General features: G+C 37.0%; 5 protein-coding genes and 1 long non-coding RNA gene across 10 annotated transcripts; 5 read left to right on the top strand and 1 right to left on the bottom strand.

Moving 5' to 3' along the window:
• Positions 1-3,534: 3,534 nt before the first annotated feature.
• LOC135153446 (uncharacterized) lies at positions 3,535-8,037 on the bottom strand. The gene is made up of 2 exons (XM_064096029.1): positions 5,299-8,037; positions 3,535-3,561 (listed from the first exon to the last, which is right to left on the bottom strand). Exons 1-2 carry the CDS (start codon positions 8,035-8,037, stop codon positions 3,535-3,537), a joined length of 2,766 nt encoding a protein of 921 aa, XP_063952099.1.
• Positions 8,038-16,737: 8,700 nt separating this feature from the next.
• LOC129256200 (uncharacterized) lies at positions 16,738-29,444 on the top strand. The gene is made up of 4 exons (XM_064097425.1): positions 16,738-16,875; positions 23,483-23,581; positions 23,893-23,976; positions 27,482-29,444. The coding sequence occupies exons 1-4, from the start codon at positions 16,809-16,811 to the stop codon at positions 27,835-27,837; spliced, it is 606 nt and encodes a 201-aa protein (XP_063953495.1). The 5' UTR covers positions 16,738-16,808; the 3' UTR covers positions 27,838-29,444.
• An 11,960-nt stretch (positions 29,445-41,404) lies between these two features.
• LOC129256937 (uncharacterized) lies at positions 41,405-55,684 on the top strand. Of its 5 annotated transcripts, none has more exons than XM_064097426.1 (13): positions 41,405-41,719; positions 43,508-43,775; positions 44,061-44,474; positions 44,911-45,793; positions 46,731-46,857; positions 47,208-47,411; positions 47,691-47,988; positions 48,387-48,584; positions 49,598-49,653; positions 50,112-50,243; positions 50,510-50,641; positions 51,315-51,434; positions 52,254-55,684. In XM_064097426.1, the coding sequence occupies exons 2-13, from the start codon at positions 43,571-43,573 to the stop codon at positions 52,386-52,388; spliced, it is 2,904 nt and encodes a 967-aa protein (XP_063953496.1). In that variant the 5' UTR covers positions 41,405-41,719; positions 43,508-43,570; the 3' UTR covers positions 52,389-55,684. The 5 variants fall into 5 exon arrangements, 3 of the variants coding, with proteins under 3 accessions (XP_063953496.1, XP_063953497.1, XP_063953498.1); XR_010293122.1 differs by lacking the exon at positions 49,598-49,653 and having other exon boundaries at positions 41,451-41,730; positions 48,387-48,574; positions 52,254-53,612; positions 53,806-55,684; XR_010293123.1 differs by lacking the exon at positions 49,598-49,653.
• Positions 55,685-58,431: 2,747 nt separating this feature from the next.
• On the top strand, positions 58,432-70,778 carry LOC129256936 (tRNA methyltransferase 10 homolog C-like). The gene is made up of 2 exons (XM_054895160.2): positions 58,432-58,514; positions 66,235-70,778. Exon 2 carries the CDS (start codon positions 66,276-66,278, stop codon positions 67,638-67,640), a length of 1,365 nt encoding a protein of 454 aa, XP_054751135.2. The 5' UTR covers positions 58,432-58,514; positions 66,235-66,275; the 3' UTR covers positions 67,641-70,778.
• An 11,880-nt stretch (positions 70,779-82,658) lies between these two features.
• Positions 82,659-87,858, top strand: LOC135153766 (uncharacterized). The gene is made up of 3 exons (XR_010293273.1): positions 82,659-82,896; positions 86,181-86,303; positions 87,188-87,858. It is a non-coding gene; the product is annotated as an uncharacterized LOC135153766 (long non-coding RNA).
• An 11,221-nt stretch (positions 87,859-99,079) lies between these two features.
• Positions 99,080-105,933, top strand: LOC129260042 (uncharacterized). Its single transcript, XM_064097430.1, has 4 exons — positions 99,080-99,146; positions 101,862-101,939; positions 102,214-102,426; positions 104,950-105,933. Exons 2-4 carry the CDS (start codon positions 101,895-101,897, stop codon positions 105,034-105,036), a joined length of 345 nt encoding a protein of 114 aa, XP_063953500.1. The 5' UTR covers positions 99,080-99,146; positions 101,862-101,894; the 3' UTR covers positions 105,037-105,933.
• The last annotated feature ends 19,625 nt before the right edge of the window (positions 105,934-125,558 follow it).

The raw sequence follows: 125,558 nt of genomic DNA on the forward strand, positions 1-125,558 counted from the left end.
ATACATTGCACTGACATGACTGAATAGTCGGCAACCATTAATATTACAATATTAGCCTCTTTAACTAAGAATTTATGTGTGAGCAGAGTGCATAAAGCAGGAAGTTCTCTATCTGAGAAAATGTGTGCCATCAAGGTAAATGAGTCTTACCTGGATGTTGGGGAGAAAAGGCTTCGAGCAAGTCCACTGGCTGACAGAGTCCCGACTTGCTCTAGGCTTACTCGGGGAAAGGATGGGATCGATGTGATGGGAGGCACGCCGACGGGACCGGGGTGCGCGAAGTGGAGGCTCCGTAGCAAAGTCCGAGGCAAAACTTGAGAGCTCAGCTCCGTACAGTCGATCCAGGGTGGGAGCGTTGCGGCCAACCGACCGTGCAGTGGCTCAGCTCCGCGGACGTACGTACGCGAAAGTCCCTATATAACATACACGCTACGAAGTACGAGTCTGTCCGGTGATTACGTACGCGTGAAAGTCAATGTCCATGGCTATAACACAGCCATGGACGAGTCATGGGCCCATGTATTATGTAATGCACTACCGCGAAATATGAAAGTGCACGATGAAAAGGTACGATGAAAATATGGTTCGTTTGAAGCTCCAAACTCCCCAAAACGTGCCAAAGGTTGACCAGGTGGTGATAACTCAAACACACGCTGCCCAAATATCTATCCAAAACGTCCGGATTACTCAACGGGGTCGAGGATTTACGACGATTCCAGAGGTACGTCTGCTTGATCCGAAGCCATGAGAAAAACTACTCTTTTCGTTCCACTGCCGTAGCTGGCGCTCTTTCCGATGGCACTATCGTTAGCACTTTTTATAGTGATCCATGCATTGTCTGCTACTTGCTCACAATGTAGCTTAGAGTTGCACAGACGTGCGTACTACATTTCTCCCGGTATTGAAAAGGAAGCAGGCAGGCTTAGAGAACCTGAAGAAGGATTGCCTTGTATTCCAGAACAGCTTTACTGGTCAATACTGTACTTCTAGCTCTGTACAAGACATGTGGCTTGACATCAAAACAACTCTGACAAAGCTGCTGGATAAGCATGTACCTTCAAAGATGTCATCAACTAGATACAACCAGCCCTGGATAACTCGCTCTGTCAAACGGCTCTCAAGAAAGAAAAAAAAGTACTATAACAGAGCGAAGACCAGCAATGACCAAGCTGACTTTGAGAAGTACCAGCAGGTCAAGAGACATTCCAGAATTGCCTGCAAACAAGCTTACAACAAGTACTTAACAGATATTGTCAGTCCAGACACCACAAGTAATCCAAAGCGTTTCTGGAGTTTTGTAAACAGCAAGCGCCATGATGCCTCAGGTGTAGCACCATTAAAGTCTCATGATGGTCTGACTACTGCTGACAGTCTCTCTAAGGCCAACATCTTAAGCCAACAATTCTCATCGGAATTCAACCATGATGAAGATATGACCAGCCTGAGAGACAAAGGGCCTAGTGCTTACCCATCAATGGATCATATAATCATCTCTCCCCCAGGGGTCCATAAGATTCTGTCTGAGCTTGATATCCATAAGGCATCTGGTCCTGACGAAATTCCTGCCAGACTTTTAAGGGGACTTGCCACCGAATTGACACCAATATTCTCCATATTCTTTCAAGCCTCCCTAGATCAAGGTATCATCCCTGCTGAATGGAAGATGGCTAACATTGTCCCCATCTTCAAGAAAGGCGACCGTAGTAAACCAGAGAACTACAGGCCTATCTCTCTGACATCTGTGACCTGTAAGATTCTAGAGCACATCGTTCTTAGTGACGTCATGACCCACCTTGAAGATCACAATGTATTGTCTGATGCTCAACACGGTTTTCGCAAGAAACGATCCTGTGTTTCTCAGCTGATTCTTGCCGTCCAAGATCTTGCTAGAAGCATTGATGACAAGGGTCAACTGGATATGATACTCCTTGACTTCTCTAAAGCATTTGACAAAGTACCGCATGGACGCCTGTTACACAAGCTTCAATTTTATGGAATCCGAGATCACACTCACCATTGGATAGCTGACTTTCTGAGTAATAGGACCCAACGCGTTGTATTGGACGGATCCATCTCCAACACCAGCCAAGTAACATCAGGCGTTCCGCAAGGCAGTGTCCTCGGGCCAATGCTCTTTCTCATCTTCATCAATGACCTGCCAGAGTATCTCTCCAACAACTCAACAGTAAGGCTCTTTGCTGATGATTGCATGGTTTATGCCAACGTCAAGACAGAGGAAGATGCCATTCGTCTCCAAGAGGACCTTGACTCCTTGCAACGATGGGAGCATGATTGGCTGATGGAATTCAATCCACAGAAGTGTCAAGTACTTCATGTCACAAATAAGCGCAAACCTATCATCAAGCCTTACTTCATCCATGGACAGACTATATCTGATAAAAATACAGCAAAGTATCTTGGAGTTGAGCTGCAGAGGAACCTCAGCTGGAATCAACATATAAATGCTGTAACCAAAAAGGCCAACTCCACACGTGCCTTCCTCCAGAGAAATATCCGGCCATGTCCAAGAAAGGTCAAGGAACTGTGCTACAAAGCTCTCCTGCAACCAATCATGGAGTATGCCAGCATAATATGGGACCCTCACACGCAAGCAAATATAAGCTTGAAATGGTGCAGCGACGCTATGCACGCTTCGTCTGTAATGACCACCGCAGAACAAGCAGTGTAGCAGCCATGCTGAACCAGCTCAAATGGCAAACTTTACAAGAACGTAGGGCACAGGCCAAGGTGGTGATGATCTACTGTATTACCAACTCACTCATTGACATTCCACCTACCTTCCTCACTCCATCCACATCCATGCATAGAGGTCATTCTCAGAAGATCTTTGTTCCCTTTGCCAGAACACTTGTCTACCAGAGGAGCTTCTTCCCAGATTCGATAAGACTTTGGAACTCCCTCCCCAACAGCACAGTTAATTGTACCTCTCTACACATCTTTAAACAAGAGGTACAAAAGACCCAGCTCCGTTAATAACGGTGGTTGTTTTTACTTGCACGCTTTAAGCAATTTTTTATCGAATAATGTACACACACTTGCACGCTGCACTTCACCAGTACGACAATACACCAGACGGTGGACTGTACTGTTTCCAGAAGAAGAAGAAGAAGAAGCAAAAGTCCGCTCACCAGTAAAAATGAGTTTCTCCCGGTATTGAAAAGGAAGCGAAGGTCCGTTCAACAATTAGTCATATGGGAGAACTCATGGGAGACATGTGCATAAATATATATTTAATCAATCACTCATCAATCACAGTTGCAAGTGATTACTGACTACCTATCAATACTAAAAATCAGTTGTTACTTGATTCTACATTACTATTTAACTACCATATACCAATGCAGTCTATTTTTTTCACATCATTCCCTAACTCACATGCATATTTGAATGTGCGAGAAAAAGCTTTTGAAATAAACGTAATTAAAGTAATACTACAGATAATACCATGCCTTACAATACTCTGGTTCCTGTGAGCAGTGAATATATTTTTGGAGTTGACATAAAAAATTTAGGTCACTTATCATTTCCAACTCTTGTAAGCTGTATATAAAAACAAGAAGATGAAACGGTTAGAACAGATATCATACATATCATATAAATGATCGGCACATATAACCAGGCTATCTTATATTAGCAATAAACTGTTTATTAAGGTGAAGTTATGATGAAAGTTTTGTTTTGTTAAGACACAAATTGTTTTGTTTTGTTTTGTTCGGACACAAATTGTTTAGTTAAGACACAAATTATGATCAAATAGAATGATTTATACTGAATATTTTTAACTGTTCATATTTAGACTAAAAGGATCTATATCTTGATCCCCAAAATCCCACTCACAAGTTTAGGAGATCTAAATGATTAACAACTGTATATATGCATGCTAGAATTTATAGCATAGGCTTACTTTTTAGCCCTAAATAAGAATTTTTACCTCTACCGAATTCCAACTGAAACGAAACTGTGAATGAAGCCTGTCTTGTTCAGCTTACATCACAAAAGGAGTTACCTTCTCCATGCTACTTATTCCTGTATAAATAAAGAAGTGCACACAACATAAAATGGTATAAATTATTTACACTCTTGACATTTCCACTTTAAGTAACAAGGGGTTCCCCTAGGCGCATGGCACAGGGGACACACATACGTTCGGATGGCTATGGCATCCGCAGGTGAGATATTTACACATGCTCCATGGAACCAATCTCCACAGCGGTCACATTGTATCATCAATTTTCCGTCGTCTGGCTTCCTGCAGATGCAATAAACAGCATTTAATTGTGACCCTGGAGTGGTAGGGAGTGTACGATCATTACATTTCTTTATTCGATCATGATTAACCACAAAGAATGAGTTCCTGTACCGAATCCGAAACAGATATGGGGACAGACATTTCGTGATTTGGGCCGGTCCCTTCCAGGGAGGGTACAACTTCTTTGACTTCCCTTTGGGGGTGGCAAGGTTCAGAAAATAAACCCAATCATCTTCTTTGTAGTCACTTGTCTTTATTCGCACATCATAATCGCGCTTCATTGTTCGTTGTGTAGCATGAAGGTTTTCCCGTGCAGTGTCATGAGCTGTTTGAATTGCGTCACCTAGCTCTTTACAAAACTCGCTGGGGAGTTTACGTTCCTGGCTGGAGGGAAGGGGAAATACTAAATCAGTGGGCTGATTCACTTCACGTCCCAACATGAGCTTATTAGGTGTGAATCCTGTGCTGCGGTTAACGGTCGCTCTAATCGCTCCGGCGATCTGGGGAAGATACTTATCCCACTGTGTCTGGGTCTTGTCGACGTAACAGCGAACTGCTGCCATCAATGTACGATTGTAACGTTCGACCTGCCCATTGGCAGAAGGTCGATATGCCGTGGTACGTGTCTTTTGAATTTGCAGCAACTGACATAGCTGATGAAACAGGGCACTTTCAAAGTTTCGGCCTTGATCGGTATGGATTTGATAAGGATAACCGAACCTGCTGAAAAATTCATTTACTACTGCCCGTGCTGTCACTTCAGCGGACTGGGAGGGTAGGGGAATGACTTCTGTCCATTTAGTAAATTGATCAACGATCATCAGAATATACTCATTCCCATTAGTAGTTTTAGGCAAGGGGCCTAGAAAATCTAGATGCACCCTTTCCATTGGGAAACCGGCATGATACCGGGTAAGGGGAAAACGCTGATGACGATCCGGCTTCTTGTTCCTATTACAAAGAGGGCAGGCCATGACATACAATTGTATGTTGTCTTTCATGTGATACCAGAAATACTTCTGGCGTACCTTCGCAAAGGTTCGATCACAACCAGGATGTGCTGAAGAAGGGAGATCATGGTTAACTTGCATAATCTGTTCTCTTAGCGCACGGGGCACAACAACGAACAGCTGTTCATCCTTCTTCCAATACAGTAGACCATCTTTAAGAATGAGAAGATCTCGATTGATCCATAAGAACTTTTGCTCTGCACCCCAAAGCATGATTTCAGCTTGGGACGGAACCGTTTGAGACTCCAGCCAGGCTCGTATGGGTCCGAAATAGGTCTCTTTCTCTTGCGCTTCCCTGAAGTTTTCATCGCTGATGTCTGAAAGGGAAATGGCATTCACGGTGGGAATGCTACACCGTAAAATTGTAACTTCTCGTAGCTCACCGATTTCCTCAACCTGGGGAGAAATGCTGGGCGGAGAATCACTTGTACCTGGTACCGTCATACTTACTTTGCAGACTGGGGAGCGTTTGCTTAACGGCACTGCGTCGTCCACTTCCTCAACGAAGTATGCCCACCGCTTGTGCACACGCTCACAATGATGACACCCACCACACGGCAGGTCTTTCAGCTTACTGCCTAGTTGATAACAGCTACAGGAGGAGGGTGGTTGAGGGATTCTGGATAACGCATCTGCATTAACATGTTTGTTCCCTTTTCGATGCTCTATGTGAAAGTCGTATTGGCTTAATTCTTCGATCCAGCGAGCAATCTGACCAGGCTGTGGTCTCTTGAAGTTCAATAGCCATCGTAAGCTGCTATGGTCCGTTCGGACAAGAAATGGTTTTCCTAGTAAATAGTGGCGATAGAATCGTGTAAACAATACAACCGCTAGTAACTCTTTTCTTGTCACACAGTATCTTCGTTGTTCCTTGGCGAGCACACAACTTCCATACGATATCACTTTTTCCTCACCATTTTGGATTTGTAGAAGTTCTGCTCCAAGGGCAATATCGGAGGCATCCGTGTCTAGCACAAATCCATCAGTGGAGTCAGGAAGAGTAAGTACCGGAGCTGTAATAAGCATGTGCTTGATTGATTCGAAAGCACATTGGTGCGCTTCCTCCCACTTGAATGGTTGTTTTCCTGTTAGTGCGTATAAAGGGGCAGCTACCTTTGCGTAGTTTTTCAAGAAAACCCTGTGGTAGTTTACGAGTCCCAAAAAACGCTCAACTTCCCGGGTATTCTTTGGCACCGGCCATGATTGAACGGCCTGGACATGTTCCGCTCTTAGATGAATTCCAGTGTTATCAACTTCTCTTCCGAGAAACTCGACCTTTGTTTGGAGCAAAGCACACTTTTTTGGCTTCAATTTCAGTTCAAACTGTTGAAATCGGTTCAGCACTATCCAAAGATTTTTTAAGTGTTCTTCAAAACTCTTTCCAAGGACCAGGATGTCGTCTAAGAATGCGAGAGCGATCTCCCAAGTGAGCCCGCACAAAATGAGATTCATTGCCCTGGAAAACGTTGCGGGGGCATTACATAGTCCGAATCCCATTCGCTCGAATTCGTACAACCCATATCTTGTAATAAAGGCTGTCTTTTCCTGATCAGGTTGATCGACGTGTATCTGCCAATAGGCATCGCTCGCATCCAATTTCGAAAACGATATGTTTCCGGCTAATGTGTCCAAGCATTCCTCAATTCTAGGCAATGGATATACATCCTTCCTAGTCACACTATTCAAGGCGCGATAGTCTATGCACCAACGCACTGATCCGTCACGCTTCCTGATCAGAACTGGGGGTGACGCCCATTCAGAAATTGATGGCTTGATGACTCCTGCCTTCAGCATCTTGTCTAGATGCGCCTTCTCCTCTTGGGCGAAATTGATAGGTGTCCGCCTCATTTTCTGTTTGATGGGATTTGCCGTTCCAGTGTCTATCTTGTGGGTAACTGCTCTGAAATTTCCCAAATCGAAATCATCCCTAGCAAAGACGTTCTGATATTCTGATAAAAGATTATCTAAATAAAAAATCTGCCTTGCAGAGAGAGATTCACTCGACCTGTCTCTCAGGTCAGTCAAATGAGATGGGACGATACTAGGCGAGTCCATAACCGAAGTTTGTTTTACGGAAATATCTGTTTCTTCAAAGTTCTGTCCATCTACAATATTAGGTTCCACGAGGGTCACTTCTTCTGCCGTTCCGAAGGGCAAACCAGCTGGCAACCGGTGGTAGGAATCTGTCAGGTTAACTACATATGTGGAAAGATCCTTACCCCGGTCAAAAACGATCCGCGGTGACCATATAGGAGAAGGGTGAGTTGGTTGGAACATGAAGGTACTTTCCATGTCCCCTTCTACATTGCAGTTCACCCGCTTGACACAGTTCGGGGGGATGACTGCTGCACTGTACACTGTGACGCGTTTGACGTGATGAGGAGTCGCATTCTGGGGTTTTGTCCCAAAGTGCAATGGGATCTCATGTAGTCCAATGGTCAGTTTAGAGTCCCGCACCGAAATGTCCATACCATACATGGTGATAAGATCTAAACCGAGAAGCATGTCGTCTCCGATGGGGGCTACATGTAATCTTTCCTCAAACTGAACTGATCCAAGGCTAATGGGGATTCGTCCCACTACCATAGCTTTCATTTTCAAATTTCTGTCCGCTGTTTGGAGGATGATATTTTCAACGGTCGGAGGTTGAGGTTTCAAAATGGAATAAACCTTATCAGAGATGATCGACACTTCGGCAGCAGTGTCCACTACTGCTTTCATTTCCAGCTCTCCTAGACGAACCGGAATGTATAACATTGAAGTACTGGATACTTTATTCACAGTTACCACTTTGGGTACCTCAAATGCAGACGATGCTTCTAAAAACACATCAGCTACGGAAGTAGTGTCTAATTCTAGCGGGTCAAAACAAGTAGATTCTGCTTGCTCCGTAATGTCCGGCAGATTACGTGATTCAATATCTGACTCAATTTGAAAGCCAGATTCAATTGTTTTTCCCTGATTTATAGGTTCTTGGCCTTGCTCCATTCGGACCGGGGATCGGCCTCGCTCCCCGATCCCTCCATGTTTTCCGTATCGTGAAGTAGGAAGGACACCTTTTGCAGACTGGGGCACTCACGCTTAATATGACCAGTCTGCCCACAATGGAAACATGTAGTCGGAGATGGAGATCGCGGACGGGGTCTGAGTGATTTAACGCTCTGTTTTAGTTCTGTCATTTCGGTTTTCAAATCATCCCGAAGACCATTCATGCTAACTTTCATCCCTTTAATGTCCTCTCGGAGACCTTCAAGACTTGACCGCATCCCCTCGAATCCTGTCCGTATGGTTTCTAGAACACTCTTGATTGTGTTATCGCGTCCATCATTCGTCCAGGGTCGATTACTTGTAGAAGTCTGTTGAACACGCGAAACATGAGAAGACTCGGTCTCCTCATCCTCGGAATTGTATTCCGAACAGGTCACGGACTGTACAGTTCGCGGACGAACTACCCTATTTTCCGATCTGAAATTATTCCGGTCTTGGCTTCGTCCAGACACGACTTTACGGGAATTCTCTGCCCACTTTACTCCTTGAATCGCATCCTCAAGGGTGACGGGATGGGACATAAGAGCAGAGTAACCTGCTTGTTTGTTTACGCAACCCTTACAAAACTGAAGCACGAGCTGAGATTGAACCCTTGGATTCGTAATATTTCCCAGTCCTTCAAAAGCACGGTATGCTAATACGCGAAGCCGTCCTGCCCAATCAGCTAAAGCTTCATCCTGTTCTTGCTGAGCGGTATGAAACTCAGCAAGTTCCTCTTCGGGTAACGCATTTCTTTTGTACCGCTCTTGCAAGAGATACATTAGGTACGCGTATTCTTTGTGTCCTTGCCTTGAAATGGCAGCGAAGTATTCAGAGGCTTCGCCCTGAAGCGACCACCCAAGTGCATTTTTCTTCTCTTCGGGCGTCCATCGGTATGCGGCTGCGTATGAAGAAAATTTGTTTTTGAATGCCTCCCAACTTCCTCGACCATCGAACGAAATCGATTTTGGAAGGGATGGTGGGTGCTCCGGCCTAGCAGAAGGATCCCGGCCACTTCTTGGGCTAGTTGTCCGAGGATTACCCCTAATCGCATAATCATTATATACCCCCTTATTCTCATAACGATTTCGACTACTAGAGGTTCGCTCAAATTGAGCATGTTCACTTGAATGAAGATTACCCCCACTAACATTGGGATTACCCTCAGCCTCTATCTCCTCCTCAGATTCCTCCTCAGATTCCTCCCCTCCCCCTCTCATCTTGCTTGTATAATCATCCATATTCAAGTCTGATTGACTATTGTGCTCGAAATCCAGGTGTGGCAAGTATTTGGAGCCATACCGTAATTTAGGACACAGAAGAAACAAGGATTGGGTTAAATTCCCACATTGATCCCTCCATCTGATTATTTTCTTAGCCGTTGGCAACGAACAAATGGGAATCAAATCATCCTCACTACAAAAATTAATTTTAATTTCTTGTGATTGAGCCATATTTGTTTGCTCCAATGATTACTGAACAAGAAAATCAAAAGACTAATCAAATAAAATAAAAAAATTCCTTCTTTGACATAAGCAAGTACTGAGGTGTTGCAAGATGACAGAATAGAAGTTTGCACCCCAGTAGTCAGGGATAAGAAAAATTATATGCAAATCCCAATCCTTTTGGGTGTCTCAGATATTGATGTCTATAAACTTGAATATTAGTACATGTACAATGTTATCTCATTAGTGTGCACAGTATCACAATAGATTAGCACCACTAGTTAACACACACACACACACAAAAATTATTTATTGTGCAAATGCACTAAGTATTATAGGTGTTATTAAATTGAACAACTAAGTACAGTAGTCTCTGTTTAATTGGATAAAGACAATTGGGCTTTATTGAATAAAGAAAACTTCTGACCAATAATTTGCAAAAAAAAGAAAAAATAATAATAATAAAATTTTTACAACCAAAAAATGCCCCTTTTTATTGGACACACTATTATAGAGATTTTAAAACTACTAACAATAAACGTTCCCCAAAACTTCACCTAATCAAGAGGAGACAACTGTAATATTGTTAAACCATGAATATTATTTCACTGTTATCCAACAATCTAGGTTCAATATTTGATTAATATAATGACCAGATTAGTCCAGAGCGATTCAGCAAGCATTTCCAAAAAATATCACAAAAGAAATGTGGATGCTCATGAAAAAATAAGTATAGACTTTCCCTGTGCTTTGCCAGAATCTGTACTGGAAAGTTCAAATAAGCATCCGTTTTTAAAAGTGTTTAATTTTCTTACACTCTTATAAAGGAAAACTAAAGTTTCTTTTGTCTTTCGGAATCAAAATCTAAGTGATGAACCGCTTTGCACTATCTAAATTGTTATTATAATATAAAACAAAACAATACTGACCTGTTAATGAGATTAGTACAGTTAGGAATGACAAAGACTTCCTTTCTCTTGATTCCTCCGGCAAATGCAAAAGAAAAAAAAAAGAAAAAATAAGTCAATCCGCTCACAAAAACCAAGTTTTAAATTAAACTAATGTATTGTACATCTCCCGAGACAAAAAGTTATTGGGAGCAATGCACACCATTAACGTCACATACACTACATGTACATGAAGAAAATTACCTTACCTAATTACTACCTACATGTACTGAAATACTGTACAAGTTCTTTCACAATACAGTCATGCACATTCAAAATAGAACAGTGCTCCAGACTTCCAATCTTCCTTTAAAATTAAATGTCCTGACCATAAAGTTCACAGGTACTTTATTCTAGAGCTTTCAATTGTAGCTCTGTATACCTACACAACCATAAATTTAAATAAGTTCAGTTCTAAATGTACGTACCCTTAAGACTACCATACCAGCCCTGAGAAATATCGCTGCTGGTGTTTGACTTATAAAATTGTAAAAATAAATCAAGAGCTTATTTATTTATTTATTTTTTTGATATTGATAGATTTATTTTTGCGTAAATAAATAAAAATTCTACCTGAAGTAACCTTAATTAAGGATTAACTAAGCATTAACCTAAAAATTTAAAGCCACTCAACAATCCCAGCACATATTACATGAATCATGCAAAAAAAAAAAAATTTGCCTCTAATATGAACCTATAAGCACACTACAAATGTCACTGTCAAATCTACGCTGACCAAATATCTATCCAAAACGTCCGGATTAGTCAACGGGGTCGAGGATTTACGACGATTCCAGAGGTACGTCTGCTTGATCCGAAGCCATGAGAGAAACTACTCTTTTCATTCCACTGCCGTAGCTGGCGCTCTTTCCGATGGCACTATCGTTAGCACTTTTTATAGTGATCCATGCATTGTCTGCTACTTGCTCACAATGTAGCTTAGAGTTGCACAGACGTGCGTACTACATTATGATGAATTGGGAAATAAATCTTTTCAAAATGATGCCCTTGCTAAACATGACTCTTATTCTTGGATTTGTTGTGACTGTGGAGCACCAAACTTTCATTCTTCCTTATTTATTATGGATGTGAGTGATATCCAAACTGATAATAGCTTTGAGATACTGAATGATCGTGATCCTGTATTGTCAAACAACGATTTACATATTGGACAACCTATCCAAACATCTAGTCCTAAATGTAAAAAAGTAAAATTTGAATCAAATGAACAGGTTAAAGCTAAATTTAAACCAAAACCAAAGACTCGTAACCTAGGCTTAAGATCCTAAATGTGAATTGCCAAAGTGTACGAGCCAAGTTGGCAGGGTTCCAGTGCCTCATTAATGATGAGGATGCTGATATCATTGTGGGAACTGAGTCGTGGCTCCATTCTGGTATTGGTTCTGGTGAAATTTTCCCCTCAAATTACAATGTTTTTCGAAATGATAGAGATAGTGATAGTGATAACCATGGTGGTGGTGTCTTTATTGCTACCAAATCTGAACTTATTGCACAGGAAGAACCTGGCCTTGATCAGCCAAACTGAACTTAAATGGATCAGCATACATGCAAGTGGTTCACCCCCAGTGTTTGTTGGTGCCTTTTATAGATCACAAACCACAGATTCCGAATACATTAAATTGCTTGATAATGCCTTGGTAAAAATCCCAAGACAATCATCCATATGGTTGTTGGGGGATTTTAATCTGCCTGACGTGGACTGGGAATTAAACACCTTAAAGCCCAGTGGTCAATACCCAGGTTCAAGTAATGCCATGATTGACACTGCTCAGGATCACAACTTACAGCAAATGGTGAAGTCACCTACTAGAAACAATGCTATATTGGATCTCTGTTTTACTAACATCCCATCCTTTCTCGAAAAGGTTCATGTTAAACCGGGCATAAGTGACCATGATGTGGTTGTTATTCACGCTGCTATTAAACCAAAGATTATCAAACTTCCAAAACGAAAACTGTATCTCTATAAGAGAGCTGAATTCACTAAGATAAATGAAGATTTGAATAAGTTATATAATCACCTCTCTGATGAAATTGTTCAGAACTCAACTGTCAACTATCTTTGGGAAAGATTTTCAAAAACCTTAAAGTCATCTATGAACGTAAACATTCCATCCAAGAAAACTTCTTCCAAACCAAATGTTCCTTGGATAAACTCAACCATGAAACGTAATATCAAGAAGAAACACAAGCTCTATAAAAGGGCCAGAAACTCAAATAATCCAGAACTTTGGAACTTGTACAAGCAATTAAGACGTAAAAATGATAGAGACATGAGAAAACTACGGTAAGAGCATATTCGAAAAATTGGCGATTGCCTCAAGAGTGACAATTCAAAACCCTTCTGGAATTATATTAAGACTCTACGAAGAGATGTATTTGGTGTATCTTATTTAAAGAACGAAGGACGTGTACATTCTGATGCAAAATCCAAAGCTCAAGCACTGAATGATCAGTTCTGTTCTGTTTTCACACAGGAGGATCTCTCTTTTATGCCAAACTTAGACAATAGTTCTGTACCAGATATGCCAGACATTACAGTTACTGTTAAGGGTGTTGAAAAGCTTCTGAAAAATCTGAAAGTTAATAAAGCTTCAGGTCCAGATAATATTCCATCTAGAGTTCTCAAGGAATGTGCTTCAAGCGTAGCACCTATCCTACAGATAATCTATCAAAAATCAATTGTAACTGGGGACTTACCCAAAGAGTGGCTTAATGCCAATGTCTCCCCTATATTAAAAAAGGGTGACAGGACACTTCCACAAAATTACAGACCTGTCTCTTTGACTTGTATTTTATGCAAACAACTCGAACACATAATTTATACTAATATTATGCAACATTTTGATAAATACTCAATACTCTGTGAAAATCAACATGGATTTAGAAGAGGTAGGTCTTGTGAAACTCAATTAGCTTGATTAGTAAATGACCTAGCACAGACACTCAATGATCGTGGCCGAACTGATGTCTGTATTATGGACTTCAGTAAGGCGTTCGATACTGTACCGCTCAAGAGACTCTTATTGAAAATTGATAACCTTGGTATTAGAGGGAAAACCAAAGCCTGGATTGATACTTTTCTTACTAATCGAAACCAGAGAGTTATACTGGATGGTCAAACCTCCATTAATGCTTCGGTGACCTCTGGGGTCCCGCAGGGCACAGTCCTCGGCCCTCTCCTGTTTCTTGCATATATAAACGATCTACCAGACCAAATTAATGCCAGGGTAAGGATGTTTGCTGACGATGTTATATTGTACAGAAATATTTCCTCAACTGAAGACTGTGATCTTCTTCAAAGTGACATTAACAAATTGTGTGAATGGCAAAATCTCTGGCAAATGCAATTTAACACATCAAAGTGTTTTATTATGCATGTTACACACAAGAAGAAAATCACTCCCTATAAATACCATCTGGGGAACTCTGAACTGGGCATCGTTGATGGCTATCCTTATCTAGGTGTTCATTTGTCAAATAATTTGTCTTGGACTAATCATATTAATACAACCGTAAACAAAGCAAACAGTATACTTGGATTGTTGAAACGTAATCTATGGAACTGTTCAACTCAAACTAAAGACATCGCCTACAAGACTCTTGTGCGGCCTAGGCTGGAATATTGTAGCTCCATGTGGGATCCCCACCAGAAAAATCTTCAAGATAAACTTGAAAAAACTCAAAGAAGAGCAGCACGATTTGTATCTAACAAGTATCAACGTACAAGTAGTGTTACTGAAATGATGAGTATTCTAAAATGGGATACTCTCCAAGACAGGAGAACAAGTAGCCGGCTCATATTTTTGTTTAAAGAAATACACAATATAACTCCATGTAATATAAATCAAATCACTTCCAAAGCATCCTCCAGGCCAACAACTAGAATAACCAGACAGTCTCATGACTTAAACTTCAATATAATCAGAGCAAATAAGGATTGCTACAAATATTCCCTCTACCCTCGTACAATTGTAGAGTGGAATTCACTTTCTCCCACTACTAAAAATGCACCTGATCTAGCTGCATTTAAGAAACAGCTAAGCAAAAACATGCTAACTAGAAGAAGTATATAGCAGCAGCGATTGCATGAATGGCCTGCACGTCTATAGCCTCTTTGAGGCGTTCAAGTGCAGTATTCACAAGACAAGACAAGACAAGACAAAATAATAGCACAGGTGAATTATGCATCATACATACTTAGACCATGAAGACTGGAGCATTCAATTGCAGAGAAAATTAAATTATGAATAATTCATTTCATGACTAAAAAATCACTTGTGGACGATGAGATTAGCCAGGCGGCTTCTTGAGAGTAAACATCATTTACTAACGTAGGCTTACTCTCAATGAAGCCAAAGAGTCCTTCCTATTCACCTACACGAAGGACCCCAAAACCTGAAACTTTCACCCCCGAGATTTCTACTTTCCTTCTAAAAGATCTAGCTCTAAAACATGTACATGGGATAAAACTTCATTTCCGACATTTCTATGCTCTCGTTATTTTTAAACAAGAATTCATCAAAAAAATGAGAAAAATATTGTGAAAAGACGGAAGAGACTTGCCCGATGTTTACGCCGCCATCTTGTTTCTTATTGTACTTCCCCAACGTTACGGACGCGAGCGTCACATAACGTTGGGGAAGTACAATAAGAAACAAGATGGCGGCGTAAACATCGGGCAAGTCTCTTCCGTCTTTTCACAATATTTTTTCATTTTTTTGATGAATTCTTGTTTAAAAATAACGAGAGCGTAGAAATGTCGGGAAGGAAAGTAGAAATCTCGGGGGTGAAAGTTTCAGGTTTTGGGGTCGTTCGTGTAGGTGAATAGGAAGGACTCCCTGGCTTCATTGAGAGTAAGCCTACGTTAGTAAATGATTTTTACTCTCAAGAAGCCGCCTGGCTAGTTGAGATGGGTACCCCCGGCAGACCCAATTTTAATAGTTTACGAAAGTAAACCATAATGGTTTTCTTTGTAAAATGGTGATAATTATACAGACTTTTACGATTCCAAACGTCATCAAAATATAGTTTAACGAAACATTGATACCAAAAGATACGATATTGGACAAATTATATGCATAAATTAGAGATAGAATTCATCCAACTGTTAATAGGGGTCTGAAAACAACAAATACGAGTTCAGTTATGGATGGCCTGACGTGGTAGAATCTTTATCGATTAAATCATTTTACTATTTCAAAATGAATGGTTTCGTGGCATTTACCAACAGTTTTTATAGTTTCTTTGTATTACAATTATCATTGAATGCATTAACCCACTTGTTTTGTGATGTCATTTCAACCACTATGATTGATTACGTAAGATTATAATTTCAAAATTTCTAGGCACTTCATAGTCTTCATGTCATAGTCTACCCACGTAATGCCACTACGTCATTAAGAAAGAAGTTAAGACAGGTTCGGAGGTGTCATAAATATTTAGTGAGGTTGTTGTACCCGATCTTGGTAAAGAGGGCTTCGTGAAACGGTTAGCGGACAAGTAGCTCACTATCTCCGATTTAGTCAAGAAGTTAGACTTATGACGGAGTTGAGAAACGGGTCCTAGAAGTCTGTGTGTGCGGCTCCCGGCCAGGCTAAGCCTGGCCCTCGCCGCGCTGGCGCTCTCGATCTCAGGCCCAACATCATGTCAGGCCGTGCATGGTCGGCTGTCTCGGCTCTATAAACTAATCTCTAACAGGAATATAGCTAGTATCACAGCCGGTTCGAGAATAAGGCCTTCTCGTATCTGTCACCGTGTTAAATTGGCGAGATCAATATTCATAATTTCTACCAACACGAACTTTTTTTAAAATAAAAATGACCTACACATACCGGTACTATACTTTTTTATACACGAAAAATAATATTATGATACTTACAAGTTACATCGTGTACTTTGAGGTCCACAATAATCCATTTTACGGAGACGATCTTGTCACTCGTACATAGCATAGATAGATCTGACAGAGCCTGGTATGTTTGTTCAATATCATTCTTTTATCTCATCTGAATGTACAGATAGTGTTTCTGCCGAGCTTCTACATGTCGGCATTGAAGAGGAACCTTCCTGATTGGTCCTGGGGACAATGATGAACACCATCTCCTTTCTTATTTTGTTATTTGAAATACTAGTAACAGCTGTTTCCGGGAGTGGTACGTCATCAATATTCTAATTTCTGTGTTTATTTTTGCTTCCATTATAACTTTTATAAGATGAAAGTGCATATTTTCAGCTGCTTATCTAACTTGAACAAATTCATTTCATCATTTTCGTCTCGCCCATGTAATGCTGCAGTTTGAGGTCACATGGTATGGTCAAAGATCCTTTTCAGGTCAATGTTAAAATTTTTGTGCAAGACTATCTTATGACACATAACTCCGCAACCGTAAGTCACTTTTCAACCACACTTGGATGGTAGATAAACTTAGGAGACGTACCTGCATATCATGTCGCAGTCAGAGGTCATTTTTATCAGGCGCGGATCCAAGGGGGCCGGGCCGGCCCGCCCCTCCCCCCATTATTTTGGCAACCCCCCCAAAAATGTCCTTTTAACTTGAGAGAAACACTGAAAAACAGAAAGAAAAGTACGAAGGAGGTATTATACCCATGTTTAATTTGCAGCCTCATAACGGCCGGCCCGATCCCCACAGGCCTACTCGCAGTGGCACCGCATTCTGTTGGTTCACATGACTTGTAAGCAAACCACGCTACTGCGACTGAATTCTCCTGCACTCCATCAATGGCTGATAAGCTCTGCATAGGACAATTAACATATGCACAAAAGTAGGCCGTAAAACAAATTAAAAAAATGCTTAAAATGTCCGGTTTTCAGGCCTTGATATCAACAGATTTCGAGCTCTCATAAGGTGGTCTGTCATGAATATGACAGATCACCTTTTATATTCGTCAGAATTTTCTTTATTTTTATTGCCAAATCTTTGACCCACTTTATCTCAAAATCAGCCATGTCAACTTTTCAAGGTTATCAAATCATGATGACGTCATCTAGGCACCATTTTGTAAAATTAAATGATTGATCATATCATCGCAACTAATCATCAAAAATCATTTATATTTGCATCATATCAAGTTCAGGTGACAGGTCATCAGGACATATCATCAGAGGTCATGCAAAGGTCACTACGCGCATGTACGCGCGTGTCAAAATTTTAAATTTCCCCAAAGCGACCGTGGTCAAGTTTGGGTACGTTTCAGGTCATCTTGAGCATGTCAAGAATTTGTGTGCGCACAGGTACGCGTGCGCGTTCTTGCACACACCATCGGTATACATCTTCGAGTCATCATTTATTTTAAGTCTGTCCATTGTCCATTATCTTCTGATTAATTTGATACCTCATTCAGCCTCTTCCGACCAATAATACAGGAATGCGCGTCCATTCAAATTTGCATTACTCGCGCGTGCAAACTCGCAAAATAAGTCATAAATGGGCAAAAGTATGCCTATATAAAACTCACTGTAGCTCTTCAGGGAGTCCGTTGACCCCCAATTTGTCCTCACTCTTGGATATAATCAATATTTCATTTGGAGATTTCGTAATTACGTCAAAATTACATTAGAAGTGAAAATTACATATTTTCGCAACAAACGACAACGTATTTATGCATATTTGACCGTATGTTCGTTATTAGTGTTCAGTTTTCTCCCAAATTTTGATATGATGTAGTGAAGACAATTGTCTACAAAAAACGTGGAATAATTTTCACTTTCGACCACAGAATCAATGTTTTATGACGTGTTTAAGTTTTTGCAAATTTTTTCTGGACGTAATTTTTGAGAAATTTTTTAAGGAAATGTTTCATTAATCAATTGTACGGTCTTGCTGAAAATTTCAAGCCCACTTGCTTTGCGGTTTTTTATGTAGGACATTTTTTGTAATTTTGCCGGAACTTTTTAAGGGGTAATTTTAACATTGTAAAACATCATTTATTTATTTTTTTAGTAAACGCTGCAATATTGGAACGCTATTGGGCTGAAAAATTTAATTCCGGACATTTTGCGGAAATTCCTGGATTTTTTTTTTATTTGGTCATTTTTACTAAATATAACGTATAACAAATTTTCAGGTACCTTCTGTGAAATGAAAAATTGTGCAATTTAGTTAAATGCGCATTTTCCCGAAATATTGCGGTAAAATCGCCAGTATTTAAATCTTTTACCTTTTTTTTTCAAGTAAATGTCAGTCATACACAATTAATAAATGAATATTGAAAATTCTTGACGGAAAATATTATGTGAAATGTTTAGAAATTTGCAGAAATTTTACCCCCACAAAATCTACTTAATTCTTTCATCAAATACATCACTGATGAGTTATGAAGTGAATGCTGTGAAATTGTAGCAATGTGAAATTTCTCATTAAATTATTGAAATTTAGCAGAAATTTTGAATAAAAATATTTAAGATATTTTAGTTTTCAAAAAGTATCACCTATGAATTTTCAAGTATTCTGTGAAATTAATACCCACTGACATTGTGAAAATTCCAGGGTTGGGCGGTAAATACCGGTGGTAAATACCGGTAAATACCATCGGGTAGAGATGAAACAATACAGGTATTGTATTTTGGGAAATAACTAAAGAAAATGACCTCAAAATGTTACATATGGGACATTTCATCCTTTGACAAGGCCTAATTTGCATATTAAATTAGATGACACCAAATTTTTTCCCCAAAAATAATAAAGTGTTAGGGGGTCCATGTCCCACCTATGAATAAATCTCACAAGTTTTGTTTTGATTTTCTATGCTGTTTTATAATTGTCCCATATGTAACGCTCAGATTACCAATTATGGAAATTTGGTGCCCCATATTAGCATAAATTTGCATATCAACAAATTTGTCTTAATGAAATTTTAAAATTCAATATTTGGGCTTTCTTATCCCACCAAAGATTACGTCATAAAATGAAGATGAAATTTTGTCTTCTCAGGGGACCTTAGTTTCCATAGATTTAACAACCCAATACATGTCCATGATTTCCATCTTGTAATACTATACATGTATTTATTATTTTCAAATATGTACATTATCTACATTGGTCAGTCAAAATATTTTCATTTATGTGTTTTTCTTACCTGACTTGCTTTAGTGCACTTTCCAATCACGTGTGTCCTGAGATAAGGTGTGCTCCTTGCTGAAACAGAATCACTAGTCTAGTGGGCTACATGTATGGATCTAAAAGCACATGGTTTTTGAAGCACATGGCATTTTGTTCATATGCTAATACAAGTTTATGCTCATTAATACATGTACATGTAGGTATTCATGAATATGGTAATTATTGACTGACTTAATGAAGAACATCATATCTAAAGTAGATGTATATTTGGGATCTTTTTAGTATTTTATTGAATAGATAACACCCAAACACAAACATAAACACACGCACAAACAAACAAACACACACACACACTCACACAAATTTTACACACCAGAGCAACCATACTCACCACCTTTGTTTTTATGTTCAAAATTTGACAATCCCTATAGAAAAGTGAGTGGAAAATTATATTTCCCGGTATTTCCCGGTGAAAAGTGGTAAATACCGGAAAAAAGCGGTAAATACCGCTTATTTCCCGGCGTCCGGGAAATGAGCCTCTGAAGCGGGAAATATGCCAACCCTGGAAAATTCTTGCTTGAAATCTTGAAAAAAAAAATACTCACAGTACAAAGAATTTTTAAAAAGATTTTGCATAAAAAACATCAAACTGTTGATTCAAAATTAGCAGCTGTGAAATTAAGGCGCCTTTCATTGCGCAATTTTGTAAAGCCAATTTTGGTAAAATCGTCTGAAATTTTTGAGGAGTTTTTAAGGCGTTTTACATGCTCCAAACTTCATTTCGTATTTACCGTATTGCGTTATCACCACTATCATTATAATCATCACGATTGTCATCACCACATTAATAATCCCATTTTGCAATGGTCAAAATTTATTCCTATAATGTCTATGATCAAGATTATCAATCATATCTAAATAATTCATTTCATACAACATTAGCCGACACTGAATGAAAAATCATGACAGACCACCTAATTCGTCATCATGACGAATTTAAATCTAGTTAATATTAGATTGATAAATAAGGTAACAGTTTCATGAATTCCTAATAATGATATTGTCCCTTTGTTCAGAGTGGAATATCGACAAGTTTCATCTCGCGCTTAGAAAGAGGAATAGGAAAATAGTCATTTTCATATGATGACAAAATGTCCTTGCAATTTCCCCAGGTGCTTGGTCTAAATAATGAATTTTTTTAAATCGGCTCGCGCAGAATATCAAAAATTTTCTTCTCGCGTTTCATGCTCGCATTATTTATGTCAGAAGATGCCCAATTAGTCATCCTTTTCGTGATTTACGAACCATGAATAGTGTGTCCCATTTTTAGGTCTAAATCTCTTTTTTTTCGCTCGCATGGAATTTTAGTTATCCTGTTTATGATGACAAAAAAGTGCTTAGAATGTCAAATTTTTAGGTCAAAATGTCAACAAAAAATAGCTCGCGTTTCGCACTCACAACAAGTGACTGTTAGGACTACCCTTCAAAGAAACAAATAAAAATCAACTTTGAGCGGCCGATCGGGGAAAATATGGGTAATTTTTTTTAGCCCCCCCCCCCCATTGACGAAAGCTGGATCCGCCCCTGTTTATGACATAACTCTGCAGCCGTAAGTCACTTTTGAACCAAACTTGGGTTGTAGCTGTACTTAGGAGACCTGCATGTTATTGTGTCAGAGGTCACATTCTAAAGTCATTGGTCATTTTGAGGTCAACATTAAAGGAGAATGAAACTCTTGGAGCAAGTTAGCTTTTGTGAAAGCAGAAAAATCAAAGAATAAGATCAACAAAACTTTTAGAAAAATAGGACTAGCAATAAAAGAGTTATGAGCATTTGAATGTCGAGATCACTAATGCTATGGAGATCCTCCCATTGGCAATGCGACCAAGATCTGTGATGTCACACACGTACAACTCTCCCATTTGGACACTGAAAATATACCCCAAAACATCTCTTTTTGCTCATTCTAATCATATGACCAACGATTCATCAATGATATAATGTTGTGAAACCTCTGTACTTGTCATCTCATAAAGAGAACACCTCACCTTGTGATAGACTCTATAAAAGTGAGAATATAAGTGAAATAAGTACTAAAGTAATGAGGGAGTTGTACGTGTGTGATATCACAGATCTTGGTCGCATTGCCGTTGGGAGGATCTACATGGCACTAGTGATCTCAATATTCGAATGCTCATAACTTTCTTATTATTCATTCAATCTTCCTCAAACTTTCAACAATATGTTTCTTTGATTTTTCTCTTTGATATGGATTCAGCTGGTTTCAAGGGTTTCATTCTCCTTTAAAGTTTACATGCAAGACTCTTATGACAAATGTTATTCCATCCCAGTTATTTTACATTGAACTTTTGATGCAATGCTATTGTGTGCCCTCGCAAATCATGATATTTCTGGTTACTTTCACAAGTGGGCGAAACCATCGCTTATGCCCTGTTTTTGTCTCACCTGCATAGCAGAGTGAGATTATAGACGCCGCTTTTCCGACGGCGGTGGCGGCAAGAGCGGTGGTGGCGAAGGTTACGTTTTTTAAATAGACCTAGTTCATAAAACTTGGTTAATCAAGTATTACTGAACATCGTGCCTGAGTTTCAGGTCACATGACCAAGGTCAAAGGTCATAGGTCAATTAACTTACACCATGTTGGGGGAATCAACATCAAAATCTTAACCTAAGGTTAAGTTTTTGAAATGTCATCATAACTTATAAAATATATGCACCTAGTTCATGAAACTTGGCCATAAGGGTAATCAAATATTACTGAAGATCCTGGCTGAGTTTCAAGTCACATGACCAAGGTCAAAGGTCATTTATGGTCAATGAACTTTGGCCCAAGTTGGGGGTATCTGTTGAATTACCATCATAACGTTGAATGTTTATGGATCTGATTCATGAAACTTGGACATAAAGGTAATCAAGTATCTCTAAACATCCTGTGCGAGTTTCAGGTCATATGACCAAGGTCAAAGGTCATTAAGGTGAATGAACTTTGGCCATGTTGGGGGTATTTGTTTAATTACCATCATAACTCTGTAAGTGTATTGGTCTAGTTCATAAAACTTGGATATAAGAGTAATCGAGTATCACTGAACATCCTTTGCGAGTTTCAGGTCACATGACCAAGGTCAAAGGTCAATAAACTTGGCCGTGTTGGGAATATTTGTTGAATTACCATCATAACTTTAAAAGTTTATGGATCTGAATCATCTGATTCATAAAGCCTGGACATATGAGTAATCAAGTATCACTGAACATCTCATGCGAGTTTCAGGTCACACGACCAAAGTCAAAGGTCAATAAACTTTGGCCTTGTTAGAGGTAATTATTAGATTGCTGACGTAACTTTCAAAGTTTATAGATAGGCCTATAGTTTATAAAATGTGGATATATATAGGGGTAATCAAGTATCACTGACAAGTCTTGCATGTAGGTCGCATGATAAAGGTCAAATGTCATTTATTTTTATATGAACATAGTATTGTATCATTATGTGAATTGTGTTTTTTGTAAATTTATTTTATAGTAGTTTTCAAAGTCAGCTCTGCTGCTATATTGAATCGTGTGATGCAGGTGAGACTGCCAGAGGCGCTCCACTTGTCTGTTTCACCATTTCAAAATGGTCAGGTTGAACACTGAAATAGTTTTCTATTTAACATTGCAGATTGCATTGGGAATACAACATGTATAAATAATGAGGTGTGTCAAGATGGTGGATGTGTCTGTCCTACCAGCCATTATGGTGCTAAATGTGAATTCAAAGGTGAGGAGAATTTTGCAATTAAATTATTTGATGCAAAGATGTGATACAATTATGTTCATATTTACCAATTAAATGATTTTACATTCATGTTTGATGTTCTCTGGTGATAATGTGCAGCATGAAAGATTCACAAGCTTACAAAGAGCTATCATATTGTTCCTTGACTTATACTGTTTGGAGTATTATGTTTGATACCTTGAGGAAAGTTTTGTGTGCACTTTTAGTTCTAACATTGTATGTGTTCCATCATGTCACTCCATATGTAATTACTTTGACGTACATGAAATGTTATGTTACATTTTGCCTTTCAGTTACCAATGCCTTGATCATAGTTCTGATTTGTACACTGCCACCTATCTCTTGGCTTGCTGTTTGCTGTTATGGAGTTCATTCAAGTAAGAAGCTTTCTTTGTTGGAGAAAGGTCATAATTTGGACAAAATAAATCAGAAGGAGGGATGAAACAAATTGAATTTCAATAAGCCAGTCTTATATTTATTGTTCTTCATAAGAAGTCTTCATAATGTAAACAGTTGCCATGTTCTCATTTTGAATATTATCTTTTTCAGTATGTTGCTTTTAATTACTTTCAAAATTGTGTAAATTGTAATCATAATATAGAGGAAATTTCTTGTTAAATGCATGTAGATCATACATGACCAGATAGCACAAAGGGTGCTCTGTGATTTCAGTAAGAGGACTTAAAGAGTGGTTAACTTTTAGTCCAAAAAGTCAAATTTAGGTTTGGTATTTCTCAAAATTTTACACTTCTTTCTATGTCCATGTACTATAAAAATAAATGGATGTCCCAATCAATCAAACCCAAACCACTGTAAGCAGTATTTTACTTAGATCCATAGTTTGTCTTTTTTTTGTTATGTTGCAATATGTTCTTCCTAAAACCAAAATATTTCCACTACTTTAAACTCTCATAGGTTAAAGAATATTAAGTTCATGCATTATGTCTTGCTTATTGAGAATTAGTATTCCAACTTTGTGGGTGATTTGATGATTCTTTCTATTTTAAGTTCTAATTCTCCTTTTGTCAAAGTTCTTCAATCAATTGTGTGAGTAAATACAGTAGACTGGCCAACTTTGACCTCATGTCTGTGATAGTGAATATTCTATAGAAAAGAGCATTATGTTAAGACATAGTAAGACAGACATGCCAACCGTTCCCTTTTTTATACACCCGTCTCAACAGGACGTATTATGGTATCACGCTCTGTGTCCTTCCCTCTTTCTGTCTGTCTGTCCGTCCGTTAACTTTTCCTTGTAAACGCGATAAATTCAGTTTACCTTTATAACTTAGGCTCATATAATTTGGTGTGTATGATACTAGCATGGATCTGAGGAAGCCTATTGATTTTGAGGTCAAAAGGTCAAAGGTAAAGGTCACAGTGACATATTTTCCTCTTACCCTTCTGCAGTCCTTGTAAATGCAATAACTTTAGTATAACTTAACCTAGGCTCATCCCAGGAAGCCTATTGATATTGAAGTCAAAAGGTCAAGGTCACAGTGACATGTTTTCACCTTACCCTGCTGCAGTCCTTGTAAACGTGATAACTACAGTTTAAACTTCACCTAGGCTCATATAATTTGGTGTGTATGATACTAGCAAGGATCCCAGGAAGCCTATTGATTTTGAGGTCAAAGGTCAAGGTCACAGTGACATATTTTCATCATACCCTTCTGCAGTCCTTGTAAACACGATAATTGTAGTTTAACTTTACTTAGGCTCATATAATTTGGTGTGTATGATACTTGCATGGATCCCAAGAAGCCTATTGATTTTGAGGTTGAAAAGGTCAAGGTCACAGTGACATGTTTTCATCTTATACCCTTCTGCAGTCTTTGTAAACGCGATAACTTCAGTTTAACTTAACCTAGGCTCTTATAATTTGGTGTGTATGACACTAGCATAGATCCTAGCAATTCTATTGATTTTGAGGCCAGAAGGTCAAAGGTGAAGTCGCCACCTGCTACTTTTCTTGACCAGTAACTCCATTTTCCGTGTTACATACGGGCGTATTATGTGCTCGCCGTAGCGACACTCTTGTTAGAGAATCTGTTCTTTTTTTGCTATGAATACGCCAATACATTTTTTGTGATTTGTTACTTTTTTTTAAATTTCTGATCATGGAGTATATATTATACACAGGGTGTGACACTAGTGCCGGTCCAACGGTCTTAGACCAGTAAAAATCTCTGTCAGGCCAGTAACTTGTTGCATGAAAAGGGGCCCGTTGCAGAATGAGTTGCGATTGAACGCAAGCCAAAAAATCAATCGCAAGTCCCAAATGCGCGCTGTTGATTGGTTGAAAATCAAGTTACGCATGATTTTTAGAGTTGCGATTGATTGCAACTCTTTCTGCAACAGGCCCAAGAGCAAGTAAATTCTTGCCTACGAACACATGTTTAAAATGTTTGAAAGATTTCAAGTAGAGTCATTTCACAGATCTCATTACAACAGGCTTGCGATTGTAACGTTGTGACAAATTGTTTAAAATACTCTTTTTTTGTCAAAAATCACTCTTTTTTCCTTCTAATATACCATTTATGTCTCGCCTGCATAGCAGAGCAAAGCTATAGGCGGCGGCGTTGTCAACATTAAAAATCTTAACCGAGGTTAAGTTTTTGAAATGTCATCATAACTTAGAAAGTATATGGACCTCGTTCATGAAACTTGGACATAAGAGTAATCAAGTATTACTGAACATCGTGCCTGAGTTTCAGGTCACATGACCAAGGTCAAAGGTCATTTAGGGTCAGTGAACATAGACCATGTTGGGGGAATCAATATCAAAATCTTAACCAAGGTTAAGTTTTTGAAATGTTGTCATAACTTTTTAAGTATATGGACCTAGTTCATGAAACTTGGACATAAGGGTGATAGTGTATCACTGAAGATCCTGCCTGAGTTTCAGGTCACATTACTGAGGTCAAAAGTCACTTAGGGTCAACGAACTTTGACCATGTTGAGGGTATTTGTGGAATTGTCATAACTTTGAAATTTCATGGATCTAGTTGATGAAACTTTAAGAGCAATTATGTATTCCTGAACATCCTGTGTGAGTTTCCGGTCTCATGACCAAGGTCATTTAGGGTCAATGAACTTTGATAATGTTGGGGGTATTTGTGGAATTTTCATCATATAAACTTTAAAAGTTTATAGATCTAGTTCATAGTCTTGGGACATAAGAGTAACCATGTTGTCCCTGAATATCTTGTGTGCGTTTCAGGTCACATGACCAAATCAAAGGTCATTTAGGGTCAATAAACTTTGATAATGTTGGGGGTATTTGTGGAATTGTCATAAATTAGAAAGTTTATGGATCTAGATATGTAGTTCATGAACCATAGACATAAGGGTAATGATTGTTATGCACATGTCTAAGGTCACATGCTCCTTGTCAAAGGTCATGTTGGGTAAATGGACCTAGTATTTTATTATCATATCATATATGAGTGTTTTCTTTTGTGAATAATTATTTAATAGCCGTTTTTAAAGTCAGCACTGCTGGTATATCAACTCGCGTAATGCAGGCGAGACTGCCAGAGGCATTCCCACTTGTTTGTCGTAGAAGGTTGGTAGGTCTGTTAATATCATCCAGTGGCTGACAGTGGTAGTTCTACATCATTTTGAAACTATTCATCTTTGAGAATAGATCTACAGACTTTAATTTCTGGTGAATTTTTAATGTTTTATGGTTCATTGTCACACATAAATATAACTCGTCTATCCATTAAGTTTTGTGTGTTTGAATATTCTCACGGGAGTGTTTCATGAAAATACAAGTTGAACTGTTGGATGACAAATGATGAAATGCTCCCCAGATTTTATAGGTTCATATGTTAATTTGTAATATTCCTATACTTTTTCTACTTGCCTTTTATGTAGAAGGATCTGGTCTGTGGTCTGGTACTCGTGAAAGAGAAATAAGCAGTGATGAATTTGAGCGAGAAGCAGAGGAAGAAGTCATTGATGATCAACCCCCACCCCCTTATGAGCAAAGCCTTTATTACAACACAGCTGGAACATTTGAAGGTGTGAATATGATAATTGATGAACCAGGGTCAGACAACATGGAACCGCCGCCATCTTATCTAGAATGGACAAGAAAAGCAGCAAGTCTAAGAAATCAAGAAATTAGTTGTGTTGATAGTGGTGACATTGGCCTTGTGACAATCAGTGATAATTTTCCAGTGACTGGTCAGGATGTGGAAGTAAATGTTGAGAGTGAGGAACAATGTTAGGTCAAAGACTTGTTTTTTGGCAAACAGGGTTTATAAAGCTGTGTATGCAGGACATACTAATATTCACACTTCAGGGGAATGTAGTATTGATGGCTGTGATTTACAATTAGGTATATGCTGTCTATTTAGAATCAGAAGAAGGGCTTTCAGTTTATGATTGAATGTCCCTTGACCTGTGATCATAAAAAATCACAGTTGTAGTTTATATGGTACTTATCCAGTTGATATTTGTACTCAGCAAAGTTCCATTTAGCACTGTCTATTTCATCTTCTTATCCCTTTTCTAATAATAATGAAAATACCAAAACCATAACAATTGATATAATCAGAGCAATTATTAAAATTTTATTGAGTAAACATACCTATGTTACTATTATTAAACTGCATGCAAAAAATTTTACCATTCGAGTGAAATCAGAGAGGGATATCATTTAAAATTCTATTAATATATTATGATAAGAATGATTATATATTTTTTAAAATAATAATCTCAAAACATGCTGCAGCCATATATATCTGAGCTCAGCAATAATTACATTTTTGTCTCGCCTGAACAAAGTTCAGTAGAGACCTAGTAATAACTTTTCCTGTTGGTCTGTTAGTCTGTTCGAAAACGTGAAAGCTTTTGTTCAACTTGCTTTCATATCTTTATCATACTTGGTACATATGATCCGTGGGTAATACCACATTTGTGTCCATGAGGGTGATGGGGTCAGATTTCACATGTAATATCTAGGGGTCAAAAGGTCAAATGATATGAGTTAATGTCTGTTCCAAAAATGTTAAAGGAGAATGAAACCCTTGAAACCAGCTGAATCCATATCAAAGAGAAAAATCAAAGAAACATATTGTTGAAAGTTTGAGGAAGATTGAATGAATAATAAGAAAGTTATGAGCATTTGAATAATGAGATCACTAATGCCATGTAGATCCTCCCATTGGCAATGCGACCAAGATCTGTGATGTCACACACGTACAACTCCCTCATTACTTTAGTACTTATTTCACTTACATTCTCACTTTTATAGAGTATATCACAAGGTGAGGTGTTCTCTTTATGAGAGGACAAGTACAGAGGTTTCACAACATTTTATCATTGATGAATTGTTTGTCATATGATTAGAATGAGCAAAAAGAGATGTTTTGGGGTATATTTTCAGTGTCCAAAAGGGGAGAGTTGTTCATCTGTGACATCATAGATGTTGGTCGCTTTGCCAATGGGAGGATCTCCATAGCATTAGTGATCTCGACATTCAAATGCTCATAACTCTTCTATTGCTAGTCCTATTTTACTCAAACTTTTGTTGATCTTATTCTTTGATTTTTCTGCTTTCACAAAAGATAACTTGCTCCAAGAGTTTCATTCTCCTTTAATGTTTTTGTTAAACTTGCCCTCATTTCTTTATAACCATTGGGTAATACTTCACATGTGTCCATAGGTCAAAAGATTGTATTGCATATTTTATCGATCGCGATATCAGGCAAGACTCGGGGTTCATGAATCACCTTTTTATTTTTAGGAAGGTGGATGTTGTATGCTGAAAGTAAATTCTCTTAATGTAACTGTTATAAGAATGACCAGGCAAAGAAACACTTGTTTGGTCATAGTCTGCTGAATTTACCCTTTGTCTAATTTATATTATTCAAGGTAGAAATATGTTTTATATTATTTATTAATTCAAGAGGCTTAAGTAAGGCTGGAGGTGAAGCGTTTCATCATCAATTATAACACTGATCTAGTGCTAGGCGATAATTTGGTATTATCAAAATTTTGCCAACTTCACTAATTAATTATTGATTGAATAAATTTTCATAGCTAAATTCATGATTTCCTTTCCTTAAATAAGAAAAAATTGTTCAAAGACAACTTAGCCAATTTCATCAAGTTCTAAATTCCTAACTTTCTTTCTTTAAAACTAAGATTTGTTCAAAATTAATCTATAATTGATTGAATAGTTTTTCATATCTAAATACATAATATTCTTTCCTAAAATCATATTTATATACATATATATATATTTACCTGCTGCAACAGGTTCAGAAAATGAATTGTTTTGGGGTGCTTTCATGAAAAATTTCCATCCAAAACTAAGAGATTTTTACTTGAAATAGCTGACTATGGGGAAAATAGCACAGCTGAATATATTCATATACAAATTGATGTTTATTATTATTTATTTATTATAAAATGGGGCTAATCGAAGGCATTGATAGTAAATTGAATTAATGTTTTTCTTTTGTAACACCTCCTTTGTTATGCACTTCATGTGTCTTCTTCATCTATAAAAACTTTCATTTTCCCCATTTTTTAAAAGATTTTTTCAGTGCACATGTATGCATACAATTTTTTTTCTTACTTTTCTTCTAATTTCTCTTCTATTTTTTATTCCTTTGCATGGTGAGCTATAAGCCTCTTCTACGTTATCTATACCACCATGCAAATCTTAGATTATCGGCTATATGATGTATTTTAGTATATCCCAGTTCTGGTATTCTGAAATAATGCCAGTATAGTGGGGTTTTTTTCTTCAAATGATATCATGAATCTAGAATTGAGACAACCCACTATGTTACCAAGGTGCTCCAAGTTAAATGTTTGTGTAATAGATTTGACAATTTGTTTAATACAACTTTATTATGTGCGTTTATACTTGAATAGTTTTTGTATTGATGCAGTCAATTCAATTCAAATAAACATTTATTTTCTTCCATTTCATTACATTTTTCGTGAACATAAATTCATACAAAAATCAGTTTGTTATGAAGAATATAAATATGTACATGTTAGGTTTAAAGAAGAAGGTATATTTAATGTTTAGAGCAATATAAATTCATATGTCATTCAGAAAGCTCAGTAAACATTTGTATAATCATGTGAAATATAAGTTTGAAAGCTACAATTTACCACCCACTTTTCCAAAGAAATTCTGAAGTGCCTTTTATAAGAAGAGCTCAGTTGCAAAAGAGGTTGATCTATTTTTCATCAAATTTGATTTTGTGATTCAATGTATAGACTTTTAGTAGTTTTATAAGATGATACCAATGAAAAGTTGTATTTTCCCGTTAAAAAGTGAACAAAATAGAAAAGAAAAATCACTTTTTTTGTGAAAAGGGGTTAGGTCCATTTAAGTTTGGTTGCAAAAGGGGTTAGGTCCACAAATAATGTTTTTGGAAAAAAATATTTAAAAAAATATGAAGACAGGTAGATTTCTTTTATACCCAATTTAATGTTCACATGGTAGGGTATAATGAAAATTTAGTTGCGCATAAGAATATTGCAATATGGAATTTAAAAAAAAATGATTTACTTGGAGTGGACCTAACCCCTTTTGCAACCAAACTCTTCTGAAGAGCTCATTTGTCAAAAAGGGGTTTAGGTCCATTTTTCATAAATTTTATTGTTTTCTTCTGAAAATCTATAGATTTTTAGTTGCCGTAATGAAACCAAAGAAAATTTGAAATTCACATTAAAATGTGAATAAAAGTGGCAAAGAAAAATCACTTTTTTTATTAAAAAAGATTGGATTTATTTCAGTTTTTTTGCAAAAGGGGTTAGGTCCATAATGATAATTTTTGGAAAAAATATATAGAAAAATTGAAGACAGGTAGATTTCTTTTATATCCAATTTTATGTTCACATGATAGGGTAGTACATCATGACAATTTAGTTTCTCATAAGAATATTGCAATAAGTGAGAATAAAAAACGTGGTTTTTCTCGGAATGGTCCAAAGTGGACCTAACCCCTTTTGCAACTAAACTCTTACTGTGGTATCAATATACCACTGATATATGTATATACATTATATACATGTATAACATGTTATATTACATAAGATGTATGTTTCATAACTTTATGATACATAATTTGCGGGGCCTATGTGTGATCGCCATTCCTGTCGCTCGCATTGTTTGTTTAATCTGATAAATAATCCTGTTGTTAAAGGGGATTAAATGGTACTAAAACATCCCATTTTCAAATCATACACCAAACATAAAAAAAAGAAGAAAAAAATAAAGTTTATCAACAAAAATACATGATTTTTCTTGGAATGGTCCAAAGTGGACCTAAACCCCTTTGCAACCAAGCTCTCATTTATGGAGGTGTATTTATATGAATCATGGTGACTAAAATTCAGTGTATTCTGCAAAAATATGAAAGACCTTGTGCTTATCTTGTATGGTACCGAATTTCTAACTTGTTTTTTTTTTTAATATACAAGTGTATGTTATTTATACAGTATGTTAAGTTTCATGAATAATATCTTATATAAATCCTCTGTATTGCCTCTACTGATGCTCTGTTTTATGGTTTTATTTCACCAAATGTACATTCTTTTTCTTATGTTCTTTATTGTTTTTTTCATCTGATTTATTTCTTTGTGTTTTTATTTGATGTTTTTTTTTTTCAATTGCAATGGTTATTGACACAATTTCAGTCATAAATGATATGAAATCAATTTCTTCTAATCAGAAAGGAGGGTCATTCTCAGAAAAATGCTACAATTGATGGGGGGAAAAATCGTGAAAATGAAGTCTACAGAATGGGTTGAAAGATACATGTTGTGAAAGAACCATGTATGAGAAAGTGGCAACAGAAAAGGGGCAAGTCGCTGTTGCGTCAATTTGAAGTACTGACCGGATTAACTCAAGCACTGTATATAAATGTTACGGAGGTTAATCGTTAGCATTGCTCACTTATGTTACTCAATTAATTCACTTTTGAAATGATTGAAATAGAAATGCACACCATTTAGTTTTAGTGTGGTATCAACAATTTTATTTACTGAAGCCAAAATGTTTGCAAGATAGAAAAAATATTCAATATTGTTTTTCAGAAGCAGGATTTTACCAAATAACATTTAACAAAAAGTACCATAAAAATCATTGCACATCTTTCGTTCAGTTTAATGTTCATAATTTGAATAAGGCCACCTTAAAATAACTTTCATCCTAAACCTTAGATCCTAAGTAATGCATGACCAATGCTGGGAATCCAAAGATAGTTTACCGTTAAATCCTCTCGATGGCATTAAACCTTGTCAACATTCGTTACGGAAGTTAAAATCAAGTTACAAATTGCAATAGTTATTTTGTTAGCTTAGGAACATCCATATTAAGGTATTGGTATAACATTTTTTATTTCTTTATTGAAGATGAATGTGGAACGCATTGCTTAATTTTCCCACTCCCCCCCCCCCCCCAAATAAAAAATTTTAAAAACAGAACAGGAAACGGACAACTGTCATTTTTGTTGTCGTACTTGTTCACAGTTGGAATGAGAAAACCGAATAACCGGGCTACAAAATTGTAGTTCATCTTAAAAGTTTTTGGCCCTAAGTAATCCTAAGCAAGATCGTAAGCAATGCATGACCAATTCTGGGAATCCCAAGATACTTTACCATCAAATCCTCGAGTGGCATTTACCCTTGTCAATCCTCGTTACGGAAGTTAAATCGAGTTAAAAATTGTAGTATTTATTTGTTAGCTAAGGAAAATCCATATATAGGTATTCGTATAACCTTTTTTTTTAAATAAAGATAAATGTGGAACGCATAGCTTAATTTGCCACCCCGCTCCCCCCCCCCCCCCCAAAAAAAAAAAATGTGAAAAACATAACAGGAAACGGAAACTGTAATTTTATTGTCGTTCTTGTTCACAGTTGGAATGAGAAAACCGAATAACCGGGCCACAGAATTGCAGTTCATCTTTAAAGTTTCTGGCAAAAAACGATAACAATCGCAGTCTCGTAACCAGGATGAGTTCTCTGGGTTACGAGGAATCCCGCCGCTTGCCAATAGCCAAAAAAGATAGAAAAAAGAAGAAAAAAATATATATATAAAAAAGGACATGGGGGAAAAATAATAAAAAAGTAAGGTGAATGAAACAAGAGGCTAAAAATTCACAAATACAAAAATTATTAACGGAATCTATATGATCTAATCGCGATTTTGTTTTCATTATTTTGTTTCCTCGAGATACGCAATTATGCATCCTGTTCGTGATTTAAAAAAAATGCTGAATAGCCAAAATGTTTGATTATCGAAATACGTATTTCATTCATAAATCCAACAAACCGTGAGTGTTTGAAATACCCCTTTCCATATTTTCATGTCAGTAGGCCTATATCGATTATTTCAGCGCTTTTCATGCACATTAAGGGTGTCATCCAGGCTGGAAAATATGATCTGAACAGATAATACTCAGACAAACAAAATACTGCAAATATGATCACAATAATCACAGAATAACGAAGTTATGCCATTTTAAAGATTTGCATTATTTTGGTTAAACAGTTTGGTCTATGCACATCTTCATGAATATTAAGAGTTGATTGATGGTGTACATACATGTAAACCCCACTTGTTCTTTTGCATTCTATTTCATGAAATTATTTTTTATTCAATTTATGTCCTCTTTATTTGAAAGCGTGCTTAAAATGTCACAATGACACATATTTTCAGCTTGCGCTTCGCATTCGCTGCGCATCATTTCCTTAGCAAGACACCCATCCTTTTTATGATTACAAAAGTTAGTAGAATGTCCCGTTTTGGGGACTAAACCTCAAAAAGCGCGCGTTTTACCTTTGCAATAATTGTTTATTGGATATATATATCTTGTTCTCAAATTAAAACGTCCAAAAATTATTGTTTTCAGATCAAAAAATAAAAAAATTACAGTCGCTTCAATTAAGATACCCATCCTTGTGATTGGTACAAAGAGTGTTTAAAATGTCAAGCTTTCAGTCAGAATACGAAAAAAAAATCAGCTAGCACTTTGAACTCGCATTAATAGTTTATTCAGATAACATCCTGATCATTTTTGCAAAAATGCTATAGAATTTCAAGTTTTCAGGTTAAATTATACACAAGTTTTAGCTCGCGCTTTGCGCTCACATTTTTGATCGGTGATACATTAATCCTCATCATGAGTCATTGCAAACAGTTTTTCTTTCTCTTTCCCTGTCCATGAAAGCTTAATTTTTCTCCTTCCCTTTCTCTACACCATTTCTGCCGACTTCAGCATTAGACAAAGTCATGTCACCTATTCTGAAACGAGAATCGTACTATCAATCTCAGCAAAGTACAGCAGAGAAGTGTATTAACTTCCGTAACAGTAATTGTTACGGAAGTTAATGCACATTATATATCAAAGGAAGTTATAAATTTTAAGTTCTAAAGGAGATGCCAATATTCAAAATTTGTAGTATGAATTATTTAAAACTCCAAAAGCATTAAATATCATATATAATTCTCGGGAAATTGTTTTCGCTGGCAATTTTCCCTCTTTTCAAAGTGATGTTAAAAATAAGGTGTGTAATAATAATTTGACATGGATGAATAGCTATTATTTTTATGGGTAAGTAGGTGGAGGGTACCTTATATGATTTATATCTGTATGATCCGGAGTGATTCAGTATAGCACAAATTTGTAGCATATTCAAGAAAAAATGTTACGGAAGTTAATGCGTTACGGAAGTTAATGTCTTTATGCTTTATGGTCCAACGTGGTCCTTATTTAGCAGCCCTACCTTTAAGAATTGTATTTATTATGAAAGGTGTCTCTTATCCTTTATAATACTGAATCCTTAACAGAACTGCCAAAGTGCATATTTTCTTAAGGTGCGTTACGGATGTTAAAGCTGTTTAGTCATACATTTCATTTTTTAAGAATAGTCCTTTATTTTCGTGTAATACAGGAAACATATATGATAATTCCCTATCAATCATTTATTAATGAATAACACTCTACCTGCAGACACATTATCACATAATATGATTCAGTTTGAAAGGGAGAAAAAACTTGTGGCAGTATTCGTTACGGAGGTTAAAATGAATTAGGGACAAAGTTAAAAGTGAAATTAATCACAAAGGGAACATCAAATACTAGGATAAGCGCAGTATGTCAGATGTTTACACCAAGCTGCCCTCACCAGACATTAATGTAGGTAAGAAATACAGACTACTCAGGAAAGAGAATGATAGTAAAATCTAAAACTGACCCGAGACAGTGTCGATTCTAACAAAAAACAAAAATAAAAGGCTTTTGTAATAAAATTAGAGCTTTACTAGTTACTGGTCGCATATGCTTTGTGGAGCTAGTCTATTATTGTCATTTTCTTGATAAAATTTTTGTAGAAAATGTTCAGGGTTGTGAAGCTAGCGGCCATAAGATAGTCGAGACACGTTTTTTGTGAATTGTAACATTTTTTTGAGAATGACCCAGGAAACAATGATACATTTAAGAAGATTGGCTACATACACAATTTGCATCGGATTTGTACATGAAATTTTGGATCTGGCATCCATGTCATGATTTTGTTCTTATTAGTTGGATGAGACTTAACAGAAAGAGTTATTAAATGTTGTGGCTCTATGTTTTGTGTAACATAATTTTGGTGAAAAATGTTGAGGGGATTAATAAGGCCACCCCCTCCTCCCCCTTGGCTTCAGAGGGTTCAATACATATTATGTATATATATATATATATATATATATATATCCCCTGGAAGAAAAATATATCATTATTTGCTTTTATAATTGTTGTGCTGATGATGAACTTGTTTATGAAATGTTAAAGAATTTTAACTCTCAGTGTCATTGTCATCATCCTTTAGTGAAATTATTTTGTTATCAGTACAGTAGAGCCTGATGTAATCAGCTTTATAAATGCATCTACCACTCTCTAGGTGGTTTCAAACCGCCTCGATCACAAGAATCCCCGTTAAATTACGAGAACAGTTTTAGGCTAATAAATACCCATTAATTATTCCTGCATTCACACCGCCCCAAAACATACCCTTCGGGATAAATTCCTGAAGTTATAGGAGCATGCGCAGTATGGTCTAATAAGCAGGCAAGGCGCGAGATTCAAAACCACTAGCCCAGCAGCCACCCACGGCGCCCGCGCCCAACGACACGCTGGGCTAAAAGTTCCCGTAAATTGCTTTCACATTGCCAAAATACCTGCGACCTTGGAAAAATCCCCGCGAAAGTTCTCGTAATTTCGCCAAGTACCTACTATTTAGTGGGTATTTTCTTTTGGGGAAATTACGCGTAGTTTGCTTTCCTTTTACCAAAATACCTGGTATTTTCTGATCGGGGTTAATTTCCCAATCAGAGAATACCTGGAACTGACGAACTTCGAGGCAGTCTGAAACCACCTTCTGTGTACCTTAAGGCACTTATAACATTCAAAGTGTGAGCAAACATAATGATGTAGCTCACTGATGGGCCATTTTGTGATTATAATTTTGTTAACAAATAACTAACCTAGAGATTTTGAAAACCATAACACAATTTAACTCCCTTTCACCTATTTAAAACAAACTCACACTTCACCACATCTCAACTATATTTGCGAGGTAAAAAATAATCGATATCTCTTCTCTCATAAAGACTGTTAGGTTGTCTGTTTGTGAACCCTTGATTATGATTACTACATGATATTGTCAGTACTATCATAGATTCATAAAGTGAATATTAGGGAATACATCCAGAGTGTGATAAAATATAATCATGAATTATGTATACTTTGTATTATATAAAATCTAGTACTCCATTAGAGGGTGAATATTTATTACTATGTTGTGAGTCCATATATGACCTAACCATATTTTGTGATTTTTTTTAATCCCTTGAGAGGTACAAGTACCTTTTGTTTTATAATGTATTCATGTTTATTGTACAAACTTGCAAGATTTGTATATTGGGGTTTAAAGAGATAACCTCTTTATTTTTAAACAAGAAAAATATTAACACTATATCAAGTATTTCTGTTGTATGTTCTTAGCTGGTAAAGTGTGTAGTGATGGTGGTATATGACATATTCTGGTGATTTACATAGAAGTATAATACATCTGTAGACCTAACACAAATTCCAAACACTACATGTGTATCACCAGCTTGAAACTCGACCCATCTCAAAGTCTATACTTTTATACAGGTCTGTACTGATTATAACTCTAGATTATTGGGTATATTTATTTGTTTTTGTTCTGTTTATTTCATTTACTAAATGTACCTACAATCAGGCTTATTTTTTTCCCCCAATGTTCTCACACAAAAATCCTAAATAATAAATGGGAAAATATACCCCAGGAAGGTACCCTAAATGCTACTGTTAAATTTGTTTACATAGCATTTCCCTTGCATTGGGGTTTGCAATTCCATGTAGAAACATACCCATATTCAGGTGCATTTCTCAACAAGCAAAAACTTCAATTTTCAGCTCAATTTTTTTTCTGGTCACACATGTGTGTAGTTGAGTGACCACCCCCCCCCCCTCCCTTTCACGGTGTGTGTGCATTACACAATGGGTTGTATCCACTTTGGTCTATTAACAGATGGTCTAATTATCAGTTTATCTAATATCATCTACTATCAATTTGGTCTCGTTGCCATTTGATCCAACTGTAACACTTGGTCCAACTGTCATATGCCATGCCAAGATGATCTTTTCTTTACTTAGTCCACTTTTATTTTTGCAATTTTTCAAATTAAAATTTGCTTTAAAAATCTCAGGCCTGCAGCTCATCTCATGATATTACATGTATTACAAATTAGTAGGCCTATAGGACCAAGTGGATGTTAGCCTAAATTATAGTCTGAATGGAAATTAGACAAAATGGTTTATGGCAACTAGACCCAATGGTTATACAAACTTGGAGGAAGAAGAGTACTATAATTAGGCAGTGAGATGAGACCAAAATAGAAAGTATAGACAAAGTGGGTGTCACGGTCAACTTGTGTTCATTTCTTGATAAAGAAAATTAAATATTTATTCTATCTTACACAATCTGTGTCGAATTTTTTTCAGACTTTTAAATAGTTGGGAGGAAATTATTTTTGTAAAGGAGAGAAATGAAGAAAAAATAATTTAACTATGTTCCAATTCTCATTAATTATCTCACTTAGGCCTATAAAAAAGTAAATCACTATTTAATGAAGAATAGTATTACAGTATTTTGGAATAAAGTAGAAGAAAAGAATTATAAGGTAATGAGGGAGATTCTTACTATCACTTTAACAAAACTTTTGTTTACAATGGGGCCCAGCTTGAGCCAGTGTTCCACCAATAAAGGGGTGAGGGTTAAGTGGACTTTGAGGTCGGGCCCTATAGATTAGGGTAAAAAAATATCTCACGACATGATAACCCAGAGACGGGAGTTTGTTAAATCCTGATGATCACGCCGACTCTAAAAATACAAAGGAAATATAATACCCGTTCCGATATATAAAGCAATCTATAGAATATACCATGACACTGAATGTTTTGTTAGTTTTTATAACTGACATTATTAAAGGTCAATGAAGTCCACCCCAGAAACTGTTGATTTGAATCACTGAGAAAAATCAAACAAAAGCATTACACTGAAAATTTCATCAAAATCAGGTCAATAATTCAAAGTTATGACATTTTTAAGTTTCGCTTTATTTTTTCCACAAAACGGATATATGCATTTCTCGGTGACAAAATGAGCAAAGTGAGAGTCGATGATGTTCCTCACTATTCTAAACAATGGTACTTCAGGAAGGACAAAATTGTTTCTCAGGACAATATGAAGAAAATAAGAATATTTCATGTAATAATATCCAAAGAAATAATGAGTGTGTGACCTTACCAGTTCCCTCATTTGCATTCCGACCATGCAGGATATAACCCCGAATCAGGGAAAACTCGGACCACGGGACATCTCGGACCGTGGGCCGAGTTGTCCCACCCGTTTCGTGATTTTTTCCCCACAAACTTGCGTCTATTTTTCCGTCAATTCGAAATTTCTTGTAATGATTTTCTAGAGATATGGTCTGTTGGTAATGTTCTTCACTTTCTATTACTTTTTTTTTTGTGAAAAAAAAATCTCGAAATGGGTGGGACAACTCGGCCCGCGGTCCGAGATGTCCCGTGGTCCGAGTTGTCCCGACCCCATAACCCCGGGGGGGGGGGGGGCACTTCCATTCACGAGTGGATACCATGCGCGACCATGGGGTCTCGAAAAGCACCCTAAACACGTATTTTCTATATACTGAAAATGCGTGTTGGCGTGTAAAACCCTACCCTTAACAAGTATTGGAAACAAAACGATACTACATGTTGACAAGTATTCCCTGAAATGAACCCCTAAACAAGTACAGGAATATTTTATTGTTATGTCACGGGTCCTTCGGTCGTCGGTTTTACCTTTACACATCATTTGGTTTAGTACCTTCCACACCTCGCGCAAATCGGACTCTAAACACGTTGTGTTGGGGCAAAAAGGACATCCTTTTTAACATTTTATGTTTGTTTTATCATCCCCGCAAATTTGACCCTAAACACGTAACTTTCCTAGCGAAATAGATACCCTTTTTTCATTAATTTTGTGTTTTTGACACCCTTATCACGTTACGTACGTAACGTGCCCTATCTTGAAAAAGACATCCTTTTTACGTGTTTTTTTGGTCGCGCATGGTATCCACTCGTCAATGTAAGTGCCCCCCCCCCCCCGGGATATAACCCAACAGTCCCCGGGGGGGCACTCAGTATATAATGCATAGTGGGTATGTGCCGCGGAGGGGACCCCCATTTTTACACTCAAATTTCCGTTCCAAGGCATAGCATTTTTGTCTTTTTGAGAAAAAGAACAAAGAAAGCCGCTCCAAGGCATAGCATTTCCTTCTTATCGAGAAAAAAGAAGAAAGAAATCCGTTCCAAAGCTTCGCATATTTTTCGTTACGCCGTTCCGGTCGCATTGATTTGCTACAAGGAGCTGCAATTTGGTGAAAAGCGGCCGTAGAGCGCTTTTCGACCATCGCCTAAGCGAGAGCGCAGCCGGCGGAGGCCGCGCTAGCTGCGTCATGCACGATTGCCCGTTCCATATAGGGATGCATACGCACTCACAGCTACAGAGATACGGAGATCCGTTCCGAGGACCCCCGTTTTCACAAACATTTGTAGTTCCGAAGCCCGCTCCAAGGCCCCCGTTTTTTGCCTCGCCCGCGGCACACCCCTACCTCTTTTTTGGTCGAGTGCCCCCCCCCCCCGGGCAACAGTCTGCTGTTTGAAATTAAGCGAAACTTGAAAATGTCAAAACTCTCTTATTTTACATCCCAATTTTGATAAAACTTTCGGTATTTGTGCTTGATAGTGTTTTCCCGAAGTTTTCCCTTTGGAATAAACTTTTTGTTTGGGTGGACTTAATTGTCAGAAATTCATGCTGATATGATATGAGTGTTTTGTCTTGATGATCCATGACCATGCCATGCCTCGATTCATTTTCATTTAGGCCTTAGGGGAAGTGGGAGGTTCTATTTCCCTGTTTCAACATTATAAAGCTCTGCCAATGCAGATGCCACCTAGTGACAGTTTTAGAGCGCAGCCTTATTTAAAATATTGGTGTAAATCGGGAAAAATGTAAAATAAATCGGTTATTAGTTTTGTAACACATGACAAATTTTCATATGTTATTCATACTTTAAGTTTTTGATTGAGTAGTGTTGACAGAATTTCAATGATAATCATCCATTTTTTTCTTAATATCTAGGTCACCCCTTTAGAAGAATGGGCCACTCCATGATAATGATGATGTCATTTCTCAAATGTAGTTTGCATTGGATTGCGCAACTAAATGAAACGACTTACGGACCAGCGGTATTGACAGCACTTCTTCGTGAAATTTGAAAATACTATAAATTATGGGTGAATATTTGAAGATCAACCATTTTAGCGAGAACGGTTACGAAAAGAGAAGGGAAGGACAGGAAAGAGGCCAAAGCAAAGCATTTCGCCTTTCTGGGGACTGAATACGTTTGACTCAAACTTAGTTTGAGAAGCAGTCGCTGCTCTGGAATAGCTCGGGAAGGCGGCGAAAAGAACGGGAAGTCAAGCCGTCGTACCGTACTACGGTAAGTGTTCTGTAAATGTGTGTGTGGGATACTGGTATAACAACATGATATCCTTATCTAAGTCACGTTTCATGATGATTATCTAAATCTAGCATAGTATAGCTTTGACTTGCAACTGTGTGACTTACATTTCATTACACAGATGCTATTTTTTAAGCCTTAAGCCGGATCATTTCATGGTTATGGTGCCTTGTCCTTAATGATAGTGATACTAATCATTATGAATGGGGTGTCCAAACTTCGCCGACTTTTCAAAGATATTCTTCAGGCTTAAATTTGTTCACAAAATATCCACAATTTATGCAAAACCAATTTAAGAAATAGTTACCACATTGACGGCAAGATCGTAAACTATAAAATCATTGACAAAAATGTGAAGTAGGTCAAGGGGTTTCGCCGGTATCGCGATCTCAAAATTCTATTCCGATCGACGAATGCGCGCTGTGCTGGAAAACCGTTCTGAAAAAGTGTGACCTAACTTCGCGGACCAAAGTTTTTGTGGAGATTTAAACAAAAACTCAAGCTCAAAAGGTGAGATATTTATATCAGATTGACGACAAAAATGCTATAAAATCAGTCGGTACCACATTGAAGTCACATTTTTGATGATATCTGCTTGTAAAATGATGATATCGTAATGCTTGTTGAGAATATCAGATTTTTCCGAAATGGGCGCTAACGGTGACAAATTTGCTGATCTTTTGTCAATATTTTTATGAATACTGAACTCATCCTGAAGAAACTTCCATCAAAGGGTAATTTTAGGTCGCTTTTCACGTGGATGATGTCAGATTTTAACTAAGGATATTGGTTAGTTTTTTAGATAATGACTGTCTGCGAAGTATGGACACGCGCGAAGTTTGGACTCACTGCCATATAGTCTATATATGGTGAGAGTACCAATTATCGACCACCTCTTTTGAAACCGACCACCTTGCGCGCGTTAAAATTATTGCGTATTACAAACGATACGCGCGGGAGAGTAGGCGCAGTGCCCATAGAAACGGTAAGAATCGATTTTACGAGAAAAAAAAAAGCAACAAAAAGTAAAAATTTAGTAGAATTAATCAAAATTATATTGACCAGACCCAAACCCCGCTGAAAAACCAAGAAATCCGATAGGAAACGGCTTTAGAACAAATATCCGTCGTCAATCGTCGAATCATGTGCCGGAGCTCGCAGTGGAAGTAGTGAGACGATAATTTAGCATGTTGACATCATAGAACTGATTTTGAAGAGTAAAAATATTTCGCCACCGCGACAAGAATCGGCCGTAAACTTAGCGTAACGCAGGTGGTCGGTTTCAAAAGACGGGTGCAAATGAGCAAATGTAAAATCGTCGTATTCGTTGTTGGTCAATATATGCGGATTGAATCGGAGTCGCCGAGCGAAACATGGGAATCTGATCTGCTCAATTTTCTGCACAAATGAGACGAAAACTGGGTAAAATTGATGAATATTTTCGCAGATACGATGCTTAGAAGATTAGGTGGTCAATAAGGGGTAGTTCCAACCATACTTAGTTGATTGTCATTGTGGACAGCTCAGACTCAGTTGCAATTGATATATTTTACTCTTTTTTGGTTTTTATTAAATTTCCCATTAGAGGGTCTAGCCCATTATTCACAACATAAAACTTGCCCTATTCTTATGCATAACAATAATCCATTTTAAAGATTTTAAGGCACATTTATGAAATTTTCCGAATTGCAGCTATACATGCTGCTCATGCAATTATGCCTATTTTTGAAGCTAATCAACTCAAGATAACTTTTATTCCTTCCTCAGATCCACATTTGTTGTAGAATCTTGTGTCAGTCCTTTGTCAAGAGTTAGACACTCCATTACACCATGGTACGTCGAGAAGGGTCCCGCTTTGGTATAAATACCAATCACAGCATCAGGCGCCTGCCATTCCCATTCAAGAATGTCTATGCACAGCAGAATGTTGTTATCGAGACAAAGCTGGATGCAGAAGGTTGCCAGTCAAAGAAAAAATCCAAGATGGCTCTCAGGGATCAGCTTCTGAAAGATACATTTAATATCCAAGCTAGTGGTAAGATCCATTTTCAGTTTTTTTATGCATGAATAAAATAAATTAATATTTTGATAGATGATGTGTAGTTCGATTCATACTTTAAATACAATTGAAATTTGTTGATTGTAAGAAGTGAGAGCAACAGTTTTCATCATATTAAAGAAAGTGAAATCTAATGAACCATTACTTTCTTTTTTGTAAAATCATAGATGTCTAAACTTTTGAACCATTGTTAACCTGTAATTTACTGATAGATTGGTGATTGTAATATAAAATGTCTGGGTTTTTTTCCTGTTCATTTAGATGAAACATCATCATTGAGTTTTTCTCTGAATAAGGCAAAGAGATGGGAAGTCCTTGATGACATCAAGGAAGAGAGTAACCATACAAACCATTACATCATCCGAGAGCATCACATACTTCAGCGGTCATCCGGTTCCTCTGGTCACACCTGTGTGGAAGTCTTTGACTCTGCTGCTGAGACTAGGATTAGATCACCCAAGAAGAAATATGCTAAGGCTACTGATCTCATTGAATTGGACCAAAGTAAAGGAGTCAAAGAGGATGCAGATTTTGGGAAAAAGAATTCCAAGCGATCAAGAAAGAGGAGAGCAAATCAAGAGGAAGAGCAAGCTGAGAATTTGATCCAATATGATGTCAGTCGAGTCACACCAAGAGAAACCTATCAATCATATGCTAAATCTTCTGCTAGTTCAGGTAGGCCCATTATTGACACAAATTGGTTCATTTGCTAGTAATACAGAATTGTGGTTTTGAATATAAGTTATATAACACAACACAAATTCCTAATTTGGCACTAGCACCTTCAGGTAATTCGTTCAAACCTTAGCATTATAGACATCTTTTTCAAAAACCCTAAAATTCTGTGTAATATCAATTTAGAACCAAAATTATTGATTGAATTTTTTCTTGACTATTTGGGTGTAATGATGAACATATCGATAGGTTTTTGTTTGTCCTTTGTATGAGATGATTTCTATAGGAGGACCAGTATATGGGATGATTGCCAATATTACTATCTCTATTCAAATTGGTAAGTAGTAACTTATTTTACAATACAAAAGCCTGTCGAAGAAACTTGTGCTCAACTAATCTCTTGTACTCTTTTACTAATTTTTACTTTTTTGTACAGAATGCAGAAAGAGAAATAGCAGGAATCGATCAAAGAAGTTAGACCAATGCCAAATGAGTGATGTATACTGTGATGGCTTGTGGGAATTTTCTGAATTCTCTATAGATGAAGAAGAGGAAGAGTTCTTCCAAATGGAAAACACTGACATACCTTATCAGATGGAAACCAAAGAGGCCGAGTCATACAGGGTTCCCATGAATGCCTTAGTTTATGGCGCCATGAGTTTGTCAGCTTTCTGTTACCATGACCAAGGTAGGCAAACACAACGCAAACCCATAAAATCTACCAAGGATAGAGTGTTCCCGATTGATGAGAAAGATGCTGTAATTGCTATCCATCAGGAATATATCATCCCAATAAGAGAGAAAAGAGCCACCAAGAAACGAGCAGCTAAGAACATCAAGAAACATACCAAGTTAGAGCCAATGACCAAACCCGAAGATCCAGGTAAACATCAGCCTACTACTGTCCTCGAGAAACCAAGTACAGCTGTCACTGTCCAAGCTGATGATATCACAGAGCAAAGTCTGAAAGGAAAGTTTGGGGATTGCCTGATAAAGGGTCAGTGCATGCCTTCTCGCTATGCTATCAACATCAGCCAGCATGTCATTGATCATCTAGCATCTAACCCTGACAATCTTGAGTTATCTAAGCTCCTCCAACAGAGTGGACATAACATCTTTACCATTTTAGAATATTCATTAGATCCATTTCAAGTGGTGAGACATGATGGTAGACTGGTAGAAAGCATCAGAATGAAGATATGTGGGGTAGATGAAGGAGAGGAGACCTTGACTGGTGCTTTGTCAAGTCTGATGAGCGATAGAATCACAGATGTAGTTGATGCTATGAGCCAGTCTGTAGCATTGCTACCTGCTAAGAGGTAAGATTCATTTCTAGTAATGATTGATTGCTTTTGATAAGAATACAAGCTGATAAGCAGTATAGGTTCTGTCTCTTCTGAAGGAGAAATGTCACAAATGGAATTTGGATTTTTAAAAATTTGGTACAATTTCTACTGCATTACATGTATGTTTTGCTGCTCCTAAAAAGCCACTGTGTAAGCTTATCATTGAACTCGTAAGGCTGAATTCACAAATGTGATTTTGAAACCCGTCGGTTAACCCATGGTTTATGCAGATTCCATGTATAAATTATGCTTATTTACCGCGCATATTAAACAAATGTCTAATGCTGATGCCCGCTTTTGCCACAGCGCACCAAATTGACACCTGTTGCCATGGTTAAGTATGCTATTTTGTTCATGAGTCCACTGTAGAGTGGACTCATTAATTCAAAACAGTGGTATCATGAATAAAATAGCTTACTTAACCATTGCAACAGGAATCAATTTGGCTTGCTGTGACAAAAGCGCGCATCAGCATTGGATATTTCTTAATTTTCACAGTAAATACGATTAATTCATGTAGGAAATCCGCATAAACCATGGGTTCAACCGATGGTTTTCAAACCACGTTTGTGAATTCGGGCCTAAATTTGCAATACGATGAAACAAACAAAAAAGTCACTTTAAAAATGTTAATTTGCAGATTTTTGCTTGAAGTCTTGCCATTCATTTTGGCTTACTTTTTCAATGAAAGCAGGTGAAGATAAAAAAAAATTGTTGCTAATTTAGGATAAACAGATCTATAGGCCTACCTTTGGAAAGTTGTCTAGCATTAATTTTTTCAAGGAAAAAAAACATATGGAGCATTTTTTTTTCTATTTTAAGGGCTTGGCTCATTCAAATCCAATTTCGCAAAAATATGAAATTAAAAATATGTTCACTAAAGTTTTAACACTTTCTACCTTTTTTCCAGCTACCATGTAGAAAAGGAAATTTCCAAATATAGTATCAAGCCTGCTTTGGTAGTTGGTACTGTGCAGACTACTCTTGGTTGGAATTATCACACAACTAATGCTAATAAAGCTATTCAAATGGAAGAGGTGAGACTTATGTAAAATTCAATTAAGATTGGTATATTTGAACAGAAGGACAATGCATAATGTACATATGTATACAGACTTTGCCTGATTTGGTATTAACTAATGTTGAACTAATTTCATGACATTAAAAACATACATAGTTTAACTGCTTTCTTAAAGATTACAAAGTTTTAGCTTTGTTTTAAAAAAAAAAATTGTTTGGGCAGGTTATTTCAGTAAAAGATTTGAATGATTTGTGTGCCTTTTAAGTAATTTCAAGGGTAAAATTATGGAAATAATTGAAAATTGCCTCTTATTGACTGAATTATGTAAAATCTTTGTTTGGAATATTATGTGTCCTGAAAATACAGATGAATGATAATGAGCCTGTGGGTGAGTTGGTGTCATGTGGGGCATCTATTGCTTGTGAGACATGTAACATCTGTTATGAAGAGCTGGATGAAGAACATGAGGGAACTGCTCTTGTTGCTTGTAATCATTGGTTCTGTGATGAATGCTGGAGAAACCATCTTACTACACAGATTAACCAAGGAAATATTCACATCACTTGCCCAGTAAGTATCATCAGTTTTGTATTTATGTTAAACAGGTTAAATACAATGAGTCCTTTGCAAAGAGCAGTTTATGATTAAAAAAGTTTATTTTGTGCTCTGTTCACCTTTCAGTTGAAAATATTTGTCTTTATATATTATATACTGCTTTAATTGATGCATGTGATATTGGTGTAAAGGGTTGTTGGATAGGCAAGTGCAATCATGGTTTAGAGTTATTAACTTATACTTAGTAAAATATTTAATGATGATTGATGCTTACCGATTTCTCATCTGTTACAGGAGTATAAATGCACTGTGCCTGTTGACAAAGTAACCTTGATGTCTTTGGTTCCATCAAAAGTCTTCTCTCGTTACCATATCAACCAAACCAACAGTGCCCTGATGCTACGATCAGAGCTGCATTGGTGTCCAATGCCTTCCTGTGGTCGGTTACTCAAACTTTCTAATCCAAATAGATTAGTTTCTATAAACTGTGAATGTGGGACGTTCTGGTGTTCATTGTGTAAACAAGAGGCTCATTGGCCTGCTACATGCCAACAAGCAAAGTTGTACAGAGATGAAGCAAAGGACTTATTCAGTGAGTACCAGTAGACATTCTTCAGAAATCTAATCACATTGCTACTCTTACATAGTAGAATATTAGTATTATTGCCCAAAAGCAATATATATTATAATCTCTATATGAATTTACTACTATATACACTTATCAATGATCTTTCAATTATCTTATGCTTTCCAACAGAGCTAATGATGAACCATATAAAGATCTTTGCATTAATTATTATTCTATGAATTCCAAACCATTTCACTAAATCCGTAACTAAATTTATTGCAGTGTAAATAAGGGACCCCCCCCAAAAAAAAAAAATGTAAAAGTAAATTCTGGAAAATAAAATCAAATTGAAAAATGACAAACAACTGACGAAATGGGTTTCTTTGAAAGTTAAGTTTTAATTTAATATTTCATTAATGCAGGAAAGAAAGATGATGGATTAATACATTCCATAAGTACCAAGCCTTGCCCATGGTGTAAGTACCCAATTGAGAAATACTATGGCTGCAGTCATATGGTATGCAAGTGTGGATATGACTTTTGCTGGGATTGTGGACAAGCCTTTAATGGAAGACACTACAATTGTCATTTGAAGAAATGGAGGACTAAGGTAATATACCGTAAGTAACGGTGTATTAACCGCACCTTTTTCTCGGCGGGATATAAGCAAAAGTCAGGGGTGCGGTTTATACACGGTGACGGGTCTGAGCCCGCCCGCGTAGCCCCTCCCGAACATGTAAGAAGTCTGCCAGTTCACAACACATCGAGTGGCCGGCCGTAGCCGCCCAGTGCAATGTCGTTTAGAGGGGTATGAGCCGCGGGTAATGGGTAGCGATTATTATGATCTTATGATCAAATACTGTCGTAACAAATGCACCCACCTTCATGACACTAATTTCGACTTTATTCTCGATTCAAAGCAGCGAAGTTCCCTGGCTAAGTTCATAGAGACGCCAAGCATTCTCGGTAATAATTTGTCACAGCTGAGCGAGAGCCAAGAGCTAGCTTGCGTTGTATTTTGGTTTTAGTGCGACTTAAGCTGGCGCTATTCATTTAATTTAACCCCTCAAAGTCCCGTTTCGCGCCAGCTTATTTTTTTCTTTCCCGTTTGCTTTTCATAAGATACCATGTACACCGTGCACCACGCACGATAGAGACGGCACGAAGCCGTCAAACAACTGGAAAAAATACAAATTTCTTTGTTTCTTGAACCTTCCTGTAATCCCGTATCCAAAATTCATGCTAAGACATCGAATGCTAGACAAATTCTGAAAGTGATTGTGAGGTTGTGATGCAAGAAATGTGAAAGACACAGATCACAATTTGATAAGATGTACTGGTAGTGGTACCGTATCGAAGTTTGAAATGTACATGTACAAGAAAGGCAGTGCTGTGTGTGTGTACACTGTGACTGTGAGGTGAGTGAGTGTGTAAATTGCCAATATTGGCGGGACCTTTCTTTCTTGCTAACATTTGTAGATGAATTGATCAAGAACAGCAGATTTCTGCATACTGGTAATCTCTTTGAATACTTTAAAATCTTTAACTTAGTTTTTGTTTCTTCGTACCTCAAATATGCATGTAAATGTGAGGATTTTTTTTTTTTTTTTTTTTTTTTTTTTTTTTTTTTTAGTCCAAAGTTGGGGGTGCGGTTTATACACGGGTGCGGTTAATACACCGTTACTTACGGTAAGCTATTTCTATATCATTTAAAACATTGAGAATATAACTCTTCAATTTAGAATTAGATTTACAACCCTACTTTTGTAGTCTTTTCCTACCTTAACATGTAGGTAAACAAAGTTATATTAGTCTCTCAATTTAACTACATGCTTGAAGGTTATGACATTTCTTTTGATAATGTCCTCGACTTTATATTTGTCACTTATAACTTCAATCCCTTCAGTATAAAAACCTCTAGCAAGTTTATATGAATTTTAGGATTTATTATGGTTAAGCATGATCCACAGATATGATATGTGGTGGATTGCTGAGGGTCCTGCATTAGTTAACATTTCTTCGTTTTGAATTGAATGATTATATTGACCTGTTAATAATACTGAACATTCCCCTATGTAACCTTTGTATCCATGTAACAGTGAAACCCCCTAAATCTAAAGATTATGGTCTTTTTTTGTTGGCTTTAGGTGTATTCTATTCATCCTGAAGACATTGTAGAAAAGACTGCTGTTGAGCTTGCTATAATTCATCACAAAGAGAGAACCCGGTTTGCCTGCCATCGTCGTATCAGAAAAGCAAGGAAACTGGCAATAAAGATGGTGAGTTGAAACCCACTTTAATGAGAGTTATGGGATCGAATGATCTATCATAAGAAAATGGCTGTCAGGGACTACTACACTTTCGAAAAAAAATGTCACCTCTAGGTTGTTTCCCTTCTCCACCCCTTCCTTTATATCATAATACCCTGTCACCGCCCCTGCTTACATACGTCTTTCTGTGGAAAGCAGATGATTTAATCAGTTTGTTGTTAACACTAGCTATGAGCTTGAAGCTAATCATTAATTGGTTATGGATTGCATTCCAGGTGAAGACTGAGAGAAACCAATCAGGGAAGGATTCAAAGAGCACCTCCGCTCTTTCCATGGAAACCAATGAATCCTGTCAACTCACAGAAGTTAAAAGAACACTTGTTGATGCTGCCAATTTCATCTCTGAGGTATGTTGACACTGTTGACACTTTTTTTTAGACACGCATCAAATCAGGAGGGGGAAATAGATGTTAAAAATCAATAGGCTTGTTACAAGTACAACTAAGTAAGAAAACACACAGATACACTTAGCTACATTACACAAACCACCAGGGCTTATCCAAGGGAATTGACACTTTGACTCACAAAGATATGATTTTTTCTTGACTAAAACTATAACTAATGCAAAAACATGACCTTACCAAGAATCTATAACATTAATCCAACATTTCACTCCTTGTCCATGCTTCTATCAGTCTCAAAATCAGTGATTTAAAGCCCAAACCTAATTATCTCGCATGTAATAAATTTACCACCAATTCGAAAACATCACACAAGTATTGCCATGGTGCCCGCCAGCCATGCATTGCGGAAGCGCTGTTTTTTAATCAGCAGTGAATTTACGTGCAAAAATAATTAGATGTGGGCTTTAAATTTAAACAATCACACCTTTTATGAATCGAAGGGTCAATTCCCTTTGTTAAGACATGATGGTCATGTAGTGTAGCAGTAGTGAAGTGTTATGGAACATACACTTACCATCACCTGAAGTAAATATTGATATACTACAATGTGCAATCCCAATAATCTAATTTTCCAAGGCATCGTATAAATTGTATCTCCTCTGATTGTTTAATCTAGGCTGAGTTTGTTTTAGAGCATCTTGAGATTTTGCTTTCAAGTACAACTCATCACAGCCATAATAGGATAATCACAGAACACAAGACAAGGCTTATCTTCATCGCACAGAAACTTCACAAGGTATGGTTTTGTTTTTATGTGTAAGAATGATCATAAAGAGGCTCTTTTTAAATTAATAAGATATTTGTAATCTAAATCTGTCTTTGAAGATTTCTGGGTTCGGGGGAAACATGTGCTCGGCCGCGCGACCCGCCGAGCATCTCTAGTTCATATTTTGTAGTTAAACAGATTGATCATTTTTTTTTAAAGAAAAAATATTTTTCTGTAATGGATGAAGTGGTTGGTCTTGGGTGTACATTTATGCTCAGTGGTATACTCGGAAGTGATCTGTTATCTTGTCATATAATGGAAACAAAACTTTTAAAAGAAATCCAATTAGATTGTGTGTATAAAGGTAGTGATGCAATTTCGAATATTATTCTGTTTACATGTCTTGTTAAAGCTAAATGAACGTAGTTGCAGCAAAACACTGATTTCGTGAGAAAGTCTGTAAAACCAAGGTTAAGTATTACTATATCATCGTGGATCTAGATCTGGTACAGTTACATAAACTGAACTTTGTGAAATTATAAAATCTAAGCTGAAAAACGATCACACTGAAGATCGCCAACACAGATACGCACACATGGGACAGTGTATTATTATTGCTGGAATAAAGACCCGACGAAAGTGACTGAATCCGCGCTTATTTTGCTTATTTCTCAGCTATTACACAATTTCTTCCAGAATCCTTTGGCACATATTATTTATTCATACAAATAGACACTTGGGTGGTCATTATATTAGATTCTGTAAAAAGTCATTTTGAGATTGTTACCACAACTGGCATTTATCTTTAATAATGAATTTTTAAATCTTTTGTCATTTTATTTTGTACAGATTTTCAGGCAAGGAATTACTCTCAATGTGTCAGATATTGAGTATTTGTTAAACTGTGGGAAGGATTGTTTGAGGTGGATAGCTTTGTCAACCAAACAGCTCACCAACACCATTGCATCAACTGATGAGTATTAGGACAAATACTTTAATATAGTCTGCAGTCATAACTGTGCAATATTTCTTCTTCTGTTGATTTCAGTCATCTTTTTAGAGTACAGTGTACTAGATTGTTGAGGCGGCAATCACATGAAGTTGAACACATGACATTAACTGCTGTTGGAGACGAAACTAAACTATCAAGTAATATCCTGTATACCAAGAAGCATCATCTGAATATATAGGCAAGGATATATTCGAAGAATGAATGTTATGAAAGTTTGATAAATATTCAGATTCTGTTGGTACCTTTTTCATGTTTCTTAAATGGGGAATATGGGATGAGCCTACCATTTCACCTCTCTGTGTTTACATATAAACCAATATTTCAGTTGCAACCAAGTATTTTCTTGGAGGAGGAACTGGAATTGTGATCGATTTCTGTGCAATCCTTGACTAATAATATCTATGAATGTACTTATTTTTTGTCACCCCCATCTCCCATCAATTGACTACCCTTGTAAAACATGGCACCCTGAGATGCTAAAGCTCCTATGAGTAATTGACTGATCATGCTAATCCCTTAAATTGTCAGCAAAAAACATTGGTGTAACTTCTAAAGGTTTCCATGGCGAAGAAGAAGAATGCATTCGGTTTCGCGGTTCACCTTGTATCTGTCGTGGGCAATTGCTGGTCGATCTTTTTCTAGTTATTTGATTATGTAGCATAATAGGTATATGATTAGAGCCATCATTTGCCACAATAGTATTGGCTGTAAAACAATAGATGGACAAACCACATATGTATTTAGAATGGTTGTTTGCCACTAAATTGATCAAAAATTATTATTCATTTTCATGGAGAAAATTTTTTATTTATTTATTTCTTTTAAAGATTTACATGTATCTAATATTTTCAGTGAGGCTGTGTGCCTGTTATATGCATGTAGATCTGTATCTGGAGGCCAATTTTTTTTTTTTTTTTTTGGGGGGGGCTTTTCTTTCACAACTTCCTAAATCTGCAACATTGGATAAGTTTTAACAATGTAATGAATTTCCCAGGCTCCCTTTTTGTCTCGCCTGCATAGCAGAGCGAGACTATAGGCGCCGCTTTTCCGACGGCGGCGGCGGCGTCAACATCAAATCTTAACCTAAGGTTAAGTTTTTGAAATGACATCATAACTTAGAAAGTATATGGACCTAGTTCATGAAACTTGGACATAAGGTTAATCAAGTATTACTGAACATCCTGCCTGAGTTTCAGGTCACATGACCAAGGTCAAAGGTCATTTAGGGTCAATGAACTTAGACCATGTTGGGGAAAATTATTTTCAAAATCTTAACCGAAGGTTAAGTTTTTGAAATGACATCATAACTTAGAAAGTATATGGACCTAGTTCATGAACCTTGGGCATAAGATTAATCAAGTATTAGTGAACATCCTGCCTGAGTTTCAGGTCACATGACCAAGGTCAAAGGTCATTTAGGGTCAATGAACTTTGGCCAAGTTGGGGGTATTTGTTGAATTACCATCATAACTTTTAAAATTTATGGATTTAGTTCATGAAACTTGGACATTAGGTTAATCAAGTACCACTGAATATCCTGTGTGAGTTTCAGGTCACATGACCATGGTCAATGGTCATTTAAGGTCAATGAACTTTGGCGGTGTTGGGGGTATTTGTTAAATTACCATCCTAGCTCTGAAAGTTTATGGATGTAGTTCATAAAACTTGGACATAAGAGTAATCAAGTATCACTGAACATCCTGTACGAGTTTCAGGTCACATGACCATGGTCAAAGGTCATTAAAGGTCAATGAACTTTGGCCGTGTTGGGGGTATTTGTTGAATTACCATCCTAACTGTGAAAGTTTATGGATCTAGTTCATAAAACTTGGGATATAAGAGTAATCAAGCATCACTGAACATCCCCTGTGAGTTTCAGGTCACAAAACCAAGTCAAAGGTCAGTTAAGGTCAATAAACTTAGGCCATGTTGGGGTAATTGTTGAAGTGCCATCATAACTTTGAAAGTTTATGGATAGAGTGAATGAAATGTGGACATGGGTGTAGTTGACAGTCTTAAGTCTCCGTTCAAATGTCATTTATGGTCAATGAACGTGGCATTATGTCATTATATGAATGATGTTTTTGTGAATGATTATTTTATAGTAGTTTTCAAAGTTAGCACTGCTGCTATATTAAATTGCGTAATGCAGGCGAGACTGCCAGAGGCGTTCCACTTGTTTAGTTTCCAGGGGTCTTTTGACCATTTCAAGAGCTATATCACCTAAAGGCCCCATGTATTTTTCCATTTGTATCTGCTATCATAATTTTGATATTATGAGAGAAAGTTAGGTATACTAATACAGTGCTTAAAGGTCAAGTCCACCCCAGGAAATGTTGATTTGAATAAATAGAGAAAAATCAAACTAGCAAAACGCTGAAAGTTTCATCAAAATCGGATGTAAAATAAGAAGGTTATGACATTTTGAAGTTGCTTATTTTTTTCACTTAACAGTGATATGTACAACTCATATGAGACAATCGATGATGTCCCTCACTATTTTTTTTATTTTTTATTGTTTGAATAATACAATATTTCATTTTTTATAGATTTGACAATAAGGACCAACTTGACTGAATCATATAGTATTAATCAATGCTCATTCCACATGTTCAGGGAGGAATTAATCGCTGTTTCACTCGACAATGAGGAGAAAAATAGAATATTCCCTATTTCATATAATAAAATACAAAAGAAAAAGTGAGTGGATGACGTCATCAGTCTCCTCATTTGCATACCCACCAGGATGTGCATATTACTGTCTTGTGAAATTAAGCAAAACTTTAAAATGTCATAACTTTCTTTTACATCTGATTTTGATGACATTTTCAGTGTTATGCTTGTTGGATTTTTCTTTTTTTTATTCAAATCAACATTTTGTTGAGGTGGACTTGTCCTTGTAATATGTCATTCTTTTGATCCCTTTGTGAGTCTTTAGAATCTCTTCAGTTTACTTGACATTGATATTAGTCTTTCTCTTCTCTACAATTATTATTCAAATAGAGTTAATCGAAATTGCTGTTTCTTTCTTATTATCATTCTATAAAGTAAATAATTCATGTTAGAATGTCAAAGATTTGTTTATGCTTTGAATTTTCGTATTTACCTGTAATCATCCATAGACACATGATTATATATATCCCATTTTAATACCACTACTTTAGTTTTATGGCTTTCAATGACTTTATACTGCCTAATTGTTCATAGTCATGTCATCAATGAATGAAAATACATGTACTCAATTAAAGTGTAGTCAATTGAATTTGTATTCCCTTGTATTGCGTTGTATTTTATTGCTATATATTAAAGGAGATTAAACCCTTGAAATAAGTTAGTTTGTGTGAAAGCAATGACAAAGAAGATAAATGAAAAAGTTTTAATTAGAAAGAGCATTTGAATGTTAATGTCACTAATGCAATGGAAATCCATTGGCAATGCAAACAAGATGTTTGATGTCACACATGAAAAACTTTCCCATTTGTGCACTAAAAATATATTGTCCATTCTAATAAGGAAGAACAATTTTATTAATGTTGTAAAAGCTTAGCTGTTCTACATGTCCTCTCATTAGAACTTACATATTTCTAGTGATTTCAATATTCAAATGCTCGTAACTTTATTTTTATTCATTTATTTTTTCAAACTTTCATTGGTCTATTTTTTTATTTTTCTCTTTTAAAAATAATTCAACTGGTTTCAAGAGTTACATTCTTCTTTAATTGCAATGAAGCATGTGAGGAACTTTAAATGTCTTTCCATTATTACACAAATGCCTTGTATAATCAATTTGCGATTGCATTGTTGGTCCTGCAATATTAAAAGGCAATAGTACCCAACATTCCAACATTATGTCCGCTTTCTTCTTGAGGTATATAAAATTGCTTGTAGCTTCTTCTTGTCTCTTCATTTTGCTTAACATATCTATGTATATAAGCATACATAACGGTAGAAACGTTTGTATGCGAGAGTGTTTGTGAGTGTCTGTATGTGTGTCAGGAGTAGGTGTGTGTGTTCATAGTTACTTGCAATAGTTTAATAATTATCCTAAAGCATGCATGCTGGAAAATAGGCCTGTATACAACATAAGAATTACCAGAGTCTGGCTGCCCTGAAAATAGTAGGTCTACATTCTCACTTGTTTTTTTTTTCAGGAAATAATCTAGCACGAACTAATATTTCAGTCCAGGGGAGTGTTTCACAAAGATTGAAGAATGACTAAGAGTTGCACTTAAATTCCGACACATACATGATATGCAAGCGCAATCTTATTGATCAATACGCAGTCCTGCGCGTCCTCTTGGCATGATCTGACCATTGCGGTCATGCCTTTAATACTGCACGCAACTAGCAGAGGCGTCGATCCTGGGGGGGGGGCAGGGGGGCGATCGCCCCACCAATGAAAATATCGGGGGGGGGGGGGCAAACATCGTTTTGCCCCCCCCCCACAATAATTCCGCATGTACAAAAATAAAATAAGATTGTAATGTTACACATAAATTAGCAAGCGAGATCGAGATACACAAGTCGTTCTTTATTTAAAATCGTGCTCAAAATGTCCGCTTTTCAGATTGGAATATACACATTTTCAGCTCGCGCTCGCATCATTTCTGTAGTAAAAACCCATACTTTTCAGGATTAAATAGGTGAATAGAATGTCCCGTTTTCAGTTCTAAACCTAAAAAAAAAACTCGCGCTTCAATTTGCAATAATCTTTTGTTGGATATATATCTTGTTCTTCATTAAAAAGTCATTTTTTCAGATTGAAATATCAAAATCTTCAGCTCGCGCTTCGCGCTCACATCTATTGCTCTTTTAGATACGTCCCATCCCGGGGGGGGGGGGGGGGGGCACTCGACCAAAAAAGTGGTAGGGGTGTGCCGCGGGCGAGACAAAAAACGGGGGCCTTGGAGCGGGCTTATTGTAAAAAGGAGGGTCCTCGGAACGGGCTTTGGAACAACAAATATTTGTGAAAACGGGGGTCCTTGGAACGGATCGCCAGCGTGTGAGTGCGTATGCATCCCTATATGGAACGGGCATGCGTGCATGATGCAGCTAGCCCGGGTGCGCTCGCGCAGAGGCGATGGTCGGACAGCGCTCTGCGGCCACTTTTCACCAAAATTGCAGCTCATTGTAGCAGATCAATGCGACCGGAACGGCATAACGAAAAATATGCGAAGCTTTGGAGCGGATTTCTTCTTTTTCCTCGATAAGAAAAAAATGCTATGCTTTGGAGCGGCTTTCTTTGTTCTTTTTCTCAATGAGACCTCAATGAGACAAAAATGCTATGCCTTGGAACGGAAATTTGAGTGTAAAAATGGGGGTCCCCTCCGCGGCACATACCCACTATGCATTATAAACTGAGTGCCCCCCCCCCCCTCCCCCCCGTCCATCTTAGTCATTGGTACCAAAAATCCTTAGAGTATCATGCTTTCGGGTCAGAATTTAAAGAAATTTCAGCTCGCTCTCAGCACTCGCATTATCTGTGTAGTGATATATGTATCCTCCTCATGAGTTACTACAAACAGTCCTAAACAGGTACCTTTTTCCTATTTTCAGATCATTGTAAATATAAATTTCAGCTCGCACTCGCATTAATTTGTTGGTGAGATATGTGTCTCTTTCTCATGAGTCACATATATTTATAGAGAGAGAGGCCTATGTGTGTGGGGGGGGGGTGTGTGAGTTAGTTTGTTTTGTGTGATCGAGCGCCTATTTGGAACGTTGATTCATGATTTTGCCCCCCCCCCCCCCCCCCCATCTGAAAAATGGATCGACGCCCCTGGCAGCTAGGCATTTAAGAGCGAATCTTTGTGAAACACCCCCAGGTGGGTGTTTCATAAAGTTGTTCGTAAGTTAAGAGCTACCGGTGAACCTTAAATAAATAATCACCAACGAACATTTAAATGGTCCATATATGTCATTTACCGAAAGAAAGGATCACCAGTCGTTCTTAAAGTCGCCTTATCAGCTGATGAAACGGCTCCTGGATGGACCATATACTAGTATCGTGTTGCGTTGACGCCCTCTAGTGTTAATTGATGAAGACAAACTGTGAAATCTGAAGCGGACGACGACGCGTCGTCTCCGGAATCTTGATAGTAAGTTTAACGATCCTACTGGTTTTAACCCAAAATATTTGCATGTACATTGCCGTTTATCAGTTTTACTTCAAAATACAAAGTAGGCAATGAAAATCCTAGGAGTAAGCACTGTGCTACTCTTAGTCTTACTTTTCTTTACTAGAGTCAGACTCAGAGGTCACTCGATCTCCTTGCACGTGCATGACATGCCCTTTTCTGCTGCTCCGCCGCCTCGCCCGGGCCCTTGGCCTCGCTTCGGCAGCGGAGTCCCGGGAGCGGAGCGTATCGTGCACTCGGTAATGTAAAGCCTGGCCTGGCCCTGGGCCCCTGGGGTGGTATTTCGCTAGAAAAGTTACGTGTTTAGGGTCAAATTTGCGGGGATGATTAAACAAAATTAAAATATTTTATAAAGGATATCCTTTTGCCACAACACTTCGTGTTTAGAGTCCGATTTGCGCGACGTGCGGAAGGTGGGTTCGTACTAAACCAAATGATGTGTATTAAAAGGTAAAACCAACGACCGAAGGACCAGTGACAAACTATTCCTGTACTTGTTTAGGGGTATATTTCAGGGAATACTTGCCAAGAGTATCGTTTTGTTTCCAATACTTGTTAAGGGTAGGGTTTCACATGCCAATACGTGTTATTTTCTGTTAAGGGGTGCATTTTCAATATGGAAAATACGTGTTTAGGGTGCTTTTCGAGACCCCATGGTTGCGCATGGTATCCACTTGTCAATGGAAGTGGCCCCCCCGGGGCTACACCGGGACAGTGAACTAGATCGGATATTCCGAGTCATAAACGGTGGGATGGCAATCATGGTTATCGTAAAAATTAAAGAAAAAAAATACAACGAGGGATATGAATGACTTAATATCTTACTCTACACCCGTATTTCACTCCGTGTCCATCCTCTGGTTATCCTCAAAATTGGTGATTTTGGGCCAGTATCTTTTTCCTCACGTATTATTCACGGCCGATTTCAAAACATCGCATGCGATCGCGATTGGTTTGACCTGCGACCGATCGCAATCGCATGCGATGTTTTGAAATCGGCCGTGAATAATACGTGTAGGGTGTCTGGAGAAAAAAATTATTTTTCTTATTTCAAGAAAATATCACATTTTCTTTGTGAATTTGAAGAGAAATTACCTTCAGACTGACAGAAATGTAAAAATTTCGAAAAAAATCCAATTATTGGCTGCAAAAAAGAAGAATGAAATTAGGTAAATTTTCAGCATTTCTCTGCCATAGACTGTGTAGTTAAGAAATGGACACACACAAATCCAAATTTTTAGCTTCCGAGAGCTGTTATATATTTATTATTAATGCCAAAAACTTGTCCATAAAGAGTCCAATAGGATTTTTTATGCTCTATCTGATGGTATGATTTTCATAAAGATTTGGAAACCAGATCACAATGAAAAATTGCGACAAAGTTAAAAAAATTGTGCAAAACAGAAATTTCATTTTCCCATAGAAAACGCATGGAGAAATGGCAATCTCAACACACACAAAAATAAGGGTTTGCAATTTATCTCTAAATCCTTATTTAAAATGATCATATAAACTTGTCCTTACTGTCAACAGATGCCCCTGAATTTTCTCTTTCCATACATGCCAAACACAAGTTAATAATCAATTCAGATCACATTTTTCTAGTAGCCTGAACTTCCCTGAAAAAATGTGCCATATTTTCCCCTAAATTAGCCTGTTTTATGCTGACACTTTTCAGTGTGGCTTCAGACACCCTAATACGTGTGAGGAAATAGATACTGGCCCAAAATCACCAATTTTGAGGATAACCGGAGGATGGAAACGGAGTGAAATACGGGTGTAGAGTAAGATATTAAGTCAATCATCTTTTTCGTTACATATTTTTTGTTTAATTTTTAAGATTATCATGATTGCCATCCCACCTTTGTGACTCGGTATATCCGAAATGGTTCACGGTCCCGATGTTCGGGTAGGTGGTGCGGAGTGTAGCGGTAGTGAAGTGGAGTGGAGCCTGCACGAACATCGCCCGAGGTAGAAAGCTAGAGTCTAGACTTCCTTGTCTTGTTCGAACCTCTCGCTGCAGAACAAAGCATCTCCAGTCTGTCACCTTACTGAGCTAGCAGGAATAGTTGAAAGCCATGGGTTTCATAACGGTTATCAACCGATGTTACGACTAGTCAAGACAAGAGTATTGGGTAGTAGAGTCTATTGTTTTTCTGACTAAATAAACTGATGCCATGATTGGGAAGGTTTCAAGCTACACTGACTGCCTCCTTTAATCCTGAAAACTCTTGCAGTATTGTATTACCGGGGACCGGGAATTACACACACTCGAGATTTTGACAGAATAAAGCCATATTTTGGTATGTATCCATCTTTTCCATCCTAAATCTCTTGGATATATGTTTTAGATTATTCTCGATAAACCTCCATATTTTTTATTCAATTTTTAATAGTGGAGGGGATATACATTTATGGAAGTCTTGCCAATTGGCATTCTGGAAATTGTCTAAGTTATGACTTATCTCTGTAAGGATGTCACCTATTTTATCTCTGACACCATGGACACCACGCCCAATATTTCATTAACCAATCATTACTGCTTGTTATATGCTAGGTCAACCAATAGAAGCGTCTCTTCTGAAAAAATAAAGCGCATTGCTGATATGAGGCGTAATTTCCTTGCGCCCCCGACGCTTCTGCTTGTGCGCTTCTGTGCTGAAAATACATGTGACTCTTTTCAAAGACATATTTTCTCTGAAAGATTATCGTCTCAAACTCCAATTTTTAATTGCTGAAAAGTCTACCAATCTGTCGTTATAATGTCTTTGGAATGTCTCCTTTTGTAAAACATGATGTTCTTGCAGGATGCAGCAAGAAATAATTATTGCAGCATACAGACAGACAAATATCGCATGCAACAATAAGTTACAATAGCCCCCTACATGTACCTCTTGTAAATTTTCTTGTATTTTGCAAGGAAGTTAACAGAACGCGAAGATAAGAGAATTTTCAGAATACCTTTTATCTTTGTTATCTTGCGCAAAGGAATATTTATGCGCAGTTTTTAACTTTATGCATAATTCTAGCTCTGACATTATACGCGCTCGGCGAAAGGTACAAGCAAGAAAAGATACAAGAATATTTCTCTTAAGACAATTTTCAGAATACGGCCCCTGGTGAATACTCACGGGATCAGGAGTAGGTCTACTTGACTCTACTACTAGATCTACACCATACTAGGCGCGGATGGGGGGTGGGGGATTTGATCATTGACATGATGTGGGGGTGGGTGGGGGAATCGATCATTGACATGTGCCCCCATTCCACAGAGAGGGGGGACCTTTGAAGGACCTATCAAAGACCAAAAAATTGGCAAGGTCTTACAGCAGTCTCCAAGATCACTGGAATTTGTCATGTCATCTCTGTGGAATGGCTCAGAAAGACCCCTCAAATAGTCAAAGAACTCAATAAAAGTGATTGGTACTTGTCTTACTGGGTTTAGACTATTCTTATATAGATCTTTCAATGGTCTTTCAAAGATCTTTTAAGTTTTATGCAACAAGTGATCTTTCAGAATTCTTTCCATGGACTTTGCCTGGTCTGTCAATAGCAGTGATCTCTGCCAAAATCTTGAGAGACTGCTGAAAGTTCATTGAAAGACCCAGGGGGGGGGGGGGCCACTTACATTGACGAGTGGATGCCATGCACGACCAAAATAACACGTAAAAAGGATGTCTTTTTCAAGATAGGGCACGTTACATACGTGATAAGGGTGTCAAAAACACTGAAATAATGAATAAGGGGTATCTATTTTTGCTAGGAGGCTACATGTTTAGGGTAAAATTTGCGATGGTATAAAAAATATGACTAAATCGTTTTGTAAAGGATGTACTTTTTGCCCCAAGAGTCAACACTACGTGTTTAGAGTACGATTTGCGCGAGGTGTGGGAGGTGGGGCTGTACTAAACCCAACGATGTAGGTAAAGGTTCGTGACATAATTAAAATATTGCTGTACTTGTTTAGGGGTTCAATTCAGGGAATACTTGCCAAGAGTAGGCCTATTAGTTTTGTTTCCAATACTTGTTAAAGGTTTCTTCACACACCAATACTTGTTAAGGGGTGCATTTTCAGAATGGAAAATACGTGTTTAGGGTGCTTTTCGAGACCCCATAGTCGCGCATGTTATCCACTCGTCAATAGAAGTGCCCCCCCCCCCCCCCCCCCGGGTCGAAAAACCATCAAAAGACCATTTTCCTTTAAGACCGCTTTAAAGGGGATGTTCACCCTGAAGGAAAGTTTGTTGTAAAAATAGATCTACCAGAACAATTAATCAAAATGTTGGTGAGGTTTTGAAGTAAATCCAACAGAGATTAAGAAAGTTATTATAAATTTTAGTTTTTTTTTTTAAATTGTAACATCATAATTCATATACAAGCAGTTGCTTCATATGTTTTGTAATGTAAAATAGATCTACATAATTTCATTTTTTACCTTGATGTTGGGCATAAAGTATAAAACTTATTTGCCCCTCTGCATCTTCTTTGAACTTGTCCTCAGTTGAACTCAACAATTTTACAATGTATGTGTGGGTTTGGATGAGTTATGAGAATTCTGTGTTGGGTCAAAACGATTAAACTTGGTTTTCCAGGCCTTCTCTAGATTTGATTTGAATGCATTTATACTGTTACTATTTACAACCTCAGTAGGTAATTCATTCCATAGGTTGATTACTCGTTGCGAGAAGTCCCGTTGCCTGAGTGTTGAGTGTGCTCTTGACATGATTAGTTTTCAAGAATGACCTCTTGTCCAAGGTTTAGTGTCAAGTTTGAAGAAGTTTGTACAGTCCAAATCATCTATGCCGGGGGGGGGGGGGTTACTCGACCACAAAAGTGGTAGGTATGTGCCGTGGGTGAGACAAAAAACTGGGCTTTGGAAGGGGCTTATTGTAAAAAAGGGGGTCCTCGGAACGGTCTTTAGAACTACAAATGTTTGTGAAAACGGGGGTCCTTGGAACTTGTCGCCTGTGTGTGAGTGCGTATATGCATCCCTATGGAACGGGCATACGTGCATGCAGCTAGCCTTGCGGCACGGGCGCTGGGTGCGCTCGCGCAGAGGCGATGGTCAGACAGCGCTCTGCGGGCCGCTATTCACCAAAAATACAGCTCATTATAGCGGATCAATGCGGCCAGAACGGAGTAACAAAAAATATGCGAAGAGCTCTTTTGAACGGATTTCTTCTTTTTTCTTGATAAGAAGAAAATGCTTTGGAGCGTCTTTCTTTGTTTTTCTTCTCAATAAGATAAAAATGCTATGCCTTGGAACGGAAATTTGAGTGTAAAAATGGGGGGTCTCTCCATGGCACATACCCACCACGCATTATATACTGAGTGCCCCCCCCCCCCCCCCAGATCTATGCCCTGGATAATCTTAAACGTTTAGATCATATCAGCTCTATTTCTCCTGTAGGATATCATTGATAGATTTAATTTATTCAGTCGTTCCATGTACATGATGATGATGTAGCTCAAGTTCTTTAGATTAGGAATCAGTTTGGTTGCTCTATGTTGGATCTATTCAAGTTTTATGTCTTTCTTAAGATAGGGGTGCCATACACTATTGTAGTATTCCAAAGATGGTCGTATGATTGACTTGTAAAGTTGAACCAGACGTCTTTCATCCTAGTTTGAGAAAGTTCTTTTGGTTGGGGTGGACTTGTCCTTTAAGTAGGAACAAGATCTACCAGAAAGAATGACCGGAAGTCTTTACAGGCTTGTCTTCTGTTTGTACACTGATGATGATTTATTTTTTTTAAACACAACATATGGGGAAGCTGCTCGATTTGACTCTGCAAAACCAAAATTAAACTCTTTTATTTTTTATCTTTGAAAAATTTTCTTCAAAACTTCACAAATGTTTTTATTATTTTTGTTCTGCTAGCTTTACAATAAACTTTTTGTCAGGGTTAACTTCCCCTTTAATAATCCATTCAGATCCATAACTTGAGGGGTTTGCACAGCAGACTACCCCCCCCCCATTAAGCGTTGCCCCTGTCCCCCCTCCCCCACTTGGTTTCCGTGCAATAACTCTTAAGATATTCAATGGATTAAAAAAATTGTTGTTGTGTAGGTAGATGACACCAAAATACAGGCTAAGTTCGAATTCGGAGTCCGCAAGTCAAAGGTCACAGCTCATAAAATATGCGAGTTGGTTTCCGCATGATAACTTATGAAATATTCTACATATATTAAAAATGTTTGGTGTGTGGGTAGATGACACCAAAATACAGGCCAACTGCAAATTTGATGTCTGCAATTCAAAGATCACCCATAGGTCATTGTTAAATACTTTTCATGGCACCATTTACCTTTCTCACAGTGATACCTGTAGGCATTTTTAAACAATCTTTCTGCTTGAACATATTGCAAATTGCTGGTTACAGTAAGGGGATTACCCCTTATCAATATTGCTTATATAGATACACACATATTAAGGCCTGACTTTGAGTACTGTAAACTGTGATCTGCGTCCTAGTCTTGAGGCGGTGCTGCATCAGCCCGAGTTTGCTCAATCTTGAGATTTTAGCCCGATCGGCCCTCTTGTGATTCAAGATACCCCGTCTCCATCACCGCAATAAGAGCGATTCCTGCTCGAGCGAGGCATCGATGCATTATGGTCTGACACCCTGAATAAATAATCCAGAGTGCATCTGCACCTGCGAATTAGCAGGATAATTTGTAAAATAGCGCGCTATTTTGCAAATTATCCCAAGTTGACTTGGGATTGCAATCTCGAGATTAATCCTACGAATTAGCGCGATAGTTGCGTCTCCATTACAAATAATCTCTAGATTGTTCAGATCGGATAATTTGCCGGATCAGAAATAGCGTGCTTATTGGAAAACTCTGGCTGGTGCAGACGGCTCTATATATTTGGTGCCGGGCAACATGTTGCACTCACATAATAACACATCTCTCTGACTGTCATATCTTCTGTCAGAGATTATTATGGAAAGGGCGAGTCTTAAGATCAAAGGTCTAAATTTGTTCATTATATATATGCATATTGGTTTCTGCACGATATTAAGTTTGATCATATTGAATGAATGTATGATCGCGTTAAGCGGGGGCATCTGTGTCCTTTGGACACGTCAAATTTCTAGTTCACAATAAGACTAATTCATGAGGATTGATTATTTTCAGTACATGTCAAGTCTCGCGCAAATTTCAAGACCAAATTTGTGACAGCCTGGTATGTTTTTACAAAATTACAAAAAATTATGCATGTCAGACCAAAAATTGCTCCAAAATGTGATTTCTTGTTTAATATCGATTATCATTACAAAATGTGTTTTCAGCTCAAGGAGGATTCATAAATGAGTGATTATTATTGCTTTTATTGATGATATTCAAGTGTGACATCAACTGAAACTGATGGTTCAGAGTCAAGAATGAAGGAAATATTCATTTTCTTGATGGTTTCCAACTAAATGAAAAAAAAAATGTTTAGGAAATATGGAAAGTAAGCATTTCATGGATGTAAAGATATGTAATGCAAAATTTCAGCAAGTTTTTTTGTTTTTTTTTCATACGGTATTATGGTTGTCAAAATAGGAAAACTCTTGTGCTGTTAACTCGTTTGAATGGCTTTTAATTTTCACTCTGCCCTAACCACAAGTAAATGAGAAAATCTATGACTGAATGCAGAATCTATCATTGTTTTGTCTTTTATTAATTTCAGGTCCTTACTCTTCAGTGATATCGGATGAATGACATGGAAAGATGTTTCGATATCTACTTTCACGTTGCATCAAATTTGGAAGCAATCATTGCCATATGCTGTCCAAGAGTAATAACTTCACAAGACCAATAAAACCATTTCATAAACGTGATGTATATCGACTACAAAGTTTTGTATATGTACATGGGGGAGTCATTAGAAGGAATGAGACCAACAGCTTTTTAAATGACAAGTCTTCTCATGATCAAGATAGGTTGGATGATACCGAGGATGGGTATATAAAAGAAAAGACACGAAAGGAAATTTCAGAACTTCTAGCTATAGGATGGCAAGCTCCAGAGAAGATTTCTGATCCAGATATTGAACATTTCTTGACTCTCACCTCAAAAAAAGGTCGGAAGAAATTTTTGAGGTTTCTGTTCAAGAAGGAAATGTTGAAGAAGAAAGATAAGATGAAAAGGGAAGAGAAAGCAAGACAAAGAGCTTTAGTTAAAGAAACACAGGATTCTGATGAAGACAGTGATGTTTTTCCAAATCGCTTCTTTCTTCGCATACAAAATAACACAATCATGCAGTTTGAAAAGTGGAGACTTGCTGCTGGTATGAAATTTGGCCCTAAGATAGCATTTGATTTCAGCTATGAGAACTTGATGAGAAAACAGGAGGTAATCAGTCTTGTTCAGCAGCTCATGCATGTAATGAATGCTAATAAACGCGCAAAGGATCCATTTGATATTCATTGGGTTGGCTTAACCTCAGAGACCCAGTCGTTACATGAACTGAATCGTTTACATGGAGTTGCAATGGAGCACATTATGGTGAACAATACTGAAAAGGATCTCTTGGAGGTCTTTCCAAAAAAGGACATCATATATCTTAGTGCAGATTCTCCAAATGTCATGAAGTCCTATGATAGTGACAAGGTGTATGTAATTGGAGCATTGGTGGACAGAAATATTATATATACGGGACAATCCTTAGCTAGAGCAAAGAGATTTGGTTTAGATCATGCCCGACTTCCATTGGACAGGCATCTTCAATGGACAACAGGAGCCAAGAACCTGACCCTCGATCAGATGATAAAGATCATGATTGAGATGAATACATCAGGTGATTGGGTCAAAGCATTGCAGCATGTTCCAGTGAGAAAGCATGCTGGCCTTCGTTCAGGTCCACATTGGGATCAAGACCAGGAGAGCAAGCATCAAGAGAAATTCAAAAGTAATGACAGCATTCAGAGGAATCCATCGCATTTTGTGGCTAGTCGAACAAAGCAATTTAAGGGTTCATCAAAAAAATCTGGTGTTGGAAAGAGACAAAGAAATCTTGAAGTGGATGATGACACCGATAGTACACTCTTTAGTTCAAGCTCTGGTGCCAAGGGCTGGTTTAGTGGGGATCATTAATTTGTGCAGATGATAATTATGACATAAAAACTAAACAATTAACATTTATTGCAGATTGTTTGATTGGCAACATAGGATAGTTTCTATTTTTGAAATCATTTGCTTGAAAATGCATGAAAAGCTGCAATTTTGACAGATATTAACAGGTTTTATAATATGTGGTCATGAAATGGTGAAATTAGAAAAAAATATCTGGGGTTAGTGATGGAAAAAAAATCTTCAAGTATTCAGAGGATTATGTGTATTTGAATCTATCCAATTCCTGAGGATATATTTACCTTTACCTTTTGTTAATCTCAGATTGAACTAATTATTTTGGAAATTATACTCATATTTATAGTGAGAACTGACTAGCAATGGATCAAATCTTTACCTCAATCCCATAAGGTAAGGTAAGATAAAACAACTGGACAATAAATACTTCAAATGATCACCATTGAAGATAAAAAAATGTTGATGAATCCCATTTTCCATGCCATTCCTACCTTGGTCTGATTCATCAACTGGTGGCACCAAGCGATGTGTTGGCTCAGTTGGTACGATGTTCGTCTGTCAGACCAAAAGTCGTTAAAAGATAGGAGTTAGTGCTACCCTGTTTAGTGTTAACGATTAGAGGGATAGAGCTACGTTGATCTGGCGCTGCACAGTGGCTGTTGGGCCCACGATCAATTGGGCAAAAAGTATTTCTATTTCAGGTTTCATTTTGTACAATGAAATATGGATTTTCATTTTCATTTGTTATTTCTATTTATGTGCAATTTAAGTGCTCAGTATTTGTACCCACCTAATTTTAATCCCAACTGTCTGCTTCACTAAAGTGCTATTAGTCTGATCACTTTTATCACTTTTTATGAGTGCACGTAATCCCACAAATCAACAGAGTATTCAAATCAGTGTTAGTTATAATTCCCCTGAAATTGATTTTTTTTATTGCATAATAAACTAAATTTCACAACTGTTTGTCATTGCAGAGTGAGCATTGCACCAATTTGTGTAGGTTTCGGTTGAGTTTACAACCGGGTATGACCCTATTCAGATTCCCATGGGTGAGCATTTACTGTTCACATAGTCGACACATGGCCAGTAGGGTCATACATTGAGCCATAGTCTGATTAGTGGTGCATGGTGATGGTTTTGGCCCAGTGGAAATGGGATGTAGTTGCTGTTTATGACAGTTTGAAATGATTCAGATCTCTTTATGGCCTTAACAATGATTCTAAAAGTGCCTAAGTTAATCAGTTTGTCCCATCTGCTTTTGAAGTTGAGCAAAGTGAGTAGAGACATAGTCACATCAAGTAGTCAAGTTGACTCAAGTTGCATGAAAAGCTATATAATGGATGCTCCTCAGAAAATACTTCACAACAATTCAAACAACTTGTGATAACTCAATAGTAGCAAATAATTCTGTATTTTATTCTAGCGTCAAATTGTTAAAGGGATGGTCCAGGCTGGAGATATTTATATCTCAATAAATAGAGTAAAATTCACAGAGCAAAATGCTGAAAATTTGATCAAAATCGGGTAACAAATAACGAAGTTATTGAATTTTAAAGATGGGCATTATTCTGGTGAAACAGTTCTAGGCATGTCTTTATGAATATTCATTACGTGGGCTGATGATGTCATATGCCCACTTGTTCTTTTGAATTTTAATATATGAAATCAGGTTTATTCAAAAAATTTCTACCAAGAACTAAAACAATGGGATTGACAACTGATTAAGTGCATTGATTATTTATTGCTGCAACTTATTTTATCATAATGGAGACACATCATTTACACATGTATGAAAAAATTAAACATTTATGATTTCATGTAATAACATAAGAAAAAAGAGATTGGGGATGTGACATCATCAGCCCACCTAATGAATATTCATAACCATGTGCATATAACTGTTTTCACAAAATACTGATAAACTTTAAAATTCAATAACTACATTATTTGTTATCCGATTTTGATGAAATTTCAGCATTTTGCTCTGTGAAGTTTGCTCTATTTATTTAGATATAAATATTTTCAGCCCAGACCATCCCTTTAATGGCAAATGCTTTCCAATACTACATTACAATGTATTACTTTCAGTGTGTTCCTAATGACATTTATTTAATTGTCATTTCTACTTTTCTTTTCTACGATTTCAGTGACTCACAACTTTGAAAAGTGTGTGAGGACTTTTATCTTCCCCGGGGGCCATTTCATAAAGCTGTTCGTAAATTAGGAGCGACTTGAAGAACGACTGGTGATGCCTTCTTACGCGCTAAACCATCGCCAATTTATTATACAAGAAAGGATCACCAGTAGTTCTTAAAGTCGCTCTTAACTTACGAACAGCTTTATGAAATGGCGCCCAGATTAGATAAAAAGGAGGATTAATTTAAGTGTCATTAGTCTTTCTTCTGCACGTGTACATAATTTTTGAGTAGTTTCAAAACTCATGGGTAAAGGACAAGCGATCACTTTTTACATCAAATTTATGTTTTAAACTGGGTCATTCCATGCCAATTCACCCAATGAATTTGCAATTTTGCACCCGGCCCTCTCAGAATTCGTTGTAATTTGGTGCACATAAAATTCCCCATGGCCCAAGCACAAAACCAAAAAAAATAGTCCAATCGGTCCGTCGGTTCTCGCGCTACGGCCCGCCCTTTTCTCCTTGTTTTGACAAAAATGGGCGTGACCTACAACTTTCAATGGCCATTACGTCGTAAAGTGTTGACCAATTTTCACGAAACTGGTACCAATCAAAAGGAAATTCAGAGAGGAATCCAAAACATGCATCAAATAATGTATTGGAGCGATTTATAAGGTCATGACCTTTGACCTTTACTTTGACCTTGAGTTTGACCCCGGACAAATAATTTTTTTACTTGATTTTCGTGTATGTTAATTATTAGTATGATATTGACAAAATATGTTAAAACCAGTGATGATATTTATTTCTTCACCTTTTAAAACTCTTCCAAAGATACCAATTGTCTGATCTGAAATTTCACTTCTGATATTCATGTTAAGTGTTTACCAGTCCCATGATACATGATTTCTTCAAATCTTAAGTTACAGTATGCAAACACATGAAAAGAAATTAAGCTTATCAGTTGATAAATGAAACATTAAACATTTATACTTATGAATACCCCGGGGGGGGCACTCGACCAAAAAAGTGGTAGGGGTGTGCCGCGGGCGAGACAAAAAACGGGGGCCTTGGAGCGGGCTTATTGTAAAAAGGAGGGTCCTCGGAACGGAATTCGGAACTACAATTTTGTGAAAACGGGGGTCCTTGGAACGGATCGCCAGCGTGCGAGTACGTGCGTATGTACCCCTATGGAACGGGCATGCGTGCATGATGCATCCAGCGCGGCCTTCGCCGGGTGCGCTAGCGCAGAGACGATGGTCGGACAGCGCTCGGCGGCCGCTTTTCACCAAAATTGCAGCGGATCAATGCGACCGGAACGGCGTAACGAAAAATATGCGAAGCTTTGGAGCGGATCTCTTTCTTTTTTTTTTCTCGATAAGAACAAATTGCTATGCCTTGGAGCGGCCTTCTTTGTTTTTTGTGTCAATAAGACAAAAATGCTATGCCTCGGAACGGAAATTTGAGTGTGAAAATGGGGGTCCCCTCCGCGGCACATACCCACTATGCATTATATACTGAGTGCCCCCCCCGGGATGAATACCATCCCTTCAGAGCCTCAAGATTAGATTTTTGGTTGGTCGATTCTCATATTTCCTATAAGACTATCATGTAATATCAGACCAGGGGCCCATTTCACAAAGGACTTACACCTGTTGTAACTTTGCCATAAAGGCAACTTTCATGGCAACAGGGCTCAGCAGCCAATCAATATCAAGGTTATCATGGTAGTTGCCATAATGGCAAAGTTACAACAGTTGCAAGCTCTTTAAGGAACGTGCCCCTGCAATTTGGGCTGATCACAATGCGATTTCGCTTAAAGTTAGATTAAAGGTCAAGTCCACCTCAGAAAAATGTTGATTTGAATCAATAGAGAAAAATCAGACAAGCATAATGCTGAAAATTTCATCAAAATCGGATGTAAAACAAGAAAGTTATGACATTTAATATTTTCGCTTATTTTTCACAACATACTATTATATGCACAATTTAGTCACATGCAAATTGATGATGTCCCTCACTATTTCTTTTTGTTTTTTTTTGTTTGAATTATACAATATTTCAATTTTTACAGATTTGACGATAAAGACCAACTTGACTGTGAAACATAAAATGTTTAACAATGGTAATTCCACACGTTCACGGCGAAATAAAAGTGTGCTTCACAGGACAATGAGGAGAAAATTAGAATATTTCATATAATAAAATACAAAAGAAATAGTGAGTGAGTGATGTCATCAGTTACCTCATTTGCATACCGACCAGGATGTGAATAAAACTATTTTGTGAAATTAAGCGAAACTTAAAAATGTCATAACTTTCTTATTTTACATCCGATTTTGATGAAATTTTCAGTGTTGTACTTGATGGATTTATCTCTTTTTATTCAAATCCACTTTTTGTTGGGGTGGACTTGTCCTTTAAGCAATAGGCCTAATAAAATAGGACCTGGATATTGGAAAATATATCTATTCTAAAAGATGAAGACTATCGGAACAAAATAATTGAATTAACTCAAGATATATCTAAGATGCAATTATTGCCTATAGATAAATGGGGAGTTACTAAAAATTAAAGTTCGTGAGTTTTCACAGAAATATTGTTTTAAAAAATCACTGGTTATGAGAGGTGATAAATGTAAACTAGAAGCATTATTTTTGTTCACTTCAAAAGAAATGTGACAGTAATTTAGAGAACAAACAGTTACAAAATGAATTAATTGATGTAAAAGAAAAATTAGAAAAATATACAAGACAGAGACAAAGGTGCAAGAATAAGAGCCACTGTAAAATGGATGGAGGAAGGAGAAAAGAGCACGAAATATTTTTAGAAAAAAATGAAATAAAAAGAGAAATCAAAACAGTTTAAATCTGAAAATGGAAAACATATTTTTCATGAAAATAAAGAAATTATCAATGAAGTGCTATCATATTACACAAAGTTGTATGAAAAAGAAGAAATAAAATTAAATGAAAATAAGGTTTTGAAACAAACGGTATACAATTAGATAACAAAAATAAGAACAAGTGTGAAGGACTTTTGACAGAGGAAAAATGTAAACGTTCGGTTTATTTTCGAAAAGTAAAACCCCGGCTCCGACAAACCTGTGAAGTATCTATAGGTCATCATATTGCTATGGATAATGAACTATAGCTCTGAAAACTGATTGGGTGCATAAGTTATCAAGATTACAAAATATTCTTCACAGTTGGAAAAGAAGAAATTTGACTATATTTGGTGAGGTTACCGTATACTTAAGTCATTAGCATTATGCCAAGTTATTCATTTGATTATTGCAGATTCTATACCAGATAATTTTTGAATAAATTGAATAAGATTATTTGTAATTTCATTTGGGGATACAATACTGGAAAAGTAAAGAGTGCAGTGTTAACAGATAGATATGTATATGGAGGGATTAATAATTATGACTGATATAAACAATCAAATGTTAAGTTTTAGATTAAAATGGATACGTATTTTTTTTATCTTGTCAATAACACTTTCTCCCCTTGGAGAAAAATTTGACATTTTTGGTTAATCAGTTAAGTGGTTTAAAGTTTTTAATGAATTGTAATCATGATAAAGATATTACAAGGATTGTTGAAAACAAAATGATACCAAAATATTATTGAGAAGTTTTATATGCATGGATGTTAATAAGGTCACGTGTAAAACGACCTGACAGAAATGATGATGATAAAGCAGGAGAAATTCTATGGTTCAATAAGAATATGATTTTTGATAGAAATATGCTATTTCACCAAGATTGGTTCAAAGTCGGTATTTTGTTCCCGAGTGATATTTTTTTTAAATGGAATTAATAGAAATTATTTCAAATATGTTAACCACTAGGAAAAGTAAAGTGAATGTTGTTTTTTATTATAGTAAATTACAAAAAGCAATACCACATGCATGGTTACAAAACGTAAATATTTGTAGCAAAAGTCTTACATTACCATTTATAATTGTAAAAAAAATATGTATATGATTTAAGCAGTAAACAATATTATAAAATAATTTTGTTGTCAATTTTGGGTTAACAACTTAAGTGTTGATATTATTTGGTCACATGTTTTCAGACTTTTTTTTATAGAGATTGACCGACTTCGAGAATTTAGTTTCAAATTAATCTATAATTTACTAGGCCACCAGGAAAAACCTTTACAAGTGGAAAATAATTAATAGTAATTTATGTTTAAACTGTAATATTGAAGAAGACATTAATCATGCATTTTTTTTTTTTTACTGCGAGTTGAACAATTCACTTTTTATTTTCGTTTAATATTTGATTAAAAAAGTCTTCCATACTGATATTGAAATCAATATGAGCTACTTATTAACATTGGAAAATACTGATATAGATTTGATATTATTCATTGCATTATGGAGTATTTAAAAATTGATTTTGGAGAGAAATTCACTCGGTTTTGATAAAAAGAAATTTCAGTCTTGTTTTCTTATTTAAAAGAGAGATTGAAAAAAAGAATAAAATTAAATAACATAAGAGAAAGAGAAGATAAAAATTTACCGAACTGTTTGTTATATTATATTTAATTGTATAATTTTCATTGTCAAAAGTTCATGATTGAAATTAATTATTTGTATCATTTGTCTGTGTAAAGCTATGAATTTTGCAAATAAAATCCTCTATTAGGAGGGAAAAATATAAATGTTTTCTTTTGTGAATAATTATTCAATATCTAATAATATTGAAGTCACCACTGCTGCTATCGAATCGCGTAATGCAGGAGAGACTGCCAGAGGCGTTCCACTTACTTACCTCTTTCCTTCCCTCTCTTGCTTCACATATACAGTGCGTCCCAGAAAAAACGAAACCGATATTAAGCGATGATTTATCATAACTTAATCACAAATACAATAGACAAATCACCTACCAATGTAAAGCTTAGAATCTCCCCTTTCATCTGATATTACTTAGATTATTTCTCATTCACGCATGAGTGAGCAAAAACAATTTGAAGAGGGGATACCAAAAAGTCTTTTGGCGGGCTGTATCTGGGTTTAAAAAAGAAAACCACATTTTAAGAAAGTCAAATAACTGCTCTTTAATTTAATACCTCAATTACAGAAAATGGTCAAGAAATAACAAAGTTCTGGTTATTTGAAATAAGGCTTGAATTTCAATAATTTCATAAAATTAAGAGGTTCTACCGGCTAGCGTTCAAACTCACTTGACACTCCGTTTTGTTGACGATCAGCCATGCATTAAGTCTTTTGTTAACCATGCAATAGCTTATGTGGGAAACCGGTGAAAACACGTTTATTTAATGAAATTATGGAAATACAAGCATTGTTTCAAGGGAACATAACTTTTTTACTCCTTGACCATTTTTTGTGATTAAGGTATCAAATAAAAGAGCAGATATTGAACTTTTTAGGCATGTAATTTTCTTTTTTTAATTCAGATACCCCCCGCCAAACGAGTTTTTGGTATCCTTTCTTCAAATTGTTTTTGCTCACTCATGCATGAATGGGGAATAATCTAAGTAATATCAGATGAAAGAGGAGATTCTAAGCTTTACATTGGTAGGTCATTTGTCTATTGTATTTGTGATTAAGTTATGATAAATCATCGCTTAATATCGGTTTCGTTTTTTTCTGGGACGCACTGTATATTATCATCCTTTCCCCTTTGTCTTCACCTCTCTGTCCTTGTCTCCTTGTTTCTTCCTCTTCTTTTCTCGTATCCTTTTACTCAATTTCTTTTATTCCTCTAAAGTTTCATTTAAAGGGATGGTCCAGGCTGGATATATTTATATCTCAATAAATAGAGTAAAATTCATTGAGCAAAATGCTAAAAATTTGATCAAATCGGATAACAAATAACGAAGTTATTGAATTTTAAAAATTTGCATTATTCCAGTGAAACAGTTTCAGGCATGTCTTCATGAATATTTATTAGGTTTATTCAAAAATTTTCAACCAAGAATTAAAACAATTGAATTGACAACTGATTAAGTGCATTAGTTATTTATTGCCGCAACTTATACCATCATAATGGAGACACATAATTTACACATGTATGTATATAAAGTTCTCAAAATATCCCTTTTCATATTTTGTCTTATTTTCAAAATGTAGACATTTTAGCTAGCGCTGTGTGCTCGTATTGTGATTGGTGAGTTATTTATACCTCAAAATATATTAATTCTACCACAAACTACTTAAAATTCCTTTTATGACAGTTTATCAAAAATTTCGATTTTCGCTCGCATATAATTGTTAAACATATATTAACTCATGCATCCTATTCATAATTACAGAAGTGCTCAAAATGTTCAGTTAACAGGCCTCAATATGAACAAATTTTACGTTCTCATTATGCTTATTAGATTAATGAATAAGATAACATTTTCATGAATTTCTAATAACCAAATGGTCCCTTTTCGGAATGGAATATCGACAAGTTTCTTCTCGCGCTTAGGAATAGGAAGATAGTCGTCATTTTCATATGATGATACGATGACTGTCCTTAGAATGTCCCGGTCCTATATAGGTCAAAATTATTATAAAAATATCGGCTCGCGCATTGGGTGCGATCCACATCCACTGAGCAATTTTCCAACACAGTCATTGGAATAGTGCTTAGAATAATATAGAACGGAATATTAAATATTTTCTGCTCGCGCTCGCACAGATTTTCATGATTAAAATCAAATGGATTCAGAATGCCCAGATTCTGTCCCCGGATTCTGTCTAAATATAAAACACGCGAAAGCATGTTTATTGAGATACGCAGCTTAAGGACGTTCCACAGTTAAAGTGAAATCCATGTCATTTTCACCAAACTTTGCACATAGATACTTTAGAACCTTAATATTCGAAATATGCAAAAATTAACATAGGTCCATGTGCTTGATTTTTTGCTACAGAACTTCAAAGTTCACCCAAATTGATGTTCTTAAGAATTGCGCATTCAAAAAAATTTGGCATTTTTTGACCGCCCAAGATTACTACAATGAGTTTAAACCTGTATTACTCAGTCAAAATACATGAAAAAGTCATCAAATTTCGCAAGAGAGTTAATAATTGTATCGTTAGAATGGAGAATATATTTATAGTGCTATTTGTTTGCAATTTTAAGTTTAACAGCACTGTCAGTTCTTAAAAATGGCGTAAAAGATAACAAAATCCCAATCTAAAAAATGTGAAATTTCAGTAACAAACTACAAAAGTACAATAAATGCTGCACTTTATTAAAAATCCATGTCATTTTCACCAAAATTTGTAGAGTTGTAGAGGAAGGTACACCTAAGAGGAACAAACATTAAAAAATAGGGGTTCATGTGCTTGTTTTTAAACTATCAGTATTTTTATTAGAGCAAATGTGCTTTTTAAAACACAAAAAATGCGCCGAATGCTTTGAATCTATGTGAAGAAAAAATCAAAACCACTCTACCATTTATTCAAACTCGGGGTAATATTCGTGATTCTTGGCAGCACTGCAGAGTAAAGTATTTTGAAATTGTAGAGAATCTTTTTTTTGAATGGTCCATGGAATAATTCAATTTTTTAGCTTCATGAAATAACGCATCGGATCTGCAGTTAAAGTGTAGAAGATGAGAAAAATCAGCACATACCCGCAGCTAATTAATCACCTGTTCATCCATTGTGACGTCAGCGCGCAGAGTGTAAACTATGCGCAGATCATAATGCGCACAAACATAACTGTGGAACGCTGTGGAACGTCCTTAATCTGTACAGTTTGTTTGTTTGCCGTTTGAATAACAAATACAAAGTATATAATAATACATACAAAATACATAAAACATGAAATGATAAAGGTAAAGGTTAAAATACAGTAATAAATGGTAAGGATAAAAAGTAAAACATACGGCTGGAAGTTCATATTCAGCTGCAATATTGTATTGCTGCTGGTCTTCGATCCTTGGAGCCAGTTTACTTTCAAAAAGGCTATAATATAATTATGATTACCATAATTTATATAGGAAGTCAAAAATAAAAGTAGAAATCATTAAAAACAAAGAAAAATCCTACAACCTACACCTAATCCCCCCCCCCCCCGGTACAAATCGGTGATTTAATTTCAATTAGCACAGATTTATTTCAAAAATACACTATTAAAAGAATTGAAAGTGGTGGCATTGTGCAGCTAAAAAGGGATTATGTTAATTTCAGAGGCAGGCTCGGTAATAAAGCCCGTCTCACACTAAGCGATTCGTTGCGATCCGAATTTCAAATTAATTGTGATAACATTAATTTTGATATGGATATTCCAACTTATATTACGGATCAGAGTTCAGAATAGTGGTAGGACTACTGAAATCGAAATTCAGTCCAGTTAGAGCCTCCCTGAATGAATAAAAACAAATCAAATTCCAAATCGTAATGACGTATAATCATCGGCTGCGACTTGAAACCGATTTGGACTTTAATCCGACCATATGGCTTGCCACAAAGTAGAAACATGAATTTACTTTTCCTAACAATATGCCAAACTTTAAATGAAATAATTCTACTTCTTCGAACTTTCATAATAAATGCAAAATGCGATTACTTGAAAAATCGCGTTGCACCGGATCGCATAGTGTGAGACGCCGGGCTTATAATCAATTTGACATTTTCCGAACCTAGAAATGTTCTTTCCGATGAAGTTTTTTTTTCTTGATTCGTGTTTCTATGGGGTCCTAGAACAAATTCAGTTTGGTTGCCCAAAGTTGCCGCCGTTTGGGCAATTTTGCTAATTTGCATAAATCCAAAATGGCCGCCACATGCCATCTTAAAAAACTAACTTTTGAACCCCTTGCCCTAAAATGATGAGGAAGAACTCCTTCTATGGGTTTAGGTGTGTGTAGAATCCATTTCTATTATTATTTTGGCAATATAAGGTCATCTTCAGGTCAAATCCAATATGGCCGCCAGATGCCATTTTGATCGAAAAACTGAATTTGAACCCCTTGCCCCAGAATGATGAGCAATACCTTTGTTTAGGGGTTTTGGTGTGTGTAGAATCTCTTTCTGCTTATCTATTTTGCAATATAAGGTCATCTTCAGGTCAAATCCAAGATGGCCGCCAGATGACGCCATCTTGAATATTAACTTTTGAACCCTTTGCCCCAGAATCATAAATAATAACTTTATTCGTGAGTCATTTGGTATGTTGATTCAATTTTTGATGTAATTTTGCAATTATAAAGGATAATCTTCAGATCAAATCCAAGATTGCCGCCAAATGCCATCTTGAAAAGTTACTTACCGAGTATTATAGTGTAAGAGCTTATGTAAGGGGATTTCAGTAAGAATACTCATTTCTTTTTATTCCTTCTCAAATTTTAGTTCAAGGGGAAGCCAGATCTGAGATGTTGTCAGACGTTCTAAATTAACTTCTCATCTTAGAATGAATCCTCGTTAGGTTTGGGCTATATGATCAATTTCGCGTGTACTTTTATTTCTTTTAATGTCCATCCATACTTTTGTACTGAGGAGGCTTTAAAGTCTTTTTTTAATTTGAAAGTATTTTCTCCATATTTTTCCTAAATCAAAGTGTCCAATGATAGGTAGGCATCAGTTCGTCTAGGGTCGCTGGGGTTTACATTTTCGAGAATGTCTGTAGAGCTCCGCTCTATAGAGTGGCAGTCTCTATAGCAAATTTGTACAGATGAAGGAGGATGGCGCTGAGACAGGTTCAAATAGTGATGCTGCCCTAGCCTTCCTCCTTAGTCTTTGGCCTGCCAATGTAGCATTATGATTATTTTCTGACGTCTTGACCCCTGTACTTAGTAGCTCTCCATAGATGACGACTATCATCTACATCTTCAAAAGTGTTAGTGTTTATGCCGGCCAAGTTTTATGTCACGTTTGCAGGTGTGTTTATAACGGAGGTGTGATCTATCTGGGGACCAATCACATAGCTCACCTTACCGGGCACCTTACATTGGTGAATCTCTTCTAGGATTTGCCAAAGTTTCATGCGGCGAACATGCCCCCAACCACTTGAGGCACCTTTCACTAAGAAGCGAGAATAAGCTGGTGATGCCAGCATGCACGTACGCTGAAGGGCCTTATATTTTTCACTCTGTCCTGCCATTTCATGTGCAGGATACGTCCGATGCAGCTGACATGGAAGGTGTTTAGCCGCTTTTCTTGATCAGCGTACGTTTTCGAGGACTTATTTCCGTTCAGGAGCTTGGCCATGGCTGTGACCGATATTCCCATCCTGGTGCTTGTCTCCTTGTCCAGTGAAAGAGAACTAGAGACAGATAGTCAATCCAAGGTAGGTGAGGAGTCCACCACAACCAGACAAGACTAGTGCGTGCTGTTGATAGAGATATCTGGAGGACAGTCAATGTCTTGAGTCTATCAGGATTTCTGTCTTACAGGCTGATGGGTGATCCAAACTCCTTACATGCACAGGACAGGTGGCTGTATTACTAGGTCTTGTAGGCCTACTCCTGCTTCTTTATGAAAGGTTGAAGAGTTTCTCATCTGCTCTGGTACGGATATACATGTAGATGCCTTCTGTGCATCCGTGAAATGCATACTGAGGAAGCATGAAGAAGATTCCAAATGAGTGTCAGGGCAAGGCGCAGCATAATTGCTTCACACCACTGCTCACAGGAACTGAGGGAAGCTACCAGATGTTTCAGTATTGTAGCAAACGGTGCTCATGGAATGATGTGACCATGGATCAGTCTTGGGGGCCTATCTTCTACAGGAGGCTAAAAAGTGCACTCGTGCTGACCAAGTCAAAGGCTTTTGTCAGGACGAGAAGTCCAATGATTATCATAAAGGAAGCTAGGTAATAAGTTAACAAATTTTCTGAAAAATACGGAAAAATCACTTCTTTATTAAAAAATAATACTTTGAAGTCCTTTCAATAGAAAAATATGGCTGGACATAAAAAAATGACGAGAATTCCAGAAATTGGTCATAGCCCAAACCTTGAATGGTTTCATTCTAAGGTGAGCGATTAATGCCGAAATATATTATCAACCATCTGACCATCTGAGACCTGACTTGACCACTAAAAATGGAGAAATTAAAAGAAATGAATAATTCTTACTGAAATACCCTTACATGAGCTCCCACACATAATAGTAACCCTCTTTAGGACAGCGTGTACTTTTTGGGGAGAGTACTTCTTCAAGGTTCAAAGTTCAATAGTCTCGGGAAGTAGTTTTTTTTTAATATGGCGTTTAGCGGCCATCTTTTTTTAAAATCTGAATGATCCTATATTTATTACCAGAAATAGAATCAACATATCAAATAACTCACGAAAAGAGGTATTATTCATGATTCGTGGACAAAGGGTTCAGAAGTTATTTTTTCAAAATGGCGTCATCTGGCGGCCATCTTGGATTTGACCTGAAGGTGACATTATATTGCAAAATAGACAGCAGAAAGAGATTCTACACACCCCAAAACCCTTAAACAAAGGTATTATTCGTCATTCTGGGGCAAGGGGATCAAATGTAAATTTTTCAAGATGGCATCTGGCGGCCATCTTGGATTTGACCTGAAGATGACCTTATATTGCAAAAATGATAAAAGAAATCGATTCTACACCCCCCTAAGCCCCTAAAAAGAGTCTTTACTTATCACTTTGGGGCAAGGGGTTCAAAAGTTAAGTCTTTAAGATGGCATCTGACGGCCATTTTGGATTTATGCAAATTAGCAAAATTGCCCAAACGGCAACTTTGGGCAACCAAGCTGAATTTGTTCTAGGACCCCATTAGAACACGATTCAAGAAAAAAACTTCATCGGAAAGAACATTTCTAGGTTGGTGTATTGAGCCTATGGGACTGTCAAATTGACTATTAAGAGAAAGATTGGTTTTAGGTCTGGGCAACATATAGTTTGTTTTCATTTCTGTGAGGGAAAGGAGTTGCTTTTGAATGAAACATAATATTCAGTTGTCATGTTATAATTGATCTTATACATTAATAATATCAAGTGAGTAAACTGTAATTTTTTTAAAGTGTCCCAACCCAGAATAGAATGAGTTTGAGAGGTATTGAAGTGTGTGAATAGGGGTCAATTTTCACTTTTCACAATTTTCTTCCAATCTATTTTGATTTTTTTGAAGTTGGTCAGGCAGAGATTTGTTTGCAGACCGATAGATAATGTCACCATAATCAAATGAGGTGCAATCATTAATTTTAGTTATATATTAACTTTAATTCTGACAAATTTACAAAAATGCTTTAGCTATGCAATATAACCAATCATTCTCCCCAGTTTTTGACATAAATAATTTATGTGATAGTCCCACTTCATGTTTTCATCCACAAAGACATACTTACAGATTTTCACTTGAGTCAATATTTGACAATCAATTTTCAATTGTAAATGTTGTGACCTTTTAAGCATTTTAGGCGTTCCAATGAACATGCTCACAATTTTATTATAGTTTATTTTCAAATTATTCCTGTTCATCTAGTCAGATAGACTTTCCATCTTCTTATTAAGGACGAGTTCAATAACTCTAATATCTTTTTGTGAGAAATATATGACTGTGTCGTCAGCATAAACTTGTGTACGGTGCACTCTTGAAATACAGAAATTTTATCATCAGTAAATAAACTGAACAGTAAGGGTCCAAGGGGAGATCCCTGGGGTACTCCCTTAGAAGTGACCATTTCTTCTGATAAAAATGTATGTATTCTTCTATTAGTCAAATAACTTTAACCAATGCAATTCATCACCAGATATACGTTTAAGTTTGGATAGGAGAATTGCATTATCAACCAGTATCGGCCGCACATAAACGCTGTTAGCGTATAACATTGCGCTAACAAAGGGCCCTGTTGCAACCGGGAATGTCGCCGCGATGGCTAATGTCAAAGTAATGCATTAAGTGGCCCTGTTGCATAAAAATTTATGTCATAATGACATAAATTTTGATCATGACATAAAATCATGCATAGCTTATGCCGTTGACATAAATTTCGTTGCATAAAAATATTTATGTATTGTTTTAGCTTATGACGTGAATTAATCATCATTACATAAACTGAATAGTCATGAACGAGCCTGTTGACATAAACTTTGCATAAGTCGTCATTTTTCAGCCACAGCAAGTTCTTGCGAAAAAGGGTCATCGGCTTCCCATTTTGACGGGATAGAGGCATATTTTGGTATGTATCTAATTTTCACTGTTATATATCATAGATAATAGATATATCTCACGTTCTGACTAAAAATTAAAGTTTCTAAGTATTAAGAGATATTTTAAATGAATTATCATCGCCGTCAATTTTATGCAATGATTGCTTGTAAACTCTCCGGCTGCTTTTAGCCGTACAACGCCGGCAGTGCTAGCCGGAGGTTCCGGCGTCTGACGCAGACAAAAAATGCATGGAATCAACACCGTCAGAAAACAGTTTTAAATAATCTTCACGACATTGGACATTGTTTTTAAGGTTCTTGTGTCGGATGGACATGAATAATGCGTGGAATGAACACCGACAGAAAACAGTTTTGATTCATCTTCACGACATATTGGAGTTTTGGACATTGATTTTTAAGGTTTTTTTTTAGAGCACCCCCGCCCTTTCTGGAAAATTCTAATTATCTAAATCTAGTCAGTAGTCTTTCTAGAGTCTTAATTTTAACCTTAACAAGTTAGATCTAGTCTAGGCCTAGCATTAGATTCGACTAGACTAGACCCTCTAGTTAGGGCCTAGAGTCTATCCAGCTCTGTCACTCACTGACCGTCGCGTCAGAGCCAGGCCCTAGTCTAGACTTTCTAGCCCTCAGTCAGTTAGTGTTAGTGTTAGTAACTAAGAGTAAGACAAACTAAGTAAGAATAAGTTAGGGCCTAGCCCAGACCTATTATAAGTTATAACAGAGCCTATGTTAGGAGATTTAAAAAAAAATTAGGCTAGAGAGTAGAGCCTAGTAGGTATGGCCTACCTCAAGCGAGGGTTCGTATAGGCTCCACTATAGATAGTATACTTCACTACCGCTACCGTCCGCTCCACTAGTATCAGATAGGTGGAGCGGAGGGTAGCGGTAGTGAAGTGTATTCGAGCCTATATACGAGCCCTCGCCTGAGGTAGGCAGGGCCAGGCCCTAGCTATATTAGCTATATTAGCTTGGCCCCTTTTAAGTTCTAGTCTAGATCTTCAGTAGTCAGTAGATCTATTCTGATCTAGTTTTCTATCTAGGGTCTAAGTTAGACTTAGACTAGTCACTAGACCTCCCAGGTCTAGATCTAGATCGAAGAAATTTAAATTTGTCTTGGTGAGCTGAGCTGGCCCTACCAATTGTACCATTGTATTACTACTTTACTAGATCTACATGTAGGCCTACCCCGGTTTGGGCCTTGGTTCTAGCCAGGGAATGAGGTGGTGCAGACCTGGACCGGGTCTGGCCTGGGTTCCTTCCATTCATGCTTTTATTATAGATCAAAATCGAGACCTAATTCGGTACCCAATCTAGTTTAGCAATACAAGAGATCTGAAATAGATCTAGCTCATACAGAACGAGCGATCACCAATCGCTTGTAATTTATTTGTATATTCTAGGGCCCAAAATTGAAACTGTCTTTACATCAATAGTAAGCTAATCATTTGTAGGGCCTATCTATCATAGATTATCTAACATTATAGATCTACGAGAACTACAAATGTTACTGTAGATCCATTCTATGTCTAATCTTTAGCCTGGCTTCTTAACTCTGATATCAAAATTCAAATAGTCTAGTACTGTAGGTTCTAACTTAGACCTTTGGGAGGCGGGGCCTCCACTGCGTACGCTAAGGTGGTGGAGCCCCCTGGGTTTTTGATAGAGCTATGGAATAGGGTAGTCTAGCTCTAATATTGTTTTCTAATGCCAGGGGTAGAGGCCTAGATCTAGTCAAGATTCATCAGTTGGTAGATGTGCACTGCAATAACATGTAGAGTATAAGACCCTATGAGCGAGTTGGGGGGGGGTCCTCTCCGTTAAGAAAAAAAAAGAAAAAAAAAGTGATTGGTGTGTAATAAAGGTGATAAAAAAAAAAACCCTCTGTTCAAGACTGGAGACTACTGAACAGGAAGGGAAAGAAGGGGGGGGGGGAGAATTACACACTGAACTAATTAAGTTAAACACTAAACTGAAAAGACATGTAATTTCACAAAAAAACTTGTCTGGTGAGACTGATGACTACATTGTATGTTGATATCTAATATAGATATTAATGTACATCTTCGATTGATATTTTGGACTTCCAATTTTTAACAAAAGCAATAAGTTAAACATGCAGTCAACAACAAAAAATAGATCTACATGTATGTATCCTCTGTGTTGTCTGATTTGAATATATTCTCTGCGAGCTGGCTGCTGGCCTGTAGACAAGCTACCTGTTTGATAAGTTTAATACACTTCTGAAGTTCTGAGGATAAAGTGCACATTTTAGTTCTTTGATTTGTTTAACAGGTTAAAAACCTTATCAAATGCCTTTTCTATTAATTTTAAACCAATGCACAAGTAATATGCTTGGAGAAAAGTCCTTTCCATTACCGGTAACTACAAGATTTGGTTTCTGATCTGTGGATAAAATAACCATGATAATTGAAATTCTCTTGGTGACTGTTATCAAGAATTTTTTGTACTATATTCTATTTCTTTTACCTATTTACTCTAAAGAGGATTTTTTAGATAAATCATTAAAGGGGTGCTTTTTTTTTGAAAAAAAACATTGGCAATTTGAATTTTTTTAAATCCCTAATTTTTGTATAAATAATAAAATTATAAGGCCTACAATTTTCTTACCTATCAAAACCTATCTTCATTAGAAGTATTCATATATTGCGTGTGTAAATCAATTTTCTAACATATTTTTCTAACAGAAAAAAGGAATTTGAAGCCTAAATGAAACACTTGTACTCTCCTTGCAATATTGCACCCTAAGTGATAAAAGGTGCAAAAATTGACCATGTCATTATTGTTTGCACCCAGAAATGTTTGTTTGCACAATAAACGGGGCAACATTTTACCTTTTAAGGTGCATAATAGTATTACTTAAACATTAAAAATGTTCAAATCTATTAACCTTAATTACATGGTTCAAATCTGCTACACCCATAAAGGTGCACAAATGAGCATAATTGCTCTTATTGGCACTCCTTATTGTACCAACCCCTAAGGTTCAAATTTGAACCTTCTTAGTGTTTTCATCAAACCATTTCAAGGTTGAATGACTCCTTATTTGCCTTTGATTTGTATTCTCAATGCACTCATGGATATAATTCATTTTTACACAGTTCTGAAAATAGCCAGTGAAACTCTCCCAACACCCCTGTCAAATTATATTTGACAAAATCTGTAATGATTAAAATATTTTTTAAAGAAGGGACTTCAGTTGTTTATACAAAATGTAAATATGAATTCATCTCATCTGTTACTCTTAAAAATTTGGTATTCACTTTCCTAACAGTTGAACCACACAAACGATGAGAAGAGGTAGAAATAAAGAGGGGGATTGCAACTGGAAGGAGATGGAAGTCCACACACTCTGCCACTGTGTGCCATTGAACAAGAAATCTCTTTTAGTATGAAGGTGAGTTTTTATATAAAGTTGTGTTTATTAAATATTCTACTTGTAAATACAAGTATACTGTACGGTAATATTTATTCTAATTTATTTTATTGTTCTTAAGAGCGGTTGTAAATGCGATGTACTGTTATATATTATTAATTTACAAATATGAATCTCTTTTACAATTCATCCACATCTTGTAATAATTTCATCTTAAATTTACTCACAAAAATGGATGGTATCAATCTCATGATTTTTTTTAGAAAGTCAAGTTTCAATTGACAACTGAGCCCTCTTAATATTTCAATTAATGACAATATAATTATGGAATGCATTCTCAAAAATATGTAAGAGCAAAAACAATGTAACACGTCAAAATTAAAACAAAATGTAGGAAGACTATTGGATCCATACTATTGTAACAATTATTATCCACTTAACTTTTGCAAGAGATTCAGATTCAGTTGATTTATATTTTTTATTAGAATCTCAACAAAGAGACTAACAATGTGAGCTTACAAGCATAAACACAATATAAGTGCATTTAAGAATAAAATAGTGGTAGGAGTAGAAGGGAGAGGTGGCAAGTTGATAAATAAACATGACCTTGACCTCAATTTTGTGTTGTATTTTTTTCGCCACATATGAACATTTTCTCCAATGACTTGATTGAAATGAAATATATTCTTACAACCATGTAAGGGTATAAAAAATAATATTCGGAGACTATTAACCCATTTTTTATTTTACTTTATATATATTTTTTATTTAAGCCTGGGATTGCAATCTCAAAAGGCTCTTTCATAATCTTGAAGATATACATCATGCATGTACATGTATGTGAACACTCTACTATTATCAAGTTGAGTTGCTAAAGTTGTTTTCACTGAATCTTCTTATTTCAGATTGTTCAAGAGACAAGACTAATGAAGACGTGACGTCATGGACCTGGTTGCACATGGCAAGTGAACTATCTGACTGTACCCTGAAGTATTCTCTTTAAGATTTGAAAATTAACAAAAGTACTAATTTTCATTTTTTCAGAGATAATAATCATTATATTGACATTGTGGATATCTTTTTATGATTGTTATCATAAAATTATTATGTTAATGATGATAGGTCATAATAATACAAATGAATAATAAGTAGAAAAGAAGACAACCAAAAAGGAGGAGGAAAAGAAGAAGATGAAGAAGAAAAAGAAGAGGAGGAGTGGAAGAGGAGAAAAGGAGAAGAAGAATAAATAACATCACTGTGAGTTCCTCTTCATGATATTACATAAATTTTTGTCTCTTTTAAATGGAAATATTTATTAAGCATAAAAATAGGATTTAGTTATTCTTGTTTTTTAAGATGTATTATTATGTATCATGTTTGTAGTTGTACACTTGATTGAGGTACATGTATTGTATTCATTTAGGATATAACTATGTTTTATTTGAATCCATGTACCTCTTTAAATCATATTTATACAGTCATGATTAAAGGACATGGGAAAGGTAACAAGATTGCATTGTTTTACAAATTTTACTGTGTATTTATTTTAAAAGTAATAAATTTACATAAAATGTCATTCTTTTTGTTTCATCTCTTTGTTCGTTTTTTTATTGAATCGGGATGGGGTGGGGTGTGGTTAAAATATGATTTGCCCCTCAGAACACACTTGTTTCCCTACTAGAAATAGTAATTAATATTTGTAGAAAATTGTATGATTGTTTTTTTATGAACTCTGAATATTGTCCCATAAATTGTCAAATTAGGAAAATAATTGATTGAGATGAAGATTTGAAGTAGCAAGGGCGAGAAATTAAAAGGAAATTTCATATAAAAGTGAGAAAGATCCAGAGATGCAAAGATTATACTGTATAAGGAATAATGAGAGAGAAAGGGGGGGGGGGCGAGGTGAATTAGAATGGGAAAAGGGAAAGAAAAAGAACTATGAATGTGAAGGAGTCATTAACAGAGATAGATATATTGAGAATTGGAGAGATAAGTTCCGAGAATGATAGTGGGCCAATCTCAGAGGGAGGATGATAATGAAAGGGGAAAAGAGGATAAAGCATTTTTTTTTTGGGGGGGGGATTACATTTGATGAGAGAGAGATAGAAAGAAAATGGCCAGGTGCTCAAAGATGAAAAAATATAAATGATGGGTGACAGAGGTATGGATCAAGGGATATAGGTGGCATGAACGTGTCCCAATTTAGGCACAAAGCTGTGATGAGTAGTGGTCCCTCATGTTCACTCCTCTTGGAATTTGGACAATAAGTGGGCATTTTTTTAAAGTCCCCCCCCCCCCCCTAACTCGCTCTATCTCCAATTGCCAGTTTTGGGCAAGAAAACCCCCCCTTTTTTTTTTATCTTGGCAAAAAACCCAAACCATCTGATTAGACCTTTGGTCGGAAATGAGGAACATTTTTATTTAGGCCTATTTATTTATTTTTTCTGTCCAATATTTTCTTGACGAAATTGCTCCATTGTGCTTCCAAATTCGTTACCCTCGCCTAAACTGCACTGGCAAGAGGGTTCCATGACACGCTTATAAAATAGACAATTGAAATTATAAAGAAATACAAAATAATGAATAAATTATTACAGGGATATATGCATGGTTGTCAATCGGTGTTCATGGTTTGGAATTGACTGACAAATATTGTTCTCCGTGAAGGAGTTTTCTTTTAGTTTAGGGGATGGCTTTAGAAATTTAAATTTCTATAGGGCAGATATGGCGTAAAGGGCAAAAATTTCTAAAAACTGCGAGCGAGCAAAACTTTTGGGTAAATTAAACTAGAACTATCAATGAAGGTGATTAATACCCCTGCCCTACGCCGTTACCATGGCAAAAGTTTCCAACACATGGGGAAAAATATGTCTTGTCCATCTTTACCCAAGACCTACATGTATGTGTGAGCAAATCATGAGAATTACTGATGAAGTCGTTTGAACCACAAAATTTTTGCCTAATTTTTGACATATTATATAATGTTACCAAGGCAACACGATTTCCGACACATGCAAAAAAATGTCCTGTATATATCTTTACCTCGAGACCAATGCGTGAGCCAAATTTCATGAGAATTGGTTGAAAACTAATCAAGTAGTTGGAACCAATAGATTTTTACCCAATTTGGGGCTTATAATATGTTGTAACCATGGCAACACAACTTCCGACACACACAAAATATGTGTCTCTCACACCTTTACCTCTTAATGTGTGAACCAAATTTCAAGAGAATTGGTTGAAAATTGATGAAGAAATTAAAACTGAAAGTATTTTACAATTTTGTTGTCATATAATATGCCGTTACCATGGCAACATGATTTCTAACACTCAAAATAGGTTTTGGAGCTAGGGGAAGCAATCGCCATTCCAACCAACACCGGACTTGAAGTCATCCAATTGATGTGTGTACCAAATTTCTTGTTTAATCACATTTGAATTAAGCACAAAAGGGGCGATTCTAGACTGAAAGTCAAAGTTATTATCATTATTTCGGGAGGGAGGGGTGGTGCTTGAAAAATATGTGACGTTGATATAAATTATGATATTATTCTAAGGAAAATGTCCTATCCTCAACGAAGTAAACAAATTAACTATTATGCTTAGGCCTAGTTTTGCTTATAAAAATAAGGGAAAGATTTATGATTGTTAGTTTTTCAAATATTGAAAGAATACATCATACGCTATCCAATGACACAAAAATTATTTCGAAACTCCAAGTAAAACTCAAAATATCTTCAAATTACAGAGGGCATAATTATAAAAAATAATCGTAAAATTACCCTTAAGTCACTTCTTGTGGAAAGCCGCCGTTTATGTCTTGATTTTAATCACGACATAAATTTATGTCATTCAAAGGGATTTATGTCATGATTTTATGTCGTGATTTATGACATAAAGCTTTATGCAACGGATTTATGTCAAGAGTTGTGTTTATGTCATGATTTATGCTGTATGACATAAATCGTAACATAAATCATGACATAAATCAATACATAAACTTTTTTGCAACAGGGCCCTGGGATCAACGCTTGACATAACATTATGTATATTATTATTCATTAAAGGACAAGTCCACCCAAGAAAAATTTTGATTTGAATCAATAGAGAAGAAATCCAACAAGTATAATGCTGAAAATTTCATAGTCAAAATCGGATGTCAAATAAGAAAGTTATGGCATTTTAAAGTTTCGCTTATTTTTCACAAAATATTTTATATGAACGAGTCAGCAACATGCAAATGAGAGAGTCGATGATGTCCCTCACTCACTATTTCTTTTGTTTTTTATTGTTTGAATTACACAATATTTCAATTTTTACAAATTTGACATAGGGTCCAACTTGACTGAACCATAAAATGTTAAAACAATGGTAATTCCACATGTTCAGAGAGAAACAAAACTTTCTTTCACATGACAAAAGGGGAAAATTTGAATAATTCATATTTCATACAATAAAAGACAAAATAAATAGTGAGTGGATGACATCATCAGTTCCCTCATTTGCATACAGACCAGGATGTGCATATAACGGTTTTGTAAAATTAAGCGAAATTTTAAAATGTCATAACGTTCTTATTTTACATCCGATTTTGATGAAATTTTCAGCGTTATGCTTGTTGGATTTTTCTCTCTTTATTAAAATCAACTTTTTTGGGGGGTGGACTTGTCCTTTAACAAATCAGCTACTAACAACATGGGTAGAATGACCGCACAGAAGGCACAAAAAGCACTGTTAAGGCGCCGTTATGGCGCGAGTGTTGTTGTAGGGGATTAATTGAGTTAGGCAAAATCTATAATTTTTTTGTGCGTAATGATCTAGATTTAACTTAGTTATGATTATTTGCCCATCCTACAAGTTTAAAATCTTGTCTAGGAATGTAATTCATTATTATAAAGGCCTACAAAAATTCCCTTATTATTGATTGATTGATTTTATTTGGCAAGTCACCATAACATATATACAGTAGCATTAAAACAACAGGCTTGCACAGGATGACCCACGAAAGCTCGAAAGCTTATTTCCAGTGGGGTCCTCGACATACAGAATTAAGATAATAAAATGGTAAAATTATACTATTTACATATTAAAAAAGTGAAGAAAAAAATCAGAATTTACTATTACCAATAAATAGTAAATTTTAAACATGAAATACTAACATTTTAAACATGAAATGACAGCAAGTAGTAAATATATATTTACTAATTTAATATAAAAATATCGAATAAGCTTTAAAAAGATCAAGAAAATTAGCCTACCATGATATTACGATGGAGATTCTGTACCAAAAAAAAATGCAATCCCACTTTTCATCAGTTTCTTTTGTTTGAAAATGCTCTTCACAGACTTCACTCATCATGCTCATGATAGAGTATTTGCCAATGATGATTATCATGCGATAAATTTCATCAGCTATATTGTTCTTCTTTCTAATGTAGGGTCTATTCTTAAAAATGTCTTTAAACACTTAAAAAATTATATATCTTGGAAGAAAAAAAATCCTGATGAAAAGGATCATATCTTGGCACTAATCAACATTCCCCGCTATATACCCATTCTTAAAGGGGTACTCCAGGCTGAAGAAAATAATACGGTTTGAACAGTAAAGTGAGACAAACAAAACGCTGACAAATTGATAAAAATTGGAAATGAATACAAAAAATTATGGTATCTTAAAATTTTTCATTAGGCCCTATTTCGGTGAAATTTATATTCATGTCTCCAGGAATATGCAATGAGGGTCTGTTGTATCATACAAAATTAGGTTTATTTTAATTTTGTCCACCCAGAATATTGCTTCAAAGATCATCATTTTGTTACTCGGGCGACATACACACATTTGACACAATTTAAAATCAGAAAAAGGGGAAAGAGCTATATGAGGATATGGCATCATCGTTCCATTTATTGCATATTCATGGCCACACGCTGCTCAGTAATATCATTGCAAAATACAGTGTTAAATTTTCAATATTCAAGAATTTTCTTTTTTTCTTTTTTTCAGATTTTGATGAAATATTCAGCAATTTGCTCATTAAATTTTTCTCCATTTATTCATATATTGTTGTGTGGGCCCGGAATACCCCTTTAATTCGGTCGAGGTCTATGTTAAATTACTTGGTATAAGAAAGGGAGAAATTATTCACTAACATCGTCACTATTGGTGCCCTTCGCACTGTTAGTGATTTGTATTAACATTAGCGCCACTGTTAGCTTCTGCTGGGCCTTTTAGGGTGCGTTTATCCGCCACTTTTTTACCCTATAATCATGATTCCAATCATGATTCAAATCACGATTCTGCAGAATCACGATTGCGTTTAGTCGAAATTGAATATAATCATGATTAGAATCACAAACATGAACTACGAAAAAAAGGGCGTTTGGAAAGACGTTTCTGCAGAATCACGTACGAAAATGTTCGGATAAACGATATCGTGATTTGAATCATGATTATATGACGTCATTGTGTCGAGCTATTTCCGGTTCTTGCCAAGGCGCGCGCCCCACGTTGTCACATCACATGTACGTCGCCGACCTCCAATTAAGTGTCCAACGTTGACCTATACTTCCTGGGTCAAACTGCGCACTGTGATGCGCACTGGATCGGTCCGAATCCGAGGAGAAACAGCGTTGGAACGAAGGTCGTCTAAACCCTGATTCTGTAGTAATTGTGATTCATGTTTGTGATTTGAATCATGATTCAAATCATGATTCAAATCACGATTCTGGCTTGAGGTCGGATAAACGCAGCCTTATTCCTGTTAGATTATTAGGAATTCGGCTAGCTTCTGTGAGTTTATCGATACCGGTAGGCCTATACTTTTAGTGCTCTGTTAGTGAAAACAATGCGTCTATATAGGCGGTGGTCGCCCGTGAAAGGTGTGACTGGCCCTACTGTTGGCGTTCTGTTACGTCTGTTATGTCTGTGCGGCCGCCAGGTATAGAAAGCCTTCTGGAGGTCTATAAAAATAGCCCCTGTATACTGCATATTGTCCGTTACCTTAACAAGGGCAGTAATGGTAAAGTGTTTCGGACGGAATCCAGAATAGAAGTTTCAGATCAGAATATCAAAAATTTTCTGCTCGCGCTCGCATTACTAATGTAGGAAGACAATAAATTATCCATCCTTTTTCATGATTTACAAAGCATGAATAGTGTCCCGTTTTTATATCTGAAATCTCATTTTTCCGCTCGCGCTTCGTGCTCGCATCAGTTGTTTATATAGTTATACCTATCCCGTTCATGATTACAAAAAGTGCTTAGAATGTCCTTGTGCGTTTATCCGCCACTTTTTCACCCTAGAATCATGATCTGAATCATGATTCAAATCATGATTCTGCAGAATCACGATTGCGTTTAGTCGAAATTGAATATAATCATGATTAGAATCACAAACATGAAACACGAAAAAAGGGGCGTTTGGAAAGACGTTTCTGCAGAATCACGTACGAAAATGTTCGAATAAACGATATCGTGATTTGAATCATGATTATATGACCTCACTGTGTCGGGCTACTTTCGGTTTGACTCTTGCCAAGCTCAGCTCATTGTATGTACATGATTACTCTGCATGCATTTCTTGTCATGTCCAAGTTCTGTGTTGGTCATCGCATCGTCCACTACTTTTCATTTTTTGGTCATGTCTTCAACTTCAAGTTCTAGTAAATGAATTAACTGGACAGACAATGATCTCAGTTGTTGTTGAGTATAGAGTGTCAATATTAAATTGGATCTACGCTGAAATTCACTTCCGAACACCATTTTTGATAAATTAACAAGATGAATAGAAGCACATGGACCCTATATGATAGAAGTAAATAAAATTAGGTATAGACTGAATTCTGGAAGCAAAAGATTTTTCGAGAGCCGAAGCATGTGCGAAAAACTTCCTCTGTCAAACTGCGCACTAGTGATGCGCACTGGATTGGCCCGAATCTGAGGAGAAACAGCATTGGAATGAAGGTCGTCTAAACGCTGATTCTGTGATATCGTGATTCATGTTTGTGTTTTGAATCATGATTCGAATCATGATTCAAATCATGATTCTGGCTTGAGGTCGCATAAACGCAGCCTAAGGGATCCAAATGTCGTCCGTCGTTCGTCCGTCACAAACCTAATGACACATAACTCCACAACCGTAGGTCGATTTCCAACCAAACTTGGATGGTAGATGGACTTGGGGGACCTGCATGTTATGCTGCAGTCGGAGGTCACATGGTAAGGTCAAAGGTCATTTTCAGGTCAACGTTAAAGTTTACATGCAAGACTCTCTTATGACACCTAACTCCGCAACCGTAAGTCGCATTTCATCCAAACTTGGATGGTAGATGGACTTGGGGGACCTGCATGTTATGCTGCAGTCGGAGGTCACATGTTAAGGTCAAAGGTCAGTTTGAGGTCAACGTTAAAGTTTACATGCAAGACTCTCTTATGACACCTAACTCCGCAACCGTAAGTTACTTTTCAACAAAACTTGGATGGTAGATGTACTTAGGCGACCTGCATGTTATGCTGCAGTCAGAGGTCACATGTTAAGGTCAAAGGTCAGTTTGAGGTCAACATTAAAGTTTACATGCAAGACTCTCTTATGACACCTAACTCCGCAACCGTAAGTCGCTTTTCAACCAAACTTGGATGGTAGATGGACTTGGGGGACCTGCATCTTATGCTGCAGTCAGAGGTCACATGGTAAGGTCAAAGGTCATTTTCAGGTCAACGTTAAAGTTTACATGCAAGACTCTCTTATGACACCTAACTCCGCAACCGTAAGTCGCATTTCATCCAAACTTGGATGGTAGATGGACTTGGGGGACCTGCATGTCATGCTGCAGTCGGAGGTCACATGGTTAGGTCAAAGGTCAGTTTGAGGTCAACGTTAAAGTTTACATGCAAGACTCTCTTATGACACCTAACTCCGCAACCGTAAGTTACTTTTCAACAAAACTTGGATGGTAGATGTACTTAGGCGACCTGCATGTTATGCTGCAGTCAGAGGTCACCTGGTAAGGTCAAAGGTCATTTTCAGGTCAACATTAAAGTTTACGTGCAAGGCTCTTATGACAAGTGTTATTCCATCCCAGTCATTTCACAATGAAGTTTCGATATAATTCTCTTGCGTGCCCTCGCAAATCACGATATTTCTGGTCATTTTCATAAGTGAGCGAGACACAAAATTGCTTTCGCCTTGTTTTTAGATCGGAAAAAAAATGTAAAAAGAATCATCTCGCTCGCATTGTTTAATCTTATATCGTCTAACTGCAAATAAATTCAGTCAGGCCATATAACACATATAAAAAAAAATCTGCTCGCGCTTCGCGCTCGTAGTAATTATCTAGTTACATGCGAATCTTGTTCAGGATCACAAGCATTGCCCAGAATCTTCAATTATCAGGACAAATTACATGAAATTTAAAAAAACTTTAGCTCGCACTATTTAAATTAGACTTTTGAGATTACTACACATTTATGTTGTTTGATAAGAATAAAGCTAAGAAGTGACTGTAGGTATACCCCTTCAAAGAAAAAAAAATCAACTTTGAGCGGCCGATCGGGGAACATATGGGTGAAAAAACATTCGCCCCCCCCCCCCCAGGTGATGTCTTACAAGCTGACTGTGCTTTTTAATAGATCACCTCAGTTCTGCACTTAAATTATTGTTAATTCATTGTTACTTCATTGAGGACATGTATAATGTTTTGTAGAATTGAAAATAAACTTGAATAAAAAGAACAAAAACATTTCATTATCAAGACCTCAGCTAATAAGCAATCAACATTCATTAATGATGATAACTATGTTGCCGGATTTTGTTTAATTTTATAAGCCATACCCTCCAAGTGAATATTACCGACATATTTCATGTCATCAGTGAGCACCGCCAGAAAACTTTTTATAAGTCACAAGCCTGATGACTTTGAGTCCATTTTATCGCAAGGAATTCCACATTTTCATCATGAACATGTTTAGAAAGCTTGTAAAAGGTACTTTCTAAAAAGGCGATAAAACCTTTTTTTGCTCATTTTGTATAAAAGGCGATAAAACTTTTTTGGCTAATTTTCAGGGTTGAATAAGCACGACTCAAAATTTGCTATAGAATTGCTTTTTCTTACACATTTCTATCTGTAAAATTGTCGAATAAGATGATATTTAATTTTGGGAAGCTTATATTCAACAACATTTAATGTAATGAACAAATGAAATTTTAAAAAAAATGTAATTTTCGTCTCACCTGCATATAGCAGACTAATAACCCGTCTTAACAGACACTTTTCTGATTGCCCTAGTACCCCGATAAAAGCAAGGCGAAAGAAAACCCCTTTCCTGTTAAGACGCTCCCAAAAGCAGGACTGTGTCGGGAAGGATTTATCCAAATTTCGGCCTGCTCAGACCAGGGTGGAAGCGCGGGAGAAAAACAACTCTATACCTAGTCTAGTTCTAAACGATTTTAAACGAACCGAGAACCTGTACTCCAATTTTTCCTCGGAGTACAGGTTCTCGGTTTTGCGCGCACACTCGGCTGGGCGTACGCACGGAATAGAACGTATTATATCGTGGTGCAAATAGATTCGTTTAAAATCGTCTAGAACTAGACTACTCGATACCCCGCTAACGCCCGGACGCGCGTTTCCGTTTTACACCCTGGCGAAGGCATTTTCCGGAAAAATAGCCACAAAGCGACTAGTGAAGAGTCTACGTCTACGTTTGTTTACATAATCAGCTGGGCGCGCGATCCAAAAGTCCGCACCGAAGATATCCGCAGAACATACGTGCAAATGCAGCTGAGCTTATAGACCAAAAGCTTCAGTCTCTGTATTTTGGTTGTTCCGCTGAACTATATACGTTGGCTTCATGATTTTTTTTTTACTTTATCGCACATGATCGTTTATATGAATGAAAACGAATAATAGCTAAAATATTGAAAAATAAAACACATAATTACCTTTTTTCATATTATATCTATCCTTATATCTATCATATCTGTCTATCCACTATCTATCTTATAAATCAATATATGGAACTACATGATATATCTATCTGTTAATTTGTCTATCTACTCTGTCTCTCTCATTCTCTATTTACCTATCTATCTGTCTATCTATCTATCCATCTAACATCTATCTCTCAAATTCTCTATCTATCCATCTGTCTCTCTTTTATTTCTCTCTATCCATCTATTAATCTACTCATGTGCAATATCAACACTGCCTCGACTTCCTTCGGGAGTCTATTTCCTCAGCTCTAATTTTCCCTTTTTTGTGCTCGATTCGATTCAATTACTACTTTATTTACTTGTTACCATTGTTAAATGTCTTGTATTGCATAATGAGTTTTTTTTTCTGAAGGTTGCCTCCTATTCTCTTTCAAATTCCCCCTCGTGCTTTCCCTTCTCTTTGTCTTATCCCAATTTCTTTCCCTTCTCTCACCTCTTTCTTTTAATCTTTCATTCCGCTTTTTTCTTCTTTGGTGACACTTTGTATTTCTTTTGGCCCTTTGTATTTATTTATGATACATTTCATTTTCATCTCTATAAATTTGTATTGTATTTGATATTTATTTATAATGTTTACTTTATATTTTGTTATGATTCTATTTGTATGTAAACATTCACTTATTTCAGTCTTTGATCTCAATTTCTCTCTATCTATCCATCTGTCTGTCTTTTTCTCTCTATCCGTCTATATATATATCTCTCAAATTATATCTATATAGATCTATCTATCTATCTATGTAACTACAGTATCTATCTATCTGTTAATCTTCTCTGTCTCTCATTCTTTATCTATCTAACATCTATCTATCTCTCTATCTATCTATCCATCTGTCTTTCTCTAGTTCTCTCTCTATCAATCTATCTATCTATCTTCTATATATCTATATGTAACTGCAGTATCTATCTATCTGTTAATTTGTCGCTCTTCTCTGTCTCTCTCATTCTTTATCTATCTATCTATCTATCTAACATCTACCTATCTCTCAAATTCTCTCTCTCTCTCTCTCCCCTCTCTCTATCTATCTATCCATACACTGTTAGAAATTGCCGTAATTTTACGGACAAAATTTAACAGAAATCGTCCGTAAACGATAAAATACGGAATAAAATTGTAAATTTACGGATTTCTACAGAAAACCCGTAAAAATTACATAATAATTAGGTAAATGATCAATTTTACGGACGTTTTCTGTAATTGTACAGAAGATCATTATTGAAAGGAGACGTTTACGATACATCTTGTAAATTTACTGTAAGTAGATGTAAGTTTACGGATAAGATTTAACAGATTAATTTGTAACACGTGTAAAGTGCATTTTCTACGGAAAATTCTGTAAAATTTACAGAAAAATCAGGTTAATTATACATTTTCTGACGTTGTCCGTAATTGTAGTGAAGATCATTCTTGAAAGGAGACGTTTAGTGGTTTACGGTACAAATCTTTGTAAATTTACTAGAAAGTAGCTGTAAATTTACGGACATGATTTAACAGAAATGGCAATTTCTACGGAAACTTTGTAGAATTTACAGAAAAATCAGGTTTATGATAAATTTACTGATGTTGTCCGTAATTGTAGTGAAGATCATTATTGAAAGGAGATATGTTTACGGTAAATCTTTGTTTATTTACTATAAAGTATGTGTAGCTGTAAGTTTACGGACAAGCCACAGATTAATTCGTAATATGTGTAAAATGCAATTTCTACGGAAAAATTTGTAAAATTTACAGAAAAATCAAGTTAATGATAAATTTTCTGCCTTTTTCGAGCATGCGCACTTGAGAAGTTTGTGAAAAACCGCGAATTTGCAAAGAAAATTTTCCTTGCGGTCTTGGATGTGTCAACTCAAGTGATCTTCTTGATCAGAAATTCGTAAGTATTTTGCTTTGAATTCGTAAAAGAAATTCCTGCTGTACTTCTCTGGAATATATTGATACGTTTTATGCAGTTACATGAAATTAATAGTGTTGGTTTTCATGATTACGAACAAGGTTTTGGCATTGACAAGTCCAGACGATGCAATGTATCGTCGCATGCGCGCTGCTACAGTCCCATCGGTGCATTTGAGTGTTGGATATTTTGACGCTGTGGTTGAACTACCTCAGGCGATGTTCGTGCAGGCTCCACTCCAGTCTCCACTTCACTACCGCTACACTAGTGAAGTGGAGTGGCCGGAGCCTGCACGAACATCGCCTGAGGTATGGTTGAATGAAATGAAGGGGCGAAGCCGTGGGCCAAGCTTGTTTTATGAGCTTCACAACTTCACAAAGATATTTATATTATGATAATATGATGCCATTTATATATTCATTTGTAATTGTATCTTCATTTGTAAATGTCAAGATGAAAATATAAACCTCAAAATACGTAATTTGTGCAATTAAAGATTAAACTTATTTAAAGAAAGGGGTAGATAGACTGATTAGGCCTAGATCTAAATAAATCAAATCAATGACAATGTCAACTGTAGTGTAGTGTATACCGTCCTCGGGCGAAGTTCATGCAGGCTCCACTTCACTACCCCTACACTACACTCCACCTACCCGAACTTCGGGACGGTGAGCTCGATCGGATATTCCGAGTGACAAAGGTGGGGTGGCCAATGGAAATGTTATTTATTGTAAAAATCATTTAAAAATATATAACGAGAAAGAAAAATGGCTTAATTTCTTATTCTTCACCCGTATTTCACTCCGTGTCCATCCTTTGGTTATCCTCTAACTTGTTGATTTTGGGCCAGTATAGTGAGTGATGGTATTACCGACCGGCCTTGTATTACCGAACGCGCGCGTCATATGCGTCAGAAAATAATCAAATTTTCTCAAACCTTTGCAACATCCTTCCAAAGGGAGCTTGAATAGAAAAATGATGAAAAATTATCAAAAACACAATTTCGAAGTCTTTAAATCCTCAAAACAATAAAATATGGTCAAAATAGCTCATCAGTGACTTTGTTGTTTTCCCAACTTTTCCCATAGAAAACACACGTTCGGAAATACGATACCTTTTTCAAGTGACCAAATATTTCACTTGCGAAGAGAGGTCCGATTGGAAGCTGATGTCGAAAAACGAAAAACAATTTCGGCAAAATTTCTGCATATTGATATTTTGTAGGTATTTGTGTATTTATGGTGAATGTTTGGTGAATTTTATTGGAGTAATGTGTTTGATATGATCAAATTCATGAAAAGTGTTCGGTAATACGATCCACTACCATATCTATATTTCCTCACTTCACTATTCACGGCCGATTTCAAAACATCGCATGCGATCGCTCACAGGTCAAACAGCATAAATAAATTATATTATTGGATGGTTCAGAAAATACCAAAAATATTCTACGAGTTGGGGAAAATGTTTTTCTTCCTCGTTTTATTTTTTTTTCTATAATTTTTACAATAATATTTCCATCCCACCTTTGTCACTAGCGGTAGTGAAGACGTGGAGTGGAGCCTGCACGAACTTCGCTCGAGGTAGATCTAGTAATGACTTAGTGCTGGCTAGCGACCGACGGTTTCCATTCTCAGCCGCTCACTGATTATTCAGTTAAGACTGTGGTGCCTGTGTGTTCCGTGTGTGTATGTGTGATGCGAAGCTACCTCGGCTCAAGCGATGTTGAAGACCTTGTTGGAGCGTACAGTGTAGCGGTAGTGAAGTGGAGTGGAGCCTGCACCAACATCGCTTTAGGTAATGCGAAGCGTGCTGTACATGTGTTCTCTGGACGTGTGGGCATGGGTTTAGTGACAGTGTGCGTATGATTGTGAAGTAGTCACTATTGTGAAGGGTTGAAGCCCGGGTTGAAGTTTCTTACAGCTCTGTGGGTTTATCTATAATTAAATGATTCTCTTTTCAAGCTTAAATTTTTATAATGATTGCTACATTCCAATTATTTGATTAAATTGTTTGTTTTAGAACAGGTCTTTTAGTTTTTCCTCAGACTATTTTTCCCATTACATATCAATTAAAGAGAGTCTTCACTTGTGTTTCATTAAATTATTATACAATGTCCACTGTATAATGAAAATGGAAACATGCGTTAAATGAAAGTGTAATATAAGTGGAAACATGCTGGTCTATTGACTATATGTTGACCATATAGTAGAAAGCGAAATTTGTTCTCAGCTGTAATTATTCTTTCTTCTATGGGAATTTGCTTCTCATAGATCAAATAAAATTTCCGAAGACCCCATATAATTTTGTTCTATTTGGTGCATTTAAAGAGGAGAAAGAAATGCTTTTTTTCAATTTGCCTAAATTGCATTTCAAAATATACCTTTTTCTTATGCTTTCCGCACAGGCCAATTTTTAGAGGCTGAAATATTAAAGAGTTGATTACTTAAATTTTGTTCTAAAATCTTTTTCATATCACTTGCAAATAATGGAGAAAATATAGCACCCCCCCCAAAAAAAAATTATTTTTAAAGGCATCTTGCACAAATTATTACAATGTTTTTGTTTTATTTAACAATCACTATGAGATCTGTATAAAGTGATAAACCAATGAATTATTTTTATATGTATATGTTTCCAATTATTTGCCTATTTATTAAAAAATAATGTTTGTGTTATTTGACAATTGTTTCACAGAATTACGTTGTCGGTTGTCATCTACCTACACCCATGGATTATCTCCATCACCTTCACAACCTTGAATTGCTAAGAGAGGTATGATTGATAAATTTGGTTTACATTGTTTTAATTTGTTTAAAAGTATTATTGAAATGATTTGATGAGATAACAAAAATGAAAACTTGAAATAACATTTTGAATGTAGTTTTTGTTTACGGACATTCTTTTGAAGACAATTAAGATTGCAGTAATTATGTTGGTAGATGTGTAATCAAATCTTCATGCACATGTTCACTGTTTGGAACGTTTATAAAGATCACAAAATAAAAGAATTAAAAATAATATTCAACTCTTCTGCATACATGTACAGCTACCTTTGCCAAGACCACGTCGTGGGCTACGGGATGCTAGAAATCCATTGGAATCGTACGAGGATGGGCCATTTCGAGATCGGTATCGACTGTCAAAAGAAACCGTCATTTACATCATCAACATGCTGGAAGCAGAATTGAAGAGGGACACACAGAGGAATGATCCACTTCCCGTTTATTTGAAGGTGTTGACGGCTCTCCGTTTTTATGCGGTGGGTAATTGAATTAAACGATTATTGAGTGTTTTTGGGCTCTGTTAAATCTATTTGACTGAGGTTGTTTCTATTAATTTTAGGTCTCCTGACAAAGTTGATGATGATGACAATATCTAGAAATCAGAGAGGGAGCACATAAATAAGAGTATCATTTAAGCAAACAGTCGAGTACCTATGAATTGCATACTTAAAAATTCCAAAACTACCACAGCAGGAGTGAAGCTCTGATGTTTCTGCTGTTAGAACTGTTATGTCAGGTTATAGTTATAAATTCGTCATAACCCTAAATTGGCAGATCACCCCTGCCCCCCCCCCCCCGAATCTTGGCTGTGTTGCGATGAAAAGCTATGAAATTTGGCACATAGATAACAAGTCGAGATGAACATACACACAAAAAACTAGAACTGCAATCGTATCAGAACAATGTGCATGTATTGACGCCTGTGATTTTATGGAGGGCAAGAAACAGAAGGAGATAAAGAGAAAACTCCTGAGGATATACATTTTCAAAATATTAAGAGGGCACTATTTTTATAGGCAATGGTCACTGATGCGTAAAATAAAACATTTGCCATATGAGGGATGATACCATTAGCAAACCCTAAAAAAGTGATACCAAGATAAATGGAAACAAGGAAGTGATTTTACTGTTTTCCAACTTTTTAATAGAGAGCGCTATTTCTTAAAGGTAATGGTCACTGATGTGTAGAATGAAAAAAAAAAAACAGTTGAATTTTGGACTATCATAAGTCGACCCTGTAAAAATGAAACTGAAATAAATGAAAACAAGTAAGTGATGGCCATTTTACTATTGCTATTTTACTATGCGTAAAAAAAAGATGAATAAGGAAGCATGTTACCATTAGCAAACCCTGAAAAATATCAGACCAAAATGAATAAAAACAAGGAAGTTACGGCCATTTTTACGATTTTCCTACTTTCTATTTCAATAAATATGATTTTTTTTCAAATGTAGACTATTTCGGATTTGAATTTAGGGCAAGAAGACGGCATTTTGAAGGGCAAGTCATACTTCAATATGAAGAGCAACTCTTAAAAAATCTACAGCAATTTGTTAGAAGTGTGTAGCATGCAGGATAAGAGAGTAAGGATGGGATTAGGAATAGTATGCAAATGGACTTGAAATTTACAAAATGGCACCTGGATGGTCATGCATTGCCCCTGTCCGTCCCCCCCCCCCTTGGTTTCCGCGCAATAAGTAAAAAAAATATTTAATGGATTAAAAAAAAAAATTGGTGTGTAGGTATAGGACACCAAAATACAGGCTCAGTTCAAATTCGGAGTCCGCAGGTCAAAGGTCACAGCTCATTAGATCTGCGAGTTGGTTTCCACATGATTATCATAAGTTCCAAATGAATATTTAGAAATGTTTTTTATTTGACTTATGTTCATGTGAATTATCACACATAGACATCTACTTTGTGTAATATGTATGGGAAATACCATGTATGTCAATGTCGTACCATATCTCTCATATCTGTAGCACAGTCACTTTTTATTTAAGGAACATTTCTAGAATCAGAAGGTTCATTGACCAGTCTGCCTGTCACAATGCTGTTCGTTCATTGGTTCTGTCTCGTATCGATTATTGCAATGGGCTCCTTTCTACAATTCCCTCTAATCAATTAATTCGTATTCAACGACTACAAAATTGGGCAGCACGATTAATTTTACAGGTTTCCCGAGATCATCCTTCCCAACCACTCTTTAATTCTCTTCACTGGCTTCCTTTTAAACAGAGAATTACTTTCAAATTACTCTTGATTGTCTACAAAACACTGAATAAACAGGCTCCACAGTATTTAAGTAACTGCTTGAATCTGTATACACCAACTAGAGCACTTAGGTCGGCCAGTGATCACCTTCGCCTCACATATTCATTAACTCGTACATTAGCTGGTGACAGAACTTTTACGGTGTCGGCTTCAAAATCCTGGAACGACCTGCCACTAATAATTAGACAGTCTCCAACATTAGCAATTTTCAAAAAGTCATTAAAAACTCATCTCTTTCGTACTTTGTAGTTTTTAAAATATTACATTTAATTAATTTATTGTAAGCGCTTTGGGCCTAATGGGAAAAGCGCAGTACAAATAATAAGTAATAATAATAATAATAATAATAATGTTGCGCGCCATGTTATATATTGGTACACTTTGGGGGTACCGTACCAATTTTTTCGAACTTTTATCAATAGATGTGCAAAAACATCAAGGTAAAAAGTCATAAAAGCAAGGGGCAGAAAATAAACATTATTCAATAGCTGCTTTTTAAGTCAGTACTGCTGCTATATCGAATCGTGTAATGATGGCGACACTGCAAGAGGCCTTCCACTTGTTAAAATGAATTGCAGAAAATTGTCTGATATTAATTTTTGATGAAATATGTGCTTAATTTTTTTTGTCATCAGAAGTATCATCTGTATGTGCTTCAATGAAATGTTTTATAATTACCTCGAAACAATGACCTATCAACCATATGGTTTGTTTGATTTTACAGGATCATTTCAAAAGATGCATGGTGATGAGGCAGCAATATCACAGTCATCAATGTGTCGAATCATCAAAGATGTGTCGGAAGCTATAGCAAGAAGGAAGAGGCAATACATGAAGTTCCTTCGACAAGAGATGAAGTTGAAGCAACTCAGCGACAGTTCTACCAGTACTGCAGATTTCCAGGAGTGATAGGTGCAATTGATGGGGTGGGGATCAGGCAATATACTTCCTCAACAGGAAGAATAGATACTCGATCAATGTACAGGTTAGATTAATTATACCCTTTCTTAGGCCCTTTTCACAAGAGACTGCTGAGACTGCTTGCAACCTTTGTGATTGTGTGCGACATATATTGTGATCAAATGATTGCAATTGCTAATACAAGCAAATGTGAAAGCCACTTAAATTACTATAACTAGAACAATGTACTATTTTGTATAAAGTTTGGCAAAAAAAAGAATGTTACATTAATTTTCTGTCCTAGGATTTCCTATCACTTCAGTTTCATTTATAGTAATTATTCGATTCGTATTTGATTGGGCAATTTTTAAAATGAGTAGTTAATTCTGTAGCATATTTTTTTAATATGCATTTTTATTTATTTATTTTTTTGCAAGTACTGAGCAATGGAAGCAGTGGATGGGTGATTGTTGGATAAATCAACCTAACAAGGAAAGCACACCAATAATTTTAATGTGCATGCATGTTAAAATTGCATTCCAAATATGTGATAAACTTGCAAAACTCAATTGTTGTGTGCTCCCATTGGATGTCCCAAAGAAAATTGAAAATTAAGTGCCCAGAACGATATAGAGACAGTTCTGAATGTAAGATTTGATATTCCTCTTTTGTCTTCTGCTAGGTTGTTTGTGATCAGAAAACGTATCCGGACATCTACCCCCTGGACATCCACCCCGCGGACATCCACCACCCGGACATCCACCCCCCGGACATCCACCCCCTTAGGACATCTACCCCCTAGGACAAGTACCCCCTAGGACATCTACCCCCCGGACATTTACCCCCCGGACATCTACCCCCCGGACATCTACCCCCCCGGACATCTACCCCCCGGACATCTACCCCCCGGACATCTACCCCCCGGACATCTACCCCCCGGACATCTACCCCCGGACATCTACCCCCGGACATCTACCCCCGGACATCTACCCCCCGGACATCTACCCCCCGGACATCTACCCCCCGGACATCTACCCCCCCGGACATCTACCCCCCCGGACATTTACCCCCCGTATCCAAAATATCCGTGAGTAGATGCCCGGGGGTAGCCTGTCTGGGGGGGTAGATGTCCGGGAGGTAGATGTCCGGGGGGTAAATGTCCGGGGGGTAAATGTCCGGGGGGTAGATGTCCGGGGGGTAGATGTCCTAGGGGGTACTTGTCCTAGGGGGTACTTGTCCTAGGGGGTAGATGTCCTAAGGGGGTGGATGTCCGGGGGTGGATGTCCGGGTGGTAGATGTCCGGGGGGTGGATGTCCAGGGGGTAGATGTCCTAGAATCAAAAAATCATCAGAAAATAACAACCATCGTTGCCAGATGGCCTGGCAGCACACCTAACTCCGCAACCGTAAGTCACTTTTCAACCAAACTTGGATGGTAGATGTACTTAGGCGACCTGCATGTTATGCTGCAGTTGGAGGTCACATGGTAAGGTCAAAGTGTTCCACAATGGACATAAGTTTTTGTAGAAATGTACCAAACCCGACGGTGCTCTCACTCCATGATGTGTCTCTGTATCGTAGCAATACTTTGTAATTACTTGGTGTCTACATCCAGTCGGATTTGAAATGGTCTACACATGTTGAATATATGGTCAAGCGCGCAAATAGTCGTTTATATGTTCTTCGCACTTTGAAATATCATAGTCTGTAATTTCAGGACCTTATAGTTGTATATACTAGTTTCGTGAGACCAGTTGTTGAATATGCTGTACCTGTATGGTCAGGAGCACTAACAAAACAACAAGTACAAGTCATCGAACGTATTCAGAAACGTGCCCTTAGAATCATTTTTGGAGCAGCATATTCTTCATATGAGCATGCTTTACTCCAGTCAAAACTGATGTCTCTTGAAGATAGACGGATCAAACTCTGTCTTGCGTTTGCGAAGTCTATGCAAATCCCCACGTCTAAACTGTATCACCTTCTACCTCAAAATAGGACTTGTCAATATCAGACTAGAAGCTTGGCCGGAATAGTGGAGATGCGATGTCGAACTTCACGATATAGAAATAGCCCCTTGCCCTCGTTGATTCGGCACCTTAACTCTAAAAGAATTGATTACAAGGAGTAGTTTTTTTGTATATATCTTCCCCCATCGTTACATGTATAATAATATCAAACTAAGAATGGCTGAGAATTAAAGAACTCATCATTCATTGGACTCTTAAAATGTGATATCATTAAAGGGGAATCCAACCCAAATAAAAACTTGTTTTTATAAGGGAAAGAAAAATCAGACAAGTTGATTGGTGAAAGTTTGAACAATATTGGACACACAACAAGAATATTATGAATTTTTAAAAGTTGTAAATATTGGTAATCACTATACCCATGGAGACTTCAAATTGGCCGCATATGGGATGTCATAGTGATGTAAGGCAAGGACTACTCTTCCATGTACTCCAATACATATTATGGCTAAAATGTCATTTTTCCCAAAAGTTTTATTTCAAATTATATTTTTCTTTCATGAGGACATAGAACAATATGATACCTGGGATATATTCAGATTACTGCCCCAGGGGAATGGGTACTTAGGAGAAAACCACAAATCCCTGATAATAAAGTACATGGCCTATGGGAAAGTTGTCCTTGCCCCTTGTCATAATTTACTTACCCAGTTGCCAATTTGAAATCTACATAGTATTAGTGATCTCAATTTTAAAGCAGCTATAACTTTCTTATTGCTTGTCCGATTTCTTTCAAACTTTCACCATTCTGTTTAATTTATTTTTCTCCTTCCCAACACAACATGTTATGGCCAAGGCTGGATTCCCCTTTAAAAGATTGTTGTTTTTTGTAAAATGCAGATTACATAATAATTCTAATGTTGAGTTCTCTTTATGTTGGCGAACTCAAGTTTCATTTCATTTTACTTTGTTAATCAAAATATTTTTCTTTCATATGAGCAATTATTCACTGATATCTAGTCGTAAACTTAATATTTGAATTGAAGTCACAAAAATTGCCAAAATATGTATTATTGCAGCATGTATGAAAAAATGTGACCTAATTGCTTCTTCGCCTTTTTCTCTCTGTATACCTTCCCTTCTTTAATTTCTTCTCTTCTCTCTCTCTCTCTGCCTCTCTTCTCTCTTCCACTATTTCTATTCCTTTCTGCTTTCCAATTCATTTCCTCTATCCACTCATATTTACATGTATTTTGAATATATATTTTTTTTTAATTGATCAGTGAGTATCGATTTAAATTTATTCATGATATACTGTACTTTGTTACATATATGTCTATATTGAAATTTCTTCGTAGTACTATAAGTTTTTTTACCTTGTTATTGATGATTTTGTTTGAAATGTAAACTTTCGCAATTCGGCTTTTGCCGCAAAGAAAGGATTTTTAATAAGCCATTTTGAATTGAATTGAATTTTCAGGTCAACATTAAAGTTTATGTGCAAGGCTCTTATGACAAGTGTTATTCCATTTCATAATGAAGTTCCAATACAATTATGTTGTGTGCCCTCCCAAATCACGATATTTCTGAATGAGTGGGCGAGACACAATCGCTTTTGCCATGTTTTATTCTAGAAATAGTAAGCTTAGTATGAAAAAAATTATTGAAAAAAGCTGGCCCGATTTGTCCAGGTCAGAAAAGGGCAACACAATTTTTGTTCAGGCCTTAAGTGAATGCATTCATACAATGTGTTTGGGAGTACATGTTTAAATAGCAAATCAGCGTTCCTATTGTAAGGTATCTACTGATTAAAAAATATCTGTTAAAAATTCATGAATTCTGTAAACTTGTTTTTTTACGGAAATGTGTAAATTTACATGGGAATTTTGTAAAAGTACGGTAATTTTACGAAAAAGGAATCCGTAAAATTACGGATTAAAAAAAAAATTCCGGCAGCAAAATTTCCGGACAAATTTTTTTTTTCCGTTAATTATTTATACGGAATCATGTAAATTTACGTAAATTTTCTGTAAAATTTCCGTAAGTGAAATCTGTATTTTACATGGGAATTTTGTAAAAGTATGGTAATTTTACGAAAAAGGAATCCGTAAAATTACGGATTAAAAAAAAAAATTCCGGCAGCAAAATTTCCGGACAAATTTTTTTTTTCCGTTAATTATTTATACGGAATCATGTTAATTCACGGAAATTTTCTGTAAAATTTCCGTAAATAAAATCCGTATTTACATGGGAATTCTGTAAAAGTACGGTAATTTTACGTAAAAGGAATCCGTAAAATTACGGATTAAAAAAAAAAATTCCGGCAGCAAAATTTCCGGACAATTTTTTTTTTTCCGTTAATTATTTATACGGAATCATGTTAATTTATGTAAATTTTCTGTAAAGTTTCCGTAAATAAAGTCCGTATTTTCAAGAATTGTATTTTACGGAATCTTGTAAATTTTACAGAACTTTTCCACAAATTACCACTTTCTGTAAATTTACGGAAAAAAAAAAAAAGTCCGGAAATTTTGCTGCCGGACTTTTTCCGTTAAAAAACGGAAATTTTTCTAACAGTGTATGTCTGTCTTTCTCTATTTCTCTCTATCTATCTATCTATTTATCTATCTATCTATGTAACTACAGTATCTATCTATCTGTTAATTTGCCCATCTTCTCTGTCTCTCTCATTCTTTATCTATCTACCTATCTAATATCTATCTCTCAGATTCTCTCTCTCTCTCTCTCTCTATCTATCCATCTGTCTGTCTTTTTTTTCTCTCTCTCTATTTCTCTTTATCCGTCCATATATCTATCTATCTATCTATCTATCAATCTATCTATCTATCTATCCATCTATCTATCTATCCATCTCTCTATCTTTCTCTCTCTCTCTCTACTTCTATCTATCTATCTATATATGTCTCTATCTATTTATCAGTCTTCTATATCTATCTTTCGGCATCTATAAGTGTATCAATCCATCAAACTTCAATTTTCTTTCTATTGTATGTATCTGTTTATTTTCATTTTGTCTGTCATTCTATTCATTTAGTTAATAATTTATATTTAGAAAAAAAAGCTTTTCTTAACTTTTCATAAAAAAAAACTAACTGCAAAAGCATGTTCGGATTTCTCTCATATGACTGCTCTCTGTGCATGAAATGCTCTGATCAGTAACTGTGCAGATTGCATGCGGTGGTGTGGGACTCGCCTGTGTCGCACGCTGCAACCAGCGACGTGTGTAGACTCTTCACTAGTCGCTTTGTGGCTATTTTTGCGGAAAATGCCTTCGCCAGGGTGTAAAACGGAAACGCGCCGCCCGCCGGACGCATGTTCTGTTAAGACGCGATCGGGGTGCAGTCTGAAAAGCTCTCCCCTCTCCCATTCCTTTATCCTATTCTCTCTCTCTGTTCCTCATTTCCTCTCCCCTCTTCATTTCCCTTTTCTTTTTCTTTCCCTCTCTTAAGCATGTTTCTCTCTCTATCCTCTTCATTTTCTCTCCTCTCTCATTTATCTTTATCTTATTACCCCTCTTCTCTCCCCTTTCCTTTTTTTTTTCATATCTCCCTTTCCCTTCATTCCTTTTTCCGTATCGTTTTTCTTCCCTTAATCCCCTCACCTTTCCAGCTCTTGTCTTCTCATCCTTTTCACTCCCCTTTTATTTTCCCTTCTCCTTTTATTTGCCTTAGTTTCGTCCTCTTTTCTTTCTCTCTCTCCTTTTCTCTCTCTTCTACCTTCCTTTCTCTCCTCTCTCCCTTTAATATCTTTATTCTCTTTTTCTTTCCCATCTTCTATTCCTTTCTTTCCCTTCTCTTTTGAGTCCCGGCCGGCCCCTTGGGCCCCCTGGATCCACCTTTGTAAATTTGACAAGCAAAGCAAGGTTTCACTACAAAATGAAGGTCGAATTGGTGCCAAGAAATTTGATAAGCCAAAAAACGGGTTTCAACACAAGATGTTGGTCATTTTCCATACATTTCTCCTATGTGACACACCAACCAGAATTCCAGAGGGTGCTGCCTATGGAAAATAATACATGCAGCACCCCCTGGGAAAATCTTAGGGTCCCAGGTCCATGCTATATCCCCCTTTCCTTTCCTTTCCTTTCCTTTCCCCTCTTCTTTTCTTTTCCTTCACTGTCTTTTTTCCCCTTTCCTTTTCCCTCTCCCCCCTTCTTTCTATTACTTCTCCCCTTTTCCTTCCTTTAGTTCTCCTTCTGTCTCTCTCTCTCTCTCTTTGGAGGGGGGGGGGGTTCATTACCATGGAAACCTTACCAGGATAGGATTTGAAGAGTGTCTGTTAAGACGGACCATGGAGGCTACCTCCTGTGGTTTGTCCGCGGGTTTGTCGCCTCATTGAGGAATTCCATCCCCCTTTTTCCCTTTTCTACCCGCCCTCTGTCGGGGCACTGTCTATTAAAACGGGTCTTGAGACTATAGGCACCGCTTTTCCGACGGCGGCGGTTTCAACACCAAATCTTAACCGAAGCTTAATTAAGTTTTTGAAATGACAGCATAACTTAGAAAGTATATATAGACCTGGTTCATAAAACTTGGCCATAAGGTTAATCGATTATTACTAAACATCCTGCCTGAGTTTCAGGTCACATGACCAAGGTCAAAGGTCATTTAGGGTCAATGAACTTGACCATGTTGGGGGAATCATCATCAAAATCTTAATCTATATAAGATTGCGTTTTTTTAATGTAGTAATCATAACTTAGAAAATATATGAACCTAGTTCATGAAACTTGGACATAAGGTTAGATAAGTAGTACTGAACGTCCTGCCTGAGTTTCAAGTCACATGACCAAGGTCAAAGGTCATTTAAGGTCAATGAAGTTTGGCCAAGTTGGGGGTATGTGTTGAATTACCATCATAACTCTGTAAATGTATTGGTCTAGTTCATAAAACTGGGACATAAAAGTAATCAAGTTTCACTGAGGATCCTGTGCAAGTTTCAGGTCACATGGCCAAGGTCAAAGGTCAATGGACTTAGGCCATGTTGGGGGTATTTGTTGAGTAACCATCATAACTCTGAAAGTGTATGGATCTAGTTAATAAAACTTGGACACAAGAGTAATCAAGTATCACTGAACATCTCATGTGAGTTTTTTTCAGGTCACATGACCAAAGTCAAAGGTCATTTAAGGTCATTTAACTTTGGCCGTTTTGGAGGTAATTATTAGATTGCTGTCATAACCTTTTAAGTTTATAGATATAGTTTATGAAATGTGGATATTGGAGTATTCAAGTATCACTGACAATTTTTGGGTCGCATGATCAAGGTCAAATGTCATTTTATTGTCAATGAATGTAGTATTGTATGAATGGTGTTTTTTGTGAATAATTATTTTATAGTAGTTTTCAAAGTCAGCACTATATATGCACTAGTGCTGCTTTATTGAATCGCGTGATGCATGTGAGACTGCCAGAGGCGCTCCACTTGTTATATTTCCTTGGCAAGTATTTTTTTTTTATTTTTAGCACTGAAATTATCTCATTCATAACCAATTAACATGCTTCAATGATTCTAAGGCATTCAAACATAAATATACGCTTCAATGAACATGTATAATGTATAAAGCTCTTTTACCATTGCTTATTGTGGATATCTGTCGAAAACATACATGCATAGTTCACTTGATTGGATTTTTTATGAAAATCCCGATGTGATTTATAATGCTTTATGAGCACACAGTATTTGAAAATTATGCAGATGAGAGGATAGTTCACGGCCTTGGCACCACTCTGTGCCGTATCGAATTATTATTTTCCCGTGTGCGCCATTTAGATATTTTCACTCTTAAATTAGAAGTTCACCCTGACAAAAAGTTTATTTCAAAAATAGCAAAAGAAAAAAAAAGTTTATTAGACTTTATTTTTTTTATTTTTGACGTCATGCGAGCAGCTTTCCTACATATCGTATGGTAACAAAATCAATGTTGTAATTTTCTTAGAAAATTGAAATTGGTTTTTGCTGTAACTTCAGTATATAGACAAATCATTCCAAATCCGTTCCTGAAAAAAACCCAAAACAGTCATCACGAACCATTAAAGAATTGAAATCTATGCATTTTTTATAACATATGGGGCACTTGCTCATTTACACTGGCGTAAAAACCGGGGGGGGGGGATGGGGGGATATATCCCCCCCCCACTTTTCGAGGAGGGGGGATGGCCAGTACAAACATCCCCCCCACTTTTTACGAAAGAAATGAAAAAAAAATCACAAGAGATAAGTGTTTTATTGGTGAAAATTCTTCCTGAAATACCGCTTAACAAATAAAACAATATTATTGAATCATAAAATGCAAATAAAGAGCCAGTTCACCATTTCCAAACGAAATACTTATGTCCTTATTATAACATTGAAGAGAAACTCCCGTTTCTTCCTATTCATCAATGTTGGGGTCTTTGGGAAGGGATTAAGATGGAATGTCAATTCTTTTTTAATGTAATCTCTAATAAAACCATTAAACCATCATGGGGTAAAAAAAGATAATAATATTGGAGGGGTATTTGCCATATGGACATAAGTGGCGTAACTACGGGGGGGGGGGGCATGGGGGCACGTGCCCCCCCCCCCCCCCAATCGGCTGACCAAAAAAAAAACGGGGAAAAGGGGGAAAGGAGAAAAGAGGGAGAAAGGAAGAGAAGCGTATAGTGGGAAAGAAGAAAATATTATTCATTATAATGTTATATTATAATTATGTTATGTTACATTACATAAGAAACATTGTTATCATAACTTCATGAAACATAATTTGCCCAGGGCCTACGTCTTCATTGTTCCTGGTGCTTGCATTGTCTGTTAACGAGATATATAATCCTGTTGTACTGAAACATCCCGTTTTCAAGTCAATATAAACCAAATATATTTCCTAGCACTTGAGTTATCATTGTTTTATGTATAATGACATATGCTTCTTTTACATGACTCAAAAAGTGATTGCCCCATGTTAAGGTCTTCGTATATATGAAACATTTCCTGTCCGTGATTACGTTCGCATTAGTGGATTGGTGAGATATGTCTGCTTTTCATGAATTCCTAAAATCAGTCCTTAAAATGTCCCTTCTTCTGATCTGAATATCAAAAATTTTCACCTCGCGCTTCTCGCTCGCATCATTTGGATATTGAATTACGTATGGTCCTAGTTAATTCCTACAAAGAAACCTTAGAATGCCCCACTTCAGGTCTGAATTATCTAAATTTTCAGCTCGCGCTTCGCGCTCGCAATTTTTGATTAGTGAGATGCGTATGATAATCATGATTGCAATGACTACAAAAAGTGTTTCATGTGTTCAGATGTAATTCATATAAACCAGCAAGCGCTTGGCACTCGCATTAGATGACTATGGTGAGATATGCATACTCTTAATGGATTCCTAAAATATATTCCTCAAAATCTCACTGTTTGGGGTCAAAATATACGAAAACTTCAGCTCGCGCTTCGCGCTAGTATTGTTTAGCGAGACAGGTACCTATCATGATTACACAAATTTGACAATAATGTCTCTTTTTAGGTGTGAATATTTAAAAAAATCAGCTCGCGCTTCGCGCTCGCATTATTTGATCAGGGAGATGCATATCCGTTTAATGACATTGTCCAGAAAATGTCTCTATTAGGTCAGTATAACTGGAAACTGAGCGCGCTCACTCAGTGATTCAAACATTTTGCTGGTGCCCCCCTCCCCAATGCCGTGACCCACCGTACGCCACTGTGGACATATCAATGACAATTCCCTGCATATCTAAAAACATGATTGCAAAAAAAAAGCCAAAATATTTCAGTCATCCCCCCCACCCATCAACACGGATTTACGCCAGTGCTCATTTATGACGTCACAAATCCAAAACTTTAAATTCTAATTACTTTTTAAAATCTTTAATGGATTTTCCTCAACCCTTCACCAATATTTTTTCTTCAGGGTGAACTTCCCCTTCATGGAAATTCTCGAGGCAGAAGTAACAAAAATCATCCATGAAACAAACCCCTCATTATACTTTCGTTAACATTTTTACTTCCTCTCTCATAATAGACATAATTATGTGTACAATATGGGTGCATGTGTTTCGGATTAAACAACCCCTAGTATACATGGTGGATTTTTTTTCAAAAATGTTTCTAGCAATATCATTTGGCAGTAGAACCTAATGTATATCAACTTATGGGCGAAATTCTGAGCAAAAATTGAAATTGATTTCTTTATGGATGAGTGGGCACGCATCAAATTGGGGGGGGGGATGCCATTTTCAAATCACCATACTCATTTTGAGGGGTTGAAACGAAAATTTGGGGCAATTTCCATTTCCACTATTGCTTTGATCATAATTATCATTCATCACCACATGCACTGTCTCGGCATTTTCACATGCACCTTCATGGTTGAGCGAGCACACCCGAAAACTTGAGAATACAATGACTACTGTTAATATTATTTATTATGAGGAGATTAAAAAAAAATCACTGACAGTACAAGTATATGGAATTAGTTTTTCTAAACTTGTTTTATGTTCATTTATACTATTATCATACTATAATTTATTAACTGCCTACTTGGTGAGTGTTACTAATTGTGTAACGGTACACTAAGTTGAGTTTGGACAACTTTTTTTGTGTAAAAAATAAGCTGCCCTCTTCCTCTCCAAAATATGACATGACCGTGTCAACCTGAAGAAAGAAAACCATGGAGCTCACTTCAATCCAATCGAAGTGGATACTTCTTGTTTAAATTCATATAAGCATGTCGATCAAAGTTTAAACAAATTAATTCAGACTAACATTAGGAAAGTTTTAAAGTGATACAAATGAAGTTTAAAGGTGTTTTAACCAACGTACCAAGCTCGCTATAGGCTTATGTTGTCGCACGTATGTCATGTACGTACTTTTGGTATATACTTTTGCATAATCATCTATGTAATCTATTACAGGCCGCGACATTGTGAACATGCATGAATGAATAAATAAAGTCTCTGGCCCGTATTCCGGGAGTCAGGTTTAACTTAGACCACGGTCTAACTCTACTAAAATTATGGGAAGCCAAAAAATAAAAAATAAGTTTATATTTTATATTTCTTATGTTTACTATTTTGTTTCTTTTTGCTTTCATAATGAAGAAAATACTTCAGTTATCATTCCCAGACCATTATGAACAATTTTGGTATATCATTATGAATTAATAAATTGAATGTTTACTGTTAGGGATTCGTGCCCCAATTGGCTCTCCATACTTAAACCACAACTTTAAACCAGGGTTTAATTTAAACCCGACTTCAGAATACGGGCCTCTCAATCCAGATGGGGACATGTACCCCCCCCCCCCTTCCCTTCCCCCAAAATCACAATCAAGAGAGAGAAAAACAAGAAACAGAACGTACATGGTTAAATATGCCTTTCCTCAATATTTCAAAATCTATCCCAAAATCAATTTTGGGGATAAAAAGGTAAAGGTAAAAAAATACTCGCAGCTTTGAGCAGAGTTATTATTTACTTCTCTGGCTTTCATCATCATCATCTGCTGTATATCTTCAAAGGGCTCTGCAGCCTATCACGAAGATGAACTGAAACTTGGACGCACGTTATGAGGAGGAGTGAGGAATATTTTCAAGGTGATTTTGCAGAAGCTTTTGAAAGCTGTCAAGCGAGACTGCATTAACTATTTGGAAAGGGAGTTTATTCCATTCAGGTACAGATCGTTGGGCAAAGGCAGATTTGTCAATATTGCTTCTTGGACGAAATGTCTGAAAACACTTGTTGTGATTTTTCCTAGTGACAGTGGTGCTTAAGGAGAAGAATTTGTCTTGGGGTATTGCAGCAAGGTCATTTACAATCCTATACACCATACTGAGTCTGCTTACAGTGCGTCGAGAAGACAGACTAGGCCACTTCAGCTTGGTGAGCATGCTGGTTACGCTGCTGGTTCTACTGTAATCAGCTAAGACATAGCGAGCCGCTTGCCTTTGGATTCTTTCCAAATTCTGTGTATCCATGATAGAGTGAGGATCCCAAACACTGCAGCAGTACTCTAAGGCTGCGTTTATGCGACCTCGAGCCAGAATCATGATTTGAATCATGATTTGAATCATGATTCAAAACACAAACATGAATCACGATATCACAGAATCAGCGTTTAGACGACCTTCATTCCAATGCTGTTTCTCTTCAGATTCGGGCCAATCCAGTGCGCATCACTAGTGCGCAGTTTGACAGAGGAAGTTTTTCGCACGTGTTTCGGCTTTCGAAAAATCTTTTGCTTCCAGAATTCAGTCTATACCTAATTTTGTTTACTTCTATCATACAGGGTCCATATGCTTCTATTCATCTTGTTAGTTTATCCAAAATGGTGTTCGGAAGTGAATTTCAGCGTAGATCCAATTTAATATTGACACTACTCAACAACAACTGAGATCATTGTCTGTCCAGTTAATTCATTTACTAGAACTTGAAGTTGAAGACATGACCAAAAAATGAAAAGTAGTGGACGATGCGATGACCAACACAGAACTTGAACATGACAAGAAATGCATGCAGAGTTATCATGTACATACAATGAGCACCGAAAGTAGCCCGACACAGTGAGGTCATATAATCATGATTCAAATCACGATATCGTTTATTCGAACATTTTCGTACGTGATTCTGCAGAAACGTCTTTCCAAACGCCCCTTTTTTCGTGTTTCATGTTTGTGATTCTAATCATGATTATATTCAATTTCGACTAAACGCAATCGTGATTCTGCAGAATCGTGATTTGAATCATGATTCAGATCATGATTCTAGGGTGAAAAAGTGGCGGATAAACGCACCCTAAGTGAGGGCGTATAAGGGGATTGTATGCTGCCTCTCTGAATGATTGGAGTAGAAACCTTGTATTACGCCTGACAAAGCCTAGTTGTTGGGTAGCTTTCTTGCAGATCATTGAGATATGGGTTGACCATTTGAAGTCGTTGGATAGGGTATTTCCGAGATATTTTCCACTCTTGCAAAATTGAAGAGCAGTGTTGTGGTCGAGCATCATAACTGCTTGAGATTTCTCGATACAACATGCAATCGTCGGCAAAGAGCCGGGTTGCTGATGAAACTTGTTGGGGAAGATCATTAACATACAGCAGAAAGAGTGTGGGGCCGAGGACAGTCCCCTGGGGACGCCCGATGCAACGATGTTACGCCTTCAAGAACTACCGACTGCTCACGATCAGTTAAAAAGCTCTGTATCCACTTGAGGTTGCGATCTTGGATCCCATAATGTCTCAACTTCAGGATGAGGCGGTTATGTGGGACCTTGTCAAAGGCTTTGCTAAAGTCCAGCATAATCATATCAACTTGCTTTTTACTCTTGTACGATTCAGCAAGGTCATGGGATGTTAGCAATAGTTGAGTCTCACAAGAGTGTTTTCTTCTAAATTCATGTTGGCAGGGGGACAAGATGGAGTGAGAGTCAAGGTGCTCCATCACTGACGACACAACTATGTGCTCCAGTGTCTTGGAGATTATACTGGTTAAAGAGATAGGACGGTAATTTTCAGCTAACGTCTTGTCGCCTTTCTTGAAGACCGGAGCTATATGCGCTTTTTTCCAATCCTTTGGAAGAACTCCAGATTTCAATGATTGGTTGAAGATGAAGGTGAGAATAGGACTTACTTCTGAGGCCGTCTCTTTCAAAAGGATGGCTGGGATGTTATCCGGACCAGTGGCTTTGGATGCGTCTAGTCCCCTCAGAAGCTTCTCAACACCATTGACATGGACTGAAATGTCTTCCATTGATGGATATCGAGAAGGAAGGATGTTAGGCAGAAGGACATTGTCCGGTTCTGTAGTGAAAACCGATTCAAACTGACGACTAAGGATGTCTGCCTTTTCTTGGCTGCAAGATTTCAGGCATCCTTCAGAAAGGAGTTGCTGAATACATGTGGAGTCTTGCCTAAGTCTTTTAACATATTGATAAAAGGCTTTTGGTTTTTCTCTTAGGCTTGGACCAATGACGTCATTAAGGTACTCCCATCTCGCGGAGCGAAGGGACTTCTGAACCTGGGATCTCAACTTCCTGAAGAGGCTCCAACCCAGATAGCAAAGTATCTGGGGCCCATATGGGAATTATGTGGGCCTACTGGGGCCCATATGTACCATGTAAAACCCATATGTGGCCCATATGGTTTGTCCCACCTAGAACCCAGATAATAAAAACCATATGGGCCCCGTGTGGTATCTATATGGGCAATGTGCTCTTATTTCAGGGTCGACTGAGCCCAGATAGAAACATATAAAACCCATATGGGGCCCATATGGGTTTACCCACCTAGAACCCACATAATAAAACCATATGGGCCCCATGTGGTATCTATATGGGCGAAGTGGCATAATTATGGATCGACTGAGCCCAGATAGAAACATATAAAACCCATATGGGGCCTATATGGGTTTTCCCACCTAGAACCCACATAATAAAACCATAAGGGCCCCATGTGGTATCTATATGGGCGAAGTGGCATAATTATGGATCGCCTGAGCCCATATAGGAACATATATAACCCATATGGGGCCCATATGGGTTTTCCCACCTAGAACATACATAATAAAACCATATGGGCCCCATGTGGTATCTATATGGGCGAAGTGGCATAATTATGGATCGCCTGAGCCCATATAGGAACATATAAAACCCATATGGTTTTCCCACCTAGAACCCACATAATAAAACCATATGGGCCCCATGTGGTATCTATATGGGCGAATTAAGTGGCATAATTATGGATCGACTGAGCCCAGATAGAAACATATAAAACCCATATGGGGCCTATATGGCTTTTCCCACCTAGAACCCACATAATAAAACCATATGGGCCCCATGTGGTATCTATATGGGCAATGTGCTCTTATTTCAGGGTCGACTGAGCCCAGATAGAAACATATAAAACCCATATGGGGCCTATATGGGTTTTCCCACCTAGAACCCACATAATAAAACCATATGGGCCCCCATGTGGTATCTATATGGGCGAAGTGGCATAATTATGGATCGCCTGAGCCCATATAGGAACATATAAAACCCATATGGGGCCCATATGGGTTTTCCCACCTAGAACCCACATAATAAAACCATATGGGCCCCATGTGGTATCTATATGGGCGAAGTGGCATAATTATGGATCGACTGAGCCCAGATAGAAACATATAAAACCCATATGGGCCCCATGTGGTATCTATATGGGCGAAGTGGCATAAGTATGGATCGACTGAGCCCAGATAGAAACATATAAAACCCACATGGGGCCCATATGGGTTTTCCCACCTAGAACCCACATAATAAAACCATATGGGCCCAATGTGGTATCTATATGGGCGAAGTGGCATAATTATGGATCGACTGAGCCCAGATAGAAACATATAAAACCCATATGGGTTTTCCCACCTAGAACCCACATAATAAAACCATATGGGCCCCATGTGGTATCTATATGGGCGAAGTGGCATAATTATGGATCGACTGAGCCCAGATAGAAACATATAAAACCCACATGGGGCCCATATGGGTTTTCCCACCTAGAACCCACATAATAAAACCATATGGGCCCAATGTGGTATCTATATGGGCGAAGTGGCATAATTATGGATCGACTGAGCCCAGATAGAAACATATAAAACCCATATGGGTTTTCCCACCTAGAACCCACATAATAAAACCATATGGGCCCCATGTGGTATCTATATGGGCGAAGTGGCATAATTATGGATCGACTGAGCCCAGATAGAAACATATAAAACCCATATGGGGCCCATATGGGTTTTCCCACCTAGAACCCGCATAATAAAACCATATGGGCCCCATGTGGTATCTATATGGGCGAAGTGGCATATTTCTGGGTCGACTGAGCCCAGATAGATAAATATAAAACCCATTTGGGGCCCATATGGGTCCTCCCACGAATCCATATAATAAAACCATATGGGCCCAATGTTGTTTCCATATGGGCGGTGTGGCTTATCGCCTGATCCCAGATAGAGACATATCTAACCCATATGGGGCCTATATGGGTCTTCCCACCAAGAACCTACGAAGTAAAACCATATGGGCCCCACTTTGTATGTATATTGGATCGCTTGAGCCCAGAAAGAAACGTATCAAACCCATATGGGCCCTATATATTGGTCCTACCTGAAACCAAAAAATAAGTAAACCATATGGGCCTCATGCACCATCTATAGGGGCGATGTGGTTTATCGCCTGAGCCCAGATAGAGACATATATCAAACCCATATTGGCCCCATCTGGGTTCTACCTGGAACCCATGAAATAAAACCAAATAGGCTACATGTGGTATCTATATTGGCGGTGTGGCTTATCGCCTAAGCCAAGATTGAGACATATTAAACCCATACGGGGCCAAATGAATCCTCCAAACTACAACCCACATAAAATAGTAGAACTAATAATTGGCCATAAGCAGTATCTCTGTAGGCGATGTGGTCCGATATAAATCTATTAATCTACTGATAGACACATAATAAATCCATAGGTAGCACACACATTTGTGTATCGAATGGGTCTGTATGTATACATTGGCGATACAGGGGCCGAAGGGACCGCCCCCCCCCCACCCCCATATTGGTGGTCTAAAAATCAGGGGGGAAGGAAAAAGAGAGGAAAACAAAAAGGAGAGGAAATGGAAAAAAATAAGAGTGGACAGGAAAAGAGAAAAGATAAAGTGGGAGAGAGAGAGACCGGGCTTTGCATGTAACCGAAAGGAAATGGCGCTTTATAAATGCCCAACTATTATTATTATTACATTAAAGAAAAAGACGAGGGGGGGGGGGGCTGGGAACAATATAGGCCGTTATATCGTGGAAAAAATCTGCTCACGCTAATTCGCACTCGCCTTTTTTAGATATTGTGCAGGGGAATGGTTAACTCATCACTTCACGGGGAATTATTTCATAAAAAGAAGAAAAACTATCAAAATGTGTGTATGTTTTTGTTTTGTTTTGTTTAATTTGTTTGTTTGTTTTTTTTTGTTTTTTTGGGGGGGGGGTAAATCACTATATTAGGAGGATTTCAAAACAAAATAACACGGTTGGTCAAAAAAAAATGTTTTGAAGAACATTGAAATTTCAAATCAAATCAAATCAATTTATTCAAATAAAATCCACAGTTTAGGATTGTCATCAAATATGATAAATAATGAACGTGGCAAAACAGATATATATACAGTATATATATATACAAGTAAATATAAGCAATCGCCAAAATATGTGTTCATTCGAAAAGAAAATACATTATTAAACATTTTGCCAAACTCTTACTGATTTCAAGATATTACAATTAAGTCATTACAACACGTCCATGGCGTCATCTATTAACACGAGTGTATCATAGTCCGTCATTATAATTACTCATATTATTTAGTTACATTAATTTTACTTATATCGTAATCATTACTTTTATTTGCATGATGTACAAGAAGTAACCTGATTCGCTCAGTTCTCTAAATGACGGCACTATGGTATAGGCCTATTATCATAATTTTTCTTGTTGCGGGTTAAGGATGGGCGCGAGTACGTTGATTGATTTCTAGTTGTTTTTGTCGCCCTTGTTCATTCATAAATTTACAATTGCTAATTCTTATCTTCAAATAATTCCTAACTTATAGATTATCAATGTCTAGTTATAAATATTTCTCTATGTAGGGCCTACGTTTAAGGTCTTTATATACGTTCTCAGTTTACTACAATAATTCTCTTCCAGTATCTATCTTCCTGAAACTGTACCCACTGATTTAACTTGATGTCGTTTAGGTCATTTAGGTTTTCCCAAATATGAGAATAACCTATATCTTTCATAGATATTTCTAGCTTTTGACAAAATCCGTTCTTTATTTTCATGTTTGATTGATAAATGTTAATTAGTAGGTTAGGCTTAGCCTTTGCATTTGTTACTTGACACTAAAATCCGATCATGTATTTTAAAGCTCGACATAGATAGTAATCAAGGTATATTTCACATTGTTGGTAAATCTCGAAGGGGTAAAAAAAGGGGGGGGGGGAAAGAAGAAGAAAAAAAAAGATTTTCTTCATTTTCACATTTTTTGATACACTTATGATGAGAACTCAACCCCATAAAAGTTCGCTTTGGAATGCCTGCCTTTTCTAGAAATCACATGTTTAGTGTTGATTTTAGGGATTTATCGGGTACCCTATGTACCGGGCCTATGTATACGGCTAATTCGATTGATGATAAATAGCTTACGGATAAAAAAAAATGTTTGTGATCTTACAATTCACAGGTTAGGTTCTAATCGTGCATCTTAAAATAAAGAAAAATTTTGAATTTTCAAAGGAGAACACGCCCAGATAGCAAAATATCTGGGACCCATATGGGTCCAATGTGGGTTATCTGGGACCCATATGGCCCATATGGAAACCATATGGGCTAGAAGTGGGTAGGTCCACATGGGGCCCATCTGGGTTATATCTGGGCCCATATGTACCAGATGAATATCATCTGGGCTGGAGATGGGCATTTCCAAGTGGGACCCAGATGGGCTAAAATATGTGGGACCCATCTGGGTTATATCTGGGCCCATATGTACCAGATAAGCCTTCTGGGACCCAGATGGGTCACATCTGAGCTCAATATCTCTGGATGATCGATCTGGACTGCACTCATGAATATTCATTACAACAGTAAATGATCAAAATTTTAGCTAATACGGCTACAACAATTAATATGTTTATGTTTAAGCAAGGATTCCACCATGAAAAGTTTCAGAAAAGTATGTAATTTATTACCATGAAATTAAAAATCAAAACATTTAATTTCAGGAGAAAATTTTCAAGGTTAAATATTGAAAATTGTTATTAACCATAGCCTGTCAAGTATAGCAAACTCGCTCTATATATAGAAGTCAATAACAAGATTCAGTGGTTAGGTGTAGGATAGGATAGGATTAGGATTTAGGGTTAGAATGTAGGATTATAGGATATGATAAAATGATAAGGATTAGAGTATTGGGTTGTATAGAAAGTCACCTTAATGATACAAATTAATATATTTTTTTTAATTGATTAAAACATCGTGGACCCACATGGCCCACATGGGACCCATATAAAAACACAGTATTGTTTTCATATGGGGCCCATATGGGAGCAATGTGGGCCTGCCCATATTCAACCCACACTAAACCCACTTGGCCCAAATGGGCCCCACATAGGGTGTACATATGGGTCCCAGATTGGCCAAGTGGGGCCATACATAGCCCAAATGGGTCCCATATGGTTTACATGGGTACGATGTGGGCCTGCCCATATTTACCCCACGCGAAACCCTGGCCCATATGGGCCCCAGACGGGGTGTACGGTGCAAAAAACACATGGGTCCCAGATGGGCCAAGTGGGGCCATACATAGCCCACATGGGAAATCCATATGGGGCCCATATGGGAGCAATGTGGGCCTGCCCATATTCAACCCACACTAAACCCACTTGGCCCAAATGGGCCCCACATAGGGTGTACATATGGGTCCCAGATTGGCCAAGTGGGGCCATACATAGCCCAAATGGGCCCCATATGGTTTACATGGGTACGATGTGGGCCTGCCCATATTTACCCCACGCGAAACCCTGGCCCATATGGGCCCCAGACGGGGTGTACGGTGCAAAAAACACAAGGGGCCCAGATGGGCCCATACATAGCCCACATTGGCAACCCATATGGGGCCCACATTTTTAGCCCTGATAAGCCCACAAGTAACCCATATGGGCCCCATATATTTTGCTCACTGGGAATCTTCCTGAGATTGACTTTTGAGAGCACGGTTATATACACGATGCTTCTGTCTGATCTTGCTCTTAATTTCCCTAGTGATGTAAGGCAGGTTGAATCTAGTACTGCTCATCTTACTAGGGATATACTTCTCTTTTAGGTATGTCAATTTACATGTCAATGATTCCCAGTTCAAATTGACAGACTTGGTACCAGGACTGTTGATGAAGAATTCTTCAGAAAAGGACTAAAGCTCAGTTCTGATCTTATCAAAGTTTGCCTTCTTATAATTGTAGACTCTGTGAGCTTTACTTTTTTGATGTTTGACAGTACCAGTGAAGTCAATCTGAACAACAGAATCATGATCGCTGATCCCTGGAATCGGCTTAACAGAGTCAATCAATGTAGGATTAGTAGTAAATAAAAGATCTAGCATATGCTGTTGTCTCGTTGGGAAGTTCACGACCTGTTGGAGATTATGGTGGCTAGCAATATCAAGAAGAAGGGTGCATGGTTGGGTACTACTTTTGTAGACTCTTGCAGGGCAAGGCTTGACTGAATCAGAGTCCCAATCAATGTCCGGCATGTTAAAATCACCAGCAAGTACCTTGTAAGCATCAGGAGGAAGTTTACCCAAGGAAACTTCAAGCCCAGGGAGGCCATATTAGGATCATTATATAATGGGGTTGTAAAACACTCCGAGAT

The sequence above is a fragment of the Lytechinus pictus genome, chromosome 3 (genome assembly GCF_037042905.1).
Source record: "Lytechinus pictus isolate F3 Inbred chromosome 3, Lp3.0, whole genome shotgun sequence".
Classification (NCBI taxonomy): domain Eukaryota; kingdom Metazoa; phylum Echinodermata; class Echinoidea; order Temnopleuroida; family Toxopneustidae; genus Lytechinus; species Lytechinus pictus.

Bases quoted from the DNA above. Each gene is read 5' to 3' on its own strand.
- LOC135153446 (XM_064096029.1), bottom strand. From the start codon at position 8,037: ATGTTATACATTCCGGTTCGTCTAGGAGAGCTGGAAATGAAAGCAGTA. The intron at 3,562-5,298 runs GTACGCCAGAAG...TTTTATATACAG, and splicing joins GTGATCGAACCTTTGCGAAG to CTTACAAGAGTTGGAAATGA.
- LOC129256200 (XM_064097425.1), top strand. From the start codon at position 16,809: ATGATGAACACCATCTCCTTTCTTATTTTGTTATTTGAAATACTAGTA. The intron at 16,876-23,482 runs GTACGTCATCAA...TTAACATTGCAG, and splicing joins AACAGCTGTTTCCGGGAGTG to ATTGCATTGGGAATACAACA. The intron at 23,582-23,892 runs GTGAGGAGAATT...TTTGCCTTTCAG, and splicing joins TGCTAAATGTGAATTCAAAG to TTACCAATGCCTTGATCATA.
- LOC129256937 (XM_064097426.1), top strand. From the start codon at position 43,571: ATGGTACGTCGAGAAGGGTCCCGCTTTGGTATAAATACCAATCACAGC. The intron at 50,244-50,509 runs GTGAGTTGAAAC...ATTGCATTCCAG, and splicing joins GGAAACTGGCAATAAAGATG to GTGAAGACTGAGAGAAACCA. The intron at 51,435-52,253 runs GTATGGTTTTGT...TATTTTGTACAG, and splicing joins TCGCACAGAAACTTCACAAG to ATTTTCAGGCAAGGAATTAC.
- LOC129256936 (XM_054895160.2), top strand. From the start codon at position 66,276: ATGTTTCGATATCTACTTTCACGTTGCATCAAATTTGGAAGCAATCAT.
- LOC129260042 (XM_064097430.1), top strand. From the start codon at position 101,895: ATGGATTATCTCCATCACCTTCACAACCTTGAATTGCTAAGAGAG. The intron at 101,940-102,213 runs GTATGATTGATA...ATACATGTACAG, and splicing joins ACCTTGAATTGCTAAGAGAG to CTACCTTTGCCAAGACCACG. The intron at 102,427-104,949 runs GTGGGTAATTGA...TTGATTTTACAG, and splicing joins CGGCTCTCCGTTTTTATGCG to GATCATTTCAAAAGATGCAT.